Source organism: Erigeron canadensis, chromosome 8 (assembly GCF_010389155.1).
Source record: "Erigeron canadensis isolate Cc75 chromosome 8, C_canadensis_v1, whole genome shotgun sequence".
Taxonomy (NCBI): Eukaryota; Viridiplantae; Streptophyta; class Magnoliopsida; order Asterales; family Asteraceae; genus Erigeron; species Erigeron canadensis.
In genome coordinates, this window is record NC_057768.1 from 25,634,414 (window position 1) to 25,778,592 (window position 144,179).

The 144,179-nt window shown below is 32.6% G+C and overlaps 10 protein-coding genes and 1 non-coding gene across 13 annotated transcripts; 6 read left to right on the top strand and 5 right to left on the bottom strand.

Moving 5' to 3' along the window:
- The first annotated feature begins 1,255 nt into the window (after positions 1–1,255).
- Positions 1,256–2,242, top strand: LOC122579667 (protein ZW2-like). The gene has a single exon (XM_043751882.1). It carries the CDS (start codon positions 1,356–1,358, stop codon positions 2,049–2,051), a length of 696 nt encoding a protein of 231 aa, XP_043607817.1. The 5' UTR covers positions 1,256–1,355; the 3' UTR covers positions 2,052–2,242.
- A 13,606-nt stretch (positions 2,243–15,848) lies between these two features.
- LOC122580218 (protein ZW2-like) lies at positions 15,849–17,009 on the top strand. The gene has a single exon (XM_043752494.1). It carries the CDS (start codon positions 16,054–16,056, stop codon positions 16,741–16,743), a length of 690 nt encoding a protein of 229 aa, XP_043608429.1. The 5' UTR covers positions 15,849–16,053; the 3' UTR covers positions 16,744–17,009.
- Positions 17,010–37,713: 20,704 nt separating this feature from the next.
- On the top strand, positions 37,714–40,159 carry LOC122578770 (protein DETOXIFICATION 48). The gene is made up of 2 exons (XM_043750802.1): positions 37,714–38,060; positions 38,389–40,159. The coding sequence occupies exons 1-2, from the start codon at positions 37,920–37,922 to the stop codon at positions 39,895–39,897; spliced, it is 1,650 nt and encodes a 549-aa protein (XP_043606737.1). The 5' UTR covers positions 37,714–37,919; the 3' UTR covers positions 39,898–40,159.
- Positions 40,160–47,778: 7,619 nt separating this feature from the next.
- Positions 47,779–47,885, bottom strand: LOC122580714. Its single transcript, XR_006320859.1, has one exon. It is a non-coding gene; the product is annotated as a small nucleolar RNA R71 (small nucleolar RNA).
- Positions 47,886–49,308: 1,423 nt separating this feature from the next.
- Positions 49,309–50,322, top strand: LOC122610495. The gene has a single exon (XM_043783480.1). It carries the CDS (start codon positions 49,309–49,311, stop codon positions 50,320–50,322), a length of 1,014 nt encoding a protein of 337 aa, XP_043639415.1.
- A 15,196-nt stretch (positions 50,323–65,518) lies between these two features.
- On the bottom strand, positions 65,519–73,796 carry LOC122579133 (lariat debranching enzyme). 3 transcript variants are annotated; one of them, XM_043751241.1, is made up of 11 exons: positions 73,656–73,796; positions 72,938–73,057; positions 67,947–68,075; positions 67,467–67,624; positions 67,214–67,335; positions 66,884–67,077; positions 66,626–66,808; positions 66,412–66,530; positions 66,201–66,337; positions 66,000–66,107; positions 65,519–65,877 (listed from the first exon to the last, which is right to left on the bottom strand). In XM_043751241.1, exons 3-11 carry the CDS (start codon positions 68,067–68,069, stop codon positions 65,759–65,761), a joined length of 1,263 nt encoding a protein of 420 aa, XP_043607176.1. In that variant the 5' UTR covers positions 68,070–68,075; positions 72,938–73,057; positions 73,656–73,796; the 3' UTR covers positions 65,519–65,758. The 3 variants fall into 3 exon arrangements, with proteins under 3 accessions (XP_043607176.1, XP_043607175.1, XP_043607177.1); XM_043751240.1 differs by lacking the exon at positions 72,938–73,057; XM_043751242.1 differs by lacking the exons at positions 72,938–73,057; positions 73,656–73,796 and adding an exon at positions 73,309–73,325.
- A 4,249-nt stretch (positions 73,797–78,045) lies between these two features.
- On the top strand, positions 78,046–81,265 carry LOC122578642 (trafficking protein particle complex subunit 5). The gene is made up of 8 exons (XM_043750648.1): positions 78,046–78,251; positions 78,451–78,539; positions 79,553–79,616; positions 79,882–79,959; positions 80,290–80,366; positions 80,441–80,507; positions 80,592–80,699; positions 80,866–81,265. Exons 1-8 carry the CDS (start codon positions 78,177–78,179, stop codon positions 80,893–80,895), a joined length of 588 nt encoding a protein of 195 aa, XP_043606583.1. The 5' UTR covers positions 78,046–78,176; the 3' UTR covers positions 80,896–81,265.
- A 687-nt stretch (positions 81,266–81,952) lies between these two features.
- Positions 81,953–86,998, bottom strand: LOC122578325 (probable beta-1,4-xylosyltransferase IRX9H). The gene is made up of 4 exons (XM_043750263.1): positions 85,997–86,998; positions 84,872–85,121; positions 84,548–84,761; positions 81,953–82,269 (listed from the first exon to the last, which is right to left on the bottom strand). The coding sequence occupies exons 1-3, from the start codon at positions 86,785–86,787 to the stop codon at positions 84,591–84,593; spliced, it is 1,212 nt and encodes a 403-aa protein (XP_043606198.1). The 5' UTR covers positions 86,788–86,998; the 3' UTR covers positions 81,953–82,269; positions 84,548–84,590.
- Positions 86,999–93,449: 6,451 nt separating this feature from the next.
- LOC122578487 (phosphoenolpyruvate carboxykinase (ATP) 1-like) lies at positions 93,450–99,702 on the bottom strand. The gene is made up of 13 exons (XM_043750461.1): positions 99,612–99,702; positions 98,888–99,176; positions 98,352–98,536; positions 97,531–97,684; positions 97,321–97,405; positions 95,796–95,896; positions 95,429–95,727; positions 94,926–95,099; positions 94,778–94,843; positions 94,522–94,700; positions 94,255–94,424; positions 94,004–94,172; positions 93,450–93,917 (listed from the first exon to the last, which is right to left on the bottom strand). Exons 2-13 carry the CDS (start codon positions 99,169–99,171, stop codon positions 93,774–93,776), a joined length of 2,010 nt encoding a protein of 669 aa, XP_043606396.1. The 5' UTR covers positions 99,172–99,176; positions 99,612–99,702; the 3' UTR covers positions 93,450–93,773.
- A 13,555-nt stretch (positions 99,703–113,257) lies between these two features.
- On the top strand, positions 113,258–116,222 carry LOC122611084 (glutamyl-tRNA reductase 1, chloroplastic-like). Its single transcript, XM_043784046.1, has 3 exons — positions 113,258–113,634; positions 114,217–114,458; positions 114,876–116,222. Exons 1-3 carry the CDS (start codon positions 113,364–113,366, stop codon positions 115,998–116,000), a joined length of 1,638 nt encoding a protein of 545 aa, XP_043639981.1. The 5' UTR covers positions 113,258–113,363; the 3' UTR covers positions 116,001–116,222.
- Positions 116,223–129,372: 13,150 nt separating this feature from the next.
- LOC122609793 (E3 ubiquitin-protein ligase WAV3) lies at positions 129,373–132,260 on the bottom strand. The gene is made up of 2 exons (XM_043782736.1): positions 131,619–132,260; positions 129,373–131,502 (listed from the first exon to the last, which is right to left on the bottom strand). Exons 1-2 carry the CDS (start codon positions 132,132–132,134, stop codon positions 129,682–129,684), a joined length of 2,337 nt encoding a protein of 778 aa, XP_043638671.1. The 5' UTR covers positions 132,135–132,260; the 3' UTR covers positions 129,373–129,681.
- Between the last annotated feature and the right edge of the window lie 11,919 nt (positions 132,261–144,179).

The following is a 144,179-nucleotide window of genomic DNA, read 5'->3' on the forward strand; positions in this document are numbered from 1 at the left end:
GGAATTAAGATTAAGAAATAAGAGTATTTTAAATATAAAAAATTACTAAATTTTCTAATAAATTAGAGATAAATATGTTTTATAAGAGATTATATGTATAGATGTGAAAATAAGTTGCCACAAATATTATATAATTATCACCAAAATTAGAAAATGATATTACAAGAGAAGTCAAATTTGTTTTAACTGAAATCTAAATACCTGACCCAATCCAAACCCTATTTGAATTAAATCCAAGTAACTCAGAATTTTCATTCTATTTGAGTAATGGATTTAGGCTATCTATACTATATTATAAAACAAATAGGGTTTCAACTTTCAATTTCAATAATATATACATGATAATGCATGATGTATCATACGAATGCCTACAATTTATATCTCCTCCATAAATCATTTTAGTCGTCCAATTTTTTCAAAATCTTTTATCTCAAAAACCGTACATCGATAAGTTATAAAAATTATATGGGTGTTCTTAAAATTTGATGTTTATTAATTAAAGATTTCATTCGATATACTTTCGACGAATTTTTTTAAATCCGAGGGCGGAGCCTGTACGGCTAAGGCATTTACCTATGAGACTCTATGACATATCACCTCTTATGACCTATCACCATCACTATCTTACCGTCGCTACGCGCGGGTATTTGCTCTCGTATCTATAAATAGGGTTTCAACTTTCAACTTTCAATTTCAACAATATATACATGATAATGCATGATGTACCATACATCAACGCCTACAACAATCTCTCTTATCTACAAATCATTTTATTCCTCTAATTCTTTCAAAATCTTTTATCTCAAAAATCGTACATCGATCAATTATAAAATTTCATGTTGTTTCATTAGAAAATGTCATTCGATATACTTTCGACGAATTTTTAAATCTGAGGACGGAACCTGCACGGCTAAGACATTTGGATATGACATCACCTCTTATGATCTATCACTCTCACCATCTCACCGCTGCAACGCGCGGATACTTGCTCTCGTAATTCTTTAAACCGGTAGTTTCTCCATCCTATTATTAGATATTGTGATCGACTACCTAACTGAAGGCATACATATTTTTTATTTGTAAAACCGAAGGGGATCCTTCGTATGAAAGGCGCCGACACGGTTACATTCTCTTGCTGGCTAAGCTAAAGTAAATCGCAAGAAAAAAATAGTCCAAAATAATCCTAATATCTTATCTTCACATACATAAATAAATAAAGTATACAAATAAAAATATATAAACAATTAAACATACCTAAAAAAAACGCTGACACATAAATTTTGCCCATTCTTTTATCAATTTTCAAATAAATAACCGACAAATTAATCGATATCGATATCACACCATTATCGTCAATGACAACCACCACCAACACTAGTACTACTCAAGAAACATTCACGGCATTTTACGACGGTTGGTTGAACCGCCATAACACCCTTCAACAACAACTAACAACCATCATCCGACAATCCAACAACAACATTAATGTCGAACACAACGAGCAACTTCACAAATTAATCCAACAAGTATCTACTCATTACCAACAATATTTTGACCAAAAATCATTAGCAATTGAAGAAGACATATTTTTAGTATGTTCTCCACCATGGTTCACTCCATTTGAACAAGCTCTGTTTTGGGTAACAGAGTATCCACCTTCACTTGTTTTTAGGTGTCTTAATGACCTAAACTTGACAACAGACCAAGCCCAAAAAGTCGAAACGGTTCGGGCCGAAACCGCGAGAAAGGAATTGGAGATAGGCGAGGCTATGGCAATGGTTCAAGAAAGTTTAGCCGCGGCTCCATTGTACGGGTTGGTGAACCGGGCTGAAAGATTGGTGGATGGAGAGATTGGTGAATTGGATGATGCGATGGAGGAAGTAAAGGAGGCGATGCGGGTGGTTTTGGTGGCGGCGGATGGGTTGCGGGGGAAGGCGGTGGGGGAGGTGTTGTCGGTTTTGGAGGTGGCCCAAAAGGTTAAGTTTTTTGCTGCAATTGGGGAGTTTCGTATTAGGGCTAGACGGGTCGGGTTGGGAATGGGTGGTGGATAGGTTTGGTTTGGTTTATTTGAATTAAGTATTAGTTTTTTGTAATGTGAATATATATCCACATGTGATATATACACAATTAACTTTTGGCAAGCTAGTGGCGATATATTCTATAAGTTTTTGTCGTCTGATACGTTGATTATCGATATTGTTTGTAACAGATGAAATGAAATATAGATATAGATTTGGTTTGACATGCATTGAAAAAGATTGTAGTCCAATTTTGACTTAAATTTTCTGTTTTCTACTTTCATCTTGAAAAAATAAATTTATATTATATAATATATAATATTTTATATAAATATATATTTATATATACATGAACGTATTGAGTTTTCAATATAACAAATTCATTTAGCAAGTCTTTGTAGCATGTTTTTATATTGTTTGATACCGTATGGTAATATGATATGATATTTGTTGCTCCGTTTTTATTATTTATGCTGAGTTTTTTTTTGGTGTTTTGGGTTTGAAATGATTTCTAATTTTTATTTATTTATGTTGGGTTTTTTGTGTTTTGGGTTTGAAATGATTTTAGTTGTCGAATGAACAAGGGTGGTGGCAGTACCTATGCCGCTAGGGAACACTGGCACCACCCTAACGGCATGGGCTCATTTTAGATTGGCTCGTTATGTGATGTCGTGCATACTGCCATATGAAGAGACTGCTCAACGGTCATATATCTGTTGGAAATAAAGCAGTTTATTATTATTATTTTTTTATCTTTTCGTCTATCTATACTGAACTAACTTTAATCCATAACTCATCTTCAAGAACAAGAAGATGTCAATGAATGAATAAATCAATAAGCAAGATGAAAGAATTATGTTTATGATTCTTTCATAGGCAATTTATTTTATTGTAAACTAATTCAAGAAGAAATCATTCTAAATGTTCATAATCATAAGGCCAAAGTACTTTTTTTGTCCCTGTGGTTTTTCGAATAAGCATTTTTCATCATCGCCGTTAACTTTTGGCTAAAATCGTCCATGTGGTTTGCATTTCGTCCTTGCCACTATAACTTTGCGGTTAAACCCCTCACATGCAAGTCACGTGAGGGGCATTTTCGTCTTTCCATGTGGTTTATCGTTTTTGCATTTTTCGTCCTCGCCGTTAACAATTCCAGGAAAAAATCTCAAAAAAAAAAAAAATCAAACAAAAATTACCGTACCAATTTAATCTTCAAACAAAACAAAAACCTATATATCTACATTTGAGGATATGCTCAATCACTTTCAAGTGCAACCACGTACATACAATATTTTAAATACCGGTAGTATACCCGTAATACCGGTATTGGAAGGTACCCCGCTACAACTATTTCTGATATTTTCGGTATTACCGTTCCGGTACTTCCAGTATTCACATTTTTTATTTTTTGAATTTTTTAAAAAATTATTTTTACAATACATTAATGTTATTTTTTGTAATTTGTTATAAAGTACATATTTGTTTTTTTTAGTGAATTCTAATTATATTTTGACTATTTTCGTAGTAAGTTTTATAACATTTTTTTAAAAAATAAAATAAATTAAATTAATTGTACCGCCGGTATTAAATTAGATCCTCATATGTATGTGTATATATAGGTTTTTGATTTGAGTTTGTTTTGATTTTTGATTAAATTTTTGTTTGAAAGTTTGTTAAATTCAAGGATGAAAAATGCAAAAATGACAAACCATAAGGACGAATTTTGCACTTAACCATAGGAACAAATAGGTGAAAAGACATATATGCCCCTGACGTGCAAGGCACGTGAAGGGATTAACGGACCCAAGGACGAAATGCAAACCACAGAGATGATTTTAACCAAAAATTAACGACGAGGATGTAAAGTGCTTATTCGAAAAACCACAGGGACTAAAAAAAATACTTTGGCCTAATCATAATGACCTTTAAGTAACATTAACAAGCTAGACCTCTCTATATTTATATTTTAAGAAAAAAAAACCAAAATAAATGATTATTGTTCCATAAAATTAAAATGACTTGACAAAACTCTTTATATTCCACTTAAAATAAAGAATTACTTGATTGGGTAGACTTATTAAATAGAGAAATTTAGAAAGATTATATGGTCCATCCTACTTGTACATTAGGCTTTTTTTTCTTTTACATTTTTGTATACTTTTCTGTTTCAACTTTCAACAATACACTATTTTATATAAACTTTCATTCTGCAAACCCAAAATGAAAACATATATATTGAACCACACTTAAATTGCAATATCAACCTTTGTTATGTATGAAAGTTACACTTTAACCAATATGTAGTTTGGACTTTGGACTATATGTTATCAATAAGGCTCCTTTTAAAATACGAGTATCATATATATTGAACCACACTTGTATTGCAATCATTACTAAATTACCTGGTGATAAATAAGGAATAAGGAGTCATGTTTTCTCATCATAAGATGTCTTAAAGTTTTATTTTTTGATATTCTCTGAAAAGGTTCTTTAATGTGAAGCTGAGTAAAACAATGTATGCTGGATCTCTCAACATATTCACGAGTAATTCATACTTCTTTATATATATATATATATAGAGAGAGAGAGAGAGAGAGAAAAGTGAGTATGAGGCTATTATGCACCCAACTTGGGTGAAACCCCTCACATACCAATATTTTAATATTTTGAATAAATGTTTGGCCCCCCATAATTTTTATGGTTTAAAAAAAAAAGATATGTGAGAGGTTTTTCACCCAACTTAGATGCCTAATAGCCTCATATTCTCTTATCCATTTCTATACTAAATAAAAGACAATTGTCTTTTAAAAGTATTTTTAGAAAATTTGTGATATGGTAAGTCTACATTTTTTTTAAAAAGGTCTTTATTTTAATTATGATGTCATAAATAATTTACAATATTTTTAATTAAAAATAGCTCACTAAATACTTATTTAAAGTTCTTAATCTTTTATTACAAATAAAGAAATTTTTTTATAATTATTATGTTATTAAATTCTTATATAATTATTATGTTTTTCAATTTATCATCTCCATATCGATTTATAATTAATAACAAAAATTACATACATATTTTATAGTTTTATAATTTTAATTAAAACGTCCGATGTAAACCCGGGTAAATTTGCTAGTATATATATTAATATATGGATAGTGATATTTACACCACTAAGTTTTAACATACGCCACCAATCACATTCTATAGTATTGTATAATAGAATACCACTAGCATTTTTACCCGGGAAAAAAAAAAAACTCTTGTGATATAAGTTAGAAATCATTAAGCTGGAAACCTGCCAAAAATTTGACACTAAAAGATGTAATAAAAAGTAAAGAAAATAAAACTTTGGTAATAAAAGTTTAAAAACCAATATCTATGCGTTAAAAAGTATAAGAAAAAAAAAAAACCTTTCAGATCCAGACTTTAAAAAATCAAAGTTATGGTGCAAAAAATACAAAAAAATAATTTTTTTTTAGCAAAAGTTAAGAAAACATGTTATATGTTGAAAAACAAAGAAAATGAAACGTTGGTTGATAAAGGTAAAAAACGCAAAGTTATGCGTAAAAAAGAAGCGAGGATGAAACTTTGGCGGCAAAAATTTAAAAAATAAAAAGTTATGAAAAAAAAAAACAAAAGAACGAAAACTTTAAAACAAAGTTTTCGTGACAAAATTTAAAAACCAAAAATTATGTGGCAAAAAGTAAAACGGGAAAAAGTAAAAAAACAACGTTTTCTTGGCAAAAGTTTAAAAAGTAAAAGTTACGTGGTAAAAATAAACAGAAAGACAATTTATTTGGTAATATATATGCTTTAGATGGGTTGTACCTAATGTTTAAGGAGTTGTACTTTAAATATGAAAGTTGACGGACGTTAATAAAAGGACTTGATTTGTAGTACTTTTTGTCGGTATACTTAACGGCCGTTAAATCTATTAACTGTTTTTGTTTTATATATACAATATATAGTTGTACTTGAAGCTTCACATCTTGTACTTTTAGCTACAGTGGAATGTGTCTCACAAACCAAACTTGATTTTTAGTATAATAATATAATATAATATAATAATTAGGTGTACGGCTAAAATTAGACAATAACATCGCACACAATATATAGAGTTTTTTTCCAAAATAGTGTAATGGGAAATTTTATTTACCAAATTAGTATGTTTTTAAAAATATTTATCATTTTGGTTTAAAATTTAATTTAACATTATATAGTATTATGGTATTACATCAATATACGTTAAATTTACAAACAATTATCTTTTTTATAACCTCCACCAATCATCTTACATTATATTTTATTATATGAAATTGATTAAAACTTTGAAATTTTAAAATACTGAAAATAACTAATGAGTAAACTCTCTAAATAATCTTTTTCACAAATTGTTATTTTTATATTATCTTTTTATAATCTTCGTCAATCATCTTACATTATATTTTATTATATTTTTTATAACTAATAAGTAAACTCTTTAAATATCTTTTTTAGAATTTGATTTGTTACCGAAATAAGATGACTTTGTAGTTATATTTTAGATACTGAATCATAAAAGATAAACTTTGCTTAAGATCTTGAGGGTTACCCATGCTGACCCATTTAGCCAATTTTAATAATAAATGGTTTTCTAAAAATTAAAATTTTGTAGCGGTATTTGAAAGTCAGATCTTGAATCCGATTACCGGATTATTCATTTCATTTTAACCAAAAGTCTAGATTATTCATTTCCTTTTTAACCAAAAGTGTAAGTGTTACTCGTATTTATATATTTGTAAATATGTAATTCTGATAACGTTTTTGAATCTCATTACAAAATTATTCAGTTCAACCGTTAAATACAAATTTAAAAAAAAATTTTATTCAGTTCATTCTGACGAAAAGTTTCAATTGTTTTTTTTTTTTTTTTCCAAAACACATAAAAAAAATTTGACAGTCATTACATGCGTATAAGTTGTAAGAAAACCAATTACTGTTATTGTTATTTTTATAAAAGATGAATAACAACACTATAACGGGTAAAGTAATGTTAAATTAGTTTTAAACTTAATGAAAAAAATTGTTAACTTAAGTTCCAACCCAAATTGGTAAATAAATTTAAAACTATACAAATTTAGCAAATAATTTTTTCTAACTACGGAAAAAAAAACTCCAATATATAGATAGCTCACATAAGTTAAAAGGCGTGGACTTTAATAAATTCCCAATTTGAATATTGTCATCTTCCTTGCTTCTTGCTAGGCATCTTAAAGTCAAGCCGACATTACTTTTATACTTCCCTGAATCTTCCCTAAAAAAAAAAACGAAGCGCGTAACCTGACCAGGCGAAAAGGTGTAACCCGACCACCCATTATTAGCGGCGACGTAGCCGCAAATAGTGGGCCCCCTCCGTCAGTCAGCACCTGCCAGTTGACCGAATCACGTGGTTGTGGCCCCCACTATTAGCGGCGACGTCGCCGCAAATAGTGGGCCCCCCACTGCATTCTGTCGTTATAAACCACGCTATCTCTTCTTCTCCTCTTCTCCGTATTATTCCTCCTTCTCCTCCGTAAGAACTTTCTCACTTCCTCCATAATTTCTTTTCTTCTCCATTCGTTTAACTCACAAAATCCGGCCATCTATCCCCTCATCATCGTTATCGACAATCCTTTTTACACGACCCACGTTTTTCGGCCTTCCGGAGTCCATTTTTAGGCGCGGTTTCAGCGGCGACATTTTTCCGGCGAATAAGTTTTCCGGCCAACAAGTTTTGCGGGGAACGTATTTTCCACTGATATACGGCAAACCAGATTTTTTTGTTTTCCGGCAAACTCCGGCGATTTACTTTTCCGGCGACTAAATTTTTTCCGGCCAGCCAGACAGTCCGTTTTTTGTTGTACTCATTTTTCCGGTGAACCATTTTTTCAGACGAGGTAACACTCATTTACCTTTTAAATAGTTGTTTTTATTTTAATACATAATAATGTTATCAAATATTTGTTTGTTATAGAAATGATTAGTTATAGAAAATAAATGTTATATATGTTTGTTAGAAAATATATGTTGAAAAAAAAAGTTAGAAAATATGTGTTAGAAAATATTAGTTATATAAATGTTATAGTTTAATGTTATATAAAATATATGTTTGTTATAGAAAATATATGTTAGGAAATGTATGTTAAAAAACAAGTGTTAGTAAATATATGTTAGAAAGTATTAGTTATAGAAATGTTATAGTATTATAGTTAGGAAAGATTACTTATGTTATTATAGTTAGGAATGATATGATTTTTAGAAATTCATTAATTTTTAGGAAAACATTTGTAGTTATAATTATTGTTTATTATAGTTCAAAATTAGATGATTGTTAGAAAAATTATGGTTATTGTTAATATGATTGTTAGTATTATCTTAGAAAACACTTTTTAGTATGATTGTAATTGTTAATATAATTGTTATTAGGTTAGTATTAATGTTAGAAACGAAGGTTTGAAAAAAAGTTGCAAAAATGTGGGCATTTTAGGTATAATAATTTTGAAAAACAATTTTGTGTCCAAAATATGTTAATTTAATTTGCACATTTTTTATGACATTTATGTTTGTTTATATTATTTTATAAATTGTGTATAACTGATGTAGGTTAAAATGGCTGCACTTCACGGCGGAGATGGTGGCAACGACCCTCCAAATTGGGGGTGGAACCCCGAATGGGGTTGTAGGCGTACGGGTAGTAAGTATATATAAATGTACGTTGCATATAAATATATGGTATATATGTATATATATATATTTGTTATTTTATTTTGTTTTGCAGGTATTAGCACAGCGCGAGTTTCAGAATTCGGGACGCCGAATCTCACTTATGTTGAATAACGATCTCAGTAGGTGGCAGGCAATCGGGGACCACGCCAAGTGGTACAAGAGCTATTTGGGGACCGAACACCTCATCAGTTTCAAAGTCCCCAGCTTCGCATTCATATTCACCGTCTACATCAGGTTGCTCAAACACATTATCCGGCACTTCAATACGTACGTTTTCTGGGTCTGCCCAAATATCCTCCAAACTATCCATCTGAAACAATTCAAGTAAACATCTATCTCAGTAACTATTGATGGTGTCCATACTATATATATATATATATATTTACAAATACGTATAATATCTATATCTATATTCATAATACATATATATATATAAACAATAAGCTTGAAAAGGAAAAGATACACAATACCAGCAACTACAAATATGTAATGAAAATGATGATTCCTATGTTTGAAATTTATTTTCGAAATACACAATGATTCAGTATGAAAACCACGACTTTATGGTATTGCGTATATTATTACTTGCTGTTTTTTTCAAGTGTACGATATATAGTTGGACATTCCATATATATATAGTGTTTGAAGTATGACATCTTTTGAAAACGATGATTCCTATGCGATACCATCTTTTGATCCTATCAAAATACGTCAAATAATCATTCCCGATATGTCATAAACCATTCCCGATATGTCAGAAACCATTCCCGAGATGGCAGACTGACAGACTAGTGTGACAGACTGACGTGGCAGATGCCACGTCATCACTATTTGCGGCGAGACGTCGCCGCTAATAGTGATGACGTGGCATCTGCCACGTCAGTCTGTCACACTGGTCTGTCAGTCTGTCGGGGGTCCCACTATTAGCGGCGACGTCGCCGCTAATACCCTGGTGGGGTTGACCGTTGACCTGGTGGTGTAACCCAAACTGCCCAAACACATATGTATATTGAACAACCCTTGTATTGCAGTCACTACTAATTAGTAATAATTAAGGAGTGATATGTTTTCTCGTCATAAGAGGTCTTAAGTTCTATTATCTGATATTCTCTGAAAAAGGCCTTTAACGCGAAGGTGACTAAAATAATATATGCAAGATCTCTCAACATTCACGAGTAGTTCATACATTATATATATATATATATATTTATATAGACTTTCTGTTTAGTTTTGGATTCGCTGACAAGACTTGCTCGCTGACGTATGTCGTTAGCAAGTCCAGTGACTCTCTTCAGCAGGTTGTATGTTGCCCAATTTGTTGGTCAAGGCGGGAAGAATTTAAACCAGATGAAGACAAAAGTCACTTAGTGGTTTCTCCAACTGTAATTTACCTTGTATGGCAAAGGTACAGTTGGGACTAAAACTAGGGTTTTCTCTCTCATACCCGTTTTGGTAAAGAAGACAAAGGCTCTTGCATGGAAGTACTTAGAGCCAATAGAATGTCGACAATCATCATCCTATCACTATCATTGTAAGACTGTGTTGCCCTAATCCTATCCTATAAAAGGCAACACAGCCGCAACACAATACTTTGTGTTTGTCACCATAAAAAGTGTGTGTCACTTCACTTGTAATTGTTCAAGTTTTTAGTGTGTCTAGACTTAGCAATTACTTTGTTCATTTGTATTCTTGTAAGTCAAGTTGTAATATCGACCATGTATTCATCGTTTAATCAATGATACATATGATTAGACTTGCCTAGATTCCTTGCTTTGAACTTGTTATTGTTCTTGTTATTTATTTTCAGCTCTTTACATTTCTCTTAATTAATTATAATACAAGTTGTGCATATTCGTGGACTGTCACTTTTCTTATTTTGATAACTAATTTTTTCGCAAGAATCATGAGAACTCTCATATTATCTATTGGATCATATGTTTTTTGTTCATTCACATGTGAAATGATATAAAAAAGTATATCGTAGAATAAACTTTTTTAAAAAAACCTTCATAATAGCTATTGTTAAATTGTGAATGAATATGTTCACGTTTTCATTCACATGTTAACAAACGGGTATATATATAAGGTTTTGAAAAAAACTTTTTTCTGCAATATATATTTTTATAACACTTTACATTTGAATGAACAAAAAAAACATGTGCTCCAATACATAATTTAAAAGTTCTTACAAAAAATGGGTTCTCAAAATAAGGATCATATATATATATATATGGACACTCAAATAAGAACAGTCTTAAAATAAGAACACGGTGAGAACACTTAAAAACATCATTTTGATGCATTAAAAGTCCATAAAACTAACATAGTGCATAACTAATTATCATTATTTAAGTGTTTAACAACACATTGTCATGTAAAAATCGAGAAATTCATGTTTTTTGTTTTGTGCATCCAACAAAAAACGTGCCTTTCTCGATTTTAACGGATCAATATGTTGTTAAACACTTAAATAATGATAATTAGTTATGCACTATGTTAGTTTTATGGACTTTTAATGCATCAAAATGATGATTTTAAGTGTTCTCACCATTCTTATTTTAAGAGTGTTATTACTGGAGTGTTATCAAATAAGAACAGTTTTAAAATAAAAACACGGTGAAAACACTTAAAAACTACATTCTGATGCATTAAAAGTCCATAAAACTAACATAATGTATAACTAATTATCATTATATAAGTGTTTAACAACACATTAGTCTTTCAAAATCGAGAAAATCATGTTTTTTGTTTTATGCATCCATCTTGGATACATATTCATCAAAATGATGCATCCAACAAAAACGTGATTTTTTCTGATTTTGACGGATCAATGTGTTGTTAAACACTTAAATAATGATAATTAGTTGTGCACTATATTAGTTTTATGGACTTTTAATGCATCAAAATGATGTTTTTAAGTGTTCTCACCGTTCTTATTTTAAGACTATTCTTACCGGAGTATTTCCATATATATATATATATATAACTATCTTTTATTTGTTTTACTTTAATACTTATTTTATTTTACCTAAAACCTATATACATATATACCTATATAGGGTGACAATCAAATAAGAACAGTTTTAAAATAAAAACACGCTGAGACCACTTAAAAACTGAATTTTGGTACATTAAAACACCATAAAACTAACATAGTGTATAACTAATTATCATTATTTAAGTGTTTAAGAACACATTGGCTTTTCAAAATCAAGAAAGTCATATATGTTTTTTGCTATATGCATCCATCTTGTCTAGGATGCATATTCTTCAAAATGATATGTCCAACAAAAAACGTGATTTTTTGATTTTGATGGATCAATGTGTTGTTAAACACTTTAATAATGATAATTAGTTATGCACTATGTTAGTTTTATGGACTTTTAATGCATCAAAATGATGTTTTTTAAGTGTTCTCACCGTTCTTATTTTACGAGTATTATTACTGGAGTGTTACCATATATATATATATATATATATAGACACACATTGATCCGTCAAAATAAAAAAAATCACGTTTTTTTTTGTGCATCCATCTTGGATGCATATTCATCAATATGATGCACCCAACAAAAAATAAGATTTTTTCGATTTTGACGGATCAATGTGTTGTTAAACACTTAAATAATGATAATTAGTTATGCATTATGTCAGTTTTATGGACTTCTAATGCATCAAAATGTAGTTTTTAAGTGTTCTCATTTGTTCTCATAAACTACATTTTGATGCATTAAAAGTCCATAAAACTAACATAGTGCATAACTAATTATCATTATTTAATTGTTTAACAACACATGGATCCATCAAAATCGAAAAAAATCACGTTTTTTGTTGGATGCATCATTTTGATAATATGCATCCAAGATGGATGCACAAAACAAAAAACGAGATTTTTTCGATTTTTGAAGGATCAATGTGTTGTTAAACACTTAAATAATGATAATTAGTTATGCACTATGTTAGTTTTATAGACTTTGAATGCATCAAAATGATGCTTTTAAGTGTTCTCACAGTTCTTATTTTAAAAGTGTTCTCACCGGAGTGTTACCATATATATATATATATAAGGACAATCAAATAAAAACAGTTATAAAATAAGAACACGATGAGAACACTTAAAACTACATTTTGATGCATTAAAAGTCCATAAAACTAACATAGTGTATAACTAATTATTATTATATAAGTGTTTAACGACACATTGGTCTTTCAAAATGAGAAAATCATGTTTTTTTGTTTTGTGCATCATCAAAATGATGCATGCATATAAAAAAAACGTGATTTTTTCGATTTTGACGGATCAATGTGTTTTTAAACACATAAATAATGATAATTAGTTATGCACTATGTTAGTTTTATAGACTTTTAATGCATCAAAATGATGTTTTAAAGTGTTCTCACCGTTCCCATATATATATATATATGGGAAAAGTGAATATAAGGCTGTCCGACACATAATCTTAGGTTTGGAACCCCTCACATACTAATTTTTTAATACTTGTTGAATTTTAATTAAATCACATGGCCCCCCTGATTTTTATGGATTAAAAAAACAATATGTGAGTGTTCCACACCTAAGCTTAGCTACCTAACAGCATTATATTCCCATCCCCCATATATATATATAATGCTTATTTTTTTTACTTTAATACTTGTTTTATTTTACCTAAAACATATATATATATATATATAGGGTAGAGATCTTGGAAGAAGGTGTCTTAAGGAGAGAAGGTCCTATGAACCAATCAGAACGCGACATGTGTCAAAATGAAAAAAATGCGCGGTGGCATTTTGGTAAATAAATCAAACTTTTCTGAAGTGATCAGCCTGGGTTCTGATCAGCTTGGGTCTGGGTCAGCTTGGGTTCTGATCAGCTTGGTTGGTCAGCATGGTTTGTCAGCTTGGTCAGCCTGGGTTCTGATCAGCTTGGGTCTGGGCCACTTTGGTTGGTCAGCATAATCAGTTTGGTCAGCTTGGGTCTGGGTCAGGTTGGGGTCTGTCCAGGTTGGGTCAGCTTGACACAATTTACACATAATCTACACAAATGTAGATTATGGGTTTTGGGTCAGCTTGGGTTCTGGGTTGGGTCAGCTTGGGTCAGGTTTGGGTCAGCATGGGTTCTGATTAACTTGGTTGGTTAACAAGATCAGTTTGGTCAGATTGGGGTCAGGGTCTGATTGGGTCAGCTTGGGGTCAGGTTAGGTTAGCTTGGGGTTGGGTTGGGTCAACTTGGGGTCTGGCTCAGGTTGGGTTAGCTTAGTTAGCTTGGGTTGGGTCAGGTTGACACAATCTACACAAATGTAGATTATGGGTTTTGGGTCAGCTTGGGGTCAGGTTGGGTCAGCTTAGGGTTGGGTTGGGTCAGCTTGGGGTCTGGTTCAGGTTGGGTCAGATTGGGTCAGCTTGGTTAGCTTGGGTTGGGTCAGCTTGATACAATCTACACAAATGTAGATAATGGGTTTTGGTTCAGCTTGGGGTTGGGTTGGGTCAGCTTGGGGTCTAGGTCAGGTTAGGTTAGCTTGGGTTGGGTCAGCTTGACACAAAACTACACATAATCTACACAAATGTAGATTCCAAGCTGACCCAGATTCCAGGCTGACCAAGCTAACCAATAACCCAGGCTGACCAATCTGACTCAACCAAGCTGACTAACCAAGCTGATCAGAATCCAAGCTGATCAGAACCCAAGCTGACCCGGAAACCAAACTGACCAACCAAGCTGACCAAGCTTACCCAACCAAGCTGACAAACCAAGCTGATCATAACCCAAGCTGACCCAGACCAAGGCTGATCTAGAACCGCGTTTTTTTTTTAAATGCACATGTCACGTTTTGATTGGTTCATAAGACCTTCTCTCCTTAAGACACCTTCTTATTTGATCTCTCTCCTATATATATATATATATATATAGGTTTTAGGTAAAATAAAACAAGTAATAAACTAATACAATTAAAACAATAGGTTTCTCTTCACTGAAAATCATGAAATAATCGTGCATCTTGTCCTATCTGTTTTACTTTAATATTTGTTTTATAATACCCAATACTTTATATATATGGATTGAGATCCTCTAAAGTTATTTATAACTTTATTGGTAAAGTTGTTAATCCTAACCCTTGAATTAAAATCAAAGGTTAAGATTCAAAGATAATTTTTAAATATTGACCTTTGATTTCAATCCAAAGGTCAAGAACTTTCAACTTTACTAGTATAGTTGAAAGCAACTTTAGAGGATCACCATCCTATATATATATGGGAGATGATTAATCCTCCTATCAAAAAAGCCTATAAATTCTCCTAACTATTGGACGATGACATGTGAAAAAATCAGAGGACATAATTAGAAAAGATAATTAGTGGATAACACATGTCACTTTCTTAGAGTTTTAGGAAGATTTTTAGGCTAATCTTTAGGATGATTGATCATTTTCCTATATATATATATATATATATATATTATATGGTTGGGTTATATTAGAAACTCCTTATTTTAGGGACTATTAGGGATATCTAACTTACACATGTGTAAGTTGTATGTGTAAGTTGTACCTTACACATGTGTAAGTCGTGGTTGCGGTGGTTGTCGTCGCCGGAGGATCATGGTGGTGGTCGGAGATGGTGGTGGTGGTGATGGTGGTTGTATAACTTACTCATCTGTAAGTACAATGTAAGTTCTACTTACACATGTGTAAGTTGTGGTGACGGTGGTCGCCGTCACCGGAGAATCATGGTGGTGGTCGGAGATGATGGTGTGGTGGTGGTGATGGTGGTGGTCGGCGATAATGAAAAATGAATGATTGAGAAGTGTCCCTAATGATCCCTAAAATAAGAAGTCTTTAATCTAAGTGGTGTGATCTATACTCTAACTTTTAACATACACTACCAATCATGTTTTATAGTATTGTACAGGATAATAAAATTAGGCAATATATATGTGTATAAATAAACATCGCACACAATATAAAGATAGCTCACATAAGTTAAAAGGCGTGGACTTTAATAAATTCTCAATTTGGATATTGTCATCTTCCTTGCTTGTTGCTAGGTATCTTCAAGTCAAGCCGACTTACTTTTATTTACTTCCCTGAATCTTCCCTAAAAAGAAAAAAAATACTCCCACAACCGCCAAACACATATGTATCATATTGCACCACAAAAGCAAGCAAATACCAATTCTTAGTAGCTAAGAATACAGTCATTAATACCCACTCACTTCCAAAATGAAACTATATATAAGAGTCTCACTACTTCTTGGAATTAATCCTAGGATTTTTAAAAGAAAAAAGTACAAAAATGGTATCATTTGGTGAGTATCTCGAGAGTTGGGAAGTTGAGCAAAAAAGATACCTTGAAAGATTATTAGCACATCAAAATAATGCTACCTTTTCTGAAGAGTCATTAAATCAATTAGTGGATCAAGTTATATCTCACTACCAAGAATACTATATTGAAAAAAGCAAAGCAGCTGAAAATGATGTTTTTGTCATGTTTTCACCACCTTGGTGTAGCTCATTTGAAAAATCACTTTTATGGGCAACAGGGTTTAAACCATCTATAACATTCCAATTAGTAAATGAGTCAGTTGGGACAGAGCTAAACCAAGAACAAATTGAAAAGATTTCTCTTGTGAGAGACGAGTCAAGTCGAATGGAGAGAGATATTAATGAAGCGCTAGCGGGGGTGCAGGAAAGTGTCGCTGCACCCCCGTTTTGCACCTTAGTTAAAAGAGAAACCGTTTTTTTAATTGATGGGGAACGGGAAACCGCGGTTCATGACGTGAAAGATGTGGTTCAAGAATTGCAAACTGCGATGTTGGGTGTTATGAGAGATGCTGATTATCTAAGGCAGCATACTGCTGGTCAAGTATTGGAAGTGTTAACACCAATTCAAAAGGTGAAGTTTTTGGCTAAAACATCTCAATTTTGGCTTCACTCGAGAAAGCTTGGGATGGACAAGGATAGACAACATAGAACGAATTTTTAGTAGGTGTTTTGATTCCATATGGTTTTTTTTCCCTTCCTTATATCTTAGCTATTAGTTTTGATATTTGGTTTCGGTTGGTTGGTTTTGAATTTTTCTTTAGCTAGGAAAAGACATGGCAAATTTTGAAGTTTGTTTTAGTATTTGACAAGTTTAAGGGACCAACTCATTATATATGGTTGGGACAAAGCGTTTGTGATCTTTTGGTTCAATGTATGAGGACTAGGTAAGGAGAATGGTTCATTATAATATTGCCTATTTGATTGATATACGTACGTGTTTTCAATTAAATGTTTTCAATTTAATGTAATCTAAAGGTTGAGGATTTGCTAACTTTAATTCTAAAGTTGAAATCAAATATAAAAGAGCCTTATCCATAAACATAATGTAGCGAATTCTACACTTTCCCTTCTTTTTATCAAATGACAATTCGTAACCTTGCGCTAATAGTTGTTCATTGCTTAATATGACATTGGTTCGTTCCAACTCGGGTATGCAACAAAAGTTTGGGATTACTTGTAGTAACACCATTAAAAAAAATGTAATTTTTCATAATATATTCAAATTATACAACAAAAGATTACGTACAATGAAATTGACAACTAGCTAACCAAAACAAGAAATAAAAATACAAAAATTTAAACAGGAAAGAGCATGGCAAAACGGGTTGAAAGTTCTATTTAAAAAAGGGTCCTTAAAACTGATTTCAAGTTACTTAAGTAAACCCGTCAGTTTTTAAGGTTACAACAGCCAAAGCCCAAAGTAGTATGTACTGTCAAAGTTAACCAACAACCCGGAATTTACTTTTAAAAACAGATTGAAGTGAAGAGAAAGATGGAAAGTTGTGATGAGGATCCAGAGTGTTGGCGTTGGTGGCGTTGTTGCTGAAATGAACCACTACTTCACTATAGAAGTAGTTAGCAATAGGTTGTTAAACCTGTTGCAATAGGTGTCAAGTTAGGACCAAGCAACACCAAGTTATAACAAGTGTACTTCACTGAGCCATGGAGCCAAAGCCAGAGCAGAATCGAGCTAGCCAAAAACAAAATGGGCCACCAGAACACCACTTTACGCCTCAACATCCATAGTCCCGGGCGTGGGAGCGTTGGGTGTTGTGCACCTTCTAGCTAGTCAACTTGGGGTGTGGCCCCTTATAAGGAATTAAAATTTCTCTAACACTCTTTCGTATAAACACACTTTAATGTTTATACTTGTAGCAATATGGGACAAACCCATATTAGCTAAACACATTTTTCAACTTCATTTAACATATCTATTCACTTAATTATTTTATGTTATATAATTTCAACACATGAAATAATGTTTTTACATAAAATTTCCAATTACTAGTATATTCTGATTTGTTTTCAGAATCGCCTCGCCTTTTCCATTCACAAATACGAACTATCTGCTACTTCATATGTTAGTGTATTGAAGCAGGTTTCATTCTAGTATATATATAATATATATATATATAAATATATAAAGTGAGTGTGGGGTTGTCACAAACCTAACTTAGGTGAAAAACCCCTCACATAATATATTTAATATTTTTTGTATGAGAACAAATGAGAACACTTAAAAACTACATTTTGATGCATTAAAAGTCCATAAAACTGACATAGTGCATAACTAATTATCATTATTTAAGTGTTTAACAACACATTAATCCGTCAAAATCGAAAAAATTACGTTTTCTGTTGGATGCATCATTTTGATAAATATGCATGCAAGATAGATGCACACAAAAAAACCGTGATTTTTTTTATTTTGACGGATCAATGTGTTGTTAAACACTTAAATAATGATAATTAGTTAAGCACTATGTTAGTTTTATGGACTTTTAATGCACCAAAATGATGTTTTTAAGTGTTCTCACTGTTCTTATTTTAAAAATGTTCTCACCAGAGTGTTACCCTATATATGTATATATATTAGTCAAACCAAATTCTCAAACTATCACAAATCACAAATAATAGATAGATAGATAGGCACAATAAAAAACATTGATTAATTAGTGAATATTTATGTACTCGTATTACCTTGATCAATGAAAAGCCCTTGATTAGGACAAATTAGTAACGTAGAGAGAATTGTTAAAATTTCAAGAGCGATGAGACATAATTTATAGGTTAAAATGATATCATTTATTTAATTAAAAGATTCAAATTTCTATTAAGAAATTTAATACTCCACATATATTTATTAACATATATTGTTATCTTTGCCTAAAAGATTTGAATCTGATTATGAATAAAATAAATTGTTTTAATAGTTTCATATTTAACTCTACTAATTATTACATATATTTGGAAAGCAAGTACCCATAATTACTCAAAAATATAACACGTATCTTTAAAAAATCTTTAAATCATCCGTTGTTTTTTTGTTTGAATGAAATTATTAATTTTTATTTTAATACATAAATTAAATAATATTTAAATATAAATATAAATTGTGAGAAAAAATATGGGTATTACTTTGATCAATAAAAAGCCCTTGAGTAAGACAAATTAGTAAAAAATAGTCAAAAAAAATAAATAAATTCTGTCAGAAAAATATTTAAAAAATAATCGTATTAAAAGTAATTTTTTTTTGAGTTGGGGTGGAAAGTGACTGCTCTTATACACTATTTTTTCTCTTTTAAGAATTAAATCATCAAAACATTAATTATCAGATTTTTACATGGCCAATAAATCCCAATTACAATAATACAATCACGACGAAGCCAGAGTCTTATTTTTCTGATGAGCCAAACTTTCTTTTTAAAAAAATATATATGAATCGATGACTAAAAAAATTAAGTCACAATAATATTTTCATGTAAAAACTTACAAATTGCAATTGATTTCCATAATAGATCATTATAAAAAAATATAAATTGTGGGAAAAATATGGAGATGCCACATAGGATAAATCCTACGTGGCATATTTTTAAAATAGATTTGATTTTTTAAAGGCTTTAGAATCATTCGGTTTCCTACTGTTTTAATAATTATATAGATATGTGGACATTTCTTTTTTTTAGTCATTAATGCTAAACTTATTAAGTGACTAAATGTATAAATAATGTCTATATGTACTAAGTAAAAATAGGCAATTAACACTTTTTTTTATTAAGTCAACAAAAGAACAAAAAATTTAACTAAATGCATAAAGTTATTAATTATTAAGTCTATTAGATAAAAACAGAATAAAACCTAAGTCTCCTACTTTTGGAAATAGTTTGAATAAATGGACATGCGAAATGATCATTCTATCCTTGATACCCCGTTTTGGGAAAACGTTAAAAGAAATTACCCTAAATGAACTAATTTACACAATAAAACTTTTATCTGCCAAAAACGATCTATTATCACATTTACAACATTTATATTTACATCGACATATACCATCTAACGTTGCCGTCACCACCAATAATGGTCGTTATCACCACCAACTGCCGTCATCACTAAGCTGCCATCGCTGCTGCCACCACATTACGTGACTACCCTTCTAGCATATACTTACTAAAACATTGCCTAAGCATGTAGTTATATTCGGTTTTGTGATTGAACCATAATAGTGCAAGAGTGCACTTTGGCAACTAATCTAGACACATGACATTTATTTATCTACAATAGGCTTGTTTGTCCATGGCCCAAACCAAAATAGCCCATTTAATTGACTTTCTTAAAAACTAAACTAAACTAAAGTGTTTGACGCATGAATATATACTAGATGGGTGTCCGCACGATACAGCGACGACCGTGTGGCGACAGCGGTAATGGTAGCGGCAGTGACAGTGACGGTGGCGGTGGTGGCGTGGTAGTGAATGTAAATAATTAATTTAAGAGGTGTTAATATGGTTATTAAAGGGTTAGAGGATCTATGTTGTAAGTTATTTCATTAGGGGTACTATAGGTATATAGGTAAAGATGTTAAAATTAATGAATAAAGAAAAAAGGGGTAGTTTGGTCATTTTTAAGTCTTAATTACTTGAGGGAAGAGTTGTTTACTTTATATAGTAGTGTGTATATATATATATGGGGAATGAAATATGAGGCTATTGACTCATTACTTGAGGGGAAGGGTTGTTTACTTTATAAATTGGGTGAAAATCCCCTCACATACCTTTTTTTAAACCATAAAAATCATAGGGGACCAAACATTTATTCAAAATATTAAAATATTGGTATGTGAGGGGTTTTTCACCCAAGTTGGATGCATAACAACCCCATACTCACTTTTCTCATATATATATTATTATGTCCCAGAAGTGTATCAATATACCAAAGTATAGTGAACACAAATAGTTGTAGAGGGGGGGGGGGGGAAATACAACTTTTCCTTAATTCTTAACTATCTTGTTAAATAAAGCTTTAAAGATTCAGATTGCAAAATATAAATTTTAAGTAACTAGAATCAATAAAACAATAAAGCAGTAAACAATCATTCTTGAACGCAAATTGTGGTTTTCAAATATAATCCTTTATTAAGATATAATCTATACAAAGAATTACAGGATTGTTGCGGAAACAAGATAACCTACAATATCTAAACAACCCCTGAAATGACAAACAACAATCAAGAAGTTCTTGCTCAAGAGAAGCAGCCCAAGCTGACTTCTTACAGGCTAAGCTGTGTGTAAGAGCAAAGAGAACTTGTACAAAGAATGATTCTAAGGAAATGCCACACATATGCATACAAGGAATGTGGTTTTTATAGGCGAAAACCATTATTCTCTTGGTATCCAATTAAGCCACGTATTCTTCTTCTGTTGGACGATCAAAGGAATATTTGATCGTGCCTTCATCGTACTTGTGGTCTCTAAAACCTGTTGCACGATATTTTGATCTTCCAATAAGAGTATGCACACGCATATGTATATCTGTCACCAACCTAGATTCTAGAAACCTTCCTAGTCAAGTCATTTGTTCTTATCAACAACATCTAGGTTGTCATCCTTCACTTGATTGTCAGACACAGATTGCTCGTTTGTCAGGAGCAAATCTGTCAAAGTGTTTTCAAGCAGACTGCTAATCCCAAGCTGACTTCCACTATCAGCTTGGTCTTCTATCTTCAATCCTCCTCTTCGACTTGGATTGAATGCTATGACCAATTGATGCAGCTTGAACAACACTTGCTTCCATAGGATAAACAATTACAATATATGAAGCATGATCTGGGTCAGTTACAGATCGCAAGCTGTGTCAGCTTAGTCTGACCCAGATCAGATTACAAGAACCAAAAGATTACTAAGTGTTTATACATCAGATTTGTCATTACCAAATTTATAAATAGCATTGGGACTCAACATATATATATAGGTTATGGGTAAAATAAAACAAGTATTGAAGTAAAACAAATAAAACAATCCATTTCCATTAACTAAAATTTATTGTGCGTCATGAAAATCTCCGTGCATCAAATTATAATTGTATTTTATGAATCTCCGTGCATCAGTTTTTTCATGATCCAATGGTCTAGATCTTATCTTATTTGTTTACTTTAATACTTGTTTTACAATAACCAACTTATATATATATATATGATCATGGTGGTGGTCGGAGTTAACTTAACTTACACATGTGTAAGTTACATGGACTTTTTTTAGGTGGACTCATTCTATCTTTCCCCTATATATATATATATATATATAGGTTAAGGGTAAAATAAAATAACTATTATCATAATACATGTAAGACACTATAAATTTGACATGTGTCCCTTAATTATTTTTATCAATTAATATGAAAAGTTATAACAATAAGGGTAATACGGTATTTTGCAAATTAAAGATTTCTTCCAGCTTTGCTTATCACTAATGGATCCTTATTTTTCTCAACAAAGATTAATCCATTTACTCCCTTATTCCAATTCAGAAACAATTTTAGATCCGTCAAATCCATTCTCATCTCCATATCCTATTTTTTTTCTTTTCTTATTTTCAGATCTGCTTAAACAATTTCAACTTCTTTTAATATTATTATTAATTAATATTAGATGAATGTGAAAAAGAAAAAGATGACTGACATCGAAATCACTGTTGCCTCACCACCGTGACAACCTTCCCCCGCCGGCAAACCACCACCGTAGTAACTCTCTCCTGCCGAGGTACCACCAACAGTCGCCACTCTTATCTGTATCTTTCATTAAAAACCCTCAGTATATCTCTATAAATATCGTTAATGGTCTCCTTCAATCAGGTTATTCTATAGTTTTATATATTGTTGAATAATTTCCTATTTGTTATTGTTTAAATAGAGGATGATATATGGAAAGTGGAACCATTTGTTTTTCAATCTACGGAGTGACGACGCAAAGTATATGAATTTGGATTTGGAACATTAAAGTTAATCATGGTGCATCATTTTTTTTTCTTGTATGTCATCAATGTTAATCATGGTGAAGGTTGAAGATGGATCATCAAAGTTAATCAAAATGTATCAGTGTGCATCAATTGACTCATTGATAAGATGTCATCAAAGTTAATGGTTGTGAATCAAAAGTTGTCCTTGTGCATCAACGATTTTGTTATTTCATGTCGTGCATCACAATCTTTAATCCACATATGTTATTCAAAGTTCTTTGTTTTTGTTTCTTTATTTGTATCAATCTTCTGTATATATATATATATATATATATTTTAATATAAAGAGAGAAGAGAGTAATAATCATAAAAGAATAAACGGAGGAGACAAATAGAGTAAATGACATATATGTCCTCGATTATTAATATTTTAATTTTTAAAGATTTAATTAACTTGTATTTTGATCTATTTGATCTAATGGTTAAAATATTATCTTATTTGTTTCACCATAATAGTTATTTTACAATAACTAACCCCCCTCTCTCTCTCTCTCTTAGGGGTTTGGTATTTTAAAACAAGTATTAAAGTAAAACAGATAGGACAAGATCTTGACCTTTAGATCATGGTTAAATTGATGCACGGAAATTCACGAAGCAATTGATGCACAATGATTTTTATGATGCACGGTGATTATTAGTGAACAAAAACTTATTGTTTTTTTGGTTTTACTTTAATACTTGTTTTATTTTACTTAAAACCTATATATATATATATTAAAAAGATAAAATGAGAACCAAATAATTATCGAGAACTACGAGAACTCTTTTGTAATTTAATCTCTCAAAATGCTAGTCATAGCAGCGTTGAAAATTGGAGCTTTTTCTCCGATTCGAATAGCTTGAAGCTCTTTTAACCAAACGAAACTTTTTGTTAGATAGGAGCTTTTGCATAAAAGCTTGAAGCTTCTAAAAGCTCAAAAAAACTTCTTGCCATGTATGTTTGCAAAACTAGCTGGTAGCTGATAGCTGAAAGCTGGTAGTTAGTAGCTAGTAGCTATAACTGAAAGATGGTAGCTGAAACTTTTTAGATGTATTTAAGTGTTTGACAAAATAGCTGAAACTTTTAATAAAATGTGTAAAATGACTAGAATAGATTTACATAAAAAAATACTTATTATAATACATACATATATTTTATATATATATATATATTGTTGTTAAAAAAAATAAATTAATACATACATATATATAAAAATTATTTTCCAATTAAATACATAATTTTTTTTAATATGTTACATATCCATATATAAGATAAAAAAAGAAAAGCTCAATTACATATATACAAAACACACTAACTAAGAATGCACCCAATTTCCCACTGAAATATTAATGTGTGTGCATTACTGCTAGGATTAAGTTAATGTCAAAAAATCAAAATTCCAAAACTATATATAACTAGTTATACTACCCATGCGTTGCCGCGGGATACATTTTCTATACAAAAAAGGTAAAATCGTAACCATGTAATAGTTATTTAATGAAAACATGAAAACCCAAAAATTTAGTGTCAAGAAAATAAAATCGAAAACTTTAATGTGAGACAAAAGTTAAAAGATAGAAAACTGGTACATTCCACGCATAACGTACTTGTACATTCTTATAGTTTTTTAATATATTATAAATGAGAATCCAAAACATTTAGTGTCAAGAAAATAAAAATGAAATTTTAATGTGAGCAAATTTAAAAACGTCATATATAAAATAAAATTGATGAAAATAGTCAAACCAAATGTTTAAAAAGTAAAATCGTAACCATGTAAAAGTTATTTGATGAAAACATGAGAACCCAAAAAATCAGTGTCAAGAAAATAAAAACGAAAACTTTGATGTGGGGCAAATTTAAAAACGTTATGTATATAAAAAGACGAATAAAAATAGTCAAAACCAAATGGTGAAGGTTAGTTGATGAAAACATGAGAAACCAAAAATTTAGTGTCAAGAAAATAAAAACAAAAACCTTAATATGGGGCAAAAGTTAAAAGATAGAAAGTTTAGGAGGTTAAAATGAAAATGGTAAAAATTATTATGTGCTATAAGAACTTCTATATTCTATGCATAACGTTAAAGCTTGTATATTCCACGCATAAAGTACTTAAATGAAAATAATCAAATACCAAATGTTCAAAAGTAAACCCGTAACTGTGTGAAAGTTGTTTGATGAAAACATGAGAACTTAAAAGTTTAGTGTCACGAGCGAAAACTTTGATGTGGGATAAAAGTTAAAAAATAGAAATTTTAAGGGTTAATACGAAATTTGGTAAAAATTTAGGGGGTTAAAACGAAATTTGGTAAAAATTAGTATGTACTTTAAATGCTTGTACATTTTACGCGTAAAACACTTATACATTTGCATAAGTTTTTAGTATATATATAATGTTAAGAGACTACTTGTAGCTACTGCAAAACATTACCAGATGTCACATTCTAAGGCCATCATGGTTACTTTTGTAATTTAATTGTAACAACCAAACTTCATTTATAAAATATAAAAGTAATAATAAATATTTTTTTTTTTTTCCCAGGTGTGCCACATGCTTATATGCATGTGCCACATTTTTGTGTCAAATTCTGGACAGGAGCAAATATGTGCCACATGAAAGTTTTCATGTGCCACATATTCTGACTTTCAGTTTTTTATGTGCCACATCCTTAGTGTATGTGCCACACAAATGACCCAAATCTGAACAGAACAAAAAATGTGCCACATACCTTTACTGTATGTGCCACATATTTGTGCTGAATAACAAAGTGACCCAATTTGACACTTAACGCAACTTGTAATCTTTCCAAACTCAATTCTAGGCTTCAAAACACTACATTTCAGATTTCAAACAAGTATTTGACATGATAAATGATAACTACAACCATTGTTCGACCAAAAGAATCAATGTACAACGAAACGGGTTGCTTACCCGAGTCATTGACCTACTAGATATTTACATTACCATATACAATCCAAATAACTAAAACCTTGACCTTATCACCGGTTTTATACCAAAATAGACTTGTTTAACCAAAAATAACATGTATCAAGAGCCAAAATGTACCAAGAGATTATCTACCCCATTATCCAAGTTGCCAACCTTCAAGATGGCCGAAATACCTATGTTAATTACTTCCACTTCATTCTATCACTTGATCAACTCTTTACCTTGGCTACTACCACTTCCTATAAAAAGTTACACAACTAAAACATAAGCAATTGCTTAGTGAATGCATACATATATAATCATAATCATGTTTTCATATCAATGTGCATTAAGCACCACATATAGCCTATCAAAGATAGCCATTACTTGCATAGCAATCACAAACATAACTTTCATCACAATCTCATTTTCAACATGGCCATGGATAATTTGGCTAGTAGGAATTTACCCACCTACTAGCTCTTACATACAATATGACTAGTAGGAATTTACCCACCTACTAGTTCTCACAATCAATCAATCAAATGGGTCATAGGAATTTACCCACCTATGACCTCTATTAACAATGACATGATTATAAGCATATACACTCACCTCAAACTTGGCTATTAAATATTATGGCTTAGGCTCAATGTGATGATCTTCACCACCTATACATAATACAACAATATATATCTATGAGTTCTATGAACTCAACTCTTTCACAACATTTACTTGCATTCAACATACTTCTAGCATTATGGTGTTTGGCTACTCAAACTTTTCCAAAAATCCAAATTCTCATAATAACACTTTATATCATACTTACTAGCCAAACACCACAAAATATGGGGTTCTTACTATGGGGTTTTTCATTATCAACACTCTCTTTAAATCAAACTATCCATTTCTCAATCAAAATTACTAGGCTTTACTTGAAAATCCCATACAACAAAACCCCCCAAATTTCAAAGATTAAGAACCCTAAATTTCTATAACAAGATAAAACTAGGGTAATAGAATTCAATACCTCAAAAGTGTAAGACAAAAGATTAGGGTTTTTAAATCAAGATTCCTTCCCTTTTCTTCCTTCAAAATTTCAGCCACCACCACCTCCACACAAGCCCTCAATTTCAATTTTTAATATAATTGGAGATGATTATTCTTATTATTTTTTTACTAGAAGAATTATTTGATTGATTTTGATTAATTGCATGAACACACTTGATTTAATTGGATGGAATGGAAGAAAAGGTTGAAGAAGGTTGAAGAGTAGAAGTAGTGGAAATATGAATCATGAAAATTGAATTGGCTAGACATCCACTCCTAATGCCACGTTTCTGTTCAATTTTTGTGGGTATAATACCCACTAGTCACTAAAGTTCCAACTAAATTAACCCATTTTCTCAAAACAAAATACCAGGAAATTAATTTAATGTCAAAATTATGAAAAAGGTTAATTTTCTATTACCTTAAAATATTGGGATGTTACATTAATACCCTAAACGCTTGTAGCTCTCAAAATGCTAGTCATAGCAGCGTTGAAAATTGGAGATATTTCTCCCATTCGAATAGCTTGAAGCTTTTTTAATCAAACGAAACTTTTTGTTAGATAGGAGATTTTGAGTAAAAGCTTGAAGCTCCAAAAAGCTTCTTGCCAAGTATGTTTGCAAAACTAGCTGGTAGCTAATAGCTGAAAGCTGGTAGCTAGTAGCTGGTACTTGTAATTGAAAGATGGTTGCTGAAACTTTTTAGATGTATATAAGTGTTTGGCAGAGTAGCTAAAATTTTTAATAAAATGTGTAAATGACTAGAATAGATTTACATAAAAAAAATACTTATTATTAATACATACATATATATATAAATTATTTTCCAATTAAATACATGATTTATTTTTTAAAAATATGTTACATATTCATATCTAAGATAGAAAAAGAAAAGCTCAATTACTATATACAAAACACAGTAAGTAAGAATGCACCCAATTTCCAACTTAAATACTAATGTGTGTGTTACTGCTAGGATTAAGTTAATGTCAAAAAGTCAAAATTCCAAAACTATATATAATGTCACGAGACTACTTGTAGCTACTACAAAATTACCGGATGTCACATTCTAAGGCCATCATGGCTACTTTTGTAATTTAATGCCCCAAACGCTTGTAGCTCTCTCAAAACGCTAGTCATACCAGCGTTGTAAATTGGAGCTTAATTTTTCTCCGATTCAATAGCTTGAAGCTCTTTTAATCAAACGAAACTTTTTGTTAGATAGAAGATTTTAAGTAAAAGCTCGAAGCTTGAAGCTCCTAAAGACTCTAAAAAGCTTCTTGCCAAACATGATGTGAAACATACATATACAACGTACTGGGTTTTACCAATACAAATATAAGTAATAATAATAATAAGTTAAATAAAAAAAAGTAAACAGTTTAACGGGTGATGCCTATTATACGTTGTAACATATCAACTTATGAAGTTTTCTTGCCAAACATGATGTGAAACATACATATACAACGTACTGGGTTTTACCAATACAAATATAAGTAATAATAATAATAAGTTAAATAAAAAAAAAGTAAACAGTTTAACAGGTGATGCCTATTATACGTTGTAACCCATAACTCCATAAGAATGCAACAAAATTGGTAAAGCTGGAAAAATATTTGTTGTTGTACCTTATGCATTATATGTGCTACTTTTTAGTATAGGTAATATAAAGGTAATAACTTTCTATGCCTTTTATATAATCTATTTACTATCTACCAATATACTAAAACAGGATTAAGGCTTTTATTAATGGATATTTAAATGAAACGTGTCACATCTTAATTCCTTATTTTAAGTTGCCTTATTACTATCAAATATTAATATATCTTCATTAATATAATTTAGTATAAATATATATCTTTTATTAAAATATTTTGATAATATGTAACTTTACGAAGAAATATTGTGATATTAAAGATTTGATATAAATCATTATATTATTGTATATCATTATTATCATCTGTGACTAAATAAAGATAAGCATATAATTAAAAAGTTTAATCTAATTATAAAAAAATGCAAAATTTTAAAATAATGCTACTCATATTTCACTATCATGACTTTAAGATCGTAATATTAATAATATACGATCATGTTTCAATTAATACGTTTATGATACATGTAGCTTCTATCACTTTCCCGTTGTGAAAATACATTGAATAAATTATTCTGAAAGCTAATTTTTCTAAATTTATCGTATATATATTAATAAAGCCGTACATCGTACGGATCTTAGGACTAGTATTATTATTAATCCATAAAGATCAGCTATCTTGGCTATATCCAAAAGATATTTTTGGGCCATCTGTGTTAAATTAAAAATATAAACGACGATAGGTATATGTGATGTCTATCCATAAGATATTTTTGGGCCATCCGATATATGTTTAGAGGATGGGCTTAAATCATCCAGCCTTAGATATTTTTGACATGGGTATTTTAGAATCTGTCAAATAGCCAAATAGGAATCAGAATTTATCCAGTTAGATGAACTTGCACTTATATGGAATTATGGATACACAAGCACACATCACTATATAACATGCATCCAATCTTAGATATTTTCCATATTTTTAACATGGGTATTGTAAAATGAGTTCATTTAGGAATCGGAACTTATCCTGCTAGATGAACTTGCATTAAAAAAGATACACATGCACATATATGATTTATCTTGATAGAATTTATTCAAATGTGCTTAAATCCATAAAGGGTTAAAGCATTAGAGGCTTGATGTATATTAAAAACGTTCAATTGTAAGACAATTGTATTAAAGTAAAACAAAAAAGACAAGATCTTGACCCTTAGATCATGGTTAAATTGATGCACGAAGATTCACGAAACAATTGATGTATGATGATTTTCATGATTCACGGTAATTATCACTTAAGAAAAAACTTATTGTTTTATTTGTTTTACCTTAATAATTGTTTTATTTTACCTAAAACTTATATATATATTTTAAAAGTATTTTTCCTTTTTATTTTAAATTATTATTACGCCAGTTTTATAATCTTACAACATGTTTTAAGAGTTGAAAGATCGGGAAAAAAAATTACGATAGAGAGACTAAATAGAACCATTTTACATAAAGTACAGCGACTACAATCGCCCTCCCTTGCTTAAACCCGGTCTAATAATATGTGTGTAAACAGATGAGGATTAGGTATATAACCAGAGGGGTATATCATGGCTATTTCTGTACTCTTCTTGATCATCCCCAGGATTATGTGTAGAAGCATCTGAACCTAAGACTTTAAATAAAAATGTTGTTTCGTCCGGATGTTAATCACAAGGACACTCTCTTCCTCTCACGCATCTCACCCATTTTTTAAATGGATTTTGTTAATGACATAAGGCTGCCATTAACGTGCATAAACTAATTGTACTTTTACCATAAAATTCCGTAAGTCGACTTGTTGTATGAAAGGTACAAGCTTTTTATGTAAGTTGGGGTTGTCGATAGAAAAATCCTTTTACAATAATATTATAAATAAATAAAAACACACACAGAGAGATCAAGGAGAGAGGAACGACAATGAGAGTGTGAGCCCAATCCCGTTTTCACTCACCTCCCGCTCTCTCCCCTGTAAGGGGGACCGGTTTTTGCTCCAATATTCATGAGGTAGCGTATTACTCACCAAGGCGCTCCCTCCCCCTTTCTCTTGTCTCTTATCTATTTGTCTTGGTGACATTCCTTTAGAGTACTCATTGATGTTGCAGTTATTTTTGTCAAAGTGTAATCCTGTAAATGTCCAATAAACTTTTGAACTAATTCAGAAAGTGATCCATGGTACTTGCAAAGCAATGTCAAGTAAAAATCAATGCATAACTTCAAAACAAGCTATAGATTTTAGCCTATTTCAATTAATCTGTTGGATGTTTTGTACATGAATTAATAAGTTGAGAAACTGGACCATGGGACCAGTTGGTTTGTTGATTATGACTCACCAGCCTTTGCAGTTGCAGCCTTTTCCAGTGGACTTGTAGCCATCTTGGCCATTTTGTGAAAGCCCCAAATTTTGACACTCATCAGCTATGATTGTATTCCCTTTTGTATTTTTCACTCGAGTATTCTGCAACACATAATCTCAACTTTTGTCACTACAAGTCACTAATTATAATGACATCAATATCATTATTTTTTAATAACGATTTTTAGATGTATTCTATATTATGTATGCATTTACCACCTTCTTCAAAGAGTCGATTCTCCCCGTAGTACGTCTCTTTTATTTTATATGCATTCGTACCTTGGTGTCATGGTGTGTATGAATATATATATGATGAAAGTGGAATGAGATTTTGCATAATTATATTTGAGAAACAGTTTCTTCGCTATGTGCAGTGAAAACACTCGCACGAAATTAGTGGGCTATGTCGGTGACAGGTCAAAACAGGGTTGCAACAAGACATGTAACTTCTGTTGCCGGAAGAAAAATGTCGTGATACCGTATTTGTTCAAATGATTACAAACACTATATTTGCTTAGATAATAATGCAATGGTTTGAATAAAATGAGCCAGGATGTTTTATGCACTAAAACAACACAATAGAATACAATGGGCCCATGATAATAGCTCTAAAGAAAATGGGTCCAATGCTTAAAATGGGTCAGTAAATTTTGTGAATCGATCATTGGACCCATTTTCTTTTTAGCTAATAACAAAATCTCCCATTCCGGCCGAGAGATTAAATAACTATAGCATGCCAGAATACGGAGTTGAGATGGTTAGATCTATACCCTGGAATATTATATGTGTGACACGCTAGAGATAAAAGTAAATAATCTGAATCTACCCAATCCTACGTGAATGTTTCAAAATCTGCAAATTGGTTTCTCTAACGGTGAGCTTTGGTAGGTTTCCTACAATCTAGAAATCACACCCTTTTGTTGAATTAAAGTGGTGACAATATTGATAACATACTAGTGACTCAACTATGCTGTTTTGATTCTAATTAGAAGTGATGTACGAACGTCTTGAAACCCACTCGTCGGCCACAAGCTTATACAACTGGAAATATGCTGATTAGAGATGTCCATTTTTGATAAAATTTCTACCCAAAGTGAAAGAATGCTCCCTTTATGCGCACCCTTTTCCTCCTCTGCTTTCATCTTTACAATTATTCTGTTTTATTCCTAGCTTTGGAACAGAACAAGTTCTTTACGGGCAATAACACCTTTGTAACGCTTGTTAGCCAATACCCACGACGCATTTTTATAATTATTCCCTTTGTCAAGAATGAATTTTTTTTCCTCTTATAGCCTCATAAGATTTTCTTTTATTTTTTAATTTCTTGTTAGCAGGAATATTAGTATTAGCCAAAGTGACTCGCAAAATGGGTGGGCATTTTTTTCATTTAAAGTTTGATTTGAAAGGCACATTGATCCTTGAAGTTCCTTTTTTTTGCATCTCTTTTATGTTCCATTTATGAGAATGTTCTCCATACGCAGGTCCATAAACATCCAAACGTGTTTGAATAACTACACACAACAACAGTACCCGATTCTGTCATGACACTACAAGAAAAATGGCTTTTAGGGAGGACATTTTGTCCTCCCTAAAAACTTTTGTCACATTTGCTCCATTTTTATTGTAATATGAGCTGGATATGGGATGGTGTATGTAGATAGTCTTACCCGAAACTAAGAGTAGATAGGTCCTTCCATTTTGGATATATATACACATGTTATGACAAATATAGTATGTATGTATGTTACAAACATCTAGGTGTCGCGGAACTAGCTGTCAGTATGTGATAACAATCCGATATAAAATGTAGAGGGATTGCATAGGGTCTTCAAGTATATATTTAATACTTGATACTTGGTAACAGGTGTTCACAACCAGGATCGAATTAAATACAAGAATTTGTCAAGAAATTTGGTTCCATTTCATTCAAAACAAATATACACAATGATTGTACAAATCGGGATACATAAACTAAAAACAAACTAACCTATTTATACTAGTCTTCTTGGCGGTCAACTCCCAACCATCACGATGCTTCTGAATCGTTATATCATTTCATGTTTGAGAGCCTTGAATCGCTGCTCTGTTTAAAGCATCGTATGTGACTGTCCTTACAAACACCTCTTAAATCTCAATTTTACTCTAAAATTCTCAAACAAGTCTTAACAATTAATAAAAGGGACCAACAGAAGTTCATTGATCTTATAGATTAATTACCTCATGTCATTGAAAAGGTTTCTTTAAAGACGATTTAAGTGATCAATCTGCACGAATATGGATGCCAAAAGATTGATTCTTTATAAGCGAAATGCATTTGATTTGGCAATAACATTACAATTCATTTGGTTTGAGGCTTCCTCTTTTGTCAACTTATATGCCATCTTATTGCAATTGCATCTTTCTTGTTTCCTCTTTCCACTTTCCCCCACTCAAAACCAAATACTCATATCGACAACATTAGTGCTTAAAGCCCCATCTAATTAATTTTTATTTATTTGGTGCATTAAAATGGATGTATAAATACCTTACTAAAAGTACATTCTATACTAAAGATACAATGCCTAATTAAGGCCTAGAAGGCTAGAAGCTTTGTTTCTTGTCGTGTTACATAATCTATAAGATTAAAGTGTTTAAAACATGCATGTATATATCATCAAAATGGCACCTTTTTTTAAGAAGTTTTGTACCCATTTAAAGATTTTTTTTTATTACTCGTGAAATGAAATACTATCTACAATACTATTCATTGGAATACTACTAATTTATGTAGGTAATAATTTCAAGAAAGTATATCTGTGGGATAAAGCCAAAACTGATACCTGTTTTGGCAGTGTGGGTAGAGAGCAGATACACGAAGAGCCAATTTCCTCCCAATATGTGTTGGTGTGTGAGAAATGCGACACAAGTTGAATGGTTTGCAAGGATGCACGTAGTCTTCTGTTGCTGTTCCCCTTTCTTACATCCATAAATCAAACACCTTATGATTGTGCCTTACCTGATCATCTCTAATTCATTTATATCCATACCTTTGTTTTGGAATAATGACTTTAAATTAGAACACAGTCCATCATCCATAGGCGAGGGTCCAATCAGCAAGGGAAGTCGATTGTCTTAACTGGGTCCCGCTTCCCCCAACCTGAGGAGGCATCAGAGGAAAAACCCCGCTAGCTAGACTCCCTCTAGCTAATTAATTATAATCTAGGATTAATAATAGAGTTTGGGTTTGCACCTGGCAAGATTCAAACCTTCCTGTAGTAGTGGGTAAACCTAGGGTGACTCAACTCGATGAGCTCTTATCATTGTCCGTTAGCTATGTTCTAAAAAAAAAAAATCTAGAACCCCAAGAATTTCATAAAACCTAATACCAATATGAATTTATTAACATTAATAGACAGTTTGATGATGAAACAAAGCCTCCATTACGAGATGTAGCGTGGTTTATTAGGGGACATCTAAGCGTTTATCAAAAACTAATGCTTGTTGGAAATTAGGTCATCATAGCTAGCTAGATCAAGAAACCAATAAGGTTGCTACTCTACCGGCTAAGTCCCAATATACATCGACTATAAATGATGTAAAACATGTTTTCATGAATTTGTCATCTTTAAGTTGTCATATATATTGGTAATCAATGTTTTTGCTTCTATGTGACGATCACCCTTGCTATCTATCTTTGAAAGGGAATTTAATCACGATGGATGTTATTGCCATTTATGTTGTCAAAGGGCATTGTTCTTGGCATTTCAGCAAGTCATATATGATCATGGCAACCATGGTATTAGTAATTTTAGAAGTTGCCAAATAAAATACACATTTATACTCAAATCACTCTTTTCTCATCTTTTAATTTTTAGCCTTTAAAATACCTAAATTACCCCTCTTATTAATTAACTTAAATATTCCACCTAATATACCTATATATAATACCCTTATTAAAACTAATTACGTACCTTTACATTACCCCCATTAATTCAATTACTTTTAAATTAATACAAATGTCGCTAGGTCACCAACACTGGTGCCACCAGTCGCTGCCCGCACATTGCGCGGGTAACCTTCTCCTGTACAATCTATGCAAATCTCAACAATTTACTTACATTCATTATAAACTACTTACTTATCTAGGAAACCATGCACCCAAGAAAGTTTATTGAACTTTTCTTTTTTTTGAAAGGAGGAAAACTTATTTAACTAAGCATGCAAACTATTATAGTGTTACATAACCTATGCTGCAATGTCATAGTTGATTAAAATGAAAATATATAGTACTCCAATGAAAATAGTGACTTGGACATATCATGAAAGGGCAAAGGAAGCAAGGATTACAAGGAGAGCTTCTGGTTATGGTCCCCTTCTTAATGCAACATGCATAATTGTTGTCTTAGTACATGCCAACAACATTTCCATGGCCACTACTTCAAGCCGGCCACCATGTCACCTATCTTGGTACCACTTTTGTTCAAGCATTGTTAACCTGATCGATGCATTAACAAATATAAGCTATGATTTTCACCACCCTAGCTCCATCAATACCAAATCATTTCTAAACACATCTTGTATGTATAGTTTAGCGCAAAATCGACAAGTAAGTTCTATTAGGAGTAAAGCACCGCGTAATAAGCTAGTGTGAAATTATTGCATGCTATACCGAAATATATAAACGACATTTGCCAATGTTAACAAAAAAAACGACATTTGCCAAGAGGGAAACTATTTATCAAAATGTGCCATGTCATATGTGTAATTGATAAATGAATATAAATAGATGATAGATCTATATATATACAATGTAAAACTCATGTCTTATGAACTAGTATTTTGGTATATGTGATATATGTGCCATTTAGGCCACGGTCATGTCAAAATCTTTACATGGATTCACACTTCATTTCCAAACCATCCACAAAATCCCACTTGTCAAACCTTGATGTAAAGATTAACTATTCTAATAAATATCGCAAAACCCTTTTAGCGGCTGCAACTTGCAAGAAGTTGGGTGGATGATAAGGGAACCTAAAAAGAAGTAAATTTTATACATTATCCTTACTAAACAGAAAGGTGAATTCATATTCATATACTGTATGTTTAGTTAAAGTTCGAGAAGAAATAAAACCATAAATAATAAAAGAACCACAAAGTGACATTTAACATTATCTCTAAAATAGAACTCTTGGGCAAAACTCTTTTGGCGGTGAAATAGAAATTTTATATTGTATCCTTACTATTAATGTTTCAAGTCTTTTTCTTCATTTATTTAGATTGATAGTATATTTTTGCTACATTAATTATTATTTTGAAAGTTTCACCAATTATTTTCTACAACTAACAGTCAATATATACACTAACATATGTATGATTTTTGATAAAAATTCAAACTTACAAAAGCTCTGTTGATATATGATTGAACCAAATATCTATTTCTTATGTCACCAATCATTTGATGGGACTTTTGCAATTCAAAGAAATGCTGTCACACAAGATAAGATATCAGAACTTCCTTAGCAATCTATATATGAGCTCCACAAAGAGACAACCATTCGCTACCACAAAATGCATCCCCATTTCATCCTGACATATATCAATTTGATACTCACGATGAGATTCTAAATTTAAAAAAATAGTATGCTTAATTCCAAAAAAAAGTATACATCAATTTCTTGCATATTTTTAAAATTATAAACAAGTTAAATATTATAAGTTTAATTTCTTTGTATTTTGGGGTGAGTCCCTTTGGTTGCTTATGGGTCTTAAATGTAGGCTCAGATTTTGTCTTATACTTTATTGGTAAGTTTTAGTTGAGCCTCCCCCGAAACATGATTGGGACTTCATCAAAAACACAATAAGGTGAGTTAATCGACCCTTGATTGGTTGGGAGTTTTTCTCGTATCTCCTTATGGTAAACAGAACGAGTTTTTTTCATTCTTTTTGAGGTCCTCACAGTTAATGTTTCGGGTAAAGTATAGAATTTGTTGTTTTGTTTCTTTTCTAGATTGTAATTGTATTTGTATTTTTTGGCGACTAGTGACACCCTAGTTTGTCTATCTTATTAATATATTGTTTCTACCGTTTTAAAAAAAATATAAGTTTAATTTCGCGAACATTAACAATATTGTTGTAGATAACACGACTACAAAGATGGTTGATAGCCAAAAAACAACGGCTCTTTGTGGCTTCCAAACCTCAAACACCTTAAGAAAAGACGCCCTAGCTAGTGACAAAACTTCAAACCGCTACCATCCTTTAATATTGTATTTAAGCCTTCATTATATTATCCTTTAAATGTATAATACTACTTCTAGAGTTGTAGTTGTATAAGATTAAGTTTTCCTATATACATATGTCACCTTATATTATGATCAAATTAGTTAAACATAAAGCAGCATACAACGATATTGTTCATTCACACACGGGTTACTCACTAATATGCGATATACATATATGTGTCTATAAAGCAAGATGATGAAAGGATGTGGATCGGCCCCCACTCACACACATCTCTTAATTTGTTGGATCGAATTAACAATTTTTTTAGCCGCTTTTTGATGGCATCTCTTTCTCTCTTACTCTTCCTAGCTAATAGTGACAAGGTTTGTGGGGAGCAATATAGGAATTGGGTGGGCCCCGCCCATTTATATGTATATAAATACCCAACTCCTATGGCCTCAACACTACATCAATTTCCTCCTAAAGCTTCCCTTTCTTTCCCTAAGAAAACAAAACACAAACTATTACTAGTAGTACTTTGCTTTGCTAGCTACCAACTAACCACAAACTCTCTCTTTCTCCCTTTTTGTTTGTTTTCTTGTTTTTGTGTTTGTATCTTTAACTTTTGTGTTATAGTTTTTTTAAACTATATTGTTAGTTCCCTCTTTCCCTAACACCAAAATTTTTAGCCATGTGTAACCCAACACCATCTTCCTCATCCAATTATGTCATTTCCAAGGATACCCATTTTAACAATCATCATAATAATGACCCCCCAAAATCTATTCATGATAATGATAATCACCTTCATTCATGGCCAACCCCTTGTGAGGTAACAAATATTCAAACAAATACACATATATGTATATATATCTATATATATCATCCTATTTAATTTTCCATATTCTTATGGGATGATTAATATGCAGCTAGCAGCTTGCTACTACTACTTATTCTCTATATTAAAAAAAAATCATTTAATCATATGTTTGTGAGGGGGTAGCATGATGCTAGAAGCATAGATAGTTACTTAGTCTAACAAGTTTCAAGATTATAAGTAGTCTTTAGACTATAGTGTCAATGATGCTGATTAAGGAACAAACAACCTTTACTATAATTAGTCTTTAGTCTTTATTGACCATTTATTTCTTTAATTCCAGGCATTGGAAGAAATCAAGGCCATTGGAAAGATTTCAGGACCAACTGCCATAACCGGTTTACTACTGTATTCAAGAGCTATGATCTCCATGTTGTTTCTTGGCTATCTTGGTGAACTCGAGCTCGCCGGAGGATCTCTATCCATTGGTTTCGCCAACATCACTGGCTACTCCGTGATTTCGGGTTTAGCCATGGGTATGGAACCTATTTGTGGCCAAGCTTATGGTGCTAAACAAATGAAACTATTAGGAATAACTTTACAAAGAACAGTTCTTCTACTCTTATCAACTTCTATCCCAATTTCTTTCATGTGGTTCAACATGAAAACTATCTTATTATGGTGTGGACAAGATGAAGAAATCTCATCAGCAGCTCATACTTTTATCGTTTTCGCAATTCCTGACCTTTTCTTGCTATCTCTTCTTCACCCTCTTCGTGTTTATCTTCGAGCTCAAAACATAATCCTACCGTTAACTTATTGTTCAGCTGTTTCGGTCCTTTTGCATGTCCCACTCAACTTTTTGCTAGTAGGTTATTTCAAAATGGGGATTTCCGGGGTGGCAATTGCAATGGTTCTCACAAATCTCAACTTATTGTTCCTTTTGTTCACATTTGTTTATATTTCGGGTGTTTATAAAGATTCTTGGGTTGCACCAAGTAGTGATTGTATCCGCGGATGGTCTTCTTTGCTAGCATTAGCAATTCCAACTTGTGTATCCGTTTGTCTCGAATGGTGGTGGTACGAATTAATGATAATAATGTGTGGGTTACTAGTAAACCCTAAAGCAACCGTGGCATCAATGGGGATATTAATTCAAACTACATCTTTGGTTTATGTTTTTCCATCCGCATTGAGTCTTGGTGTGTCAACTAGGGTTGGGAATGAGCTAGGGGCTAACCGACCGGCTAAGGCTAGAATTTCGATGATTGTTTCACTTTTTTGTGCTATAGTGTTAGGCCTTATGGCAATGTTGTTTACAACATTGATGAGGCATCATTGGGGAAGGTTATTTACTAATGAGACAGACATTCTTGAACTAACTTCAATTGCATTGCCAATTGTGGGACTATGTGAGCTAGGAAATTGTCCTCAAACAACAGGTTGCGGGGTGTTGAGAGGAAGTGCAAGACCAACCATTGGAGCCAATATAAACTTGTGTTCATTTTACTTGGTTGGAATGCCGATTGCAATCGTTATGGGGTTCGTTTTGAAATTGGGATTTCCGGGACTTTGGTTAGGGTTGCTCGCAGCTCAGGGAACATGTGCATTGGTCATGTTATATGTTCTTTGTAGAACAGATTGGACTATTCAAGTTGAAAGAGCTAAAGAGTTAACAAAATCACCATCTTGTTCTAAGAATTCGACGTTACCGGTCTCAAACAAGAATCAAACAAAGAAGACCATGGAAGCTAATAATAATAATCTTCAAGTTATTGTGGTGCCTGATTTGATAAAGAAACCCTCGGATTGCTCTTCACTTGAAACGGATCCACTCATTGTGCATCATTAATTAATTAATCTTGAAGACTTTGATTTTCTAATTCTTTTTACCCCTTATGTGAATTGAAGATATATTGCATTTGACACTAATTAATTAGCTAGCCAGTAGTTTAAAAAAGTTCTAAAATATCTTCTACTCCTATATATAGTCTTGGTTGTATATTGTTCTTGATCCTTTGATGCTTTCTTTTACCTCAGGATGGTCACGCATTGTAATTGTTGAGTAATGCATAGAGAATAATAAATAGAACATTTAATTGATAAAGTAGAAATTGAGCTTTTTTTTTATAGTTTTTTTTGTCTTTTATCAGACTTGTTTATATCTTATAAGGTTATATACCTTAATTAACATGTCCTTTATAATCTCTTTTATCTCTATAAAAAAAAGACAAAAACCATCTTAAATGGGTGTTCTGTATTTAAGAAAATTTTATAGATTGAGTAAGTCAACTTTCCTCTATATATAGAGGATCTCTATTTATCTCTTCAAATTATTATTTTTTGTATAATTTCTATGTTTATTTTGAAAAAGTGATCTATATATATTCGTAGTAGTATGGAGTTAGACAAAGCGTAATTTTTTAAGATATTTTTTTCTTTAGATGAATGGTTAAAGATGAGTTAAACTATATAGTTTTTGATATAATAGTTCAATAGCCTAGTACAAGGCTTTGTTTCTATAAGATTATAGGAGTTTGTTCATTTGGATCCTTTTATTTGCTTATAAACTTAAGGCTAAATACTAGTCCTTAATTTTATTTCATCTAATGGCTTAAATCTCACATCAAATTCATTCCCTCCCTTCCTCCTCCCGTCATTTCTTCACAGACACACACACACACACACATATAACACACACTTTATCTCTGACCGGCGACGGGATCTTGAACAACCGTCATCTCCACCTTTATCTCTGACCGACAAAGACGACTAACTCCTCCTTCTTCTCCTCCAGCGATACAACCGCCGGAAAATGCAACAACTTCGCCGGAAAACTTCAAACGCCAATAAAACCTTCGTTCCTTCGAATTAGAACATCACACTTACACCAAAACACTCAAAATCACACCGCGAACAAACCCTGACCAGAAATTAATCCGATCTATACTCGCCGGAAAACTTGAAAAACTCACCGGAAAAATTAAAAACATTATAGCTTTGTTGTTTCTTCGAATTAATGCATGAAACTTGTACCAAATCACTCAGAAACACATTCCTCACAAACCCTAGCCAATATACACTGCTTTCGAGCTCGCCGGAAAAATCATAGTGTCGCCGGAAAAATCACGTTCCACCATCTCTTGGATCGTCGCCCATTAAATCCATACCGTTCCCATATTCGTCCCTTGACGGTCAGTTTAGAACGGATAAGGGCCTCTGGCCCGTTCTGTATCCACCCAAAAACGAAATTGATTCGCCGGATAAGTCGCCGGAGAAGATTCGACGACGTTAGTGTCTTAGTGATTACCAATCAAGCTTGATTTGGCTTGACCAATCAAATATGATTAGAAAATGTCACCGGAGTAACCAATCAAGCTTGATTGGCTTGACCAATTAAATATAATTGGACAATGTCGCCGGAGTAATTCACCGAAGTAACCAATCATGTTTGATTGGATTTTGATGATTGTTAAATGCAAAGGCTTAGATTAATCCCTTGGTTTCCAAGTGAATACAATCCTAAGATTATAACCCCTTATAATAATTGCTTTTTGTTGTTAGGATGAAAGTTTAATTTTATATGTATGGTGTCTCTTAACATCGCCTACGTGTTGTTGTTTCCTTTCCAAATATGGGCACAACATTGGAATAAATTAGCGTGACAAAATCCCTCATATTCCCTTAACAAGCTAGCCACCCACTACCATTTGTTTTCCATACTTTTGCAACTATATGCAAAAACCATATTATTTATTACTTTTAATTCTTTTTGATCAAAGAATATCTCACTTAAATTTTTAAAAGAATTTATATAGTTTCAACAATCTTTAAAACTTTATTACATAAGAGCATTTACAATGCTTTCACGCGTTAACGAAATAATGAATGACCCTATAACGAACTAATGACGAGTCAATCCTAGTAGAATTAATTGACTATAACAAGGCATGCATATATTGTGAGTAGCTTTTTGGTCATGTTGAATGAATACTTTGACTTAAAAATACAACAATAATATTTAATTTTCTCAAAATAATTTAATAACAAATAATTAGTTTGCATTAAAAATACAAATTTTAAATAAGAGTTCAAACCAAGTATCGAATAAATGCTTGAGAAATACAAAGTCACGTGTTAATTCGTGAGTGGGTAATATCATTTTGGAGTTCTTTGAATCTAATTTCCAACTCCATAATTACTTAAAATTTGATGTAACTTGTGTGAAGGGTAAATACGGTTCAGTTTGGGTCGGTTTTTGATTAAAACTGAAAACTAAACAGCTACAATTTGGTTTTTGAAATCTAAAGAATTGGGTTTCGATTTTTTCAGTTTCGGTTTTTCGGTTTGGATCTTTGGTTCGGTTTTAGTCGATTTTTAACCACTTGTCAACTTGAAATAAAAAAATTAAAATTTATACCATATGATTATACTACAACTTCAAATATTTAGTAACAAAAAACATTCCAACAATAAATCCATTCGAATAAGTTGAAGAAACTTCAAATATTTATTTCAAATAACTTTCATATATAACTATTTATATGTTTCACGTATTATTTCAATTTGCAATTGATTAAACCGAATCGATCTTGTTATGTATTTTCACATAATATATATAATCAATGTTGTTTATACACTAACAAAAACAAATATATATATATATATATTTAACGAGAATGAGTATTAAAAGGATATATATATACAAAATAATATAAATAATATATATTTTTTGTTCGGTTCAGTTTTTTGGTTCAGTTTTTCATATAAAATCAAAACCGAACCAAAAAATTCGGTTTTTAGAAAATGAAAACCGAAAACCATTAGTTTTTTCGGTTCGGTTTTTGCTCAGCCCTACAATGTAGTTATCGGCTGTCTAATAAAGTTCGATTTTTTTAAAAATATGAAAATGTACATTTATGATCTCATATGAAAATAGTATTATTATATTAAATTATTGAATATTAAATGTATTTTTTAAATATTTAAAAAATTAAAATTTCATAAGTTATCCAAAGAATATTATTAACAAAAACAATCCAACAATGACAATAAATCCATTAAAATAAGTTGAACAAACTTTAAATATTTATTTCAAATAACTTTCATATATAACTATTTATATGTTTCATGTATTGTTTCAATTTGTATTGATTAAACAGAATCGATCTTGTTGTGTATTTTCACATAATATAGATATATATGGGGAAGGGAATATGAGGCCATGTATTTATTTAAAATATTAAAATATTAGTATGTGAGGGGTTTTTCACCCAAGTTGGATGCATAACAGCCTCATATATATATATATATAATCAGTATTGTTTGTACACTAACAAAAACAAATATTTTAATATATTTAACGAGAATGAGTGTTAAAAGGATATATATACAAAATAATATAAACAATATATATTTTCGGTTCGGCTCGGTTTTTATGGTTCGGTTTTTCATATGAAACCAAAACCGAACTAAAATATTTGGTTTTGTTTTGTTTTGGGTTTTTCGGTTTTGTTTTTTTTCGGTTCGGACTTTTCGGTTTTTATGGTTTTGTTGGTTTTCGGTTCGGTTTTTGCCCAGCCCTACACTGTAGTTATCGTCCGTCTAATAAAGTTAGGTTTTTAAAAAAATATGAAAATGTACATTTACGATTTCATATGAAAATAGTATTATTATACTGAATTAATGAATATTAAATGTATTTTTTAATTATTTAAAAAATAAAAATTTCATTAAATGTCTAACAACTAGTATTTTTTTTACTGAAATTTAATCATTTTTTATGAGCCTTTAAGTAAGCCCGAGATATTTTTTTTATTTTTAATGGTGAATTTCGCTGGAACCTTCTACCGAGTTTCGATAGCGGGAGATCGTACTAACTGTAAAATTTTCATACATATAGGTAATCAAGCTAAAAACTATCTAAGAAGGTTGACATTGGAATGAAGTTGGGTGCGTGGTGGCGTGGCACCACCACAAGACACTACCAATGACCGTCCACCACGCTTGGTGGTTTGGGTTTGAGTGGTCAGACCACGCGAACGGAACTTGTGCAGGAGTGAGAATCGAGGCAAGTTAACGGGTCTTTTTTACTTTACAACGGCTTGTTCTTTTTTTATTTTTTATTTTTTTTGTTGATGTGACTAATTTATACCCATTACCCACATCCTTATTGGCCTATTTCTTATGCTTTTTAAGTATATTTTGTATGCATTTATGGTGTTTGTTAGTATTTACAGGCTCTAAACAGGTTACGCGTTCATTTGGTGCAATTACGAAGGGTTATTGGCCTAGAAGTTGATCTGAATGATTGAGAGTTGATAAAGTTTGGAAGATTGAAGAGTTCAGCAAGCTTGAAGATCGAAAGACAAATCTTGTCACCAAGCTTGTGACTGCGTCGCAGTGGAGGTAACCATGCCCACTGCGCCGCAGTCCTTATCCACGAAAAAAATGGAAAACACCTCACTGCGCCGCAGTGGGGGTCGCACTAGGCTGACTGCGTCGCAGTGGGAACACGGGGTCTGAAGGAATAAGTCAGTTTTTGCATCAGATTTTCAGAGGGCTATATAAGCAAAACCCTAGGTCAAATTTCAGGCATCAAAACTCTTTCTAGGAGCTGTTCTACAAGGTTTCTTCACCCTCCAATCAAGATAATTTCTTAGGCGGATTCGTTGAAGATTCACGGGCACCCATCTAGATCGTATCTACTTACTGTCTTGCAATTTATTTTTCATCAAACGATTGGTACATCATGTTTCTCTTCTATTTTATTTATTATTGTGGATTGATCATGAGTGGCTAAACGTTTAATCATCCACCTTGATGAAACGAGACGGATAATGTGATTGCAACATTTTTTTAATTCAGAAGAGTTTATTTAATTATCGTTGTTATGTGATCTTGATGATGTTAATTCTTTTTATTAATTAATTTTGATATTGGTTGCATACAATTCTTCGTTGGTGGTACCAGTTGAATGTGTATGTGATTTTAAAACGGTTACTTGTCTATAAGCAATTATCACTAGTTCATGGTATGATAGTGAATATTATTTTAAGAAAAGATTAATTTTGTCAACGTGATTGATATCGGTTGGTGGTACCACGTTATTGTCACATAGGTTTAATTGATAATTTGATAGTCAATAAAACTGATTGTTGGAAGAATTGTCTTTACCTTGGTGGTACCGGCTTGGATAATTTAACTAGCAGTTAGGTGATTTGGTATTTTGATCACGGTTGGTGGTACCACGTGAGCACCTTAATCTTGTCACGATTATCTTTAAACTCTAGAGAATTTGTTCTTAATTAAATGCAATCACATTTGAAGTCAAGGGAGTCAAGGTGGATGACTTTTAATTATATTGTCTGAAGTTCTTTACAAATTTATTCAATTATTTTGCAAACCAATTTTATTTTAATTGTCAAGAGGATTTTCGAAGCAACACTCGTTTTCCAAACCATTTCATAAGCAACTAGTCATTTCCAATCCCTGAAAACGACCTCAAACTTATCTCTTAACTATATTACAAACGATCGGATCCACTGCCCGTGAGTGCGTAGTAGTGAATTTTTAGGTAGTTTTAGTTTTATAAATTTAAAGCTCGATTTTGCACATCATTTGTCTTTCCTTTTCTATATATAACACAACACACGTAAATAACTAGCATATTTTACACAAACATTCATCCATACTTCACTCCACTATACTTCAAATTTACACACATGCATTCATCCATATTTCAAATCATGGCAAAAAAACAGGCCAAATATGACCGTTTTTTATGCAAAAATGATGATGCAAAATCACATGCTTGATGACATCAGACTCAGATCTGAGGTAAATACTGTGATTCAGAGCGTAACGGACAACAAGACGGTTTACATAGCTAAAATTGAACGATTTCAAGCTGTAGGCCGAATTCCTAGCGCCGTCGAAGATGAGTATGTTATTTATTTTCGATAGAAGATCGATTGGATGGATCAAATCATTGCCCAGCTTACCACTGCCTCTTCTACCTTAACAGTCACGCTAGACCACACGGAATACTGACAAGGCAGTGTCGGTGGTGGTCGGCCTAAAGGTTACCAAACTAACCCGGGGGAGGAGTACGCAACTCAACCTGGTGACGCTGCCCAATCCCCTGAACGCTATCGATACATTCATCGCAGTGATGACGATAGTGACGTGGAGTCGTGGACTCAGACTATTCTGAATGTTAGTATTATGTATTTTAGTATTATGTGTTTTATAATTATTATGTATGATTTTTTAGCCTTTATTATGTTTGTCTTAGTCTTGTTTAACTATGTTTATGTATGTCTTAGTCTTGTTTAACTATGTATGACGTGGAGTCGTGGACTCAGGCTAAACTTCTCGTTATATCTACCGGTGAATGATTCTTGTTTAACTATGTTTAGCAAACTTTTTATTCATTTGTATGAACATTAATTATTTGTTGGTGATTTATGCAAGTACTTGAATATTTATCGTAACATAGTCTATTGCAAGTCAACAACTTAGTCCAACTAGATTATGGATTAAGACAAGTTGAGTGGTAAACATAGGTTGTGCCCAAAATAGTCTATTTCAACTTAACAAATTATGTCTATATGATTTGGAACAAATACTTCATAGGGTTTGTTAAACTAGTTTATTCAATTATCCAAGAGTCGGGAGGGATGCACCTTTTTATTATTGTCTACAACTTTATTTTTATTATTGTTAATTAGCTTTATTAGTATAAGTCTAGTTAATTAATTTCCATTGTCAATTAATTTCGTTTTAATATTATCTTTAAAATCAATCGTGACTGTAGAACTTGATTATAACCACAGACGCTCCTCGTGGGAACGATATCCACTTACCCTATCTAGTATAAGGTATTTAGGTTTATTTTTTATAGGTACTTCAACGTCGATCAAATTTTGGCGTCGCTGCCGGGGAGCTAATGCGCTTGTAGTTCAAGTTTTTCTTTTTGTTTATTTAGTTATTTTTCTTTACTCTCAAAATTCGAAAAAAAAATAAAAATTATAAAACCATAAAAAAAATACAAAAAGATTTTTCATTTTTTATTTTAGTTTGTTTTCTGCATTTATTGTTTTTTTGTTCTATTTTACACGTTTGTTTTTGTTTTTGTTGGTTTTCAGTTATTTTTAATGCATGCATACAAGGAAATCCGGAAAGGACTTCACCATTGTTACACGATCCTAAGATTGAAAAGTCAGCTAGAGCAAACAGGAAAGCAGCAAAAGCATCAAGTAGTGATACCGTTGAGGATCAACTAGTTGCAAAGGAGTCATTGTTTGATTTAGAGGAGCCAGAAGTTTCATCATCTGACGAAGAAATGGGAGATCAAGAAGCACGTGGAGTAGATTCATATTAACGTCCAAGATAATACACAGATGCATCACTGATTGCTTATCCAGCTGCTAATGCTAAGAACAACACCCGGAGGTTTGAAGCTCGACCTCAATTGATTAGCATTCTACCTACCTTTCGAGGAACTGCATCGGAGGAACCATATGAGCATCTTACAGGGTTCATGGAGATATGTGCTACTTATCAGGTGACCGGCTTCACTGAGGATGAGGTAAGGTTACGTCTTTTTCCTTATTCACTTAAAGATAAAGCTAAAAGTTGGTTTTTGGCATTGAGGGGTGGGAGCAGTAGTACTTGGGCAGAAATGAAAAAACAATTTCGTGAGGAATTTTATCCAATAAGTAAAACTTCTGATGTTAGAAATCAAATAAAATCTTTTACGCAACTGCCTAATGAACTTTTTCATGAAGTTTTTGAACGTTTTAAGGAATTGTTAAGGTCATTTCCTCATCATGAAGTGCCAATGTGGGAGCTTGTCAAAAAATTTTATAATGGTCTTGATTCAGCAAACAGACAGCTTCTACTCGCTCTAGCGAGGAGGAATGGACATTTTTCGAGAAACTAAGTAAGGGTTCCAAAACCCAAGCTTCAGTTGATCGTCGATCACCTAGCACTGCCCCATTACATGTTGTCTGTAATTCAGGAAATTTTGATAATAGTATTCGAGCTGATATGAATGCACTTAATAAGAAACTTGATCTTTTACTCCAAAATTCCGGGAGTGGTAGTGCTAATGTTTTGCAGGTACAAGATGTGTGTGCGTCATGTGGAGATCCGGATCACTTTGCTAACTCATGTCCCATATCGATGCCACCCATTACAGAAGAGCAGGTCAATGAAGTGTAGCGTAGGAGATATGATCCATATTCCAACACTTACAATCCAGGTTGGAGGGATCATCCAAATTTTAGATGGAATGGTGATAATGCACTGAACTTCCAAAATCCCAACCAAACAACTCAACAATTCAACCAACCACCAAAAACCGTTTCAACCAAAGCCTCAACAAACTTACCAGAATCAGGGCAACTTTCAGAGGCAATCTCAGAGTTATGGACAACAACAATACCCAAACCAACAGCGCCCATATCATAACCAAGGTCAAGGGTCATTTCAGGGACAAATGAACCAATTTGATAACCGATTATCTAGCTTGGAATCAAAAATGGACATGCTTTTGGAAAAGATGGAAAAGGCTGATGGAAGCAATAAGCAGCAAACCGAGGCAAACTCCAAGTCTATTTTTGCTTTAGAAAGACAAGTGGGTCAAATGGCCGAGCAATTAGTAAGGAGAGAAAATGGGAGGCTTCCAAGCTACACAGACTTAAACCCAGCTCATAAGCCTCATGGTCAAGGACATGTGAACATGATCAGTTCACTTCGAAGCGGTAAGGTGTTTGACAATAAGTTTGAACTTCCGGACAAGACCAGAGAGCGTCGCTCACTAGAAGCCAGCGCCGCTCCCCTGCCACCTAAAGCCAGGGAACTCCGCTCACCAGAAGCCAACGTCGCTTCCCTACCACCTGAAGCCAGGGAGCGCCGCTGACCAGAAGCCAGTGTCGCTCCTCTCCCAACTGAAGCAGAGAGCGCCGCTCACCAGAGGCCAGCGCCGCTCAGAGCACCAGAGCCAGACATATTTGAAAACAGGTTCGAGCGAGGTAAGTTTTCGTTTTCTAGTGATTTTAGTGAAGACTTGGGAAATGATGACAAGTTTTTATTTAAACGTGGGGAGGGTAATGAAACTAATGAAGAACTTTTAAAACCTCCAACAAAACCCAAAGTTGCGGAGAATGAGGTGGATGCTAACACTACACCATTTCCTTCAGCTTTGGAGCCACCGTTTTCTTCATCGTATGGAAATAAAGGACCAAAATCTGATGATATGTGGGAAACTTTTAAACAAGTGAAAATTAATCTCCCACTCATTGATGCAATTAAGCAAATTCCAGCTTATGCCAAATTTTTGAAAGATCTTTGCACCCAAAAGAGAAAACTGAAGTCATCATTACCCAAAAAGGTGGAATTAACCGAACAAGTTAGTGCTGTTTTATCTGGCTCATTTCCACCTAAGCTCAAGGATCACGGGACGCCTTTAAATTCAATAACTGTTGGTAATATTTATATCAAAAAGGTGTTGTTGGATCTTAGGGCAAGCATTAATATACTTCCATCGAGCCTGGTCGATCAGTATGAGTTAGGTACTTTAAAGCAAACTGATCTTATAACTCAACTTGTCGATCGAAGAACAAAGACTCCCCGAGGTATGTTAGAAAATGTGATTGTGAAAGTGGAGGACTTTTATTACCCTGTTGATTTTATTGTTATGGATATTGAACCATCTTACAGGGACATACAACCGACAATCATTTTAGGTCGTCCATTCTTGGCTACAATTAGTGCACGCATTGATTGTAGAACAGGAGCCATGGACATCTCTTTTGGTAATAAGAAGCTAAGAATCAACATCTTTAACTCATTGTCTGCTTCTATTACTAATGATTGTTATGTTATTGATGCAATTAATGAACAGGTCCAAAAGCCTGCAACTCGCATGCTTAAGGACGATGTTTTTGAGTGTTTTTATGCAGATGATGAGGATTTGCTAGAGGTGGAGGAGGTGAATGTTATTGAGAAAGCGGTTGCTAGCACATTGGACTCAAAGATGCCATCGTGGTCATACAAATTTGATCCATTACCTCATAGAATCGACACAGCCACTAAGCCATCATTTGAGACACCTCATACTCTTGAACTGAAACCATTACCTTCTCATTTGAAATATGTTTTTCTTGGTCCTAACAAAAGCTTACCTGTTATTATTGCTTCTAATCTTTCAGGACCACCTGAGGAGGCGTTAATGGAAGTGGTTGGTAAGTACAAGGCTGCTATAGGATAGACCATAGCTGATTTGAAGGGGATAAGCCCTTCAGTGTGTATGCATCGGATTGTTACTTATCCAGATATCAAGCCATTTCACGATGCTCAAAGGAGACTAATCCTAATATGCGAGATGTGGTGAAATAGGAAGTACTAAAATGGCTGGATGCAGGTATTATCTTTCCTATTTCGGACAGTCAATGGGTCAGCCCGACTCAGACTATTCCGAAGAAATCTAGCATTACCATTGTTGATGGAAGATGGAAAGCATATTACTACCCGACCTGTCACAGGATGAAGGGTTTGTATAGATTATAGAAAATTGAATTTAGCTACTTCTAAAGACCATTTTCCATTACCTTTTATAGACCAAATAATAGAGAAACTAGCTGGCCAAAAATTTTACTGCTTTTTGGATGGGTATTCAGGGTACAATCAAATACCCATTCATCCTAATTATCAGGCCAAGACCACCTTTACTTGTCCATATGGCACCTACGCCTTTCGAAGGATGCCATTTGGTTTATGCAACGCACCTGCTACTTTTCAGTGTTGTATGATGAGTATTTTTTCTGACATGCTGGGTGATTCTTTAGAAATTTTCATGGATGATTTTTCTATATTTGGTCAATCTTTTGAATCATGTCTCAAGTAGTTAGAAAATGTTTTTAAAATATGTACCGAGACAAACCTTGTTTTAAGTTGGGAGAAAAGTCATTTTATGGTTAGGGAAGGGGTTGTATTAGGCCACGTTGTTTCTGAACATGGGTTTGAGGTAGATCGTGCTAAAGTCCAAGTCATTTCCACCCTCCCACCACCAACCAATGTTAAGAGTGTTCGTTCATTTTTAAGACATGCAGGTTTTTCTAGGCGATTCATTAAGGACTTTAACCATTGTGTAATTTGCTATTAAAAGATATACCATTTGTTTTTGATAAATCTTGTCTTAAGGCCTATAACTTGTTGAAGCAAAACTTACTGAGGCCCCAATTTTGCAATCACCGAACTGGTCAAAACCTTTTAAATTTATGTGTGATGCAAGTGATTATGCAGCGGGGGTGGTTTTGGGACAACGGGTTGATAAGAAGCCCGTTGTGATTTATTATGCAAGTAAAACTTTTTCTGATGCTCAATTAAATTATACAACTACTGAGAAAGAGTTACTTGCGGTTGTCTTTGCTTTGGATAAATTCCGGTCTTATACTTGGGGGTCCAAAGTCATTGTCTTTTCTGACCATAGTGCTTTGAAACACTTATTAGCAAAGAAAGATGCAAAACTCAGACTTATTCGGTGGATTCTTTTGTTACAGGAATTTAACCTAGAGAACCGTGATAAAAAAGGTTGTGAAAATGTTGTTGCAGATCATCTGTCTAGGATTCCTCCACCACCATTTGACCCCACCAAATTGATCTAAGAAAACTTTCCGGATGAAAGTCTGTTTAATGTTTCTAATTTTCCTTGGTTTGCTCACATTGTTAATTATCTGGTTACGCAGAGATTGCCAGAGCATTGGACCAAGTAGAAAAAGGATTACTTTTTCTCTTAGCTGAAGTACTATATATGGGACAATCCGGAGCTTTACAAGATATGTCCACACCAGGTAATTCGTAGATGTGTGCCCGATCATGAGCACAATGATATTCTTGTACATTGTCATTCTTATGCATGTGGTGGTCATTTTAGTGCAAGAAAAATAGGACATAAGGTACTTGAATGTGGCTTCTTTTGGCCAACTATTTTTAGTAATGCCCATTAATTTGTTAAAGCTTGTGTTAGGTGTCAAAAGGTAGGTGGGATATCTAGGAGGGACATGATGCCCATGAACCCTATACTTGTTTGTGATATTTTTGATGTGTGGGGCATGACTTTATGGGTCCCTTTCCTACTTCCTTTGGCCGGGTTTGAATATATTTTAGTGGCTGTTGACTATGTTTCGAAATGGGTAGAGGCTGAAGCCACTAGGACCAATGATCATTGTAGTGCTTAAGTTTGTCAAGAAAAATATTTTTGCTAGACATGGAATTCCCAAAGCTATTATTAGTGATGGTGGATCTCATTTTAAGAACTTTAAATTTGGAAAATTACTTAAGCACTATGGTGTGAATCACAGAATCGCTACACCCTATCATCTACAAACAACTGGACAAGTTGAAGTATCAAATAGGGAAATTAAACGAATTTTGGAAAAAACTGTTCGACCCGACCGCAGGGATTGGTCACAACGATTGAATGATGCTTTATGGGCATATCGAACAGCCTTTAAAACCCCTATTGGCATGTCACCTTATCGACTTGTTTATGGAAAAGCGTGTCACTTACCTGTTGAACTTGAGCATCGTACAGAATGGGCTATTAAACAGGTAAATATGGACTTGGATGAAGCTGGTGTAGCGAGGAATTTGCAACTATCAGAGTTGGAGGAGATGAGACAAGAAGCTTATGAAAGCTCCAAGATTTACAAGGATAAAACCAAGGCTTTTCATGACCGACATATAGTAAGAAAGTCGTTTCAGGTAGGTCAAACGGTATGGTTATTTAATTATCGTCTTAAGTTGTTTGCAGGTAAGCTCAAAAGCAAATGGATGGCACCGTTTGTTGTCACCAAAGTTACACCTCATGGTGCGGTGGAAATCAAGAATTTGGATGATGGCGAGCCATTTATGGTTAATGGCCAACGATTGAAGTTGTGTTACGAGTTGGAGAAAGGTGCAGCCATGACTATGGAGGTGGTACACTTTGTGCCATCCCAAACTTTCAATTAAGCTCCAACCAGGTATCGTCAGGTTAATGACGTTAAACTAAGTGCTAAATGGGAGGCAACTCATTATTTTAGTTTGTTTCGAGTCTTTTTACTTTTATTTTTAGAGTCATGTCTTAAATAATTTGTTCATCGTGTGACAACCAACTTTGACCATTTCTTTGAAAAGCTCAAAGTTGGGGAGGGGTTTGAGTCGATTTAGCTATATGTTGATATTTTTGAGCATTGAGGGCATTGTTTATTTGATAAGCCATTATTAGATATTTGAGCTCAAACGGATAAGGTGACGTGAAGTTATTGAAGCTAGCATGCGAGATGAATGAGAAAGACCAAAACAACTTTAGGAAGAATGAAGTGAAGTTTTGGGTTAAAGTTCGGGAGGTTTATTTAGGAACATCTGGAGCTGAAACAAGGAAACACGAACAAAGCGGGACAGCCAGCGCCGCTGTAACACCATCCAGCGCCGCTGGCACCTTCAGGAGAGTTCCCACCGCCGTTGGGTACATCACCAGCGCCGTTGGGTTCAAAGAACTATTAACGAGTAAAATCTAAATGCATCAAGTTATGTCGTTCTGCGCGTGGGGAACCACCGACCTGTCACCGCTGTCTTGATGTGAACTTTTAATTGAGTTATGTCGCTTTGTGCGTGGGAAACCACCGACCTGTCTCCGCTGTCTCAACTATGAAAGATGATAATATTATATGACTGCTTTAGTATGTAGTTAGCAAGCATGATTGTAGTGTAGAAGTATATCTAAATAGTTACTCACAAGTACACACACATTGAAATATGAATGCCCTGCTAATAGCTAGTAGTTTTGATTGCTATACAAACCTTTATATTAAGTGCTTAACTAGTCAGCAGAAAGTAGTAAGATTGAACTGTAAGACATGTGGAAGTATAGAACTGTTAACACAATTAAAAAGTTAGCTTTTAGTTTTTATTGACCAATTATCTTGCCTTTAGCTATAGCTTACCGATTTTGTCTTAAGCTTTCTCAAAAACAAATTGCATGACTAGCCTTTGAATGTTTTGAAAAGTAGAAAAGTTTTGTCACTTAAGTTGTCCGCTCATTATTTTAATGGTAGTATTTTTCTTTTAGACAATTTGCTTGAGGACTAGCAAAAGCTTAAGTGTGGGGGTATTTGATGAGCGATAATTATATAGACTTTTACCGCACTAGTTTTGGCCATTTTATAGTCATTTGAGTGAACTTATGATAATTAATGACATGAATATGTGATTTCAGGTTCATTGCTCGTGGCATGAAGGAAAACATTAAGAAATGGTGATTAAGGACTTAAAGGAAGATAAATGATGGTTCGATGAAGATTCGGGTCGAGATTCAAAACTTAAGATGAAGAAACTTGTGCCAACATGAAGCCAATGACCATGGATTAGTATTTTGGGCATAACTTCTTCATACGGACTCCGTTTTTGACGAGTAAGCTATCCACAGAAAGATGAGAGAAAGATCTACAAATTTTGTGTTGAACCTGAAGCCTCCAGCGCCGCTCATTTTTCTCTAAGGCCTCTGGAAATCATCCTGAAGCTTACCAGCGCCTCTGGAGCCTAGCGAGCGGAGCTGTGAGCCAGCCAGCGCAGTTTCCAAGGTCGGTTCAGCTAGGGTTTATCCGAAAACCTATAAATATCCCTCTAAAACCCAAGGGTCGTACAACACATATTCCAGACGACTTTTAAGCTGCTCCTAAGGTATTTTCATCAGATCAAAACCCTTGCAACATCCCCATAACACCCACATCATCCATAATCATTCATAATCATTCCAACCATCATTCCACTCATGCATCAAAGATTTTCTTCATCAACCATTGGAGATTTGAAGATGGAGATGTCCGGCTAAACTTCTCGTTATCTCTCCCGGTGAATGATTCTTGTTTAACTATGTTTAGCAAACTTTTTATTTATTTGTATGAACATTGTTTATTTGTTGGTGATTTATGCAAGTACTTGAATATTTGTTTGTTTAAGTTGTTATGGGATTATCGTAAGACAGTCTATTGCGAGTCCACAATTTGTGCCGAGTCCAACTAGATTAGGGATTAAGACAGGATGTATGGTAAACATAGGTTGTGCCCAAAATAGTTTATTTCAACTTAACAAATTATGTCTATGTGATTTGGAACAAATACTTCATAGGGTTTGTTAAACTAGCTTATTCAGTTATCCAGGAGCCGGGAGGGATGCGTTGTCTACCACTTTATTTTTATTATTGCTTAGCATAATTAGTATAAGTCTAGTTAATTAATTTCCATTGTCATCGAATTTTGTTTTAATATTATCTTTAAAATCAATCGTGACTGTACAACTTGATAATAACCACAGACGCTCCTCGTGAGAACGATATCCACTTACCCTATCTAGTATAAGGTATTTAGGTTTATTTTTGATCGGTACTTCAACGTCGATCAATTGGTTATACGTGAGTAATGACAAAATTAATGGAAAGAGGGATGCCAACCCCCTATTTCTCACAAAACACCTTTATAACTTCAAAATCATCTTTACATTAAAGATACTTATAATCCCAAACCTATGAGTTACCCCCTAATTCTCACAAAACACCTTTATAACTTCAAAATCATCTTTAATTTAAAGATACTTAGGGGCAAGGGTGTAGTCGTCAAGTTATATCGGCAAAAAACATCGGCAAACATCGGCTATTTGACAAGCCTAAAGCATGTGAATCGGCTAGTATCGGCAAGTTACATCGGCAAGTTTTGGCAAGTTACATCGGCTAGTTTTGGCCGATACTAGTGAACGTTGGGTGTGTTTAAATTGAGTGTTGGGAGCATATGATTGGTTGGGAGCATATGATTGGGAGCATCGGCAAACATCGACTATTTGGCAAGCTATACCATGAAATTTGGCAAAGGATCAGCTAGAATTGGCAAACATTTGGCTATTACACATGGCACCTCACCATTGGCTAGATTTTAAGCCAAAACTTGTCAAAGTGCCAATAATCGGCACTACACCCTTGTCCCTTATAATCCCAAACCTATGAGTTGACTTGTCTTTACCTACTTTACAAGTAGATGGGTCAACGACTATACCCGTTTTAACATTGCTTTCATCCCTTATCAATAATCTACTTCAAAACACTTTATAAATCATGAGCTACTTTTAGCCTATAAAAGTCTCAAACTTCATTTGTACACCACTTTTAGCCTGTATCGGGTAATTTTCGCCTCTAAAACTCAAACGGGCACTACAACAAATATGTTATTTTCTCACATTTGTTTTTCTATACCTTTAAAAATTGTGAAAAATTTTATTAATTTTTTCAGATTTAAAAGTGTGTAGAATAATTTACATTTCTAAGTGTAAAGAAATTTAAAAAATCACAATATTTATACACTTATACATGTGAAAAGGAAAGTTCACACTTTCAAGTGTGTAAAAATATATCAATTGTTCACACTTAAGAGTGTGAAAGTTAATTTGTAACACTTATTTACTTCACACATGGAGGGTGTGAAGATTTCATGTGTTACAAATTGACTCTCTCACTTTTAAGTGTGAATATATTTGACAATTTTGTTCATACTTTTATGTGTTAACATTTTGTTTACACACTTATAAGTGTGGAAAAATTATATCTTTTGAAATTTATTCACACTTTTAAATATAAATTTTTTTCTACATATTTTTATATGTGATTAAATTCATAAATTTTTATACATTTTTATAAAAAGGTGTGAACAAATGAATTTTTTTTTTATACCATGGTCACCCGATTTGTGTTAAAACAACTTTCGACTTTACAACTTCTATGGGATAAGTGAACAACTATATCAATATCATAACTATAAAATAACGAGAAAGGAGACACTCGTGTCGAATTACCCATAAAAAAGAATTTAGATGAGAACCAGTGGAAGAAAAAAGTGTTAAACAAAGAATTAAAAAAACAAGTCATATACTCATATGATCAGCCGCCCCATTCTCAGATTGAAGTGCTTGGTCTATTAATCAATAATATAATCTAAAAGTGTTGCATGGAATCTTAATGTATAATATAAGACAGTTAAACTAATGACTAATTAATCAATCATAATCGTTTGATTTCATTAAATTGACTTTTGATGATATTATCATTTAGATAAGCTACAAATTAAAAATCCTAATAATCATTATCCAAATGTATTATTATATTAATATATATATTAATTTGTAGAAAAAGTCTCATTAATTTTTACACTTTTTTGTTTTTCATCAATAATTTACACTTTTTAGCCCTGAATACTTAATTTATATTTATTTTTAGTCAGAGAATTTTTTAAAATTTACAATCATTTAATTAAATAAAAAAAAATTTAACATATGAAATATTTTCTAAAAAAATTATTTGAAAACCTAATGACTTATTAACAAATATTAGAATAGTCCTAATTGTTTTCAAAGAATATAAAAACAATCCTAATTGTTATCATATTATCATAAAACAAGTGATTGAAAATAAACATATGCGTGTTATGAACGCGCATCATGATTAAATACATATACTTGAATGTTAAGTTCGGGATCACAAATATGTTTATTTTTTAATTCTTAATTATTTTTCCTGATAATATCACATTATGAGTACATTTGTTTCAAAATATATTATAATGGAGAAATTATTATATATAGCATGTGCCTTGTGGAATGACTATGACAAACAATTCCATCAATATGTCTAGGCTAATAATAACAGTGAGAAACCTATGATTATTATACTACAACTTACAAAATATAACACTTAAAACCGTGTTTTTTTTGAAATTGTAAGTTTTTTATGATTTAAATGTATGAAGATATAATATTGTTAATATCGTAAATCCCGTGTCCAGTGTTGAACACGGGTCTAAAATCTAGTTATACCTACAATATAAATATTGTGACTTATTTATAAAAATTAAAATCTTATTGTATAATATCTTGGTGACTTATCTAATTTAAAAGATGCTACAATTATTCAGGTGTCATATATTTAGACCGAGAATTCAGACTAGAAACCGGGATTAAACGGGTTGATTTAGGCCGACTTGACATAAAACCGATCAACGGCTTATACTCTGATCAACATAGGTCAAACACGATCAAAATTGAGAGACTCAGTCAAGTTGGAGGAATCGGTCAAAGCTCGGGTGACTCAGTCAAAGTTTTTAATTTTTTTTTCCAAGTGTTACTTTTACATTTCCAAACAATTAAATTTGAACTTTCAAGTATTATGTTAATGTTTTTAAACAATTATGTCTAACTTTCAAATTTACAACCTATTTCTAAATCTCTAATATATATAATTTCAAAAAAAATGATTCTCCTATATAAAAGGCGATCCAGGTTCTCCCCGATTCCATTCCGAGTTTTCAAAAACGCCTGACACCCCACTTCACGGATTCGATCTCGAGTGACAAGTTCTCAACCTTGATATTTACTACGTGAAAAACAACAACAACAACAAAATTGCTTTTCCTATATAAAAGTGATTCGGGTTCTCCCCGATTCCGTTCTGAGTTTTTAAAAACGCCTGACACCCTCTTCACCGATTAGATCTCGAGTCACAAGTTCTCAACCTTGAAATTTACTACCCGAAAAACAACAACAACGAAACTCAACCGCTACAAACGGAGTATGAGAGAGGTGAGACGTAGACAATATTGCTTCTACCTAGAGGTATAGAGATTGTTTTCATAAAAACCACGCGAAACTAAAAGCTTATTCTAGGTAAATTGTTATATATGCTCCGTGTATCACAAATGAAAAAAGAAAGTGCCATTATTGATTTTATGGGTTCTCGCCACCTAAAATGGGAGTTTTATTCTTTCTTTATTCTTCCGTTAGTGGTATTTTACTTTCTTTTTGCAATAAAGGCTTAAAAATCATGTTCAGTAGTGAACTTTTTACTATTTGTTTAGAGATATCAGATAATCATGGACCTATCATGAGTATCAATTGTAAGGAAGTTACAATATTTATTCTACATAATTTTATATTTTTCAAAAAATTTAAACACAAGGGTTTTTAAAGATAAAATTGCTAAAACTAAACTTATATATATACAATAATAGAAGCTAGTTTTAGAAAGGGATTAAAAGAAATATTTAAAAGAAAGAAAATAAAAGATGATGAGTTTATATTTGGAGTGTTTACTTCATTTTGGTATCTGTCAGTTATGCGAAAATAAGTCAAAATTTGTCTAAACTTTAGTATAGTCGAGATCAATATGTAAACAATTTCCTTCTCATCATAAGGTAACTTTATGCCCCGAAAGAGTGAGACGCATCTGATTTTGAATAACATTTGGGCATTAATGTAATGATTTTCAAATACTTTCGTCAGTCATCTCCAAGATTTTAACTTAATCAAGAATGTTCAAACTCAAGATCTTTGTAAGAAGATCGTGATGTCTACTTTATTGGCTTAATATTCGTTAAACTCCTTTTATTTATATTCTTATTTTCTAGCTAATCAGAATTTTATTAATCTTCGTCATTAGCAAACGACTTGATGTATCTCCTAGAGCATTAGGTATGGGGTAGAAAAGGATGTCCCAGGACGATCTCACCTACCACATCAGCGTTATATTTCTTTTATTATGTCGCCATGAATACAATATTTTAGATTGTGCATTTATCGTCTTCAACCAAATGATTCCAGACATATTAATAAAAACAAAATTGTTGATGGGACATTTCCTCCACCACACGTTATTAGGATGAATCCAGCCCCAAACAATTCTTAGAAATAATAGTAGTAGCTAGTGTCAGTTAGGAGTTGGTGGCTCATTGGTAAAGTCTTTGATTTTGGGGGATCCACTTGGGTTCGAGTCCCAGATTTACCAATTTTATTTGTGGGGTAGATTAATAGGGATTTTTCGAGATTCCTAATTTCATTTCAGGCATGCGTGTAATTTAAGAGTAAGAATAGATTAGATTAATGTCGTTCTAAAAAAAGTTTTAAAAAATAATAGTAGTGTCTATATGTATGTTTTGTACTTATTTTGTAAACAATTATGAATTTAGGGGTCTAGATATAAAATAGGAGGTCTTGTATACAAACCTCAACTTTATGTGTACGTGTTGTAACTTTTTATCTCATTTTAATTGCAACTATCCACTTTCATTTTAATTCTCTTTCAATACACTATAAATTAACCGTCATTTCACACATATATACAATCCGCTATTAACACAGACTAGAACATACATTTTAACTTGTAAATTTGTATTTGTTTCAACGATGGCAACACCAAGCACTCGATATGGCCAGTCAATGGCATTGGGCCACCTAACCACAAGCAACTTTTCTCGTAATGAAGCATGCTACAATTTTATTTAGTTCCTAAAATATTAGTATCTCAAAGAAAAAAGACATTTGAGATTGATGTATACCCTTTTTCTTCATAATCATATTCTTACAAGGAATGATAAAATGAATTTGATTAAGAGAATTGATCGCTCGCTTTCCCCATTATTATGGGTCCTCCAAACAGAAAGGTGAGGTCTATTTTATATTCTTCTTTTCAAACGATAACTTGAATGTTTAAAATAATGCATTATGAACTAATTACGTTATTCAATGAGATTTCAAAGTTTTAAAGGATGGATGGTATGTAAAGCAACATTTCAATACATCTTATTTGCACAAGTGTTGAAACTTTTTCCTATGGACAAAACTACTACATCTTTCAATTGTAGCTTTTGATCAAAATGCCTACCCAATAGCATAAAAATAAGTCATAACCACATCTCATAGTCCCCACACCACATTGTTACCTTTCTCTAGAGAGAAAAAACTTAATATTCAGTATGTGTCAATATCACGTCGCCAGGACCTGGCCAACCAAACAAATCTAGCGCGAGTCAAAATTCTTCAAAAGGGTGTCAAGAATGCTAGTAGCTCTTCTCATTATTGGTCACATAATGCTTCAAAACGCCGTAATGCTTCAAAATGCCATCCGATATAGCATAGATATATAGAACGAATATATACCTCTCGAAACAACAATTTCTCATTCAAAATCATCCAAATTTGTTACAAACTACTGAAATATTATCTTTTAGAAAGGAAATTGTTCAAAAGTATGATCATAGTCGCAGTGCTAGCTAATGCATTATGTAGGTGTCAAATTCACAAGTTAAGACTTTAATTGATAACCGGCCTTCCTTTTGAAAAATGCAACTAAGTTTTGATGCACCAAATTTTGGCCCACTTCGTCTCGATCACCCAAATATATTATTAAGAATCCTACACACTAGTAATGTGTGTGTGTGTGTGTATGACTAGCTATATTTTGGACCTCATTAACCTATAACAATTAATTAACTAGTTAATTAACCCTTAATAATGAGATAATTAAGTTTAGCAATTCATATATTTGCGATGAAGTTCATAACTTTGTCTATGATTTCATTTAAGTCCTTAATTATCGTGCTAAACTTTCATCTCGATATAAAAAGGATGTACACCTTCTTTTGGCATTCCTTGCAGACAGGTCTTTTAGCCAAAATGGAAAAAGTATATCATACTGTATTTGACTTCATGGCTCACCTACTCCAAATAATCGGAGAAATATATCGTAATGTTTGATGAGTTTCTTCTTGAATTGATGTATGAATAATATTGTTTAGTGGAGATATCATATGATGGGTGGTTTCACTTGTACCATGATGATAATTTAGTGCTCTGTCAGTAATCCAAATTTACCGTGTTTAATTTTAAAAAATTGTTTTATGTTTTAGGTAACTTACAATTTTTAAATAAGTAATACTACAAAAGTATCTGATAATAAAGAGAATCAAATCATATATTGAGATGTTTGGTACGAAGAAATCATAAAAAATGAAAATGTAATAAAGAATTATAATGATATGAAAAAATGAGTTTTTTTTTTAAAAAAAAAATAGATTTTATTGTTTTGTATAGAAAACAAATATACAAAAAGTTACAAAAGATAAGCAAAATTAATATTTAAAAAAGTTATAAAAAAAGACACAAATTGATTACTTCCTAACATGAATAATTAAAGGAAATATATAAAAACCAATAAGAAATAAAAATAAATAAGTTTCATTTCATTCTCATCATTCTTCACCATTTTGTAAAGAATAATGAGAATGAAAAGTTTCGTTATTCGGCCTCTTAATTTTCATTCTTTAATGTAACCGAATATTATAAGAATTCTCGTTTCATTTTCACCTTTTGAATTCCATCCTACCAATTATCAAACATATATTAAAATGAGTTAAATTTTAGCAAATACAGGTAAGAATCCTCCAACAATGATATGAATGTTAGTCATACATTATTAACTTAATTTGTTAATCATATTTAGAGCCATGTATCAAAAACTTACCGAAATTGAAAATATTAAAAAGCAAATTATATTTTTTGAGTTTTTTTGAAGAAAAGTTTTTTAATTAGAAAATTGGATACTTAACATTTGCATATCAGTAGTTATTGGGTTAGTATCCCATTGGCAAAGGAAAGTTCTCCAATGAAAAATTAGATTCAGGAAGACTTGGGGTTCAAGTTTTGAAGACACAATGTTTAACCTTATTAATTGTCATGTCTTTGGCTGAATTAATAGGGGGTTTTCCTCCTGCTAGGTATTGGGTGAGTGGCTCTTTAGCGTGAACTCAGTTAAGACAATATAGTCTAAACCTCCCATTATAATATTCGATCTGTACCTATAAAAAAAAAATTTACATTTAAAAATCAGTAAAGTGTTCGCCCTTATTTTTCAACAAATCTCGGACAAAATGTGATATTCTGTTGAGTCAAAGAACCGGTATCATGGATTAAGGACAAGCTTAATTAACCATCACATTGTTTAATTAAATGGTCGACTAATGATGGAAAACACGTGTAGGATTATCCTAAAAAGGGTTTGCTAAACTTGTTTACTTATACAGAAAAGGCATGTGTGTACTTTACTTCCAAGTGTAAAGAAAAAAAAGTTATATATATAAAGCTTATATGTTAGTGATATATCAAGTGGTTTGACTTTTTAGTAACTTGGTGGTTTGACTAATATTGTCGGTTTTTAGTGAAAGCAAAGTATGAACAAACAAATGAGGCAAAAGGAGTCCAAGAAGACATAAACACCAATCATTTTATCATATAAGTAACAACACTTGTATTCTTCTTCTTGTTTCTCTAGTTTGCTTTTTTGGGTGGGTATCTATTTCACAAAGGTCTACAATATCGTATCGAGGCTCTTGGAATATCTTAATAAATTAAAGACTACGTTTACGACACAAAAAAGTTTGTAGAAAGCATATCGAGATTTTAAAACATTCAAAGCTACTTAACATTTATGAGACGAGTTGTCGAGTTGTCTTTAAATCAAAAGTTGGTATGGCCGGTTTACGTATAAAATTCACATCCACTATCGGGCAAAACTTGTTTATCTATATGTCCTCATTTTAAGGCCATAATGTATCTTATAATTTAAATATATGTTAGATTGACGTGTAAATGTTCTCTTTTTATTGATGTGATCTGTACACCACTATATTTTAGTATAATGCACCACCAAATATGTTTTACAGTATTGTACATGTTTGATGGTGTATTACCATAATCTGATAGTGTACAAATCGGTTATCTATCTAGTATCTACATTTAAGATTTAATGAAAAGAATTAGTTACATATGGAGAGGGAACATGGACTCACGGAGGCAGCTTCCTATGATACAATGTTAAAAAGCTATATGTTAAAAATATATCTAGAATTTTGCCTCTAAAAGAAATATAGGAACATATATACAAAAGTAAGAACGTTCTAAATTATGGACACAGATTTTTATCATCGAACCATTGAGTATGTCTCGAATGTAAACCCCGTGTTTATCGGACAAGATGTATAAAGAGACCAATAATGTTTTGATACAAATGTATACAATGATTGTTAACCCGGCCAGCCCATCATCCGGTATATAATTGGCCTATCCTACATGATAACATAGGCCTTGAATTGGCAAAGACTTTGGTATCACATATTTCAAACTTCTATGACATCAAAACCTACAATAATTGTTTGGAAATCAATGAATTATGAATGTACGATCGGTTGGGACCAACATGTTTTAACTAAAGTCGTGTAAACCAAAAATAGAGCTTTGTTCAAGAACATTGTATGTTACATTGATAATTCACATTGATCGAAGAATCATATAATGACTGTTTTCACTTTCCTCTTTATGTTACAAATTTTCACTAAACAAGAACTTGAGGACTATGATGATAACAAGTTGTTTAACACCAAAGAGAATCAATATTGAACCATGTCTATTTGCGCTAAACCGCCTTATGTCTAGAAATGTGATTCTTCCAAAATTGTGCAATGCTTTGTAATTCTGTGTTAGTGTTACAAGTATTAGCAAATTAGGCTACTTGTGTTACTAGGTGATCAGAATTCTTGGTTCCGCTACTTATTATAACATATATAACAAGATGATGACCACGTCAAGAAATTGAAAGGTCAACTGGCCAATCAAGTAGCATGAAGAAAACCACAATGAAATATATGACTTCAATTTGGTCTTAAAGCGTTTCAAAAAATGTTACAACACGCATCAATAAAAGTAAACCACTGGTCTATGCTTTTATGCTTACAAGCTAAGAACATCATATATATATATATATATAGTTAACTTGAAGTGCATGTAACGATAGAGACTAACTTACTAGCTTTATGATTATATATCTAGAATAATAGATCTACAAGCAAAGATAATTTATAATAATGCCAACCCAAGCTATACATATACAACTTGTACATATTAGCTACACTAAGAAGAATTCCATAGGCGCAAATTTGAAAGAAAAAGGGGGCAAAAAATAGGATAACTTCACACAGAAGTCTAATTTAGAAAACCAACTTTGTTTTTGTCTGTTAAAAGACGACTTAAAGCACTTTTGACTTATAATATTGTAATCTAGCAAGTGTTCGCCAAACAAATACTGTATCATGTTAGAAAAGAAAAGTCTAATATGACCGAAAGTTATGCCCATTAGCTATTCTACATCATTTTAACAAGGTAACAGGATTCAGGTTGACAAATCATTTTCTTTGAAAGTTTTAGTTTTAGATGATAAGTTTTGGACCCGTTACGCTACGTTCCATGGATTACATTTATGCGATTTGACATATCCTAATCAAAAATAACAATAAGTAAGATATTTATGTATGCGTAATCACTGAAGGTTTTCCTGTTCTAGATATTTTTTACTCTAGTGTACACGGCCTAATTAGGGTATGCCAATGCGGTTTCCAAACCTTTCTTGTAGCCACCCAATTATGTTGCCTAGCAAGATTTGAACTTCAAACTTTTGTGAGGAAATCTACTTATCTGACCACGAGGTCAAACACAAAACCTATTAACTTCTTGTCGTGTCAGGTATCGTGTCAAAATTGTCAGCTCTAATAAAATACTGCCACTTAAAAAGACTAGTATGTAAATATCATTTGATTTCCAGTATCTACAAAAAGGAATGGCCCAAATTAACTACAATAACTACAATTACAAGTTTTCTGTGGCATATAACCCAAGACTTACAAGGAGCTTATGGTTACAGTTCATGATGATCATGTTTCGCTTGTCATGTCATTCTAGAAGTCATTAAATCTAAGAAGCTAACTAGGGAAGACACAGAAAATGAACATGTTATGGACGGTTTATCAAGATTCATATTTATCATCATCTTCTGGGAGTTCTATTTCATCCTCGTCATCATCTTCTGGGAGTTCTATTTCATCCGCATAATCAAGGGGTCCATCACTATCATAATCAACAGGACCTACAAGTGTATTAGGAAACGGAAATAAAGTAGCATTAGCAAATAAAAAACTATCAGTAACTTGAATAATCAAATGAGCTTCAGGCAGAGCTGAGACGATCCCAGTAAAAAAAATATTATACCTCTGGGAATAGGTGCTGTTGGATTGTTAACAGGCTCTCCATCATCAAGAAGGTATGGAAGTTCCAAAAGATCTAAAAAAGCTTCTGTTTGGGGATTCCGATTATGTCCTGGACACAAAGAAATTAAACAGATTAGTTTCAAAATGAAGACTTCAATTTTAACACCAAAAAATATCAAAGAGGGCATTTGGGTATATCTACCAGAAAGGGAACCATTAGCAACTGTCTGAGAAGAGTTATAACATGGAACTGTACGCACAAACTCAAAAGGTTTTGCCCCTCTATGTTGCAGCTTACGCTTTACCCATTGACGACTTTCTTCCATGTCAACATGACCCCTAAAACCAAAAAAGAGTCACCAACCAGTTTTACACAAATAACTCCAAAGAAATGTCTCAATGGATGTACATACCTAAAATTTGAACGTCTGGCATTCAGAGGAAAAACAGAATTTAGTTTACGAGTTATTGCCAACCACTCTTCATCGTAGTGTATCTCATGTGGGCCAGGCTCCGATTCAACTTCGATAATCTATGAAAATCAGAAAATGAAAAAAGAAATGTCATATATGAAAAGAAATTGATCCACCAGTAGATAAGATAACATGAAAGGATGTGGAACTATACCTGCAAAAAATGTCTTCTCGGGATACACTTATCCAGTGCAAGAAATTTTGTTACAGGACCTCCATCTCCATGTTGAACTAGAGCAGCAAATTTGCAATGTAGGTGAGCAGCGAACCAGTAAGGAGGTTTTAACTTTTCTAGCAACTCAGCAGCAGGTTTGCTTCCCAAAGTTTTTTCCTGAATCTGTACTACTTTAAAATTAAGTTAACGATCACAGTTAACATAGCAAATTACAGTTATATAACAGACTGAAGTTACCTCCTTCTCAAAATAAGGTTTATATTGGACAAGAGCTTCCCAGTTGCCATGGTCAGTGATACCAAGAGGCCAATCATGTGAAACGAAAATATCTATAGGTTCACTAACTTGCATGAGCTTGTGAACATCATACTCTCTCACATGGTATACTGACTTGATCTCGTTGTGGTTATATGGAGGCCTTTCAAAATGTCCTGTTTAAATAAAAAGATTAGCTTTAACTTATTCAACTTTGTTCAGAAGATTTCCTAACAGAGATAAATGAATACAACGAAAATATACAGTGTGAATAGATGTATAAACAAGTTATGGAATGAGCATATAAGTAACCTAAATGATAATCGCGGGACTTGTAAATTCCAGAAAGGCCACCAATACGTATGTTTCCAAACTTCACAACTCCTGCAAATCCCAAGAAGTATATATCAGGGGCAGCCCATCCTCCATAGTATCTAGATTAACAGCTAATATGTTAGTAAAATCATCAATAAAAAATAAAATATCTTAACCAGAAAAGTTATAATGATCATTAACTAAATAAGGTCAGTTGTAACACAAAGAAAGGAATAAAAAAACAACTCACAATTCCCACAGGTAATTAGATGCTTCGTGATTTCCTCCGATGAATATAGTTGGAAACGGTGCTACTTTTTCTCCCGAGTAATACTTCCAGAAAGAATTCATGCTCCTGTATTTAGGTGGTACACTTAAGCTTTCCAAATCGTTCTCATTCCTAACAGCCTGCTCAGAATAATAACAATGATGTTAACTCAAAAATTTCAGTATACAAATGCAAAAATATAAACATCATTGGTTTTAGAACATAATCCACAGATGGTGAGATTTATGTGAAAACCACATCAGATACTACTAAAGAATTCCACTTCTGACAGCTAAAATAAAAACAAGGCTTTGTCAAACGATTTCAAATTGCTAAAATGATCATATTTAAAACAATTTTAGGGTTGAGTAATCCGGAGTTTACAAGTTTTTAAAGAATGCTGAATAGAGAACAAAAACACATGTCAATATTAATTCATAACTGAAGATCTTTAGTGCTCACCTGGAAATCACCACAGCAAATTAGAAGATCAATTTTTGTCCTTTCAACTTCTTGTAAATGCAAAAGAGTTGCATATACATTATCCAAATCCCCATGCATGCATCCTTCAATTGCAATCTTCATTGTTATCTGTTAAGATAAACAGTCATGAATCCATGGAATACAAATTAGAAAGGAAAAAACAAAGCAAACGAAGCTAATTTAAATCATCGTATTCAGATAATAAAATGATTTCTAGATATACTAGAAGTCTAGAACCAAAATCTTAGATATTTTTTATCTCCCTGAATATCATTCCTTTGTACACCAAATCATGAGTACATTACATGTTATATAATCATACAATGATAAAAAAAAATGATCATTTTTCTGCACATATTTGCTGTGTTTTTCAAACGGGGCCCGTTCACCAATTCAACCAGTCCGACTAGTTTCATAAACAGTTCACCGATCCAACAGGTCCGGCTAGTTTGAAGTCCGGTTAACACAGCAAGGTTTTCTCCTTTCTACCAACTCTCTGTCTTCTGCTTATGAGATGCTTGATGTCCCACCACTAGAGTCACCAGCTCTGTTTAGAACCGCTGGTTGGCTGGCTGGAGGCACCTAGGTTGCACCTAGACGGGTACGGCGAAGGGGTACGGGGACAATACGGGAAACGGCAAAAATAAAAAAAACAGGATACGGGGACGGCAAGGATACGACAATAAAATATATAAAAAATAAAAAATATATTAAAGAAAACTCAAAATAGATAGACATTGATGTAAAGTGTAAACTCAAAACATACTACATGTTCTAAAAACTCGATGTGTATGATATTAATTGAGATTTTTTAGCTGTCTATATACATATATACGTCCAAATCCACATGTCGGTTATAGTTTTTGTATGGGTCGGTTCTAATTTAAAGGGTATACAAACACTAAATCTTAAATGGGCTAGGAAACGTCCCCAAATTCCCCCGAAACGTCCCCAAAACCCTTCCCCAGCCGTCCCCCAAATCTGAAACGTCCCCATGCCGAATTCTAGCCGTCCCCATCCCCCAAACGTCGCCAGGACGGGTACCCTGACCAATCAAGCGTCCCCGTGCATCATAGGGAGGCACCATCTCTGTTTATCCCACACAAGACTCATCTTTTAGCCAACCATTGGATCTCTGACCGCTGAAAACCCTAACCCCTCTTTTATTTTGCAATCTGATTTTCAGTGTTTAAGTTTTGGTTATCAATCCTAAACCCCTTAAAGCATGAGTTTTTAAACATGCAAATCAAACATTAAAATATTCAGTCATCGAACTTCACTTTATCAATACTAGTTTGATGTAGGTCACAAAATTGGTGGATGGAACTGGTGAGGGTGGTATGAGAGTGAGGGTGGCTGTGAAGCGTGAACAATGGTGTTCACCGACAACATGTGGTGTGAGGGTGGTAATTGGCAGCAGTATATGATCGCTTACAGCAAACCAGGTAACAAGGAAAAAGAATGGTCAAAAACCAGGTTTTACAGGCTGCCAGTTCATTTGGGCTCGTTTGTCAATGGTCATGCCTGCTTTTTAAAACAGCGTTTGGCACCGGTTTCCAGTTCAAGCAGTCGAACTGGCTGCAGTCCAGTACAGTTCTGAAAACAATGCACGCTTTTTATATGGCATCAAAAAGAGCAGGTCTCATCAACTTATAAGGACCTAGGCACATTCTACAATGCCTGACAACGTCTCAGAGTTGCCCTTCAACAACAAGCAAAATAGCCTCTGAAGCTCAATATTTTGCTAAAAACCAAATAGTTCATATATTGCCTAGCCCGCTGGAGGAACACTGCCTCCATCAACGCGGCTTGCAGGCGGGTTGGAGGTGAGCGGCATAAAAGCCAGGCGAGGCATGGAGGATTTGAACGTTGGAGGGGAGTGTGGGGGAGCGTGGCAGGTGGGGTCCAGCCCACTTTTTGACCGTTGGCAGCCATTTAAAAAAAATAAAAAATTCCCTACCTCTTTATCTATAAATACACTTCTTTTTTAACCAAAAAAATCACCAAACAAAAACATATCTTCACACTTTCATCAAAAAAAACACCACATTACTAAAAAATGGATTCTTCTTCTTTATCTTCTTCATTTTGTGTTCCACCGGAGTTAGACGATTCGTCTACGGGGAGTACTTTTCAGTTTTTTAATCAAGTGTACGCCGAGCTTGAAGATACCGGCACCTCTTCCGACACTCGTAGGTTATCGATCGAGACCGAGAAGAAGCTCACGCGATACTAATGCGTGACTACTTCGTTGAAGACTCAAAGTTTGACGAACCATTTTTTCGTCATCGTTTTCGCATGAGCAAGAGGTTATTTTTGAAGATTGTTGGTGATATTGAAGCTAACTTAAGTTACTTTCAAGAGGGGTACGACGTACGGGGTAAAAAAAGTTGCACCGCTCTTCAAAAGTGCACATCGGCGATCAAGCAACTGTATATGGGTGAACCTTCAGACGCGTATGACGAGTATTTATGTATGGCTGCCAGAACGGGACGCGAGAGCATGGAGTACTTTTGTGATGCGGTCATCAATTTATATCAAAAGGAGTTCTTACGTAGGCCGACATCTCATGACGTTGCTCTCATCACACAAGTTCATGAAGAAAGACACCACATTCCAAGAATGCTTGGTAGTCTTGATTGTACACACATCGAATGGAGGATGTGCCCTAGACACTTAAAAGGGCAATACACGAGGGGTTATCACAAGGTACCTACTATTATGATTGAATATGTTGCTTCTTATGACTTGTTGATTTGGCATTTGTTTTTCGGTCCTGCTGGATCGAACAACGATGTCAACGTTTTGCAGCAGTCGTTTCAAAACGAGCGTAATGGAGCCGCGCCAGACAGTTCATTTAGCGTAAATGGACGTGATTACAAGCGCGGTTACTACCTTACCGATGGAATCTATTCTAGGTGGGTTGCGTTTGTTAAAGCTTACCCGGAAGCAATATCAAAGAGTTTATTACCCAGAAGCAAACCGGGAGTTACAGGACGAGGACGTGCATCATCAGCTCCGATATGATCTCACGGCGCATGTATCGACTTTAGACTTATCATACCTTGACGATCCAGCGATGCAGCCACCATCAGTTGCGAGTTTGATTTAGTTGTCTTCATTATCATGTAGAATTTTAATTTCGGTTTATGTTGTTATGTACTTTTTAATTCATGTTAATGTAATGTTTAGTTTAATTTTAATGAAATATTTAAGTTTTTATTAAAAAAGAAGAAGTTTGATTAAATAAAATGAAAAAGAAAAAAAAATTTGAAAGGGTTGAGAAAGTCATAAATGCCATTAAAAATGGTTAGGAGGGTTGGTTGGGAGGGTTGAAAAGGAAAATTGAGTTGGAGGTATTTGATTGGTGGGATTTGGGAGGGATGAAAAAACTTGAGTCATGACTCCTCTCCCCCTTATACTCTGCACACAAAAATTTGTGGTAGAGTGAAATTTGGCTACTTGACTGCAGCCATGATTGAACCTGCCCTTGAGGATCAGTGTTCCACTCTTGGTTTTAAAAAGCGATAAGCGCACAAAAGCGATTGGGTCAATTTCGGAAGCGCAAAGCGCTAAGCGCAAAAGCGGCGAGCTTGTCGTACGCAAGGCGCACATTTATGAAGAAATTTTATTAATTATTTATATAGTATTTAAAACACATAAAATACCAAAACAACATCAGTAAGATACTCGTTTAAGTCCGGCTTTGATCAAATTTGGTATTTTAAGAGAAATTCTCAAAAGATTGTTGTTCTCGTTGAGGAAAAAGAAAAAAAAGATCAATCTTGTTGAGAAAGAAGAGGTAAGAAAAAAAAATCACTTATTTTTATAAAAAAATCCTCTTGTGTACAAAAAGCTCACGCTTTTTAGCGCTTTTTGGCGCCTAGGCTCACAAAAAAGGCCCAAAGGCGCGCGCTTTCTGTACACCCTGCGCCTTGAGTACCAAAAAGCTCCAAGGCTTGCGCCTAGCGCTTAAGCGCGCCTGAGGCGCGCTTTTTAAAACCAAGGTTCCACTTAAGATGTACAGAATTTAAAGGTGATGACTATCAGATGGGTAAATAGCTAGAGGACAACATGTCCTCAGATCTGGGAAACAAATCTTAAACGAGTTGATGTTAAGAAAAACGTCTAAGATTACTACATTCTTTTATTCCCTTGGACAAATATAGCAGGATTTAGATCCTTTTCAATTATTCTGACAGAAGATTCAGATAACCGCAACCACAATAAAAAGAATACGAAAACCATGTGCACTTTTAAATACCTTATCATACTTACCGTGGAGTATAATGAGCTTAGAAAGTAAATAATTGGTTCCAAACCCTAACAAATAACAAATATTAACTAATAGTGGTGTCTCTAAAGTTCAGTCTAAGGAATGTTTGGCATACTCGGTCAGAAAAGGCCCAGAGAGAAGTCTCACAAGTGGCATGATCATAGCAAATAACACAAACGTGAAAGTTGAGACTTGATAGAAAATATACAGAAAATTAACATACTGGAAACATGAAAGCTGTTTGTTATACAGCTTATAAATTCTAATGTCGGTAGAATAGAATATATGGTAGCTATAAAGCTTTTTGGAACAAACAGGTACTAAACTAAATGCTTGCCATGAACTTTCATACTCTACTTGCTGGATATGAACTTCAAGAGCATATAATTATATGAAATATTTTCTACTTCTTATAAAACCTATATTTCATGATTTGGACATGAAAAATGCCGTATCTAATTGCAAAGAAGGTCGGACAAATTTATAATATCCCTAAAATCCATCATTCTAATCGTCACCTCCTGTCTATTATTCTAATCGCTGTCATCTTTTTCACGTAACCATGTGTGTTTCAACAAACATAGATCAAGAAGGATAATTGACAATGACAATATAATAAAGGCTTCCACTACTTTGGCATCAAAGACTCAAATGGCAGAATTCAACGTTTAACAAAAAGTAACTATTTGGTTACCTTAAAAGGGTTAGTAGGGGGCACTAAAGCGTGCTCGACCCCCTACAACGACCCAACTTCCTATATAAGTTTTCGCTCAAACTCCAAATCCACAAAAGAGTTTTTCCTAACCGGCCCGTCCTAATCAAACAAGTCATCATTGATGATACATATGCAATTAAAAAAAAAATAATAACGAAAGAGAACGATTGCACTTAAACTAAAAATCATATTAAAATCTGAAACCATTTCAGTCCTCAAATCTTTTTTTCAAGAAAGAACTAAATTAATATTCTTTTTTTTAATAACAAACTCACACACACACATACACATAGATACATACAGTTTGTGTTTATATCTTTCTTGCAATGTATCCAACAAAATATACTTACTGAAGTGAAGTAATGGAAAAGAATTAAAACAATGTGTTTAAATAATGGGTTATGAACTTTTTTCATTGAGACATTTTGTCGAACAGTTGTAGGGGGCATGTATATATACATAGTTTACATTATGGGGTTTGCTAAATACAGCCCTTAGGGTTGTGTTTAAGGTACATAAATCGTTTGTACATTTACCATAAAAATCAGGGGCGGCCTTTTAATATGTAAGGTACAAGATTTTTGATGTACGTAGGGCTCTATTTAACATTTCCCTCAAATTTTATATAGAAAAAATAAATTGATAAAAGTAAAAGTATGATAATAATAACAATAAATAATAATAGATACATTCATACCAGAGTTTTACAGTCTCAGTGATCTCACTGAAAAACCTTGAAGTCAGCGAGAGGTCAAAAAGGAGGGTTTTGATTTGTTTCGTGAATAAAGGAGGAAGAAGGAAAGAAAACAATGGTAATTATTGCGTGTCACGAATTCTACGCGTAATTCGCAAGCCCGGGTACAATTTTTCTATTTAATTCCGTTTCTATACTTTCATGTAAAACTCTACCGGCTCGGACTGGAATTCGGGATCGAAATTGGAATCGGGGTTAAACAGGTTGAGTTGGTTAGAATCGGGTGAAAATTCAGTCAATGACTTGGTCGCTTATAAAACTCGGTCAATTTCGTCTGCTTCGGTCAAAAATCGCCCGAAGCGGTCGGATCGGGTTAAAACTCGGATCAACTTTGGTAAAAAAAAATTATGTTCTTTTTTTAAAAAAAAAAAACTAAATTGGTTTAAGATTATGTTTCTAATGAATGAAGTTTAAACTTTGAAATATTATATTAAAATTTTAAAACGGTTATGTTTTAAGTTTAAAATTTATTCCATGTAATTTCAAAAACCATAAGTTTTTGTAAGTCCACCTAACAAGATGTACACGAGATCAAGATATAACAAGATATAAAGTTAGACAATAATAATCTCAAGTTATATCAAGTAACCCGACTGGCAAGTAAAGCGAAACTAGATAGGACTAGTTAGAGTTACGATCCAGATAATGGATAAGAGTAATAAAGTATAATTGCTTGAAACTATATAAATTACTAAATATAATCAAGTATTATGGCAATGAGTCGAGATGTATTTTTCAATGTATTTTATTTATTGTTTATAAACAAAATACAAGAGTTGTTGCGGAACAAAGATAATCACACTTGTGAAAGTATCTAAACAACTCAGAAATACAAATGATCTATGTAACGAGGAATTACTCGTAAGAATACTTAGAGTAATATCACACGTTGCAATTGCCAAAGTTCCAAGCAAAATTGCAAGTGTGAGAAGTCTTATATTTATAGGCAAACATGTCCTGATGACATGGCAATATGCCGTACTAAATATGGTTGGATGGATTCGTGGGACAAATCCATAACATGCTTGTTTAAGGTAAAGTATGTAAGTTTCTTGATGTGACTTGACATACTTTATTCCCAACCTTTTTTGCTAAAACTTTCCCAATCCCAGGTTGATAGTAATTAACCGGGTAAAGGTAGTTAAAGCTGCAAAAAGACTTTCCTCGTAATCAGTGAAAAAGTGTTGTAAGTACTTTTTCACTGAGCCTCTTCAGATTCTACTTCAGGTAAGATCTTCTCTGAGCTCTGCTTCTGAGATGATCTTCTTCCTCAGTCTTCAGTCTTTGACTTCCGTCTGAACGTCTTCAGTGTTGGTTGATTCTGAATCTGAAGTGAAGCTTCAGTGAGCTATATTCTGAATGACTTCAGAATCCTGAGCAAGCTTTCTTCACTGAGCTTCAACTATTTTGAACAAATTATACTTAGTCGATTTTTGACCTAACAGTTTTCTATATAAAAACTTGATCCGGGTTCTCCCCGATTCTGATCCGAGTTTTTAAAAACTCGTGACTCTCCCCCCCCCCCTCACCGATCTGATCTCGAGTTACGAGTTCCCCAACCTTACTTTTAAGTTTTAACTCAACTATTTGTGGGATTTTTTCTTCTCGTTCAATTTGGGTTTGGATCTTTTTATACGTTTAATTTAAGCCTGGATAACTTGACAATATGCAAACTATGCATAATCCAACCCATAATAAGAAAATCATCATCATAGCTTGTCTAAGGTTTTTTTTTTTTTTATTGAGTTATTTGTTAAAATTTGTGTTAATTCGTGTAGCATACCTGAAAAAAATCTAGTATACATACTAGATTTTAAATATGTGTTCAACACTAGACACGAGACTTACGACATTATTAATATTAGATATTAATACATGTAACTCAAAAAAGTTTGTAAGTGTCAATTCAAATGACAAGAATGTTAAGCTAATATAGATAAAACTAATGTAATAAAAGAACATTAGAAGCATATACCCTCCTTCATCATTTGAAATACTTCTTTATAGACGAAATTTGTTGTGGTATTTTTTATCTTTTCATCTTTGTCACATATTAACACATTAAAGCCTCTTCTCGACTTAACTCGAGATACTGCAATATACAATTGTTCGTTTGTGAAAACTGGGCATTGTAGATAGAAACCAATTTAAATAACATTGTAAAATGAATAATTTTAGTTATTTGTTTTTAATTAATTAAATAAAATTATGTAAAAACTAAATGATGACATCATCGAGAGTCAATTTAATTATTAAATCGAGCAATATGATTGGTTAATAAGTCATTAGTTCAACTGTCTTTTAGTATATATAAAGATTAATATTAAAATAAATTTAAAATTAAAATAGTACAATTACTATTAAAATCTTAATTTATATACATTATTAGTTTATATATATATATATAGATATAATAGAACATATTATTAGATATATATTAGCTATTATTTTATCGGATAAATATTAGCTATTATTTTATCGGATAAATATTAGCTATTATTTTATGAGATATATATTACTCCCTCCGTCCCATTAAAGTGTCTTAATTTTAATATTCAAAGTCTTAATTTTTAAACTTTGACTTTAAATATATTTTATTGTGTTATATAAAACTTAATGAAAGTTATATCATTGATAACACTTCTAAAACACAATCAATTCATATAACTTTCATCGAGTATCATCTAACACAAAGAAAATTATATATGGTCAAAGTTGTAAGAGTTAGACTTTGAAAATTCAAAACATGACACTTGTAGTGGGACGGAGGGAGTAGCTATTATTATTTCTTTATTATATTAAAATTATTGGGTAAAACATGTAAATTTGTGATGGAAAATAAAAATGTGTATATTAAAGTCAAAATTGAAAATAAAAGTCAATATTAAGAAATCGAGAGATGTGATTGGTCGATAAGTTATTAGAGCAACTGTGCTTTAGTATAATAAAATATAATACTCATAATGAAATTATTTACAACATACATTAATCAACAATTAAATTAGCTACAATATTCTTTTTTACATCAATTACTATCACAATAATAACCATATGACAAAAATACGCGTACCCGATAGGGAATCTGATACCCGAGCCCGATTTGACCGTTGATCCCGAGTTGACTAGGGAAGGGAACGAGTGTGGAGATGTAACTTAATTACCCGACAAAAATGGGGATTATAAGTGGAAACTGGGTACAGGGATGGGGATTGAGATCCCCGATAATACCCCGTCACATTGCCATCCCTCCACACAAATCGTCAACGCCACAAGCTCCACCGTCGTCGTGGACTTGACCATCGTCTTCACCGCCACTGTCGTTACTGCCACCTTCGCAATAATCATACTGCCACATCATGGAGGCATGAGGCATGTTCTTAGTGCTTTTATAATTGATGTGGTTTAGTAAAATTTGAGATGGTTAATATATAGAATATTTTGTTGTACACAAAAATACATGCATCATATGGTTATATTTCTGGATGTATATGTTTTGTGTATGGTAAAAATGTCTTGTTTACTATAATTACCTCGGGAGTGTTTCGTACAATGGAATAAAAAGGGAAGAAAAAGAATGAAAAAAACTTCTCCTGTTTAGTTGTATCGAAAAATAGAATTGAATATAGAGAAGTGAGAATGATTTCCAGGTTCTATAAATTGTAAAAAATAACTAAGAATGGAAAACAAATTTTTGATGATATTATGTGTTAATTTTAACTATTAACTATTAAAATTTTTATATTTCTATTATATATATATTTTTGTTATATATATATATATTCTTTGTTTGTATCAAACGACATAATTAATTCTTTATCTAAATATTCACTTTTTTTAATATTTTTATTTTCTGTTACATTTTGCTTTTTATTTTGTATGATTCGTTCTTATCATTATCAAACATCATTAAAATGTTAAAATATCATCCCCTTATCCATGAGGTCTTGAATTTAAGCCTTGGGAAGCACATAAAGAAGTCTCTTTATGAGGGCTTGGATTGAGTATACCCATGTTCAAGTCTGAGGGGACAAGGTTTACCCATATTGATCGTCGTGCCTTCAGGCGGATTAGTAGGGGGTTTTCCCCCTTCGGGTATTTGAAATAGACATTTCTACTTCGAAAGAGCTCTCTAACGCGGACCCGGTTAAGACAACGTATGCTAGACCTTCCGCTGTCAAATCGCGACACGAAGTTTTCTACGAAATTCACCTTTAAAAAAAAAAAATCAAACATCCTAAAAGACAAAAAAAAATAATTAAATAGAAAACAATTTTATTGGTGTACAGTAGGAGCATTTCGCGACTGTTCAAGTATTGGTAGTTGCCTTGACAATTTGACATCACTATCACTCGTATTTTTCCCCGGAATACCTTTTTAAGGTTAAAATAACATGTTCTGAAATAAACACCAGAAATAACCAAAAGTGAAAAAGTAAATCTAAGTGAGAGGGAAGGGAGGGAGAAGATGATCGGAAGTGGGAATAAGATGAAACAGTACTCTAATGTCCTCGACAAACCCCTTTCCAAGTCTCGACAAGAGGTCCCCCACCTTCTTCTTCCCTTTTATTTTCATTCTATATCTATATTCCGATCATATTCTACCCAGATCTATTTTAAATTCAATCTATACTTTCTTAATATTACATACCCATGTATCAATTTCATTTCTTTTTCTTAATTATCTGATAAAGTTTTTATCTTTTTATTGTTAATTAATTGATAATTGAATAAATGTGCAGGTGAGTTTGAGTGCATTTGCATATTTGTTTTCAGAGATTGTTCAATACAATCAAACCCAAGTTGATAACATTGGTGAGCTTGAAAGAAGGTACCCCCCCCTTTTTTTTTTTCCTCAAAGCAGCTACATTTTTGTAATTAGCTTTATTTTGATTATTTCTTTGAGTAATATCGCATTTCTGAAATTCGGGTTTTTTTAGATAGAGGGAACATGTAGATTATGATTATTTTCGGAGATAACATAGATGATAATATTTGAATAAGTTTCGGTAAAGAACCTACTCGTCGCAAATGTAAAGCCCCATAAGGATATGCCTGATTAGCTGTGTTCAGGCTAAATACCTTGATATAACTGGCTATTCGATTCTGATTTTTGAGTCTCAATTCTTGATATAACGGGTAAACATAGAGGGATCTGTGTTCAGGCTAAATACCTTGGGAGAGCGGATGTATGTGGCCCAACGGGTATTCTTGTGGACGTTTATGGACTCTTCCCTGGTTACCCATGATCTTTACCTAGGGAGGTTTGTTTGCACCTTGGTGTCTTCTACAACCTTTGGGCCACCTTGAGATGGTATGTTTGAGTCTCAACGGTTGCCTACAAAATGCATCCAACAACAATCCCTACGAGATGCCTTTTAACTATGACGTAGAATGTGCTACATCAATCCTGCAGAAAGGATCATGTTTACATCTGTGTATTTTACTATCTGTATGTATATAATGTAAGTATACATATATAATATTAAAGGGACCCGAAACCATAGAGTACACCATTACATGATAATAATAGAATGTGTTCAGCTCGTAGCACACCAATGCTACACGCCTACACATACTCAAGTTGGGCCAATAATATCATACACATCCTACTTCCTACATATAAGATCTAGCCGATGCCCAAACGGGCTTAATCAAGATATCTGATAAGATCCTCCGAACTACTCAATGGGAGTCTCATAAGAATTTCCAACCACCATCTTGTAGTTGCAAGAATCAGGAATAGGTTTCCAGGCCTATATCCCTTTGTCCCCTTTTTATGAGTGTGTGATCTTGTACTATTAACTTTCTTTTATCTGATGCTTTATAGTCTTATATGATCAGATTGGAGGATGCTGGCTATGCTGTTGGTGCACGTGTTCTTGAGCTACTTTGCCACAGGGAGAAGGTACAATTGTGTTGGTGGAACATTGAGTGACATGCAAAATATATTAATGTCTGCGTTGTTTTTATATCAAGGGGCAAAAAGTCGCTTGAATTTTCCTTACAAAGTAATTATATCTTATACAAATATTATGTAAATAAACCCTGGATGCTAGTGGGTAGTAAATAGTAATATTATCATAATAGCATATGATAACTGTATTTAGCACAATTTTCATATTCTCCTGGGTAAATTCATCTTGCGCTTCTTTTTTCCTCTCACGTTGCAGGGTAATAGAAGAGAGACACGATTGTTGGGCATCCTGTCTTTCATACACAGTACAGTATGGAAGGTTTTATTTGGAAAGGTTAGTTGTACTATTCTATAAGGTTTCCTTTTTATTGTTTTATTAAATTCCTTAGAGACAGTTGTATGGAAATGGAACCGATCTTCAAGTTATGCTTTTTGAATGGGAGATGATTCGTATACGACACATATTGCTTCATACACGGACATTGTATGCTGTTGCGTATCAAGTAATATATGTAATCATAGAACCACCGTATGTAGTAATTTCACAATTCAACTGAAATCCTATGAAAGACAATAATACATACTTATGTTAATGTTCTTGAATTTATTATTACATATGATTGCTTCTGCTTTGACATTCATTAATAATTGGTTTTACATTTAGGTAGCTGACTCTCTAGAGAAAGGCACTGAACACGAAGATGAATATATGATCAGTGAGAAGGAGCTCTTAGTCAATAGGTAAGTGTTCCTTTTTAGCAGATTTTATATTTAAGCATTCCTAATATCAACGTGTTCTTTCTGAATTATTCTAGATTTATATCTGTACCGAAGGACATGGGAACCTTCAATTGTGGTGCTTTTGTTGCTGGGATAGTAAGGGTAAGTGACTAATTATTAAATCACGAATAGTTTTACCAAGCTACGTGCCTTGTAACTGACTTTCTTTTACTTTCCTATTTGAAGGGAGTTTTAGATAATGCAGGCTTCCCAGCTGTAGTTACTGCTCATTTTGTTCCTGTGGACGGTCAACAACGACCTCGTACTACCATTTTGATCAAATTTGCGGAAGAGGTATATAAACACTGTTCTATGTTTGTGATTATATCTCGTGCATTGTATTGAAGGGAACACATACTCGCATTGTCCTCAGATGTTCTGGAAGTCATACATTATATTTTCATTTTTACTTAACAAATCACTGACTTTTTGAACCCTTTTAATTGGCTTTTTGGAGCAGGTCCTACGAAGAGAGGCAAGATTAGGATGATTATGAGTGTACGACTGTACGTTGTTTCAGTTTGATATTCAAGTATGCTCGCTGATTGAAAAGTTGAAGTTCAAACAAGAAAGTAGAGATGGGTTAAGCATGAAACTTTATGTGGCCTCTATTCATGACAAAATAACTCTGTTATTTTTGCTGGATTTAATGTGCTTTCTTTAAAATCTTGTGAGGCCATTTGTGTGAAGGCTAAGTTGTATGGGATTATGAGAAACAATAAGCTAAGCAACATAGTGAAACGATAGGTTAAGCAAGATAGTGTGGGAGTTCAAAACAGCAACAATGAGAATTTGTAGTTGTCCATGTGTTCTATAATTGTTTACTCGAATAGAAACAAACCTTCGAAGTGAGATTTTTATTTCTTGTTCCCTTCTGAGTGGTGTAACTTTTCAAGCAATAGTAAAAATGTGACAAGACTTCTTGATCAATGACCAGAAATATACAAAAAGGGGTAGATTTGGTGACTTGGTTCCTTTATACAGATCAATCTGAAGTCATGACCGGGCAGGTTAGGGTACATTCACCAAAGAGTGGATGGTTTTTACAGTTTGATTTTGTGACCAGGCTGTCGGATCAACCCAGATCCCGCCAGCAAGAGCTTTTGTGTGGGACTCAAACATAGTGGATTTAGTCAGCTATAGATGTGGTTATAAAGCAAGAAATTAGCAAAATAATAATTTTGCAAAAACAGAGATACATTATATCCAATGAGATTTAGTCCAACATAAAGTTCTATTGTGTGAATTTTGCTATAATAATTGTTAGTTTCCATAAGATATATCAGTTACTATAATTAGTCACAAGTCACGACTCACAAGTACAAGGGAATAATCACTCCTTTATGAGGTAGAGCTCTAAGACTCATAATAGCTATTACAAAGCAGACAACGAAGAGATGCAGCATGCGTTGTCGCGTTTTTGTATGCTCCTACAATGCTTATCGGCTATGACAAATGCCATTTCATGAGAATCACGTTCAAGGACTATACCTAAAGAAGAAAAGTTGACTAATGTATGGTAAAAATAAACAAAGCACAATCTGTTCTTCCAAACAAGAAAAATATATGCTATTGCTCAATTAACAAGATTTTCAAGTCACCTTTTCTGGTGTACAAAAACAAGGCAACTCTAACAAATATTTCACATGTTTAAAAAGAATTTGACCAAATATCAGAAGGCAATGGCACCTCTGACCCAACCACCATATAGTCAAAAGAATAACCATTCACATAAAACAACTTGAAACCAATATCATTCTTTCATCTCTTTCGCAACTGCTTCTAAAAAGGGCAGAGCTGCTTTTGGTCATAGCTTTTCGAAACTGATGAATGTGCCAACTTGAATAATAATATTACATTATCACTGTCACAAAAAAGTAAGAAAACTTGTGAGCATGTCATGTCGTTGATGTACTTCGGGAAATAAGTCAACCATGGCGCTGACAGTAGAACTTGCAGTAAAACTCTTAAGCAAAATTGTGCGTCATTAGTCCATTTCTTGTTATATTTCAACAAAATAGATAAAGAATATAAATAAATAAACAAAATTAGAGTCATGATCTTTTGGTTGCATCTATGGGAACAAAAAACTTAAGACAGCTTACAAAATTGAATCTCTTAAACATGTCAATCACATCCTATCCTAATTTCCATCCGTAAAGGTGGCAGGATGAACCTTTTCGGATCACTTACAGTACATGGCTCTACGAAGGAAGGGCTTGGCTTAGATTTTCAATATGATTCATAGATCCTTAATATCGCAAAAATGAATAACTAAACTGAATATCAGATTCACATTTTGCTCAAGGGGTGTTGATTTGCATTTTAGAACTAATTATTTGATTATTGCAAGTTGAAGATGCAATAATGAATTTTTGATGATTGGTTTGGACATGCCAACTTCAATTTAAATAATATGATAGTACAGTCACAGAATCAGTTTCACACCGGCTGCTATAAAGTTGACTACCTGAGGAAAGACTAACATTAACTTTATAATCTTTCCTTCAAAATACATAAAAAACTATATTCAAAACTCAACTTTCACAAAGTGTGTCCCCTTTTTTCCACAATGTTATTTTTGGTCATCTTATGTATTAATTCCTATTAAAACCCAGAAAGTCTCTAACGTTCATTATTATAAGTTTCAAACACCAAAACCACTATCTTCTACGGAGTATCACCCTATTGATTGCAGATAATAATCCGGCCTGGTAGTTAGGTGTCCTGATATCCTCACAGGAGGTCTTAGGCTCAAACCTCCCTAGATAAACATCTTGGGGGTAGCAAGAGGAAGTGTTTGAAAACGGTCACACGGATACCCAGCTAAGCCCTGAACATCTAAGTTAAGGACTTGCCATCCCCAAGTAACCTGAACTGAAAAAACATCCTACGTTTCTCCATTTAGTCGTTTACTTCACTTCTACAATTCACATAATCACATCCAGACACCCCCTGAACCTGATTTGCATTCCCAATCAAGAAAAGCCACCCAGCATAACCATCATGTGACAATTCTATTTACAGGGATCTAATGGATTATGGTATCAATGAAAGGTAAGTACGTTCAATTTAAACCAAGTGTTGGTGCCTAAACAAAAATCACAAAAGACTAGAAGTAGATATATCGAGATATAGAGCCGCAGTGAAAAAAATGTGGTACAACGTACTTATCCAAAAGTTGGTGACAATTGATATAGTAAAAGAAAAACTTTCTTGCCCATTGGAAGATAGGGGAAAGGAAAAACGTTGAATAAGTGACTAACAAAATCAAAGCTTCTTTTATTTAAGTATAATATTTGATTTTAATGAAAGGGTGGCTCTTTTTCTTTTTTCTTAATAAGCACTCACTTTTAGATAGCGAAATTATAATGATATACATCAATACAAAGCTGTCAAGTCTCGGATTTGTAAAGTACAGAGCAATCCAAGTCTCAATTTTGTTAAATACATTCATCATATGTCATGCAACTAGTGGTATTGACAATCCAGATATGTTGAAAGATTCAAATGCCAAAACAAAAAAAAAAAAAAAAAAAAAAAAAGATACTCAAATTAAAGCAAAAAACTTACTTAATCTATAAGTTCAAAAAGAAAAGTTAATTATTTGGCTTTTCGTTGTTTTCTACCTAGTTTTGTGGCTATTTCATAGCTGTTTGCCTGTTTCTGTGCTTTCTAAAGTCTTTCTAGGTTAATAAGAGAACTCTGGTCACAGAGAAACTTGAAAGTTACTTGCTTTCTAAAAGTAAACTAAACTGCCTTCAGATGACCTCCCCTTGTGTCATTTCTTCCTTGCCAGCATGAGGTGTCAGATCAACTCTTTCTATTTATGTACTGACATTTGAGTTATATCTCTCATTCTCTCCTTTTAATCAAAAGCAGTATCTCTATTAAACTTAGACGGTGTCAAAAACTGTTAGCCTAAAATTGTCTAGGATTTGGTCACTCATTTCCCCTCATATTTTATTTTCCTAAATCATCATTCTTTCAGACAAACATTTGTATACTCATGGCCACATCAATGCTGTTTAATCAATTCGATGGATGGGTAGTCAGTAAGCATATGTAAATAGAGAAGAAACATGAATGTTAAATGACGCTTTTATCTATAGGGTCAACTATATATTAAGCTTGAGCAATACCTCTTTCCGGCTGTTGTTTGAAGAAGGTCACATGCATTGGCATTTACTCGATAGGGAGAACAGCATCGAGGTTCTTCTGAAGCAACCAGCCTCTAGGATAACTAAGATCATGAGCTTCCAAATGAAGATGCCAGTTCATAATTTTAGAACATCCAAATGGAGTAGCTTCCATTTGACTCTCATCTTCTACCAATTGTTCAATAAAAGTGGTCTCCTGAAATGTCATAGTACCAGTATACCACATTGACATTTAATATCGTTTTTAAACCGACTCCCTAGCAAAAAAGATTAATCAAGAGGTAAAAAGGAATGACTGATGCATACCTGAAATCCCTCCTTAATGGTGTCTAATTGACGAATCAAGGCTGAGGTGGGTTTTTTCCATCTCTTTGGGTCCCACAGAATGGTGCTGTTGAATGCAAATCCAGACATGTCAACATGAAATCTTCGAAGCCTTTTACTCTTTTCATTTGTATGCCACCCAATCACTTGACTTCCATTGCATACAGGACCTTCTAAAGTTGCCTTGTTTTTGCTTTGTGCAAGCATTGCTACTGGCCAAGTGCCAAAACGGCTGCAATCAGTAGAGTAAACAAAAGAACTTTAAAGTTTAGCAAAGGATGGAGTGATGGAATGAAAGCGCATGCAAATTCCTTTCAACATATCCTGTAAAAGTTTTTGCTGAGCAAGCTAAAAAAATTCCTTCAAAAGCTTACACTTCGTAAAAAAACCCAACAAAATCTACCAAAAGATGCCATCCAGTATGTACTCTCAAAGTTTTGGTGGAAGATAATAAAAAAAATATATATAAAAAAAAAAAGCATTAGTTACGCACTTAACCTAGTGAAATCTTTAACATATGAGCACTATCGTAGTGCATACTCTCTTATGCACTTAAACATGCATGCCAGTCTGTCTTATTTTTTTTATTGTTCATGCACATTTGATAAAATTCATTGAATATGTATAGTTCTTACACTGCCTTGATAGAGATATATGGGATTATATATTTTAATGTACCTATGGGTTATTATCTTTTAAGAAGCTACTTTTAGGAGATACGTGCGGTGCTTACGAACTGTTTGTGACTTTCAGCTTATATTAGGGAGAAAGTTATGCTTTTTTCCATACAAAATGCTTGCCATTTTAATAGCCTACTTTAGAGAGAAAACTATGCATTCTATAGGCACCATATTTATTTCAAACGTAAAATAGCAGTTTAAATATCCAATCCCAAACACCCCCATGATAGAATAATACATACTTACACATATTACCAACAAAAGTAATCAGTAACTGCAGAAAACATATACCAGTTTTTTCGCAAGCATATCAACATTCAGTATCATAATCACTCAGACACGTAAACACACAATCACAGTATAACAATGCGGGAAAGAAAACAAAAGAATAAACAAAATGATAAGATCATAAGAAAAACGAAAGTACCTGATATTTCTCAAAGACTCAAACAACTCAAGCGAATAAATATTATCGTCGTCTGCAAAATACACAATCCCATCAAGCTTATGATGTTCAATATGTTCAAGTGCTCTATTCCGCTGATGAACACCTCTATCCTTAATATCCGTAACATTCTTACTACAAACCAAATGCCGATACATAATCCCCATTCCCCTAAGTATATCCGCAGTCTCACTTGTCTCCACATTCATCTCCACAACAATCCAAAGAATTGGTGGCGGCACAAGCCTTAACACCTGCCCTAATCTATTCAAATAAAACGCTTGCAACGCTCTACCATAAGTCGGTGTCACAACAATCACTTGTTTCTTATCAACATCATAATCAAACCTTTCCTTCAAATTCACATTCACATTCAAATTCACATTATCTAATTTCTCAACCTTATCACTAACAACATGATCAATATCTTGCTTAACATCTAAAACCGGACCACGTTTAATTTCGAAAGAAAAATCACGACTTTGAACATTTTGTTCAAGTTCACCAAAAGGGGCTAAACCTAACAAAAAACCCACCAAGAAAAACAAGAAATAACCGAAAACCGACTTACGCCAAGTACGAAAAAGACCAACTTTTTTAGGATTAGTACTATGTTTTTCGGCTCCTATAAATCTACGAACACCTACACCAAAATCTGATAAAGGGGAAGCAAATCTAGTAGTGGGGTTAAGTTTAGTATGAGAATTAGGTGAAAAAGGACTTGTATTACCTCCATTTCTGTAAGGAGAAAGTGTTCTTCTAATCGAAGCCATCGATCATCAAGAAAATCTTTATTATATATGTATATATGTTGTATGTATATATTGTTGACTATAATTATATAATTGTTAGTTGAATGTTTAAAAGGGTTTGTGTTGGATCTGAAGATTGAAAATGGGAGAAGAAGAAGAACAAGGAACCAGGTTGTAAACTGGAAATGGAAGCGCGTTTATTGGTAATTTTTGGAGTGAATCATTGTCGAGAAGACATCACCAATTTTGGTTGGACTTATTTATATTTGTTTTTGTTTTACTGTATTATTATTATTGGATAGAGATTATTAATAGTATTTGTTTTTGTTTTACTGTATTATAATGGTCCAGATCAACTTTACTTATAAATTGGATATTAACTTTAGAGGGTATCAATTCATTATTATTATCTTTTTAAATCATGTATATGTTTGAGATATTGAAGCTTTTGAGCTAATAATGTTTAACTTAGAAAAATTAATTACATAATATTTGTCTTCAATGCATTTTTTAAATAACATAGATAACCAACAATAAAATATATGTTATGTTATGGGGTTGGTTATTGTAAAACGAATTGAATATTAAAATAAAATAAATATGGCAAAATATTGATGCATGAATATTCACGAATCACAAGTATATACATTAATATACACGATAATTTTCAGTGAAGAAAAATTTATAATTTTATTTGTCTTACATCAATATTTATTTATTTTAACTAGAATTTATATGTTGTTATTGTATTTAGTGGGTATTTGACAATATGAAGTATTTAGATGAAGAAATGGTTATCTACTACACTACTATAAAAACATAGTTTTAGGTTAGCTTTTATATATATATATTTCTTTTTCAAAACACAGTTTTAAAAACATAAAATTTATTTTAAAAATATAAAATTTTTATTATAAATGCAACATCATGAAAAAAGAAGCCCATTCACCATAGAAAAAGAATTGTATTACATTGGGGTTCATGGGCTGGTAAATGTATATCCTTTCCCATATTTTATGCTCTAAAGAGAATAACATTTAACTACAGTTTCATATACTTGAGACTACAGCGCTCAAAAACATAAATGCTAAAACTGAATTATTATAATTTATAACCATAAGTTCAAATCATTACATATTTTGTGCCATAGCATAAAACTTGACTTGAAAGAGTTGAAGCTCGATAAAGATTTTACCTATTTGTGGATCTAGATTAAACCTTAACATTACTAATTGGTGCAATATTTCGCATCATGATTCATGATTAGTAAATATGAGGGTTTTGTATTTATTTATTTGAAAAGAGATTAAGACAGTAGTATATATACCTGGGGCACTAGAACTAGAGCATTATTACAATATAAACGACAAAATGATTTGTTTAATATGGAGACAATGACCTCATAGTTACTTGTTAATGACTCTTGGGTCTATTGGTTTAAGAAGAAGGCGAGAGTCTTTGCCTTTTTAGAGATCTTAAATTTAAATCCGAGCATTGACGTTTAGTTACTAATTTGCAAGAAAAATTACCTATTAACTACTCGTACTATTTTTTTTTTTTTATCGATAGTCACTTAAAAATGAAAATACCAATAATTGGTTCTTGGCTAAATCGAAATGTCCCCTTATCATTCAATCATGAAACAAACATCACAATCCTTGAAATAGAAAATTTTACCTACAATAGTGTATATTGTTACAAACTCACATTATTGTCGGCCCTGAATTTTTTAATGGAGCAAATCTAAAATGAAGATCTGTCCTAATCGTTTTGGTAAATAAACTTTTATTTTGCTGTCTTTGTATTCTCAAAGAATGTTTAAGTTAATTTGTTTGTAGTCTTAAATCCTAACGTTATTTTTCTTTTCAATTAGACATATGTAACAACTAACAACTCAAGCTATTTTTGACTGATAAACCACCTATGACCTATGACAATCACCATCTATGTAAACCATCTACGACAATCACCATCATAAATTAGCAGACAATGCACGAGAAGTTTTTATCCTCATGCTACATATTATGCAGCCATCAGTAATTTAGTAAGTTATTAAAGAAAAAAAAATGGATTTGTTAGACACTGGGCTTTACTTAGATCAAATTATCAGTTTTTACTAGTGGATTGGATTGCCATAGTGAGTTAAATAGTTGGGTCAACGGGAGCCTGTACTTTATACGTTGGGCCAAATTGAAAGTCTTATGGGAGCCCATACACTAAGAGTATATAACGAGTGGAAAATTGATGTAAGAATGTAAGATCGTACCAGTTCTACATTTTAGAATGTCTTATCGAGTCCTTATTTTTTTTTTTTTCGTATGTCATAACTCATAAAGATTCTAAATAGCGTGAAATTACTACTTGTTGCATTAGTAGTCAAATATATATCTTTAGTAACTTAGGATTGAGTACTTAGTTTCAAATAACAACTACTACAATAAGTATCTTAATCGTCCCAAGGTACCTAATTTCATCCCCATGAAAATGTCTTGTAATTGGTCAGTTACTAGAATCATAAAACATGCAATTTGTAATAAAGAGTAGAAATATGTAATTCCTGGATAAGAGGAGATTCTCTCAAGTTGGCTAACATAAATTTTGACCCTTTAATTAAAATCAAAAGTCAAAATGTTTTCAAATTGAAAACATTGATCAATCAAGTTGGAAACAGTTCGAGAGAATCTCTGTCTTTCCTTTTTACAAATATGAGGTGGCAGTTTCATGATGTTCATGAAGAATAAAAACTAAACAAACAACTTTATTAATAGAGTTATAAACCCGCCATTTTTTTTCTTTTGTTTTTTTTCATTCTCATATGTTGGATTTCTTTTACGGTTATTGTGTTTAATAAGGGTTTTTTTTAGTGTGCTTTTTATTAAATCTATATTTGATTCAAAGCGTTTGTTAATAACCTTGGAATCTTTATATAAACTAGACTTATCCTTGCACAATGCGGCGACGGTGGAGGTAGTGATGGCGGCGGTAATGTCGGCAACGGTGACGGTGGTGGGGGCGGTGGTGTTGCTGAATGTAAAAGTAATTGATGTTAAATGTACGTGGTTGTGTGGTTATTTTAAAGGTTGATGAATCTAATTGTAGATTCTTTCATTAAGGGTATTATAGGTAATTTGGCAGAGATGTTTAAATTAATGAATAAAGGAGATGAACACATTTGGTTTTTAAAAGGCTGAAAGTTTAAGGAAAAGAATGAGTGATTTACTTTATAAGATAGTATAGAAGTATAGATAAAACAAAATTATTTTATATAGATATTTTTAGAAGTTTTTGATGTGGCAAACTCATACTTTACCTAAAAGGTCTTATTTAATTATGATTCATATTAAAAGATATAAAATAGCCCTTTATAGGTTTAATAAAAACATTAATCATTTATTAAAAAGAAATAATATTCTGTTTTATATAACATTATAAATACAATGTCTTTTTTAATTACTTAATGCAATAATTATTCTTATTTAAATTATTATTGTCTTTGTTGATTTTATTAACTTTACACTTATTGTGTTTAGTTAAATTATTAGGTTTAGATCAAGTTATAATGTATTACTAACATACATTATATATAATTTTTTAATTTATAATTTTAGTATTTTAATTAACATGTCCGGATTAAACCTAGATTGATTAACTAATGTACAAATTTAACAAAAATTTTCTTTCTTTTACATCGTTTTAATTTTCATAAGTTTCCAACACTACTCAATTAAGAGGTTGATAGTGTACTACTCTAATGGCTAGAAGCTAGTAACATGTGGGAAAGCCCATTAGTTATAACATCAAACTTAAAACATTAGTCTTTTATAAATACCAAACAAGATCATTAAATGAAGGACTTTATATGTCTCTTCTTCCTTTCTCTCTCTATCCTAAAACATAGTTATGAATTTCTTTTAACTGTTAGTGAGATCCGTGTGACAAGACCGTTAATTTTCCTCTCTACCATAAATTGTTAAAAGATAAAAAGTCTTTAATATATAGTAAAAAGTAAGTAAGTAAACACCCAATGTTGTTTTTCACGGTTTTTGAATCCCAATATCATGACGGTGTATGGTGGAGGTTGAAATGTACATAGTCTTACCTTTGCCTAAGTAGATAGTTATATTCAAGTTCTTTCCATAGGAAACGACCTCCGGCCTTTGCAGTAGATGAAACACATATAATAGGAAAGGACGTTAGGTCTTTGCATGGGGTGAAACACACATAAATAGGATGTGATCATGTGAATGTGTATATGATACTAGTCATATGTCCGCGCGATACGACGATATAGTGGTGGCAGTGATGGGTAGTGGCCGCGCCGGTAGCGGTGGTGGGCGGCGACGACCACGGCGGTGACGGTGGTGGTAAATTTAGTGATATGATTATTTATGTATAAGTATTGATGTAAAAGAGGGTAATGCGTTTTATTTTTAGAGGTTGAAGAATATATGTTGTAAATAATTTCATCAGGGATAATGTAGAATATTGGAGATATTTAAATTTGTAAAAATATAAAAGATGAACATTTTGAGGTCATCAATTACTTAGTTGAAAAATAGAAAAAACAAATATCTATAATGTACCAGTATAGTATACTATAGAAAGTAAAAAGTAAGTAAACACCCAACGCCCAACGGATTTTAGGTCCTAAACCTCAATAGTATACGAGGGAAGTTGAAATGTAGATAGTCTCATCTCTACTTAATTAAAAGACTATTTCCACGTTCTTTTTTTTTTTTTTTTTTGAAAGGTGTGGATCATTTGTTCGCAACAGGGGATCTAGTTTACGTTGTCTTAACCGGGTCCGCGCTTGAGAGCCCCTCACCCTCAATACCTAGTAGGAGGAGAAACTTCCAACTAAACCGCCTGAAGGCACGATATTTAGTTGAGATAAAACTCTGCCCCTCTGCAGGACTCAAACCTGCTTCATTAGAAGACTTTATTGTGAAATTCCTTTAAATGTCCTTCTCATGTCTCGAACTCGAGATCTCCAGCATGTAAAGCTGTTGCTCAACCACTGAGCTATAATGAGAAGTACCATGTTCTATCTAAATGATAGAAAATGACTAAGTAATAACTAATAAGATACTATACTATAGATATAGATAAACAATTAAACACTTGCCTTTCCATGCTTAATTAGAGTTCCGAAATTCAAAGAAGCACTAATTATAACGGTCCCTGTGATAGGTTTATCATTTTCTCCTTTGTAACCGTTGTTAACAAAAAGTTCTTATGGTCCTTGTTATCGCGATCTTTATCTTGACTAAATACTCATAAAGCGTTATACATTGTTATCGTGATCTCTGTCATGACTAAATGCTAATAAAGCACGACTATAATGCTAATAAGTTGTTATCACCATTTCTGTCATGACTAAATGCTAACTAAGTGTTATTACGACTATAATGCTAATTGGTTGTTATCGTGATCTCGGTCATGACTAATTGCTAATAAAGCACGACTATAATGCTAATAAGTTGTTATAGCGATCTCTATCATGATTAATGCTAATTAAGTGTTATTACGACTATAATGCTAGTAGGTTGTTATCGTGATCTCTATCATTATTAAATGCTAATAAAGAGTTATTACGACAATTTATGCTATATTATAAAAGAATAGTTCCTTGTTGAATGTTATATAAGGGGTATTGGCTAAAACGCCCTTTACAATTAAATTACACTATAAGTACTTTATCTTTTATAATAGGAAAAAATACATAAAAAGGTAACATATTTACACAAATTTCTTATTAAAGGTAACCTATTATGTTTTCGTCTATTTAAAGGACCCTATTTCCAAAAATTTCCTAATAAAAGGTATCTCGTTAGTTTTTGACAAACGACGTCCGTTAAGTGTCACGTCATCAGATTTGATGTCGTGGCAGTTGACTTTGACTAACAAAGTCAACTAACTTATATATGTTCATTTTGAATAAGTTAGTCAAAGTCAAGTACCACGTCAGCAAATCTGATGATGTGGCATCGGTGACGTAGCACTTAACGGGTGTCGTCTGTCAAAAACTAACAAGATATCCTTTATTAAGAAATTTTTGGAAATAGGGTCCTTTAAATAAACGAAAACAAAATAGGTTACCTTTAATAGTAAATTTGTGTAAATAAGATACTTTTTTATGGATTTTCTCCTTTAAGATATCTCCATTAGCACTATACATCAATTACTTAACATTAATTATTATACCACTCGACTCCGCCTCTATCACCATATTTTTTATGGATTTTTCCCTTTAAAATATCTCCATTAACACTATACATCAATTACTTAACATTAATTATTATACCACTCGACTCCGCCTCTATCACCAAAACCCCCCACCCCCCCCCCCACCCCCCACAACCCACCCACCTACCAACACACCGTCGCCGCCATAACCACCGCCGCATGCGTGGGTACGTGTTAGTAATGCTAGTAGTGTTATCACTGCGTGTGTCATGACTTGCTCATTTCTTATTTTGGAGCCTTAAATAGCAGTCTCCATCCTTCTTTTGGTCATTGACCCTGACGACTAGAGTTGGTCATTTGGTCCTGATTTGTGACTCTCATTTTCCATATCAGTCTTGCAAGTTGCAACAATACTCATCTGGCAAGTCGAATAATCATGCAAATTACTTCAATGCTAACAAAAACAACCCCCACTTGACACAAGCTGAGTAAAATAATGGACAAAAAATAAATATGACATATATTTTCTTTGAAATAGCAACCATTATACAAATACAAAGGAAATATAGTGTTCGATTTGCATAATACAACTCAATTCCACTCATGAAAGCATATAACTTAATCCTTCCTCTTGGAAGTTGTATAGAACGATTTTACACGAAATTTTTTGGGTACATCCTATTCAGAGGATGAAGTTCTCAAATCAAAAACAATGTGTGATATTCATAACGTCATCACATCATCTGCAGTGGACTTCAGCCATGGAGAGAAAGGAATTAACTTATTTTATTGCGTCTCGTATAATATTGTTTCTTTCACTTTCAGAAGTTTGGACCGGCAGCCAAGATTTCATCGGTCAGCTTGCCATCCGTTCCAATCTTGTAGTCCAAGAACACCTCAAAGTTCTTCTTGAATAACCCTCCCAACTTCACTAGTGTCTCCTGGTGAGCTGCCTTGTCGGGCCACTAAAAAAACAAAACATGAATATCTTAGGTATATAAATACTAGTACATAGTGGTATAGTTATAATAAATAGTAATGTATGACTTACTGTGTTTGCTGGATCAAGAATCTCAGAAGGAACACCTTCGACCGCAGTAGGGATTTCAAGCCCAAATATCTCGGTCTTGGTGTATTCCGCTTCCAAAAGGCTCCCCGAGTGGATTGCATCAATAATTTTCCTTGTATATGCCAACTTTATACGCTTACCTGATCCATACCTATATATGCAGAAACATTATATAAAACAATTTACACAATAGTACAATAGGATTGACATTAGTTTTCTAATGGGTAATTTACCTTCCACCTGACCAGCCAGTGTTAACGAGCCATCCGGTTGCACCATGCTTTTGCATCTTTTCGGCTAACATGGCTGCATACTTGGTTGGATGAAGCATTATAAATGCTGCTCCAAAACAAGCGGAAAATGTTGCCTGAGGCTCTTTTATTCCGTCTTCTGTTCCAGCGACCTGTAGTTCAAAATAAAATAAAAAGATTAAAAATTCATAAAAATGAATGAAAATTTGGGGAAAACAAAAAGCAAAGGAATAATTCCACTAGCCATACCAGAGCAGTGTAGCCACTGATGAAATGGTACATAGTTTGGGCTAGATTTAGCTTGCTCACAGGTGGGAGCACCCCAAATGCATCACAAGCTAATAGGATGACGTTTTTTGGATGAGGCCCGACACATGGTATCTTAGCATTTGGTATGTATTCTATAGGATATGCCGCACGAGTGTTCTCTGCAATTTGATCTTAGAAGTCAATAAAAGTTTTTTACTTCTTTTAACTTACGGTGACCACAAATTATTTCTGTTACCTGTAACAGATTTGTCTGAGTAGTCGACCTCCCGGGTATGCTCATCAAAAACAACGTTTTCCATCACTGTTATAAACGAAGACAAGTTATAACTTCTATACAAAAGTTACACGTAAAAAGAAAGACAAGTTTAAAATGGTCTGTTAACCTGTTCCGAACTTAATGGCATTGAAGATATCAGGTTCCTTTTCTCTTGATAAATCAATGCACTTCGCATAGCAACCACCTTCAATGTTTGATACACCGTTCTCACTCCAACAATGCTCGTCATCTCCAATTAGATATCTGTTGTGATCAGTTGATAGTGTGGTCTTTCCGGTACCTAGTTGCAGACATATTCATAAGAGAATGAGAGACACATAATGGATGGGTTGGGTAACAGGTAATTGTTTGGTCCTTGTCGTCAGGGTTGACCAGACACATTTTTTGTTCCATTTTTTTTACTTTTTATATTAAGTAGTATCTCAAACTAGTTGCATAAAATGATTCAGATGGTTTATGAAATAATAATACACTTCGAGTGGCCTTTGACCCGTTAGAGATCAAGCAAAGCCCGGATCAACTTATTTATTAGTCTAAGCTGCTCCCTGCCAGTGATGGCAAATGACATGTAACCAGTTAAGCTAAGGATTTTATGTATCGTGTATGTACCTGATAGTCCAAAAAATAGGGCCACATCACCGTCTTTGCCCATATTGCAACCTGAGTGAAGGGAGAGGATTTGGCGCTTAGGCATGAGATAATGCATAACACCAAAAAGACCTTTCTTCATTTCACCAGCATATTGGGTTCCAAGAATGACCATCTCCCTCCTAGCAAGATTGAGATCTACGCTAGTGGATGACGTCATATAATGTGTGTAACGATTACATGGGAACATCCCAGCATTGTATATGGTGAAGTCTGGAGTACCAAAGTCTTCAAGCTCTTCAGCAGTGGGTCGGATGCACCTGCCATTTCTCGAGTTACATTTATGTTCATATGGTATTATCAAAAATACTCATATTTGTCTACTTACATGTTATGCATGAATAATGAATGATAGGCTCTAGCTGACACAATACGGACTTTGATACGATGAACTGGATCCCAGTTGAGAAACTGATCGTTCACATAAACCTGACAAACAGAAGGCAGATAGCACATTTTATCAGTAGTTTTTATCAAGTCCTCTATAAGAAAGGTTCTTCTAATCTAAGAAGTGAGAAATTTGGCTATTAACAAATTCATCCCGTTATAGGATATTTTAAAGTGACATCTTTAAATGTTAGTGCAGAATTGTCATTTTAAGCTTGTTCAAATAGTTGCGATTTGTTCAAAATTCTATAACTAACTTGCATTCTTGTCTGTTGAAAAATTCTCTAGACTTTAAGATTTGACAATCAATTAGTTTGCAAAAGTATATGCTAACTATCAAATATATTACTTAAACTAATATATAAAACTTGATCACTTGATTAACTTTAAAAAGTCAACTATCATGAAAACTACATTATGATCATACCATAAAAAGTATTTGATTAATAAGTCATCTGTCACACATTTAAAACTATCCCAAAAGTCTTACAAAAAAATTTCCAAGTTCTTTGACCCTAAAATAAATCTAATAAAGATCAGCTTATCAAATTTAAGCGACTCATTAAGTGCTTGAAGGAGCAACCTGCTAGTCAAATACCGAAATCAGTAGAGACATCTTTCGTTTTTAAACAGAAAACTCAATATCATTTTTTAAAAGCATCCAGATAATCTTAATTATTGTTGTTGGTTGTGTTTGCTCTTGATCCAAAAAGTAAGGGACCGGATCGCAGAATATGTTGTTTCAACTCATTAGTATCTCGCGTTTACAAACGAAAAAAATCTAGTTTATATTGTAGTAACATGTACTTAGGAATATGTTAAATCTACATGTCTTGAGTAAACCACACAGCAAGCCCCTACAATCCAGGAAAGATAGTGAAAGCACATGAGCATGACCCGAGATTGATGAAACTGACATATTAATAAATTTTTAAGTTAATTTGATTTTTGTGGATGAATTTAATAAATTCATCCAGTAGCAGGATGCCTAGTTTCTCTTTGGGTCAATGGCTCTTTAAATAAATTGGAGCCCATGTCAACCTTTGCTATTGATATGTAAAAAGATAGAATGACATCAAGAGATTGAGACCCAATTATATATAAAACACTTGGACAAGTTTTGCTAACTTAGGCATCCTTCCGAGTTTGCAGAGCGTCGATATAACTGGATATGTAACGAGCTTTAAATCCAGACAGTTAGCTATCCTAATTGGCTTTGTACGTAACTTATCTATCTTATAGGTTACAATACAACTTATGATCTCGCATATTATAGACTATAAAACAACATTTTGGACACATGATATACTCTAAAAGGTCACAATTTCTTATGTGAATGGGCTAGCATGTAAAAGTGTAAATGTGGGCATGTTCGGCTTAGAAAAAAGAATACAAAGAAATAATGGTTTCGTGAGAAATATATATAGTTCCGTAATATATTAGATTAAAGAGTGGATGAAAATAACCTTATCAAGTGAGCACAAGTAATCCACAGCTCTTTCTCTATTGACCAGGAAAGTGTGTTCATCCATCTCAATATTTGGAGACCCCCTGATTTAAAGTAAACAATTCAAAATTTATCAACATTGACATCATTTTATCTACATGGAATTTGAATAAGTTGCAGAAAGTAAAAAACCAAAGAACGGCAATCGAATTAGACCAGCTGAACTTACTTTCCCCACCAAAGTTCATCTTCAGTTGTTTCGTCTCTAACAACACGTTTGTCCCTAGGTGATCTCCCAGTTTTTGCACCAGAGAGCGTGGCCAAAGCACCGCTAGATGTTATGAATGATCCTTTCTCATACTTAATTGCCTGCTCGTAAAGTTCTGTATAATCAACAACAATTCAGAAATCAGCATCATATAGCTGGCCGGCCAAAGTACGCGCAAAACAAAAATGACAAGTACTTTGTTCACCAATCAAATACTCGTATTATTTTTGTTTTATTGTTCACTTCAACGTTTTAAAACCTGACCCATATCGATCCAGAGAGTCACACAGCAGATAACTGTATGTTGAAATATTATCCATAGTTTATTACAAAAGATTTTGCTAATCATGGCCCTTAGAGCTATGGCTAATACTTAATACATGCATAAAAGTATTATATTTATTTTTAGGAAACGAATATTTTTAAAAACAAAACTTTATAAATGTCTGAAAAAAAGTCTACTATTATAAAACACAGGAAAAAGTAATACTCGGACTAATTTAAAGTCAAGGATAACTTTGTCCAAGTGCAATTAGATATCTATTGTGTAATGGTCAACTTTTATTGATTACATATCAAGTTTCTTATTATAATAATAGTGTTGTTAGATGTCTATTAGTTAAACTTTTGTCAAATATTTCCCGGATATGATGGTCATAAATACAATTTATCTTTCATACTTGGTACAAATCTTCTTGTAGAAAGAATTATGTCATTATTCGGTTGTCTTTTTATAACATTGATTTATTTAGATGGCATAAAAGATCGAGATAGATATATACCAGCAGGGGATAAGTTGTAGAGGATATGAGTGAACTTGAGAGAACTATCACTAGTACTAAAACTAGGAGCATGCACGTGACGCTCTTGGTGTGTCACGTGAGCTCTTGGAGTTTCGGCCTTCCTGTCTGGATCTCCCTTCACCACCTTTGGTCCCGATTCTCTTGTCAATGAGGCCAAAGATGCACTAAAAACATTAAAAAAAAAAAAAAAAAATCAACAATATAATAATGACCAATTTCACCTCCAACTTTTTTCATAGTCAATTTAGGAAAATCAATATAACGATAATTTAGTATATATGATCCCTCTACACTTATACTATTATTTTTTGTCTAGGAACACTGAACATGTTTAATAAATGAATTCCTCTTATGGTAAAATATAAATCAAATTAATTTCTTTAACACCTTTGAAACAAATATAAAATACAAATAATAAATTGAGAGAATGAAGTAAGACGCTAAATATAGGTGACATAAATATCACTTATGTCACTTATATTTAGCTTACCGATAAAAACTTAAATAAAATCTACCTAATAGATTGAAGTTGTTGTTTCTCACGCTCCTCATCAGAAACAACATTAAAAGCAGGCTGGGTATCTCCTTTCATCGGAGTAGTTCCTTTTATCGGAGTATTTGGGACAGATCTCTTCTTTTGAAGAGAATGTAGTTCGTCGATCGTTTGAGCTTTCACTGTCGGCACACTATCATCATGACAGATCTTGTCATCCTTCTTTCCATGTGTTTGTATCTTAGGAAGCCCGTTTCGTCCTTTTGTTGGCGTCTTAGGAAAACTAAATTCTCCATTATCCGCCATTCTATCTAACCACACAAGGCCTCAAAATATTAGTTAGTTAATGTTTACAACAATTAAATCTAATTATAGAGACATAATCATATGTATATTTTCTAAACATGTGGAATAAGTAGTACGATCACACAAAATTACAAATGTTTACACCAATATTACCAATACATGTCAAAACTCTCTAATTTTACTATACCATGCAATATAAGTACGTACATAATTAAAATTATATAGATGTAGATCAATATATACTATGCATAAATATAAAACTGTTAATGAGCTCTTGGTCTAGTGATTCAACTCGATTGGAGATTTCAGGTTAAAATTTTAACAATAGACATTTGATTTCTTAAATAAACAAAACGAACTACTAACAACTATGTAACATTTATGATTAAAAATGTATAAACATGAAAGAATAATGCAAAGGAAATTAATGAAATAATTACCGGTGATCGGATGAGATGGAGATGATATGAAATATTGGGAAATGAAATAACGTAGAAATGTGATTGATAAAAGATGGAGGTGATGAAAGATATGTCTGACAACAAGACGGGGTATGCTGAGGTTTATATAGGTGATTTTTAGTTGACAAGTGTTATCTTTAACTTTAGTTAACTTAACTATGGTTTGTTGACGGTTATTTTTCTATTTATATTTTGATGATTTGTGTTATCTCTTACGCGTTGGATAAAGGAAAACAGGAATATAAAAGTTAGATAGATATATTATTTCCATTTGCTTGCGTTTGCCGGATTATAAACATGGTTTGGTTAAAAATAGTATAAGAAAGTACTTTTTACGAGTAGTTTTTATGCACTTTTATGATGTATTTTTTGGTTTTTATTAGAATTATGCCCACACAATGCAGCGACAGTGAGAGTAGTGGTGGACAACGACACGCAGCGAAGGTCATGGCGTCAGCTGGTGGGGGCGGTTGTGTGGGAGGTGGTAGGGGCGGTGATAGTGATGAAAATAAAAGTAATTGATGTTTAAGGTGGTAGCGTGATTATTTTAATGGTTAAAGGATTTATATTTAGTAGATAATTTTGTCAAGGGTATTATAGTTATCTATTATGTTGAGATGTCTAAAGTAATGAATTAAGAAGATGAATATTTTGATTTTTTAAATGCTAAAAGTTAAAAAATAAAAAATAGAAGGCATTTGGCTTATTAGATAGATAGATACATCTATGCTAGCCCCCATGTTGAAAGAAACATGAGGAAATGACTAAAATACCCTTAATGGGTATGTAACACTATCAACTCTTTTTTTTTTAAATATCCACATTAACCCTTTACATCAATTACTTTTATATCAATTATTTAACATCACTCGACGCCGCCACTACCAACAATAACCGTCCCTCACCATCACACCGTTGCTTTCACGAAAACCTCCGCATTGCACGGGTAACGTGCTAGTATTAGTTTACATAAATTATATCATTTTTTAAAATTTACATAAAACACTACATATTTTTAACTGAATTCTACAGATTCGATATTACACTTTATTTCTTCAAACTATAATTCCTTATCTTTTTCTTCTGCTTAAAACCTTTATTCTCATACTATTTTCTATTTTCACTTTTCACATGTTTATCACTTCACCTTTTTTTTTCCTATCATATTCCAAAAAGATTAATCAAAACTAAAGAAAATGCTTATATAAAAGACTAATCAACTTCACAGCTGGATGGTAGAAGCTCTTGCTAAAAATGAAAAAAAAAAAAAAAAGATTATTTTGGTAGTTTTAGAAGTGGGAATAAAAATGATTAAACATTTGATCTTTTTACCAAAATTAATAGCTAATTATTCATGTTAACATTTTTTATCTTAAACCCGATAAATAGTTAGTTAGGAAGAGTTATTAAAAGTTTGGAATAAATTAAATGTATGAATATGTATCCAATTGTCATGTTTCACACTGAATTTATTTCACACTTGAAACATTTTACTTTGTAACTCTTAGTTTTCGTAATTATAAGTATGTACTGTGACCTTTTATAACTTATAAACTGTTGACATGAAACGGATCTTGACGATTGACATGTAACGTGATAACTTATATTGATGATTCGTTTAAAAGGAAAATATATATCTAGTTACCTACTAAGAAAATAACTAAATACGTTATTAAAAGTAAGGGTTTTGATAGTGGAGTGTGTTCAATAATACTCTAAAACATTACATGAGAAAGTTTAATTTTTTTAAAAAAAAATGCTACCGCATTCAATACCCAAGAGTCAGAACTCACAAGACTCCAAGAGGCCCAGGTTTATGGATTGGCCCGATTAAATCTTAAAAGTTTATTACGTGATAAATTTTTTCTTCGTATATACATGTGTAAAATGTTAGTAGCCAACGTAGAATGAAATTCAATCAACTTGTGTATCGAATAATTATTCTTTAAATTGTTATCCTTCTTTAATTGAAACACATTTACACACGACATATTATATTAGAGGTGTATCATATCATTTGGGTATCAATACTTTGATCAAATGAGTCAATTTATACCAAATGTTGAATCATGTGACCTAAATCAAAATCCTTTCTGACGCTTTCGTTTTAAAGCGTACTTCTTGATCAAAATTAATCATAACCGTAATAACAATGAATTTTAAACTTTTATGTTTTTTATACATTAATCATATTTATCCAACTCAGCTACAATATTAAATTTGGTATCATGATTTTTGTAGTTTGATAATATGGTGATATACTATATATCATATTTATGTTTACATTATTGTGTATGTTATATATGTTTTTTGGAATCTTTTAGTATGAATTTGAAGATAAACTGTAAATATATGACTCATAATTATCGAATATGTATGTTTTGTTAATGATTATGATAATCAACTTATATTTTGTTTATAATATATAATAGCAAGTTATTATGTCTCATTGGTGGTAAACCGCTTTTATTCATATAATAAAAATTAGTAGCATTCTTATGCTAAGAGCAGAAACGGAGCGAGAAAATTTATTTGGGGAGGCCAAATTTAGAACGTTAGTCTTATGATTACTTTTCATTTTCCATAAAAACAAAATTACAAATACATCCTTAATGTGAAAAATTATATTGTATCATAATTGGACTGAGAATAGTTGGTCACACTATCCCATGCTAAATCTATTCATGGCTAAGAGTTAGCACCTACTAAAACCCTTAAAGTTTAGGGTGGTGATCTATACATCATTAGTTTATGGCAATACACCACCAAATAGTGGTATATTGTCAAAAATTAGTGGTATACAGATCGCTTCACAAAAGTCTAATATAGTACTTACTAGTTATCTTAATAACCTCTGTGTTACATGAAATGTCTAATGTGATTAATTAATTATGTGTTAATAAACTAGAATGATATATAAGTAAACTATCATAAATAAATTTATGGATGTATAAATTACGGTACTTACTAGATCATGTGATTTTAAGAACTAATTTAATTACATAGTAGTAATAATAAGGCTTAATGAAATAAATTAGGGATAAGTATCTTAACTTTGAACGAAAATAAATTAAGCCTAATATTGTTAAGCCAAGCCAAACACAAGTGCAACAGCTGTTTTAGTTTTAAGTCAAACAGCCTTCATGTGTGTAAGTTCCACGTCATTCACCTTCATCTAACTTATCCATTATCAGCTTTTTAAATTAAAATTAAAAGAACTGTACGCTATTAATTATATTTGATTATTTATTATATTCATATACTCCGTAATAAACTACTCGTAAGTCGTAAGTCGTAAGTAACATCCGTACCAATGCACGGAAAAGTTAAGTAGATCGTTTAGAAACCGTTGAATAAGTAATTAAACAAAGTTATATATATTTTCTCTTTATTGTATAGTAGTAGCATATTCACGACCGTGTATATATCATAATTTCATGATTAAATATATTGATTTTTTGATTTACATTTAAATGTTTTCAGCTCACGTTACACCATATTCATTTGTCAAAGTGTTATTACAGATTGATATACATGAATTGAGGGACATACAAAAAAGTGAAAACACCATCATCTATATTCGTCATGGACTCATGGCATGAATCCATTGAACTTGTGCGTGCACGTGATATTAGTTATCATATTAATAAAAGAAATAAAGCAATGTACTAAATACTAATTAACTGTTTAATAGAAAACTAGATATATATTAGACCTGTGTCCAACACTGGATACGGGATTTACGATATTATCAATATTAGATCTTCATACATTTAAGTCATAAAAGCTTATAATTTTTAAAAAATTCGGTTTTAAGTGTTATATTTTGCAAGTTGTAGTACAATAATCATAGGTTCGTCACTGTCATTATTAGCCTAGACATATTGATGGAATTGTTTGTTGTAGTCATTCCACAAGGCACATGCTATATATAATAATTTCTCCATTATAGAATATTTTGAAACCAGATGTACTCATAATGTGATATTATTATGAAAGATAATTAAGAATAAAAATATAAACATATTTGTGATCTTGTACTTGACATTTAGGTATATGTATTTAATCATGATGCACGTCCATAACATGCATAGGTTTATTTTCAATCACTTTGTTCTATGATAATATGATAACAATTAGGATTGTTTTTATATTCCTTGATAACAATTAGGACTCTTAATTTGAGTGACAACTGTAACTTTAAACATTAAAATGCAAAACTAATATACAAAAAAGGAGAAAATTATGTACCTTTTTGATTGAGTGATAAAATGAATCTTGAATGGAGTTTATATTGATTGGAGAAAATTATGTACCTTTTGTATTTATATCTAATATTAAACTAAATATTAATATTTATAATTATTAAAATCTAATTTAATAGATGTTAATAAGTCATTAGGTTTTGAAATTATTTTTTGTAGAAAATATTTGATATGTTAAAAAAAGTTTTATTTAATTAAATGATTGTAAATTTTAAAAAATTCTCTCAAGTTGACGGCTAAAAATAAATATAAATTAAGTATTCAGGGCTAAAAAGTGTAAATTATTGATGGAAAACAAAAAAGTATAAATAATGAGACTTATTTTACAAATTAATATAAATATTAATATATTTGGATAATGATTATTAAGATTTTTAATTTGTAGTTTATCTAAATGATGACATCATCAAAAGTCAATTTGATGAAATCGAACAATGTGATTGGTTAATAAGTCATTAGTTCAACTGTCTTATAATATATATTAAGATTAAGATTAAGATGTCACCAACTAATTAAGTAACATTTATAGAATCGGTAAAACTTCGATCTTGATATATCACATATTTGAGGTAATTTAAAATCTAATTAACATGACAAAATTGTTTGGTAAGCTTTCTAACTAATTGATCTTTATTGTTGTAACCAATAAACTAAAACAAGATTGAGATATTCTTGAAACGATACGTAGCGTAATTTTTAATCGATACATGTACTTTTAATTTATTTATTCTACTAAATTAGCTATTTTAATTGTATATAAATTCAATTTTCTTATTAGACTTAGAATTAAACTTTAACTTTTAGCTTATAAACACAAAAAACATCATAATCTTATTTGATTAATCGTTTTCTCATTAATAAAATTGTCATGAGTTTATGATCCGAAATCACAAGGTTATTTTTCGTCATCCTCTTTGCTTACAAGTTTCGATTTTGATGTGATTTTAAAATTTTAATTAAATCTAAAATTTTAATTAAATATATATTATATTTATCATTACTATTTATTATAACTTAGTTTTAATCATCAGTTTACATTAAGCACAATTTGTTTCATATTCACAAATCATGTATGAAGCATATTCAAATTTCTTTATGACACAATATATAGATATCGTATGTCGTACGAGTATTAGGACTAATGGTGTTATATTCCTCTAGACAAGGCGACATAATTGATCTTAATTTACATATCCGTATCAATCTCGTGCCATTGCACAATTTTTTTGATGGTTCCACATTCCATCGGTTAATATAATTTCAAGGTACATAATGACATCCATAATCCATATACTTGTATTATGCCGGTGATATGAATATATATATATATATATATGAATATATATATGAATAGATAAAAATTGATTTAAATTAATATAGATGTAAATGCAACAGCATCCTAATAATATCAATAATATCTGATATATTGTATTGCCTAGTCATATAAATGTATCTATGTTAAAAATTATCGCAGTCAAGTGTGGAACGTAGTGCAAATATCAAATGGCACGTCTTTCAATATACTACCACCTCATCTCGTTCTAATATGGCTGTCTTTTTCATTCTCGTCATTTACTCGTATTCGTTTTCATGGAAGCAAGATTTTGTAAATTAAATTTCGAGAAAATAACATTTTTGGGCATACGGTTATCACTTTATATTTGAAAATTTATTATTTTAGACTTCGAAGTTGGCAAGTCTTCCCAATTGATAGTCCGCAAACAAACACCGTTTATTTGGGCCGCTGATGAGTGGCAATTGAATTCGTTATTTATCATGTTTCTTCCACACTCAAACATCATCGAATCTGACACAAACCAAGACCTAATGGTTACACTAATCAACCAATAACAAATCATAACAAACACGCTAAATCAAACAAGATTAAAGATTCAATTTGTTTTCCTTTCCTGAACACGTACATGAAATCAAACAATAAACGGCATCATACACACACACATAGATAAAAAAAATAAAAAATGGGTGAAAACTCTTTGATCTCATTTATCGAATAGGTACCATGAGTCACTACCGCATAGATTATAACCCGATGACTCTCCATAAAACTAGATGGGAGGAAATCTGCTTAGCAACAATTTGAACTCGCACCTTTTAACTGCCTAAAACTCCGTGTTAGGGGATGATACCGTTAGGATTTTACCATATATATATATATAGGGGGATGGTAATATAAGGCTGTTAGGTACCTAAGGTTAGGTGTGAAACACTCACATATTTTTTTTTAATCCATAAATTTCATGGGGACCCAAACATTTATTCATTAATCAAAAAATATTAAAAAACTTGTATGTGAAGGATTCCACACCTAATCTTAGGTGTCAGACAACCTTATATTCACTTTTCAATATATATATATATATATATTCTTTTTGTTGGGGTGACAACAACCTTTTATTTATCTTCTTTTTGTTGACTTGACAACAGAATTTTCTAAAAAGCTACACACCTCATTTGTTGTGTTGTTTGGGCCTTAAACCATAAAAATTAACACACAACCATTTTTTTTGTATAGGAAATATTTCAGTATTTCACTTGTATTTGTTTTTATTTGTGACCTGTAGAATTTTTTCTCGTGGAGATGTATTTATGTAAATATTTATGGAGTCAAATTTTATCTGCATCTTTGAGAAGAAACTTTGATGAATTTGGAATGGTGCCATAATTTGTTTATGAATACGTTTTGATGAAAACATATGAAAGGATGTGAGATTGTAGAAGATATAGAGTTGTTTGGTGTTTTAGTGCATGTTGAAGGAAGAAAGCACGGTGAAATGACGATTTTGCCTCTTACTTAACGGGAAAATGGATGCCCTTTGGTCGTGGAGTATCAATTACAAAAATTCGTCAATTTCGGGGACTAAATTGTAATTTCTCGCCTTTAAGATGCAGCAACAACAACGGTTTCAATCCCAGCATAAGCCGGGGTATAGGAGAGGTATGATGTAGACAGACCTTACCCTTACACAAAGATTAAGAGGCTGCTTCCAGATCTACCGAAGTGGGGGGGACCTCCGACCCAAGAGTGAAAAATAGGGTTAGATCCACCAGAGTGAAAGCCGTAACCGAATGGGGATAATCTCGATCTTAGCTTTATCTCAATCTCAGGAACACAAACTCAAATCTAAGATCTAAAATTTATCTACTTTAAGATGATAACTGTGAACGTGTTAAATTTAAAAATGTTGCATTATTTGCATAATGCAACCTTTTTAAATTTGATGTTAATACTGACTTTCTGGTTAAAAAATAAAAGTTAAGAGATAAGACACTTGTAAGAGAACGGTAACATTTATATATGCTTCAGTTTTTTATGTTTTATTTTCATTTTTGAAGTAAGCGAAAAACACTTTTTATCTTTACAGAGCTTTTGAAAGTTTTAGAAACGCCTTTGCAGCCTTCAAAACCACTATAACACATTACAAACAAAATACAAATAAAAGTTTTCAAATCCACGTGTCAGTGATAAAATATGGATGGAGAAACATCGGAGAGAAAAACGATTTTATTATAATTAGTTTGATAAATCAATTTGTAAGTTTGTGTTTATAATTTGTGTATCTTTAGCATTTCTATATATGTATTAGTTTTGTTCGCATTTATATATCTTTAGCATTTCTATATATGTATTAGTTTTGTTCGCATTTATATATCTCCGGTCACTTACATTGTAGTTATCGGGTAAACAAAGAGCATTATTCTCTAGATTGTTTGGGGAAAGTCGAGTCTTTGGCTATCATTAACATAGCCTATCCGATATTTCTATGCCCCAACTTTTAAATTGTTTACCTAAAGATATTTCTAACCGAAGATCAACGACTTGATATTTTTTACACAAAAGTCATTAAAAATGAAGATTTAGTTGTTTGAATAAGTTAGAAAATACTAAATTTTTTAGTATAAGCTGATTCCAGGATGTTTTCTATATGACCTCAATTTATTTCATTTATATATTGATTTAATTTGAAAAGCTTTTAGAAAGGATTTTTATATTTGTGTCCATGTGTAGGTTTTAAATGGGTTAATGGCTTAATGCCTTAGCCGTTAAAAAAAAAAAAAAAGCAACTTAATGTTTTAATGGTAGCAGGGAATTGAGATGTTGCAATAGTCATTATAGGATTTTGGCATTGTGAATGCTCAGATAAAATTCAAATTCAGGTCTTTTTTTCGTTTTGATAATCGTTACGTTGGACTTATCACTAGATGTCTAGATCACCTTGAAGATAATTATGTTGTAGTTCCGGTTTAGTTATATTTAAGTTTATTTACACTATTTCTTTGTTTAACTGATATATATCCAGTGATGCTTCAAATCATTATTTAAATGAAATTAAAAGTTTGATAAAGATCCATAAGATCTATATTAATATTAAAACAGTAGGAATTCGGATGATCCCAAAGACTTTTCCACTCAAAACTAATTTAGAAAATTGCCACATGATACTTAATCCTATGTGTCATCCCCATAATTTTTTTACAATATTTTATCTTATATATTTATATATATATGGAATAATGGAATTAAAAATATGATTATATAGAAAAAAAATAATATATAAGTAAGAGAGTAAACTCTAAATAAGAAAAAAGAAGAAAAAGTGAAACAAATCGCAGACAAATAAAGAAAAGGACATTATATTAATTTTTTTGGTAAATATTAAAAAATATTAAAACTAAATACAAAAAATTAAAAAAAAAAACAATACAAAATTCTATATAAATCTTACATCAAAGTTAACAATATAATTAAATCTTAGAGTATTGGATACGACAAGTAAACAACTCATAGTGATAGGTATGATTCTAAACCATCGGCCGTATTTTTGAAAAAAGATATGCAAAACAACTCTATAGTGTTTTCCTACCCCTAATAACTTATATAAAGCAAAAGTTCTCTTAATTGTTCTATGTGTTATGGAGTTATAATAAGCATGTACATGTGAGTTTGTATTTTGGAATGAAATCGATTTCAAGATTAAGGTGATTTGTAGACCCGTGTATAATTTTTTTTTTAAATGCATTAAATCTGATTATCATTAGTTAATTTTGAATATGCATATCAACATTTTTATAATTTGAGATGGATGTATAATCTTGTGTTAATGGTTGCAGGAAATGGAACAAAAGGTGGTCATCATAATAATCCGTGTATTGATCACAAATTATAACATAATTAATTTTTACAAAATTAACCTATAAAATAAGTATTTACTTATGTATCTAAATAGTTATCGAAACCTATTTATGTAAAATTTTCCCCTAAAAAAATCTTTTAGGTATGTATATTAAACAACTTTTATACTAGCCGCACATCATGCGGGTGAAGTACCTAGCTTACTATAAATCTATAATCACTTTTTTCAAGGTAATTACATGTTTAACTAGATGAAATAGTAATATTTTTAGGGTGATGATCAATCCTCCTAATTGTTTAGCCTAAAAATCCTCCTAATTAATAGGATCGTAACATGTGGAAAATCAGGGAGTGAGATTAGGAAAGAGAATTAGTGAATTGCATGTATTAATAAGTGGATATATTAAGAGAATTTTTAAGAGAATTGGTTTGGAGGATTTATCATTTTCCATGTTTTAGGCCCAATACTTTATTGCTAGCCATAAGAAAACCTTAGTAAATCGATCTTTTTAAAACTCAACAATCAACATTTAAGGCCCGATGCTTTATTAAAGCTCCAAAGTCCATATGCTTAAGAAAAGCCCAGCTGTGTAGTACCAGTAGTCCAGTAGTCCAGTACTACACTACTCCCTACACCAATCCTAAAATGGAAACCAAGATGAAATATTTAATATTTTTTAAATCTTCAAATGCACAAATATTGAAGGTTTTGTATCATCCCTTGAAGATTTAACTTCATCTTTTAGCTGTTTTTAACTATAATACAAATCACTACATAGTACATACTCTTTTGGGGATATTGTAAACAATCTTATCTTTTAGTTCATGAAACATATATAACAGAAAAGTATCAGATCCAAAAAAGAACTATAAACAAAAATCAAATTGAAAAAAACATAAGAGCTAATGCATAATAATCGGTCGTTTCAATGTCGATATCATAAGAGAAATCTAACGTAGTTTTTACATGATGATACTCCAAGTTGTGATAATATTATTTGAAAACCATGATAATGCTTTATGGTATATAAAATAGAACAATTTGCAAATAATATATGAGTAGTGAGTACGAATGTTTGAGTTCATTGGACTTCTCAAAGATATCCTTGTACATAAAGGCAAGAGTGTCGGAAAGTTTAAGGTTTCTTTCTGGTTTTCGAATCTCTTAAAAGGAGGGGCTTTGCTTTGAAATAGGATTTAATCATTTTATTATCACTCCATTAAATTAGGTTTCCAATAAGTATAATTTGATGATTTTTGGGTATTTAGTTTAGTTAACCTAAATGCCTATATTTTTTTTTTTCAAGCATACTATATTTTGATAGATTTAAATAGTATCGTGACTTAAGTGACCAAAAAGAAGTACATGATACAAAGTGATATTTTTAAATAGTATGATGACTTAAGTGACCAAAAAGAAGTACATTATACAAAGTGATATTTCTTAAAAGTAGGTTATATTTTCTGTTGAGTTAGTGATTTAAAAGGTAAAAAATAAAAAAGTAGATTATTTGAAATGACCATTTTGTAAGAGTGAGTTATACTTCGGTGACTTTTATCCTTATTTTTTTCGACTCTCAAATTTAAGTTTAGGACTTCTTTTACATCATCGATGATCAACGTGAGTCGGCAGAGCCAGGCACCGTTATCTTTAATTTTGTCTCTACGTTAAAACTATATGACTCTACGAAATACTTCTAACGAATTCAACGTAGATGAGGTTCTAGGTAGGATACACTTCTAGTAAATAACTAAATTTACATATTAATTTTCATCGTATCATAGTATAAACTACATTCTCAAAATTTTATCAACATAATACATACTAAAGTTATACGGAGTAATATATTATTCTCAGATTTTAAGCTGATTATTATCATCTATTTAGACCAGGGAGGTAATATTAAAAGAAACTTCGATGGGCCAGATTCAATTATGAGTGCAAACATTTGCCACGAGTTATGCAAAAAATAGTGGTGGTAAATGAAGTTAGAAGATCTTCATGAGCAAATCCCCATCACAACTTCACCAAAACCCCATCCTTTTCTTTCTTTCTTCTTCTTATCCTCGTCCTTTCTATTTAATTTTATATAAGTTCATTGAAAACAAATTCGTTCATTTAATTTTATGTATATTTATATATATTCATGATATTTTTTCAAAATACATGTTTTTGATTGTATTCAGAATTTCCACATCGCATATTACACGATTCGTTGCATAAGTGGTGAAGCATGAGTCGACCTTCATTCACATGATCATGTTAAATCATTACATTTTTAAATCATAAAAAAAGAAAGAAAAAGATTTGGTCCTTCTAAAAGAGATATATTACATGCCATTGTTTAAAAAAAAAAAAAAAAACTAATTACTTAAATGATATCTAAAGTTTGAAAGATACTCACATGATTTGGGTACCCTAACGATCGAACTTGCGTATCTCAACTTCACATGTGGGCCCTAGTGGACGGAGGCAGCATGGGGGCAGTGGGGTCACCTGCCCACTCCAATTTTAGTACAATGTAATTTTTCACAATTTAAATGGTATATTTATAATTATTTTATAAAAGTAAGAAAAAATAACTAGGAAATAAATACAAATGTTACATTCGTTGTCATAAACTTATTCTTTAGAAGTCATTGGTCATCGAAACATTAATTTTGAGATGGATCTTTTTATTAAGAGAATAAAAAACTTGAGTTGTTTTTACTTTTATTAGAAAGAATGAAGAAAGATTTTAAAAAAAAGTTTTTTATATTTGAGTATGTAAATGTGTAATACAGTAATAGTGTAGCTATTTGTAAAAAAATATTTCCTTTCAAATTATTATATATATTTATCATAAACAACTAATAATCATAATCATAATAGTTGTGTAGAAAATATATTTACAAGCTAATTATTTCCTAAAAAGTATATTTTTGGGTTTCGTACATTATAATTAAATACGTTTTCATTTAATAAGACCTTGTCCAACACGTGTGGTCTTTATTTATTAAAAAACTGGTAGTTTTACATAGATTTGTTATACCCGGTGGGAATAAATTTATTTGAGGGTTCATTTTTTTATTCTCAAGCTAGAGTTCATTTTTTTTTTACATTTTCGGATACTAACTCTTTTAAGTATGACAAATAGTTTTTAAAATTGCCCTTCGCATAAAATTTTCTAGCTCCGTCTCTAGGCCCTACATTTAGTTTGATATCTAATTAGAGTCATATTTTGTAATATGGAAATTGAATTCTAATACCCATGAGTATATATTTGTTCATTAGTATTCGTTTGTTTGTGTTCGTGAACATTTGTTTATGAAAACAGACAAATGAATATGAATAAGTCAATATCTTTGATGATTGAAAATGAACATAACTTTATGTCCGTTTATCCGTAACCATTTGTTAAGTTAAAAGAACAAACATAAACAAGGTCTCATTTGTGTGCGTTCGAGTTGTTTACCGCTCAACTAATTGCTGTAATTTGATCGAAGGTCTTTTTCGAAACAACCTCGCTACTTTATAATGAGGTGAATATAAGAATAGGGTAAAAAATTATCTTTCATCTCACCTCCTTCCATAGTTATCGACTCGGTATTTTTGACTCGACTCGAAATCTGATTTTTCGACTCGCGAATCAAAACGTGACTCGAATCGTTAGAGTCAGGATATTTAATAATATACAACTTTTATAGTTGTATACAAGTTTTCATTGTAGAAATATATTGTTGTGTTGATATATTATGTTAAAAATGGTGAACATTATTAAAATAAAATTAAATTTGAAAGCATATAAAAGAGTTATGTTCTAAAAAAAAAACTAAAATAAAAAATTATTTTTGTGACCCGTGACTCGACTCATGACTCGGAGTATGACTCGTACCAACTCGCAAACAAAACACGAGTAATACTACGAGTCTAGAGCAAAACTAGTCATCCACCAAATCGTCTCGTTTTCACTCGATATTAACTCGACTCGTACGAGTTTGAAAACTGTGCATCCTTTGAACAAAAAATACAATTGTCAATAGTACTTCTTATGTAGGACCCGGAATAAAAAGAAAGCAAAAAAATGTTTTGCATCCAAGTGGAAGAAACAATGGGGATGAGGAGTGTGGATAAAACGTGGACATCATCAACCAATCAAAACACATTGAAATCCCATCCAAAATTCTTTTTCTCTATATTTTTCATCGCCTTAACAACTCAAAACCCCCCGAAAAAACAAACAAAAAACCCCCCATATTTCATCATATCCTCCTCATTTCAGGGCCATTGAAACACACCCCCATTGGGGAATTCATTTTTGCCAATTAAAAAAAATGGCTGTTTCAAGTGCATTTGCAGGTGCAAAAATTGAGTCACTTTTTATAAGCAATGCAAATGTTACTACACCTGCCGCATGTTCTGTGACATCTTTGTCTCAAATTTGTGTTCCTCGTAAAACATCCTTAATTCACAGAGCCAATGTCAGGTGTGACTCATCTTCTTCTTCTTCATCAGATGTTGTTGTTGCTGTTGAAAATTCATCTGGGGATGGAAATGCTTCTAGTATCTCTGCTCTTGAACAGCTCAAAACCTCTGCAGCTTCCAGTAAACTCTCAATCCTTTTCTTTTTCTTTTTCTTTATATTTTTGTTTCATTTGATACCTTTTTGTTAGTATAAAGTATAATACTTTATGGATTGCCAGGTAGGCGGTCTGAACGATTCTGTTAGTTGGCTGTTTAAAAAAAAATGCTTTATGGATATATTGCTCTAAACTGTAATATTGAAGCTACTCCCTCCGTCTCAAAAATAAATTATTGACTACAACTAGGGCTTTTGGGATAAACTAAAATAATAAGTTCGATATTTATTATGAGAGGGAGGGAGTATTGTATTATGACTGTTCATAATACATACTAGAAAGAAACAATGATGAGATGAAGCGGTATGGATTGGATGAAAATGAAATGACCCTATGTAATTGTAGTGTATGTTAGTTTGCCGTTAGAGGGTCGCTTATTCATTTTTAGTACGTATTAGCCTAAAGTGTGCTTAATGGGCTCGTGTATCGTTTAGGCTAAAAGGGTCTAAGAAAAATGTAGAGGGAATTTTAGTTCGTTTAAAATAGCCGGAAAGTATGATGTTGTAGATAGATTAGTGATTGGATGTTGATTTTATGGTGCATTCAGGGTATACAAAGGAGAAGAGTAGCATTATTGTGATTGGTCTAAGTATCCACACCTGCCCTGTTGAAATGAGGGAAAAGCTTGCAATTCCGGAAGCAGAGTGGCCTAGAGCTATTAAAGAGTTATGCGCTTTGAACCATATTGAGGAAGCTGCTGTTTTATGTACCTGCAACCGAATGGAGATTTATGTTGTAGCGTTGTCTCAGCATAGAGGAGTTAAAGAAGTCACTGAATGGATGTCAAAGGTAGACTTCTTTTTGTTCTATTTGTGTATCTAAAACGTTATTTGGATTTGCGTTTTTTATATCTGATTATGTGATATTTACCCATAGTGCTATGTGCTGATGCTCCTGAAATAGTAATGACCAGTGTTTCTGTTTTTGAGTGTTTTGAAATTTGGGCATTAATAGCTTAAAGCGTTTGTAAGTAATGCGGTTTATTGCTGCAAGTATGAAGCTGATTTTAACTAATCAAATGTAGATTACTAAAAAACTAGATACTAATACCTGCTTCTTGAAAATGCAATAACTCAAACAAACACTTTCAAGCACAGCCGAACCCCCTAAAAAGTACTTCCAAAGGATACTTCTTTTGTGCTATGTTTGTTATATAATATTTAGAAGGTTTGCTAATTTGAACTTCTTTTTTCTTTGTTACTACAGACTGGAGGGATCCCAGTTTCTGAAATTTCTGATCATCGTTTTCTTCTATACAACAAAGACGCAACACGCCACATCTTTGAAGTGTCAGCTGGACTCGACTCATTGGTTCTTGGAGAAGGCCAAATTCTTGCTCAGGTCAAACAAGTTGCTAAAGTCAGTCAAGGAGTCGCAGGCTTTGGGAGGAACATTAGTGGGCTGTTCAAGCACGCCATCATGGTTGGGAAACGGGTCAGAACCGAGACCAAGATTGCAGAAGGTGCCGTTTCTGTAAGCTCAGCAGCTGTGGAATTAGCATTGATGAAGCTTCCCCATTCTGCCCATTCTACTGCTCGGGTTTTACTTATTGGAGCAGGCAAAATGGGAAAGCTGGTGATTAAACACTTGGTGTCAAAAGGGTGCACAAAAATAGTGGTTGTGAATAGATCTGTAGAAAAAGTGGATGCACTTCGTGAGGAGTTTAAAGATATTGAGATCATATACAGACCAGTCGATGATATGATGACTTGTGCTGCTGAAGCCGATGTAATCTTCACTAGCACTTCTTCCGAAACACCTCTGTTTATCAAAGAAAATGTGATTGATCTTCCTCCTGTGAGTCCTGAAGTTGGTGGAAAACGTCTATTCGTTGATATATCTGTCCCAAGAAATGTGGGATCTTGTGTTAAAGATCTGGAGACTACAAAAGCATACAATGTCGATGATTTGAAAGAAGTTGTGGCTGCTAACAGAGAAGACAGGCTAAGAAAAGCTAGGGAAGCTCAAGCAATCATCGATGAAGAATTAAAACTGTTTGAAGCATGGAGAGATTCACTGGAAACTGTTCCTACAATCAGGAAATTAAGGGCTTATGCGGAAAGAATCAGAACTAGTGATTTAGAGAAATGTCTGCAAAAAATAGGGGATGTTAACAATAATACAAGAAAAGCTGTTGAAACTCTTAGCCGTGGAATAGTCAACAAGCTTCTTCATGGCCCGTTAATGCATTTGAGATATGATGGAAGTGATGACCGGACATTGGACGAGACTCTAGAGAATATGCATGCTCTTAACAGAATGTTCAGTCTTGAGACAGAAATTTCTGTTTTGGAAGAAAAGATTCGGGCTAAAGTTGAACAACAAAAGTAAGATTTATATGGATTCTTTTTTTTTGCTTCCATAACACACTTGTTTTTCACTTGTGCAAGTCTGAATAAGAGGAAATTTTCCTCATACTGTGATTCAGATAGTTTAATTTGGAGTACTTCTCTAGTGAGGAATGTGTTTCAACTGTCTTTGTTGATGAAATGTTGTTCATCCTTGTAATTACATTTACTGATTGATGAATATAAATATAAAATTTCTTATATATATTTTGTTTGATTTTTTTTATCATTAGATCTTTCTTCCTTATGAACTCATGTTTTTGACACTCTTTTTATAATTATACATTACAAATTAACACCCAAACTTAATACCTTTGGCGGCCTTTGTCGTTCATCAGACTGCATCTTGATAGTTTGCACCTGGTACTGTGTATTAGATAGAGTATCGACATTAATGCTTTGCTTTATCTAGTTTTCTTTGAAGTGTAAACCAAACTGTTTCTACCCAGATCAAGTTATGTCAAATAAACCCGACAAGAAACTTAAAACAAAGAAATAAAGAATACGTCTTAAATATCAGACAACCAAGAATTAAAAGTAGTGAGAATTCAACTTGTGGAAAATCATGAGTGTTTTAATTCTCAAGTGAACAGCCATTTGGCCCAGAGTATCAAGGAACTGAGTATCAAAGAAATATGTATAAGTTACATAATTCTTCAACGAGCAAGGGATTATGTAGGTACATAAGGTAATATAGAGGTTGACCCCAAAATGTTTTGTCTCTCGGAGGACATGACCAAGAGATATTATTTAGACTAAACTAGGATTAGTTTAGTGGATTTACGAGTTATGTGAGATGACTAGGATTTTATTATTTTTTTTTAGCTAGGTGGCCGAAGTTAATTGGTTTCATAGGTAAATTCCTATTGAGCCCTAAAAATTCTTAGTCAATTCCTATATATATTTATGTATGCATGGTTGTTTTCATATTACATGTTGAGTTTCTTGGAGAAGACAATGTTTATTATGTTTTTACTCTTGCATGCTGTTTATAATGTCCAATTTGGTAGCTATTGTATATGTATTGTCGAGCCTAGTCTAAAGTATTGCTAGGTTACATGTTTGCTACTCTTCCCTACGCTTAATGTAGTCAGGTGATACTAAACAGACAGATTTATCTTCTTATGCTATTTTCGATCGACAGGTATGGTAGCTAAACCCTTTACACTTTCCGACTTTTATCTCTTTGTGACCGGAGGTCCTTATGGAAGTAGTCTCTCTACCTTTGAGCAGAGACAAGACTGTCTACAACTCAACTCTTCTATACCCTGCTCAGAGATTGGGTCTTGTTGTTGTTATTGTACGATCAAAACAATTCATCAATATAAGTTAGATTGCATAGAAGATCTATATTTGCGGTTCGAGTTAATACTGAACATCAAAAGTTGCATTGCACATTTAAGTCATTCAGTGCACAGCTTTTGAGTTCCATGAAAGCAGATACTTTTTATATGGAGCAAAAACAATACAAAATCCCATCAAAAATGGGATATGAGAATGTTAGATATATACATAAGAGTTGGATATTGTAATACAAGTATTAAAGTAAAACAAATAAGATAAGATTTTGACCTTTAGATCATGATAAAATTGATGCACGGAGAATCACGAAGCAATTGATGCACGATGATTTTCATGATGCTTTAATACTTGTTTTATTTTACCTAAAACCTATATAAATATTATACAACTATACTTTTACCAAAGGGTAAAAACTAAAAAGATTGTTCCTAGACAGACATCTGGCAAAAGTATACGTTATAAGAAAACATGCATACAAATGTAAGCGCATTTTATGTATGCATATAAGAAACTAGTGCTCAGAAGATTGGTAATCTAAAAATATATTAATTAAAATTAAAAAAATGAAATTCAAGTATATTAAATATATATTAAAAAAATATAAAATATCTAAAAATTAAACATAAAATGATTAAGGGAATATTGGATCGTGATGCCGATTGGGTAATTTTCTTACTCGCATATATGCTGGTGGTTTTCTTTTTTCCCATGCTTTGGCGTTCTTGGTATTGTCTTGTCTTCTCTCCTCGGATCTTGTTTGGGACTACACCAAAAACATTGCAAAGTGAAAGTAGTTAAAGACTTGGGATGAATCTAGTCTATGTAATTGTATTGTCTAGATTGCTTTTTCTGTACTTTGATCTCTAGTTTCTTGCTAGACGGTCCTTTATTATAATAAAATCTTTATCGTTTTAAAAAATAAAATAAAATCTAGTTAAGCTTTTTTTCCATCTTTAGTTAAATAAAAAAATTGTAGTTTGTTATATCTAAATTTAAGACGAACACAAACAACAATTTTAGACTATAACTACGATAGCTAAAAAAGGAAACATATGAAAATTAAGTTCATATAATTATTGAATCTAGTTAACCTTTTTTTTTTTCCAACTTTAGTTAAATAAAAAATTTGTAGTTTGTTATATCTAAACTTAAGAAAAACACAAACAACAATTTTAGACTATAACTACGACAGCTAAAAAAGGAAACATATGAAAATTAAGTTCATATAATTATTGAATCTAGTTAACCTTTTTTTTTTCCAACTTTAGTTAAATAAAAAATTTGTAGTTTGTTATATCTAAACTTAAGAAAAACACAAACAACAATTTTAAACTATAATTTCGAAAACTAAAGAAAAATATATAATTTGAAAAGTGCATACCAATTTATCAACAAAGACCATGCTGATAAATTGAGTATATCTATAATATAACTAGGAGAGGGGGTTGAGGATACCCTCAAAATTTAAAATAGTTTAATTTAAATTAGACTTACATGCTATGTGGACATCTAGTTGAGTCTATGGGCTACACTTCTGCATGGGTTGGGCCAATCCTTTTGGTTGGTCTAATAGGCTTGGGCTAAGAATGTTCCGCTTCCACCTCGAGAAACTCCCAACCTTCCCTACCAGAGGTCAAGAGTACTAGTCTACTATGTTTATTGGATATATATACACGAGTCGTAAACTCGTAATGTGAAACATGTAGAAACGCTAAGCATGCAAATGAGCTAGTATGTTACTTTTTCTTTTGTCGTATGATCTTGGATAGAATCCCATTGAGCTTATATACGGGTTTGTAGGAGTTGGGTTGAAAGCGATTCTAACATATGATATAAGTGTCAAGTTGATCCTAAACGCAAGTCTCACATTGGCAAAGTAGAAAGTAAAGTAACTCTCAATGCCGTTTTCACGGGTTTTGGGTTCTAATACCGTCTTCAATGGTGTATGAGGGAGGTTGATATGTAGACACCGCGCCTTACTCCTACCAAATGTAGAGAAGCTACTTCCAGGTTCTACCAAAGTCCAAAGATAAAAAAGGACCTCCAGCCTTACTGGGCATGAGGATCGAACCCATAATACTTTTGTGAAACATTGAAAACTCAAAGGTCTAAACGTGTATTTTTGTGGGCTACTCCTACATATGAGATATGTTCCATAATATTTTACATATATTATATTTATCATTAGTGTTTATTATAACCTAGTTTTGATCATCGGTTAGTTTAAGCATAATTTATTTCATACTCACAAATCATGTATGAGTCATTGTAGAATTTATCCTCTTTATAATACAATCTATTTAGCTACCGTATATTCTACGGATTTAGGACTAGCTAGTTTTACGATACAACACCTCAATGCACGTTTAATAATGGATAAACAAAAGTAATGTATGGATCATCCAACCTCATTAGGCTTATAAATGGGCCGGATTTTGTACATACTTGACAGAAATGATAGTAACAAACCTTCTTACGGTTTTACCATTCAAAACCCTATCGGCGGTTCTTATAAGATGTAAACTAGGTCCACATACGTTTGATCGGAAATTTTTTCAGCAAACATATAGAAAATTATGATTGAACACATATTATTTAAGAATATGGACCTATGTAAATTACAACGTAAGTCTTTTGAAGCTTTTCAAGTAAATAAATTATTATCAGGTACATGATGCTTTGGACCTAGGTACACTGAAAAAACACGTTTTGCTAAAGAATTTTGATTAATATAAATGATGATTTGTAAGAACTTGACCCGATTCGTTATTAAATACAGGGTAATTTTTTTTTTTCTTCCCGATTTTCAGTCCTAGATCGCCAATGATTGTTACCATTCCCTCGCATGAAGTTCAATTTGCTACGTGGGCTTCGTTGTAACTCTTGAGCTTTTGTGTTATACATAGTGAAGCGTGGTATCAAAGAATATCACATGATGACATTTACCACATTGTTGTCGCTATCCTTCCATACGCAGAATCTTGAAATTGACATCCACAAATGTAATATTTGTTGATGACCATGTTTCATAAATACCCATGCCCATTTCTTGATAGAACCCATTTCAAAAAACATGACCATTTAAAATGGACTACGCTTGTCATGCAATTTGAGGAACATGGATGTGACCGGAATAGTAATTGATTTAACATATGAAAGAGTAAGCAGGTGTATTACATAGATATGACGGATCACTTGACAATTCAACAACAGATTGAAATTTTTAACGTAATTAGCGCATTATCAGCTGCATAGCGGAGGATTTTAGGAGGTGCATTAGGTGACCGAACAGAGCCACATACCCGATAAATTCTTTCACAAAATAATCCATCTTTTTTTCGTATATTGGTTTTGTAATGCCAAGGATCCGAATAAACAGGATTTCAGATACCGTACAAATAAATAGATTCCATTTCTTTTGAGTTATTTGTAATTTTTTTTTCTGTTCCATTAATATCCTCTTACATTACATGACTTTTTATATTTTCCCAAAGTGATGTGGGCAGTACAAAGTTGATGCTGCAAAATTCATTTGGTTCTTCTTATGATGAGGAGGGATATATGCATCTGAAAGATCTTTCATATTTGTCCCCAATCCTAAAAGTAGTTCTATACGACTATGCATATGCCAAGTAATGAGAAAAATAAAGAGGTTTTAGGGCCTAATAGTTTAGAGTCACATTATTTAATCACAACTCAAAGTAAAAAAGAAGGCTACGGTGAATTTCAAAACCAACATTAAATGGGGTCTAAAGAAAGAAAACGGCGGCGAATTGTGAAACTTTTGTTGGTTATTTTCAAAATAGTGACAATATATCGTGATTAAGCTTTTCTAGGCTTAAGTCGTTAGAATTATTACTTACGGTCCACGATGTCACAAGATGTACTTTAGGGCTAATCTTCAATTCTAGTAACGACTTTTTTTAATTTTTATCCCAATACCATCTTTATTGACGGTGTATTAAGGAGGTTGAAATGTAGACAGTCTTACTCCTATCAAAGATAGAGAGGCTGCTTCCAGGTTCTACCAAAAGTATAAATAGGACCTCAACCCTGTTGGTTATTCTAGTAACGATATCAACCTGAATCAATATATTAGAGAATATGGATTTAAAAACTTTGGTTAACAATTTGTATTATGGGCTTATTTTGTAATAGCGCATAATTAAGGTCTCCGAAATTCATTTGTTGCACCAACAATATACCATATACTTGTCCTGTTGTTGTTTTATATGATCGTCATATATCTCGGTCTAAATAACCTTGCTATCACTATTTAGTATATAATTGATGTAAAAAGTTAGTGAATATATTTTAAATAAATGACTGATATTTTAATTTAATCATTAATGGTATTTTAGATAATTTTTTCATAACTGTTAAAGAGAAGGTTATTTTATTTAGTAAATAGTATAAACGTATAAATTAGGTGTATAGGGGATAAGGATTAAGAAATAAAAGTATTTTAGGTATTAAAAAGTTATGAATTTCCTAAAATAGGAGAGGTCAATATATTTTATAAGGGGTTATCGATATATATATATATATATTTAGCGGTCAGTCATGCTTCGATATCAATGCACATTTCGCCACATAATGGTGAAACCGTATATTATACTCTAAACTACGAGTTGTAGATATTGAGCCATTACATATGTTCAAAGGAAAATATCAGAACATATCACTCTGGAAAGTCAAACACTCAAACCCATGATTTGAGGTAAATGAGAGAAGACTCTAGCTAGTTGATTTACTCATGGAAAATTTTCAAATAAAACTTATAACGATTATAACAATCTTAAAAGGAAAGTTCACCCGCTCATCTATATTATATATATAAACAAACTACCCCCTCAAAATTAACACTCTAACTTTAAAATCTTTAATTTACCCTTTTAATCTATAGTACCATCATACACTTTAATCTTGAAATTCCTAAAATACCCTTAAAAAAAAACCTTACGCGTGTCCCTTCTCTTCCCTGAAATTGCTCACATAGTATACCAAAAAAACACACATGCGTTACTGAATTTAATAATCAATCAATATAAAAACCGCTCACTCTAAAACAACAACGACGGTTTGCACTTTCCGTCGGACTAAGAAACACTTGAGTTGAATCATACATTCATGTAATAACACGGTACCACTACTTAACCAACATTTTATTTCATATGTCTCACCGCATCGCGCGGGTACAAGGCTAGTACTCGTCTAGTCATATGGAGATCTGGCGATCTGGGTCATTTGATATGTAGCACGGTAAGACAATGTCTGAAGAAAAGAATTTCCTAAAGAATAAAGCTTCTAACTATGCCCAATATTCTTGGGATAAGTATCTTGTAATGTAACAAACTTTGAACGAATGTCTATAGTATGAAATAACTAAAGTTATGTGTATTGTATGTAAACAACTTGAAAATAATGTATATTGTATGTAAGAAAATGTATTCAACCAATTAAAATCAGACAAGTGGCACCTCTATATGGTTGCCACGTATATTTTCTTACATACGATAAATATTTTTTAAAGTTGTTTACATACAATACATACAACTTTAGTTATTTCCTACTATAGACATTCGTCCAAAGTTTGTTACATTCCAGGATACTTATCCCCAATATTCTTTTCTTTTCTAAGTATTTAAAAAAAAAAAATTTCTAGTGACGAAGCCACATAAGATGGTTATGGATCACCTATAATTTTTATGGGAGAATGATCCGTACTGTGCCGTTTTACATATTTTATGTATTGTCATGTTAAAAAAAGTGACAAATTAAACATTTGAATTTAATAAACATACATAACCCCTCTGAATTTTTCGTAATCTCCCTGAATTTTACATAATCCCTTCTCCTGCTTTACCTATCTTAGGTACTGCCAGCTTTACCTAAGCTTTTCCCAATTTTTATATATACTTTCTAGTATTTTTTCTATAATTCTATGTATTAGTGTATTCCAAATTTAATTGGCCTACCGATAATATATAAATTTATGTTCCTATACCGTAATTCCTGGCTACACCACTAATTTTATGAGAGAAAGATACTCGTATTTCATTATTTCTCATAATTTATTCTCTTGAAATCACTTTCTCACATTAAAGGTAATTATAATGTCTACTTGAAAATTAACGTTCTACATTGTGAAGCGTGGTGCCGAAGGAAATCACATAGATTACATTTACTACATAATTGTCCCTATCCTCTCTCATAGGTAGATGTTTGAATTCTTCAAGTTGACATGTAACAATGTATATTTGTCAAACCATATTTCATTAAAACCATCCCTTTTGTAGACCCATTTCTTACTTAAACACATGCTACAAGAGGTTTCCAAGTTGCCCCTACAAAACACCTTAAAGAGCTACTAAAAAGTACTCCGTACTATGATTTTAATGCAATTTGAGGAACAAGAATACGATCGGAAATGGACATTGATTGATATGAAAAATTATGGTGGATGGCATCTTAACATTATGTATATCATCAACTAATTTGTGCATTGCATGTTATTATTATTTTAAAATCAAAGTGAGTCGTTTAATGTATCTTTTTGCAAACCAGGTTGTAGTCCATCACGAGCATTTTAACATCGATTATATATCCTGCGGTATTTAATTTTATGCTTTGTTGGTGTTGTATGTTTTTGCAACAAAGCAATAATCCTTTGATCCATGTACCCTTTGAGTTTATGGTTAACTAAATTTAGTTTATACAATCATTTTATGTGTTTTAGTTAACCATAAACTCAAGGGTTATGATTAGTAAAATCCAAAACGTACTGTTTGATTTGAATCTGTTCACAAAATGTGATAAATTAAATTTACAAAATGCATAAAATACAGCAAACAAAACTTTAGTTTTGGATTTTGCTAACCATAACCCTTTGAGTTTATACAAGATATAGTTTTTGCACTTATCTTTACTAAGATTTTTTTATGTGACTTGCAGTGTTTATCTGTGAATCCATATGGCAACATGATGACGGTACCGGCAACTGGACGTACATAAATAAAATGATTGTATACATGGCGATTGATCATTACTTTTAGAAGGATATATGGTTACTTTCATGTACTTTACGCATCGATATCATTCGATAATATAGTCCTTAGAAGCTATGAGCCTATAACTTACAATATTTTTTTAACATGTTAACTTTTAGGCCGGGCTATATTTTTGTTCCAAAAATAAGTCGTAAGCTTTTGTAAACAAGGCCTTCTAGTCTTCTACGAATCGTCAAACTGCGGTCAAGTACTCAAGTACATATGGGCTACATGGCCCAGTTCGGTTGGTCCCATAGTTTTGGGCCAAACCTTCTAACCCCATGCTTCTTTTTCAACACATTTTTTTCTAAGTTGTTTGAGACAATTTTAACCAGCAATTTGCTGGACCTCTAACCCCCTACTCATGAAAAATACCTTAAGATGAGAAACTCAAGACTCGAACCCGGGACTTTGGGAAAAATTCACCTCCGGGGCCCACATATAAGATATTAGATAATTAGATATGTTATATATACTTGTGTTAATTGGATAAAAACTTCCTAAAAATACTTATAACAATCATTTACAAAGAAAGCTCATCAGGGTAATTGATGCCAAACAGAATGCCTGTAGAAAATGATCTTCTAGGGCCTTTCCGTTTCTAAGTATTTTAGATGATTATGTATTTTCGATATCGAAGTAGCTAGAAAGATATTTCATTTTTCATACTTCAAAATCATTTTCACACATTAAACATAATTTTGTACGTGGCCTCTTTTGAATATTAACGTTCAGTGTTCTATATTGTGAAGCGTGGTGTTAAAAGATATCACATAGATGACATTTACTATACATAATATATAATAATTGTCCCTATACTCTCCCATATATATATATATATATGTTTGAATTCATGAAGTTGACATGTACCAATGTATCATTTGTCGAACCATGTTTCATTAAAACCCATCCCTTTTGTAGACCCATTTTCAAAACACATGCTTACAACATTTCCATGTTGCCCCTATATGATACCTTAAAGAGCTACTAAAAAGTACTATGAATAAGATGGAAATAGACATTGATTGACATATGAAGAATTATGGTGGATGCATCTTAACATTATATCATCAACTTTGTGGATTGCATGTTTTACTGCATCACTGGTCATTTTAAAAACAAAGTGAGTCTTTTAATGTAACTTTTTTAAACTAGGTTGTAGTTCATCAAGAGCTTTTTCAACGGAGAGTTACTGAGATAGATCGAGAATCCATAGTAACATCCAAACGGACAGGAAGTGGATCTTAAACCTACGCTCCCACATTGCACTCGTTACCCCTCTCAAGGGATATCCTTGGTATTACTTTTTTAAAATTGTATAATTTAAAATAATTAATTAATTATTGAAACTTTAGTGTAAATCATCTATATGTCGATTAATACATTTAATAAATGTTTTCTTTAACGTAACTTCTAATGTTATTGAAAGTTACACTAATTTTTACTTCAAAAATAAAAAATTTGGGGTATATATTTAGTTTGAAAGTTTTGTTAATATATAAGAAAAATAAATATTTGTTTGTAAGTGTGCCATTATTCTTACTTATATCACCCACATGGCCACATTGTGCTTTTAAGTGTACGGGCTATGAGGCCCAATCAGATTGATCTAAGTTTGGCCCATGAAATATAACATGCTACGTGGGATTTGTTTCATCTTTTGAAATATTTGTGTTTGTACATTGAGAAGCGTGGTGTCAAAGAAGATCACATGATAACATTTACAACATAATTGTCCCTATCTACTTTCATATGTAAAAACCTTAGAATTGACATATAACAATTCCACCATTTGTTGATCATGTTTCATAAACATCCATCCATTTTGTAGGCCCATTTTCTAAAAGAACACATTCCAAATCACATGTTTGCAAGGTTGCTAGGTTACCATTTAAACACCTTAAAGACTAACTATAGAGTGCTATGATTTATATGCAAATTTGAGAAAATTGGATTTGATGGAAATGATCATTGATTGAACGTATCAAGGATTAAGGTGGGATGACATATTCACCATTACATTATCATCCTTGCATGTTATATCCCATCACTAGTCAATTGAAATCAAATTGAGTAATTTTATAACATTTAAATGGATATGTCAAAACCTAATTCTAGATTAATGTGATACAACAAAAGTGGTAGCAATGTTGGAAATTAATATGAGGAATAATAAGGATCAAATTACATCAAATGATATTTAAATGCAAGAGAACACATTTTGCTCTAAAGTTATTTCTACTAGCTATCAATTTGAATGTAATTAGGTTTCTGATGGAAAAAAACTATTTTTTGATGAAAAATCAATTCTTCCTTTGCATTTGAAGCATGTTTAATTTTTAAAATTATAATTATATTATAATACAAATAATTAGTTAAAGGATATAATTGGTAAAAATGAATAATAATATGTTTTTTTTATATATAAAAAAAAAACTTGTCAGAAAGTATCATGACAAAACAAGATAGTAAAGATGGTGAAAATTAGTGTAGCGAACTGAATTTGAGTGTGTCAATTAACTATACATTATTGGACCCACGCCGAGTGTCTATATCCAAGTGGGTTTGCTATGGTTGAAATTAATCTCGTATTATTTATATCTTGATGCCAACCAATTATTTGCTATTGTCGAAACTATCTATTTTCACTATGTCAACAGTTAAGTCCCGTACAATATATATTCCGTATTCAGAAACGTGACAACTAACATTTGGTATTATTAGAGGTGGAGCTTAGAAGGTGTTGGACCTCTTTCAACTAACATAAATTTCTGTAAATATTTTAAAGGTTAAATTAGCATAATTTTCAAAACTTTGTCTGCAAAATTTTCTTCAACACTTATACATATTTTCAATTGGGTTAATCATTCTTTTTTCAATAAGCTTTTGATTTAGTAGCTCAAGCGAGTAGGTAAGGATTTTGTTTTTTCGTGAGATTCCATGTTTAAAGAGAGGTGATCTTTACACAACATGTTTTTGTCATACATAACAATATATGTATATATAATTGTATTGTATAACTATATAATATATACAATGTTGGCTAAAAATTGTTGTAGAGGACTAGAGGGATCAATTCCCAAGTCTAAAAATGGACATGAATGCGTAATCTCTAAATTGGGGCGTTACTTGCAATTGTTGGTTGGGTTAATGAAATGTATCGTTTTCCATACATAATACATGTCAAATCCAGTGAATATATATATATATATATATATTAGGTATTTTACCCGCGCGATGCGCGAGTGTCATAATTATTTTTCAAAAATATTTAATTACAATATATAATAACATGACGTTATGAATGAATTTTATTTTGTTGGATGGATTAATCTTAAACACTTTCGCCTCAAAGAAACAAATAAGTAAAAATCATTTTGTCACTTGTACCTTGTATCATTTGAACAATATAATAATAATAATAATTCAATAACCATTACGATTTTGGTCTAGTGGTCAGAGTATTTCCTCTAAGAGGTTTTATCCGTGGGGTCGTGAGTTCAAACCCTACCAAAAACATTTGAGGAAATTGTAATGTTATACAAATCCAACACATGAGAGAACACCCTTTAAGGCATTATCAGAATTCGAACTTGAGTTAGACACATCAATTCCAAAGTTTTACTCGTTCTTCTTCTAGCATTCAATTCAAAATAAATACATAAAAATTCAATAAACAAATATATAATTATTATGATTTAAGTAGACAATATCAACTATTAAAACTTCAATGTTGAATCTCATCATATTTAAAAATTGTACCATTTTTTTTCTCTATATACGTACGGTTTTTTTTTAATTAACAAATTTCCTTTTTTAATATTGATATCATTAATCTATTTACTATTAGTCAACCTTTTCTTCGATTTTATTTCTTTCAATCAGACTTTTAATTTTTTTTTCCTACTTCTCATTTTTTATTCGATACATTCTTTTCCCAAAGCCTTTTCTATTTACTTGTGCTCTACAAAAATGGCTAGAGAAAAGCCATATCAAATGCAATTATTTGTGAACAACATTTGTATATCTCATCATGATTGTGCAGTTTGCATAAATAAATCCATACTTTAAACAACTAAAGATATAAAATATCATGACGAAAATAGTACCCTTACACAACTATGTCGAACAATCCCTTTCAAGAATCCTCATTCTTCACCTTCAACAGTTGTCATTACCCATATTAAATCTTTAAATACACTCAAATTCACTAAGCAATTCATATCAATATAGTGACCTGCCTTTCATGAAAAAAATAAAGCCTAAAAACCCAAATTATATGCAATTCAAATAAACAAAAAAGCTATATAAAAACTTACAGATTTAGTTGTAATGTGTAGAGCAATGAAGAAATATGTGACCGAAAAATAATCTGTGTATATATATAGTAGACATTGGTATGGATTATCCTATTAGAAAGATTTTAATTCCTATAATTAGAGGATTTGTTAATATATTATTTGATAAGTTAATGGGTTTTGTTTCTTGTTAGTGATATCTTTACCAAATCAATGGATTCTTTTTAATTCATAATGTTTACGGTTTTGATTTATTTCATTTTTTTCTTTATTTTCAATATTTTATTTATATAATTACATTAAATTTTTTTTTATTATTTACACAAATATAAAATAAAATATTGTAGAAAAGTATGAAGAAGCCACATAAGACTATTCCTATGTGGCAATTTTATAAGGTGGTTCTAAGTTACAAATGCTTTAAAATCATTCGGTTAACTACTGTTTTAATAATTATATATATATATATATATATATATCAACTGTTTTAACGTTATTTAAGATGATCTAATAATATAGACATTATGAATTCCCGTTTCATTGTAAATAAACTGATTATATGTTTTCTTATTTAATAAAATTTCTAAAGAAATATGTTAGAACTCTTTTCTTCTGCCACCAATATATACTTTGTGTTTTAACAAACAAAACTATCATATCATCATATTAAAATACTCAAGATATATATATCTAAAGTATGATGTGATAATACAAACATGATTAAGTATTAATTAACAAACTTTGCAACAAACAATAATAACTACGAAATAACCATACACTGACAACCTTTAGAGTCAATCATCAAACCTTTTCTTACAAATTCAATCTCCCTGTTAAAACCCACGTGCTTCCACGTGCCCCATCCCATCCTTTTGATTCCACAACATATTTTTATTCACTATTCTTTCATTAACAATTTTTCTTTTCCTTTTCTCTTAATATATAAAATAAATCTAAACATTTTTATATAAAAGTCTAAAAAAATAACAATAATATATAATGATAATGATAAAAACTAAAATCTAGCATTTTCAAATCCGTGCAGATCGCTGACTCTGTTCAATGATTTCTTCATTACCGCAACTTTAGCCAGCTTCTCAGCCGCTCTCCAAGCCGATGTTGGAGTTAGCGGCTCCCCATTTTCATCCACCATTATCCCTTGCTGTTGTTGTTGTATTACATGCTGTTGGTATTGTACTCTCCATTCAACATCCACCAGCTCAGATTCAAGCCCTTTTACAAACTCTTGAGCCGATATCGACTGCATTAACAAAGTCCGAGCTGATGATAGAAGCTGATGAGCCGTCATCAGCTTATTGTGTTCCACCAAGAGTCGTGACTCCGCCACGGCTCTTGTAGCGATAAAAAGGTTTCTCAACCGTTCGATTTTGGGTGAACATGAAGATCGGACGGTTTGTGCTCTCGGAACCAACAAAGCCTTTTCGCCAGTGTAGATCACTTCTTGTGTTGCCGGGTCGTTGTAACAACAACGAGCTGACAACACGTGATGGGACCCAGTGTTTGACCTTGGGACCCTCATTTCAACCAAAACTTCCCTTTCTTCTTCCGCGTAAAGATCCCCAAATTGAACCGAATCTGAATTTAAGACCATCGGCTTTCCGTTACACGTATAAACCGCGGTAATCTCAGCCGGGTCCGAACCCGGAGCCACAAGAAGCTGAATCCGTAAATCCTGAGCCACCACACTAAGTAAACCACCTACACATTTAGTAAACGCATTTTCCTCACTTCCATGTCTTTGATGGCCAAACCCACCCCCATTACTTTTCTCCAATGTGTGAACCGGTATCTCCACATGAGCGAACCGAGTCGACGACACGTGGCTAGCCGCTTGTCGTTGACTCGAGTTCTTGCCAACATTAGTATCACCCATTTCTCCTTCATGACCATCCGATAACAAAATAATACTCGCAACCGGATTTCTCTCTCTTCTATCTTCCAAAACTTGAGTAGCTTTCCTCAAAGCTTCCCCAGCACAAGTCCCTCGGCTACACACAAGCTGATCAATAATACGCCGAGCCGACCGTTGACCTTTCACACTCATCCTTCTCAAAGGCAACAACCTCTTTGGACAAGCCGAAAAAGCCACAATCGAAAGCCGATCAGCCGCGCCAAGCGAAGAAATAACCAACCTCATAGCTCTTTTCAACATTTGTAACTTAGCCCCACCCATACTCTCACTCACATCCAACACAGCCACCAAATCAATCGGCGCACGCCGAGCCATATTCGGCTTAGCCAAAGGTGGAGGCGCTTTGACTTTCAATATAACCGCATATGTTTCATGTGTTAAATTCGAAGACACCACAGCAACTTCCGACATCAACATTACTTCCACATTCTTAAAATCACGCCGAAATTCGTCCGCGGAAGACGATAAATTCGGGTTCGCGAAAAACCCTTTAAATTCCTCATCTTCTTTTTCATTTTCCTCTTCCTCCGCGGACGCTTCTGGTATCGGGACAATCCCGGTCCCACAAGCCCGCGGAGTTTTTAGAGGTTCGTCATCATTATATGGTTTCGGCTTTATATAACTCTCTCGAGGCCGAAATTGTGATTGCGATTGAGATTGGGATCTTGGTGTTGTTGACGTCACATTTTCTTTTTTGTCATCAATTAATTTTGGCTGAAATTTGTCAATTGTGAGAAATGACCCGTCTCTCCACACGGATTTACATACCGGACAAATTAGCGTTTTTTCCTCTTTCACGTGTTTTGAAATACACGGAAAATGAAATGTGTGTGAACATTCCGCGGTGAATATCGCGGTTTTGTGACCCGTTTTCACACTTTGTAAACATAGCCCACAATTACTCTGCACATTTATCAAAAATACATTTCCATAAGTACTCAGCATTATTTTTAAAAAAATATAAAATACAGAAATATATATGTATATGTAGATATATAATGTAGATATGAGGAACTTACTCTAGAAAAGCCTAAGGAATTCTTGAAGATGGAAAAAGGAGATCTGGGAGAAGAAGGATTTGAAGAAAGTAAAGAAGATTTAAGATTTTTCGTTTTACATCGTAACCTTGGAGTAATATTAAGGTTGTCAATAACAGAAGAATGAAATTTAGTATCATCATTAGTAGGTTCATTAACATTGTTTTTTGTTTTAGGACGAGGTTTTAATCGCAATCTTGGTGTAGATGAATTCGAATTAGTATCAATAAAATCATTATCATTATTATTATTGTTATTAATGTCACCGGTATTGTTACTATTGCTACTTTTGGAACGTAGGCTCCAAGTAGAATGTAACCGGGGTGTGGAGGGGTTTGAGCTAGAAGTAGAACTACTTTTGAAAAAACCAAGTTTAGAGGGTGTTTTTGGGCTAGGATTTGTGGGATTATTATTTTGTTGGTTTTCGACTAGTATAGGTGAATCTGATGAGTTTCGAGGAATTGTGGTGCAAAAAGCTCTTCGCCATCCGGTTCCCATTTGGAAGGATTTGAGAGGAAATGGAAAGAAGAATAAGGAGAGAAATGGGAGAAGACAAAAGAGGAAGAGGGAGAAGAAGGTGTGGTATTTGAAAGAAAAAGAAGTAGAATATGAATATCAATAATAAGAAGAAGGAGAAGGAGAACATGGGGTCAGTTTGGAATCATGAAGATAATATTGGATTTATATAACTACTAGTAGTAGTAATGACAAAATAATATTTTTATTTTTGTATATGGTGTGTGGGTGTGTAAGATGAAAATATCAAAATGTAGTGTGGAATTGTACCTATCAATCATCCTATTTTCCTCTCTGTTAAAACTTAAAAGAGGCTTTTCTTTGGGCGAAAAATATATATTTGAGGTTGAAATTTGTTGTTTATGTTTTGTGGAATGTAATTTACATGGTGTAAAATGACATTTTATTACATGATGATTAATGGTACACACATTCAACTATTTTATGTAATATAACATATAATCAATTTTAAATTATGGGATCAAACGGTTCCTATCGATCTATCATCTTTACTTAAGTAGTTTATTTGAACACAAAACTAAGTGAATTTATTAGTTATAAAATTTGATCGAGAATAAGGGTTTGGTGTATAATCAGTTCTTTTTATTGGTTTTTTTAATCAGTTCATTTTGGTATATCGGTTCTCTAACACCCAATAAATTATCGACCTTTCAAGTATTTTTAATTTCATGGTTAAATGAGTAGAAGAGAGCCATTTTTTACACTTTTTGCAAGCTAACCATCGACCTACTAGACCCGATTGTAGCTCTTCTTGGTTTCGTTTTTCACAATAATAAAAAAGAAATTTTAATGTATGTTTTTTTGACAAGTTTTGCTAACTTTTGGCCCTTTGATTTCCTTACCCGTTAACCCTCACAAATTCACAATGTGATATGACATGTTTAAATTGATTCATTTAAAAAATTTTTTTTTTTTCAAAAGTTGCCATTTTCCCAATTTTCAAAAGTTGCCATTACACTATTGTCTCAGTAACACATAATATATGACACAAACACACCTGACAATATTAGTGGTATTTGAGGATAAAAAATTATACTTTTAATTTCTTTTGTGTATTTTAGACATAATATCAAAATAAAAAACGTATGATAAAATTTTGAAATGTTTATAGTTTAAACAATATAACAATAAAGTCAATACCAAAAATATGTGTTCAAATTGCTAAAATTTGATTTTTTTTTTAACATTCAGTCAATATGCGACATCAGGGAAACCTCACCGTATAATGGTGAAGTCTTGCACGTATCCTAGACAACGAGAATTTGACCATGGGCCGTTACAAGTATTCGGAGGAAAAAACCCCAAGACTTGTCATCCTTAAGGATCGAACGTAAGACCTTGGATAAACCTGTGATGCCTCTGACCAGTTGGACTAGTCATCATTGGCTAAAAAATTTTTGATGTTAATAATTTATATTTTAAGGTACTCAAACCTTAGGAGTATGAACATTTATAATTAAAAACCATTAATTGACTAATGTACTGCTATTTTCTTTAACCCAATTCAACTCCTTTTGAGCCCTTGGTGATTTTCTTATTAAGTATCTCAAGCCAAACAAGGTGCAGTGGAATGATGGAATCGGAATAGTATATTAAGATTATGTAATCACGAATGATATTCTTACAGACTTAATTTGTACTTCAATTTATTGGCCCTATACATATCGATTTGGATCATTTTTGTTAATCAAGATGGTAATCTCAAAGTTTTTCAGTTAATTTATCATTTTGCGATATTAAAATCAACATCTCAACGTCTTTACACGATTACAAGTTACTTCGAAGCTTTGCTTCTGAATTAACTTTAGTTCAGTTATATGCAACGAGTTAACTTTAGTTCATTTTTATATAGTAACATACATGTAGAGATTAACTCAAGTTATCCCAACTTGAAAGATAAAGTTGAGAGGATCTTGATCTTTGATTTAAAATTAAAGATGATTAACTAATTATTAAATATTGAGTTTTGATTATTTTTTTTGAAAGGCAAATTTTTGAAAGGCTTTTGATTTTGATCTTTATAACTTTATTCCTCAAGTTATTTATTACTTTTGGAGAGAATTTTTACCCGTAACAAATAGTCTATTACTATTAATACCATCAGTCAGTGTGTAAGAATATATGTGATATGTCACACTACAAACAAATATGGCGAATCATAGAGCTTTTTAAATAAAAAACAAGTATATATAATTAACATACCTGATTATGCTTCAAGTACAATTATCTTTTGTCTTTACACTGATTACCACAAAAGTATCAAGGTTTTTTACTTTATTCAAATAATCAATTACATAATAACATTGTGGTTGTTATTATTCATATATTTTGAAGAAACAAAAACGTAATCATAAGTGATCAATTTACATGTACGAAAACAAATATAATAACTTTGGTGTATGAAATTATGAACGATTATATCTTTCATGTAACACAATATGTTAAAAAATGAAATAAATAAATAAAATTCAACTAATAATAATCATTCAATGTCGTAGATGTTGTGTCGTTTGGCGATCTATACAGGGGTTTTCCCTGTGAACTTCCACGATGGCATTCTGCCTGATTGGTGTAGAGACCACATATGGGGTGAACAAGATCTGACAAAAAACGAATGTTCAAAAAAGTACAAAAAGTAAAGTTAGTGTATGTATGGGAATGATTAGTCATACTAATTGACGTGTGATAATTTGAAGAGAAAGTAGCCGTCCTCCTAATAATAGGACGTTGCTTATTAGCATGAGCCTTCTTGGATTAGAAAGAACTTGAGTGCCCAACTAATTTATTGATTGTAAGGATATAAAGTTATAGAAACTTGACATTTGATACTCATCTGATTAATATTAATTTCTAGTTTCCAGGCCATATCTTATCGATCTAGGACCGAGTGTCATAAGCAACGATAGCTCTCGCCAAACTTGCGATAACGTGTAGCTCAAACTATTAAATATCAATAATGATTCTCATTAACTAAAATAACTATTATTGATAGCATTAGGTTTGGGGTTGTAATTATTAATCATTTATGTGGTATAAAAATTGCATACAAATCACATGGCTCCAATGTTGTACTTTCAATTTTTGGTTTTGTCAATACTTTTCTAACTTTTTTATTTATTTTTATTATAGGTGTAGATTATTTGCTCGCAACAGAAGATTTAGCTTACGTTGTCTTAACCGGATCTGTGCTAGAGAGACCCCTTATCCTCAATACCTAGTAGGAGGAGGAACTCCCAACTAAAGCCCCCGAAGACACGACATTTAATTGAGATAAAACTCTGCCTCATCTGCATGATTCAAACCCACTTCAATGAAGGACTTTATTATAAAATTCTTTCAAATGTCATTCTCAGGTCTCAAACTCGAAACCTACAGCATGTAAAGCTGGTGTTTAACCACTTAGCTATAATGGGAAGTACAATACTTTTTTACCATAATAATCTTCTCGTTATTGTAATTTTTGCATCTTGTTAGTTTTTAAATATTAATGATATTCAATGTTAAAAAAAATACGGAGTAATAATAATAAACTTATAGAAGGTTAAAATCTAACCACCTAACCTCCACGGATAAACATTTTTTCCTTAATTCTGATCACGTCTTTGTTCGGATGCTGAAAAGTGATATTCAATTTCAAATAGAACCTGAAATGATATCCACTTTTCGTGGTTTACAAGATCAGTATTGAAAAATATTTGTGTCATTTCTGTACTTGTTCATATGTACCTGAAATTAGTGTCATGTTTTGATGATTACCGAAACCGATACAAGATGATCCTGTAAGAGTTATAAGATTATATGAAATATGAATCGTGTTTAATTAAAAAGTTGCATACTCAGATGGTGTCTGATCTGTTATCTTAATGAGTTAATGCATAATTTTAGACACAAGTTCGAATACCCCTTTTACAATTTTCAGATATATATTGAAACTTTTTAAAATGTAGTAGATACCTTTTTAATTTTCATAAAATTTTAATGTATATAGTTAACTAATCCTAATACCCGTACGATGTACGATTTGACTATACATACGTGAGATAAACATTTTTATTATCGATAGTATACAATTAACTTATGATTAAGTTACATTATAAACTAAGTAAAAAAAAAAATTATAAAGTTTTAATATAGTAAACAGATATGAAGAAAATAAGTTAACTCGATTGTTTGCTTATCGATTTCTAATTCGCTTTTTTGGTATGGTCAAACGAATGACATCTGTGATATATAAAATAAAATCAAAAGTATTTTTGTGAAATTTGAGGTAAAACTTAATTTAACACACGTCGTATACCATTGAAATTTGTTGTTATAAAAGATATACCACAATTAGGAAAAGATAGGTACATAGACTTTGATAAATATTACTCGTATCTTGGTAGATAATATCTAAATGGGAAATAATTTTAAGTATATAGTCTTGTTAAGATACGTATAAGGAATGTAGTTTTAGTTGTAAATTAAATTATAAAATAATACGGGGTAATAGATAAGGTATGATGATGATAATTAAATAATAGGGAATAATTAGGAAACTTAGCTAAAAAAACACATGTCGTTTAAATAATCTGTCACTTGTCGCATTACAAATACCTTAATTTTGTTTTAGTATATTGGTAGATACGACTTAGTATGTGACATTGGCTCATTAATTGAACTCATTTTAAAACGAAATATGAATTTTAATTAGCATACTAATAACCTTTCAAAGTGACAGCAATGGTAAAGGTGGCTGATGCAAGTGACCCTATCCCGTTTACAGCATAGTATCAAAACGTAACTAATTAAAGAGTGTGACTCAAAAGAATCGAACTAATAACCATGTGAATAAAACTTCATAGCTCGACCAACTGAGCTGGCTAGTATCATTGATTAAACTGAAAAACTTACTTAGTCCTATACTTAAGTTTCGACATCTCTAATTGCCACACGCTTTTGTAACGTATTTGCTACCACATTTACTTGATTTAGTACCAAAGCCTTTTCCGTTTTGCATCACATATGTAATTTTAATAGCACGATACCTGAAACAGAAAGTACTACAAGTCTTGGGTCATCATGAACTTTAGAGGACCATCAATTCGATCCATGTTAGAAAAAGCATTATATATATATATATATATATATATATATGATAGGGTATGTTTGCTTTATTCTTTTGTTTTAAAGACCAAAGGCGAAGAACAATCTATTCCTTTGGATGTATATATGAAAGTTATTGCTTGAATTTCTTAATGTATAAGGAGTAGGTATTAAACATAACATGTGCTATGCTATAGTATAAGTTCATTATAATATTTTGGATTACTAGATTAATTATTCAATTCAAGTACCGATTGAAATAATACACTTTCAACCTTGACGTTTCTCACTTCTCAATGTTAGACGTAAAGTATACTTTAAATTATTAATAATGAAGGTTTATTTTGTAAAAATAAATAAACATCTTATGTTGGATTATATATGATTTATATTATAAGTATAATGAAAATATGATAATATTATAAGTATACCTGACAATCCAGAGGACCCTGTAAGAGCAAGAGTATTTGTCATTTGATTGTCGGGTTCTCAAAACGAGATGATTGATTGATAATGAGATTAAAGAGGGAGAGACCACACACACATAAGAATTAAGGTGTAAGATTAGGTTCTTGAAATGTTGTACATGACCCTCTATTTATAGAGAGAGAGCATTTACAACTTTAGCCCCTGGTGTTTAGTATGTGCAATATAAGTCTTCGTAGTTACAATCATCTATTGGGAAACCCTATAATATGTCTTTAAGAGTAAATACGCCCATCGTATATTTACTAGACATAGAGATTTCAGTTATCGTCAATTATCATATCACGAATGATAAACGATCAGTGACGGTCACATTTAACGTGGTTCCAACATTCTCCGACTTAACCAAGCGATCATTTATCTATGAGTATTCAATAAGTCCGGCCGGGATAATACTCATTTTGTTTTAAACTGAAATCATAATCAATAAGTATAGTCATAGAGAAAAACATCAACTCAGGACCCCCACTAGTCAAACTATGACTCAAATTTAAAACTAATTAGCAAAGATCAATTGACTAAGACAAATTTTGTTATTAATGTCCACACACCATTATGCGCGCTAAGTGTAACTGATAGACAAACAAAATCTGAATATAGAGGAAAATTTTATTAAGATGATAATAATAATAACAATGACCAATAAGTACAATATGCTATTACATTAAGTCTTTAGTAAGCCCCATCTTCGACATATGTCCTACGAAGACATTAGGAGGAAGACCTTTGGTCATCGGATCCGCTAGCATGTCATTTGTACTTATGTACTCAATACAAAGAACATTTTCCATAACCCGTTCGCGTACAAAAAGATACTTTGTATCGAGATACAGCCCAACGCCAGTAGAACTGTTACTGTTCGAGAAAGTTACGGCAGCTGAGTTATCACAGTATAGCTTCAACGGTCTAGAAATAGAGTTGACAATTTTGAGTCCACTGACCAAGTTCCTAATCAACATCCCATGACAAGTAGCATTATAAACGGCAATGTATTCGGCCATCATGGTGGACGTTGCAGTCAGTTTCTGCTTATAGGTCTGCCAGCTAACATAAAAATATACCAAGAAGTAGACTTCTTATCTTCCTTGCTTTTGGCAAAGTCAGAATCATAGTAACCTCCTACTTCTAGATTTTCACTTCTTTTATATGTTAATTTGTAGTCTTTGGTCCTTTGCAGATATCGTAGAACCTTTTTAGTCGCTTTCCAGTGTGCTAATCCGGGATTAGATAAATAACGCCCAAGCATACCGGCGATGTAACCGATATCTGGATGAGTACAGACCTGAGCGTACATAATGCTCTCAACTACTGATGAGTAAGGTATCATCCTCATTTGCTCCTTTTCAATCTCAGTGCTTGGACTTTGGAAATAACCAAACACGTCTCCTTTTACTACTGGAGCTACAGTGAGGGTGCAGTGTTGCATGTTATAGCGTCTTAATATGCGCTCAATATAAGCCTTTTGAGAAAGACCTAGAACACCATTACGCCTGTCCCGATGTATTTCAATACCTATGACATAAGAGGCATCACCGAGATCTTTCATGTCGAATTTTTGTGAAAGCATTCGCTTCGACTCATGCAACATATCCAAGTTGTTACTTGCTAGTAGAATATCGTCTACATACAAAACAAGGATTATAAAGTACTCCCACTGATCTTGAGATAGGTGCATTGATCCACTTGATTCTTTATGAAGTCTTGTCCTTTTATGACTTCATCAAACTTAAGGTACCACTGTCGTGATGCTTGCTTCAACCCATATATGGACTTCTTTAACTTGTAGACCATGTGCTTTTTACCTTTTGGAACGAATCCTTCAGGTTGCCACATGTATACGTCTTCTTGCAAGTTTCCATATAAGAAAGCTGTTTTGACATCCATTTGATGTAACTCAAGATCAAAGTGAGCTACTAGTGCCATAACAATCCTTAAAGAGTCTTTACGAGACACAGGAGAAAAAGTCTCTTGATAATCAACTCCAGCCTGTTGAGTATAGCCCTTCGCAACCAATCTGGCCTTATAGCGTTCGATGTTTCCTTTCGGGTCTAATGTGGTTTTGAAGACCCATTTGCAACCGACAGTTTTGGATCCTTCAGGAAGTTCAATCAATTCCCAAACATCATTATGCTTCATGGAATTAATCTCTTCAATCATGGCTTCATTCCACTGAGTGGCCTTATCACTATTAATGGCTTCGCGATAGGAAGTGGGATCAGTAATCTTTCCAATGTCCTTAACTTCAGTGAGATAAGTTATGAAGTCATCAAAATTAGTGGCCCTACGTGACCTTGATGATCTCCTGAGTTGATTTTTGGGTATTTCGGAAGATCCTTCAGCATTAATGGTCTCTTGGTTGGCATTAGGAGGAGTTGGATCAGTGACATTCGGAGCAACGTTCTGTACAAGAGGAATTATCAGAGGAGCAATAATAACCGACAAGTCGTTCCCCCTTGCTTCTTGTATTTCTTGCAAATCGAAGTTATGATTTGTCGTGCTCCCGCTGATATCTGAGTTCTCTAGGAACGTGGCATGCTGCGTGTCAGTGATGCGAGTAGTTTGGGTAGGACAGTAAAACCGATAACCTTTTGAGTTATCCGGATAACCGACAAAGAAACATGTAATAGTTTTAGGATCAAGTTTCTTTAAGTTAGGGTTATAGACTTTAGCTTCGGCAGGACAGCCCCATACTTTCATATATTTAAGACTCGATTTCTTACCCGTCCAGATCTTATGAGGAGTTTTAGGGACAAATTTAGAAGGAACTCTATTGAGTATATGAACAGCTGTTTTTAAGGCCTCAGTCCAAAGGAAAGTAGGTAAGTTAGTGTTGGCAAGCATACTTCTCACCATGTCCATTAGGGTTCTATTTCTTCTTTCAGCAACACCATTTTGTTGAGGAGAACCAGGCATGGTGTATTGATTAATTATGCCATGATCCTTACAAAAGTCGTGGAAAGGACCAGCGGCTTGACCAACATCAGTATGTCTACCATAATACTCACCTCATCTATTTGATCTCACAACTTTTATTTTACGATTAAGTTGATTTTCAACTAAAAATTTAAAATCAATAAAAGTTTGAATGGATTCAGACTTTTCCTTAATCAGATATAGGTGCATGTACGTGAATAATCATCAATAAATGTAATAAATGATGTATGTCCTGTAATGGAAGCGGGATAGGGGCCAGTAATATCAGTGTGAATTATTTCCAACAAGTTGGAACTTCTGGTGGCTCCTTTCTTATTCCCTTTAGCCATTTTGCCTTTGAGGCACTGAACACATGTTTCAAAATCACTAAAGTCAAGAGAAGGTAAGATTCCGTCCTTTACGAGTCGTGTCATGCGATCTCGTGAGATGTGGCCATGACGTTTATGCCACAACATGGAGGAATTTTGTCGTTGCTTAGGTGATTTTGTCTTTGTTTTAGTTATATCATCGACATTAAAAGACAACAAAGATTGTGAGAAATTATGACCTAGTTCCAACTTTTACAGCAATCCATCCAAGAAGCCACGACTAAGCAATTCATTATTATGAGTAATAGCAATCTTGCCGAAACCATGAATTATTACATAACCTTCAAGGTCTAGTTTAGAAATAGATAAAAGGTTCCGAGTAATTCTCGGTACATATAAGGTATCCATTAATCTAATGCACTTTCCAGTGCTCATATGCAAATTAAAAGTTCCCACGGCTTCGACTTCTAATAGATCGCCGCTTCCAACTCTAAGCTTTCTTTGATCTTTTGGCAGCTTCTGGATTGTATGGAATCCCTGCATTGAGTTGGTCACATGGACCATGGAACCAGAGTCACCCCACCATGTATTAACAGGAACATCAGTCGTAAAGGAATCAAATATTACATAAAGTACATTACCTTTCTTAGCTTGCCACTCCTTGAATGTAGGGCAATCTTTCTGACTGTGCCTTTTGGCACGACAGAATTTGCAGTTAGGATTGCCTGTCGAGATATTAGAGCTAGAGGCAACTACACCAGGGTTGGTCTTTGTGACTTTATTTGCAGTCTTATTACTGTTGTTACCCTTCCGCTTCTTGGACTTAGTAGTGGTAGTAAGGTGAACAGCCTCAGGTTGCGCCAGCTTAAGGCTATCCTCTTCTTGCGGCAAGAATATTTGTCATTTGATTGTCGGGTTCCCAAAACGAGATTATTGATTAATAATGAGATTAAAGAGGGAGAGAGCACACACACATAAGAATTAAGGTGTAAGATTAGGTTCTTGAAATGTTTTAGATGACCTTCTATTTATAGAGAGAGCATTTACAACTTTAGCTCATGGTGTTTAGTATGAGCAATATAAGTCCCCGTAGTTACAATCATCTAATGGGAAACCCTATAATATGTCTTTAAGAGTAAATACGTCCATTTTATATTTACTAGACATAGGGATTCCAGTTATCGTCAATTATCATATCATGAATGATAAACGATCAGTGACGGTCACATTTAACAAGGTTCCAACATCTTAATCTTAATTTTGATCTTAATTTTTCTTTTAATATATACAAAAGGACACTTCAATTATTTTCTTATCATCCAATTTATATGATCTTGTTTAGTTATTAAAAAGTAAATATATAAGGAAAAAAAACTGTATATTTTAGTATGGATCAATACAACATTACCTTATTCCTAGTTGGATAAATACCTTATTTATAATATTGAATAATTAAATAAAGTATTTATCCAAATAGAATTAAGATTATGTTGTATTTTACACCTTTTGTACTTTATACAAAGATAAGGTTATTGTCCGGGTAAAAGGATGTAAAGTAAAAAGTCCTTCTCGTAATCAGTGTAAAGCTTTGTAAGTGCATTTACGCTGATGGTCTCCAGTCCATTGATCTGATAGAATGTCAACTGGGCTTCGCTGCCATTGTTATTCTCTTTCCTTCCACTTGATGTCTTCGACTTCAACTGGAATGTCTTCAGGTGTGTTCTTCAGATCTTCAACTGGAGGAAGTCATCAGTTGCATAAATTGTACATTGCAACTGGACTTCTAATATTACTTGACAATTCTTCTGGTCTCCAGTTGCAACTGGAGAGGCTCTAGTTTTTAGCGAAACTGGAACTAACAAATTCCCCGTAATTCTTCTGAAATATTGTCAAGTATTTTCAAACTTGTTTCTATACAAGTATAAGTTTGAAAAACTTGTGTTTGATAAAACCTATTAATTTTCCAAGGCATTTTTATAGATAATCAAATGCCTTGGGTTTTGTTTTAAATGTTTGTAGATTTTATCAGTTATCCATCTTGTGGCTTACAATCTGGAAACTTGTATATACATAAATTTTACATAAGTTACAAGAAAGCAAACAAAATTACAAGTAGATAACAAAGAAGACAGAACTCAATCAGATGGCCGTTCGCCAGGTCTTTTTCTCTTGGCAATAGATGAAATTGGTTATTTGTCTTCAGGATCAGAGGCTCCAGTTTTCAACGGTTTCGCTGAAAACTGTAGCCTCTGATCCTGAAGAAAAAGATACCTTAAGGAGAGAAGGTTCGTTTTTTATTTTTTTTAGCTTCTTTTTTTGAACTTTTTTTTTCCGTTTTTCACTTTTTTTTCATTCTCTTTAATTAACCAATTTCATATAAAAATTTTAAAATTTTTTTAAAAATATTTTATTTTCAAGGGGCGTAGCCCGTAAGCTATAGACGAAGTCTCTCAGACTATGGCGGAGCCATGATAGCTAAGGGCGAAGCCCGTAAGGTAGATCACCCTATCACCGATCACCCCTATGACCTATCACCCTCAATGACCTATCACTCCCACCAGCTACCCTTTATTAGTATCCTTAAGGCCGAAGCCCGTACCGTATGCTTACATGTATAACTTGGGTTAGAATTTTTTTTTTTTCTACATTTTTTAAATTTTTTTTATGGATTGAGTTAATTAAGAAAAAGAATGAAAAAAAGGGAAAAAATGGAAAATTATTAAAAAACAAGCTAAAAAAAAACCACACCTTCTCTCCTTTCTCTCTTTAAGAACCTTCTCTCTAGATCTCTACCCTATATATATATATATATATATAGGAAAGTTATTTGTAGTACATGTACTTTTAATAGTACATGTGTAAGTTAACTTACACACTTCTTCTTCCTTCCATCTCCGACCACCACCACCATGATCCTCCGGCAACGACGACCATCTCTGGCGAGACTTACACATGTGTAAGTACAACTTTTTTTTAACATTTTAGGGTTTAAAATTTCTAGGTTTTTTCCTTCACGAGACAACCACCACCAGCCACCATCATCTCCGACCACCCCAACCACGGCGTCGCCGCCAGCAGCAAGGGCTTCTTCCGTACCGTAGCAAACCGTCACCATCTCTTGGAACGTTGCCCATCAAATCCATACGATTCCCATATGTGTCCCTTGACGGTCAGTTTAGAACAGATAAGGGCC

What these genes read in the sequence shown, in the direction of transcription:
- LOC122579667 (XM_043751882.1), top strand. Translation starts at nt 1,356, where the DNA reads ATGACAACCACCACCAACACTAGTACTACTCAAGAAACATTCACGGCA.
- LOC122580218 (XM_043752494.1), top strand. Translation starts at nt 16,054, where the DNA reads ATGGTATCATTTGGTGAGTATCTCGAGAGTTGGGAAGTTGAGCAAAAA.
- LOC122578770 (XM_043750802.1), top strand. Translation starts at nt 37,920, where the DNA reads ATGTGTAACCCAACACCATCTTCCTCATCCAATTATGTCATTTCCAAG. An exon ending in CATGGCCAACCCCTTGTGAG is followed by an intron (nt 38,061 to 38,388) that starts GTAACAAATATT and finishes CTTTAATTCCAG; the next exon opens with GCATTGGAAGAAATCAAGGC.
- LOC122610495 (XM_043783480.1), top strand. Translation starts at nt 49,309, where the DNA reads ATGTGGGAAACTTTTAAACAAGTGAAAATTAATCTCCCACTCATTGAT.
- LOC122579133 (XM_043751240.1), bottom strand. Translation starts at nt 68,069, where the DNA reads ATGAAGATTGCAATTGAAGGATGCATGCATGGGGATTTGGATAATGTA. An exon ending in AACCTTATTTTGAGAAGGAG is followed by an intron (nt 66,809 to 66,883) that starts GTAACTTCAGTC and finishes AAAGTAGTACAG; the next exon opens with ATTCAGGAAAAAACTTTGGG. An exon ending in AACAGCACCTATTCCCAGAG is followed by an intron (nt 65,878 to 65,999) that starts GTATAATATTTT and finishes ATACACTTGTAG; the next exon opens with GTCCTGTTGATTATGATAGT.
- LOC122578642 (XM_043750648.1), top strand. Translation starts at nt 78,177, where the DNA reads ATGATCGGAAGTGGGAATAAGATGAAACAGTACTCTAATGTCCTCGAC. An exon ending in TTTCCAAGTCTCGACAAGAG is followed by an intron (nt 78,252 to 78,450) that starts GTCCCCCACCTT and finishes ATAAATGTGCAG; the next exon opens with GTGAGTTTGAGTGCATTTGC. An exon ending in AAGGAGCTCTTAGTCAATAG is followed by an intron (nt 80,367 to 80,440) that starts GTAAGTGTTCCT and finishes GAATTATTCTAG; the next exon opens with ATTTATATCTGTACCGAAGG.
- LOC122578325 (XM_043750263.1), bottom strand. Translation starts at nt 86,787, where the DNA reads ATGGCTTCGATTAGAAGAACACTTTCTCCTTACAGAAATGGAGGTAAT. An exon ending in GAGTCTTTGAGAAATATCAG is followed by an intron (nt 85,122 to 85,996) that starts GTACTTTCGTTT and finishes TACTGATTGCAG; the next exon opens with CCGTTTTGGCACTTGGCCAG. An exon ending in CCATTAAGGAGGGATTTCAG is followed by an intron (nt 84,762 to 84,871) that starts GTATGCATCAGT and finishes ATGACATTTCAG; the next exon opens with GAGACCACTTTTATTGAACA.
- LOC122578487 (XM_043750461.1), bottom strand. Translation starts at nt 99,171, where the DNA reads ATGGCGGATAATGGAGAATTTAGTTTTCCTAAGACGCCAACAAAAGGA. An exon ending in ACTTGTGCTCACTTGATAAG is followed by an intron (nt 95,897 to 97,320) that starts GTTATTTTCATC and finishes TCTGTTTGTCAG; the next exon opens with GTTTATGTGAACGATCAGTT. An exon ending in CCTATTTTTTGGACTATCAG is followed by an intron (nt 95,100 to 95,428) that starts GTACATACACGA and finishes GTCTGCAACTAG; the next exon opens with GTACCGGAAAGACCACACTA.
- LOC122611084 (XM_043784046.1), top strand. Translation starts at nt 113,364, where the DNA reads ATGGCTGTTTCAAGTGCATTTGCAGGTGCAAAAATTGAGTCACTTTTT. An exon ending in CAAAACCTCTGCAGCTTCCA is followed by an intron (nt 113,635 to 114,216) that starts GTAAACTCTCAA and finishes TGGTGCATTCAG; the next exon opens with GGTATACAAAGGAGAAGAGT. An exon ending in TCACTGAATGGATGTCAAAG is followed by an intron (nt 114,459 to 114,875) that starts GTAGACTTCTTT and finishes TTGTTACTACAG; the next exon opens with ACTGGAGGGATCCCAGTTTC.
- LOC122609793 (XM_043782736.1), bottom strand. Translation starts at nt 132,134, where the DNA reads ATGGGAACCGGATGGCGAAGAGCTTTTTGCACCACAATTCCTCGAAAC. An exon ending in ATTCCTTAGGCTTTTCTAGA is followed by an intron (nt 131,503 to 131,618) that starts GTAAGTTCCTCA and finishes ATAAATGTGCAG; the next exon opens with AGTAATTGTGGGCTATGTTT.